At 38.9% G+C, this 115,957-nt stretch overlaps 8 protein-coding genes across 15 annotated transcripts; 1 reads left to right on the top strand and 7 right to left on the bottom strand.

The window, feature by feature from the left end:
* Positions 1 to 1,750: 1,750 nt before the first annotated feature.
* On the top strand, positions 1,751 to 6,560 carry LOC128093071 (uncharacterized). The gene is made up of 4 exons (XM_052708618.1): positions 1,751 to 2,066; positions 2,127 to 2,972; positions 3,039 to 3,095; positions 6,285 to 6,560. Exons 1-4 carry the CDS (start codon positions 2,059 to 2,061, stop codon positions 6,454 to 6,456), a joined length of 1,083 nt encoding a protein of 360 aa, XP_052564578.1. The 5' UTR covers positions 1,751 to 2,058; the 3' UTR covers positions 6,457 to 6,560.
* Positions 6,561 to 10,621: 4,061 nt separating this feature from the next.
* On the bottom strand, positions 10,622 to 23,408 carry LOC120416818 (failed axon connections-like). 2 transcript variants are annotated; one of them, XM_039578699.2, is made up of 4 exons: positions 23,194 to 23,408; positions 22,331 to 23,135; positions 22,149 to 22,268; positions 10,622 to 10,735 (listed from the first exon to the last, which is right to left on the bottom strand). In XM_039578699.2, the coding sequence occupies exons 1-4, from the start codon at positions 23,289 to 23,291 to the stop codon at positions 10,637 to 10,639; spliced, it is 1,122 nt and encodes a 373-aa protein (XP_039434633.1). In that variant the 5' UTR covers positions 23,292 to 23,408; the 3' UTR covers positions 10,622 to 10,636. The 2 variants fall into 2 exon arrangements, with proteins under 2 accessions (XP_039434633.1, XP_039434632.1); XM_039578698.2 differs by lacking the exon at positions 10,622 to 10,735 and having other exon boundaries at positions 22,148 to 22,268; positions 22,335 to 23,135; positions 23,194 to 23,406.
* A 401-nt stretch (positions 23,409 to 23,809) lies between these two features.
* LOC120416817 (lamin Dm0-like) lies at positions 23,810 to 43,846 on the bottom strand. Its single transcript, XM_039578697.2, has 5 exons — positions 43,012 to 43,846; positions 27,775 to 28,687; positions 27,489 to 27,710; positions 27,309 to 27,413; positions 23,810 to 24,825 (listed from the first exon to the last, which is right to left on the bottom strand). Exons 1-5 carry the CDS (start codon positions 43,395 to 43,397, stop codon positions 24,787 to 24,789), a joined length of 1,665 nt encoding a protein of 554 aa, XP_039434631.1. The 5' UTR covers positions 43,398 to 43,846; the 3' UTR covers positions 23,810 to 24,786.
* Positions 43,847 to 44,931: 1,085 nt separating this feature from the next.
* On the bottom strand, positions 44,932 to 46,920 carry LOC120416815 (maltase A3-like). The gene is made up of 3 exons (XM_039578695.2): positions 45,798 to 46,920; positions 45,146 to 45,741; positions 44,932 to 45,083 (listed from the first exon to the last, which is right to left on the bottom strand). The coding sequence occupies exons 1-3, from the start codon at positions 46,881 to 46,883 to the stop codon at positions 44,966 to 44,968; spliced, it is 1,800 nt and encodes a 599-aa protein (XP_039434629.1). The 5' UTR covers positions 46,884 to 46,920; the 3' UTR covers positions 44,932 to 44,965.
* A 782-nt stretch (positions 46,921 to 47,702) lies between these two features.
* On the bottom strand, positions 47,703 to 79,198 carry LOC120416814 (sphingomyelin phosphodiesterase). 7 transcript variants are annotated; one of them, XM_039578690.2, is made up of 9 exons: positions 78,952 to 79,198; positions 70,378 to 70,567; positions 52,640 to 52,789; positions 51,052 to 52,581; positions 50,887 to 50,996; positions 50,647 to 50,831; positions 48,832 to 49,014; positions 48,726 to 48,741; positions 48,301 to 48,578 (listed from the first exon to the last, which is right to left on the bottom strand). In XM_039578690.2, exons 3-9 carry the CDS (start codon positions 52,701 to 52,703, stop codon positions 48,375 to 48,377), a joined length of 2,292 nt encoding a protein of 763 aa, XP_039434624.1. In that variant the 5' UTR covers positions 52,704 to 52,789; positions 70,378 to 70,567; positions 78,952 to 79,198; the 3' UTR covers positions 48,301 to 48,374. The 7 variants fall into 7 exon arrangements, 6 of the variants coding, with proteins under 6 accessions (XP_039434627.1, XP_039434624.1, XP_039434625.1 ...); XR_005605393.2 differs by having other exon boundaries at positions 48,441 to 48,578; positions 48,655 to 48,741; positions 78,952 to 79,197; XM_039578693.2 differs by lacking the exons at positions 48,301 to 48,578; positions 48,726 to 48,741 and adding an exon at positions 47,703 to 48,217 and having other exon boundaries at positions 78,952 to 79,197.
* Positions 79,199 to 79,779: 581 nt separating this feature from the next.
* On the bottom strand, positions 79,780 to 81,379 carry LOC120416853 (5-hydroxytryptamine receptor 1A-beta). The gene is made up of 2 exons (XM_039578743.2): positions 80,924 to 81,379; positions 79,780 to 80,865 (listed from the first exon to the last, which is right to left on the bottom strand). Exons 1-2 carry the CDS (start codon positions 81,281 to 81,283, stop codon positions 79,804 to 79,806), a joined length of 1,422 nt encoding a protein of 473 aa, XP_039434677.1. The 5' UTR covers positions 81,284 to 81,379; the 3' UTR covers positions 79,780 to 79,803.
* A 3,767-nt stretch (positions 81,380 to 85,146) lies between these two features.
* On the bottom strand, positions 85,147 to 110,532 carry LOC120416857 (protein NDNF). Its single transcript, XM_039578754.2, has 7 exons — positions 110,468 to 110,532; positions 106,812 to 107,344; positions 101,352 to 101,651; positions 87,633 to 87,742; positions 86,577 to 87,576; positions 86,373 to 86,516; positions 85,147 to 86,301 (listed from the first exon to the last, which is right to left on the bottom strand). Exons 3-7 carry the CDS (start codon positions 101,624 to 101,626, stop codon positions 85,965 to 85,967), a joined length of 1,866 nt encoding a protein of 621 aa, XP_039434688.1. The 5' UTR covers positions 101,627 to 101,651; positions 106,812 to 107,344; positions 110,468 to 110,532; the 3' UTR covers positions 85,147 to 85,964.
* On the bottom strand, positions 87,789 to 90,236 carry LOC120416856 (uncharacterized). The gene has a single exon (XM_039578753.2). The coding sequence runs from the start codon at positions 90,221 to 90,223 to the stop codon at positions 88,121 to 88,123; it is 2,103 nt and encodes a 700-aa protein (XP_039434687.1). The 5' UTR covers positions 90,224 to 90,236; the 3' UTR covers positions 87,789 to 88,120.
* Positions 110,533 to 115,957: the final 5,425 nt, after the last annotated feature.

The following is a 115,957-nucleotide window of genomic DNA, read 5'->3' as shown; positions in this document are numbered from 1 at the left end:
TTGTCCAGCTTTACTGCCGCTCGAAGCTAGTCCGTCTCATATGTAATTTCGTCAATTTTGAGGTAATGATGTAGTTTGGTTCGAAATCTTGTAAACTATCAAAAAAAACCAATAAAATTTAATACTTTGTCGACTCGTACTTTGTTCTAGAAAACCGGAGAAAATCCACTTTTTCGTGAAATTCTAACACGTACCCTTATGGGCGGGACAAATTCGATATGCATTTTTCTCGGCTTGTTGTTTTTACATATGGGACGGACTCGATTAGAGCGGCAGTTACCACAATACTACTAGTATTAAAAAATCATATTTCTAGAGTAAATTTTCAAAAGGTCCTATCTGCAAAATCCTCATTCTGAGAAATTTCACGTCGAAGTTTTGTGGAACATTTTTAAATCCCATTTAAACAAGGTTAAGTATTTTTCAATTCTTAAAACGCCCAAATGTACCTAGCACGATGCTTTTTAAGTGTATTTAACAGGAATAATCAAAAGTCTAGTTTAAACTGATTTCTGAAGCAATTTGTTTCATACGACCTATGAGTGCACATAGGACACGTTTTATAGGTCAAATTTTGCACATAGGACTTAACACATTGGACCAAACTCGTGTAGTATTGCACATTGAACTTTTCAAGATTAAATTTAAATCCTGATTAAAAAATATCAACTTTTTTCAAATAAATATGATCACCCAATCCTCACGCAACGTGTAGGTTACAGCTGATTGATAGCATGAAATGTTTCAATGCTTCCTTTGCGAAAGAGAGAAACCGTTAGGACAGAAAAACAACCAATCAGCGTTCTCGTCCGCATCTGTCAGATAGGTGCTGACAAATCAACCTATCGAGAAATTAAAAGTGAGAGTGTGTGCGTGCAACATGGAGTTAAACTTTTCAAAGAGTCATGGTAACCTTCACAGCATCTTCATAGAAAGTTTAACTCCATGTTGCACACACTCTCACTTTTAATTTCTCGATACGACAATGTAAACATTGTTTGCCTGGGTGCGGATAGAACTCTTAATATTTTTCAAGCTTTTGAATGTTTTTTTTTATATTATTTTCCAATGTGGGGCTTGATTATCGTTGCAGAGTGATTAATTAGAGTTAAGGTGCTGGCCGGAACGAGAAGATGAGCTGGGGACCACTTGGCTTGTTTTATTTAATTTTGTCCGTTGTTATTCTGATTTTTTATATTACCTCGCTTGATTTAAAAAAATATTGTTTTCGAGGGGCGTGACATTAGCCTTAATGTATTAATTTTTCGCATTTAACACATTAAGGAATTAAATTCCTCTTGTCGTTTGACATTTGACAACGTACACCTGCTTTGTTGAAAACATTGGTTTTCTTTGAGTCACTCCGCGCGCTCGACTGTCAGTTTTGTTATGATTGTTTTTTTTTTGTAGCAAACAAAGTTTAATTACCTATCTCATTTCTATAAAGCTGTGGAAAAGGTGCGGACGACGGAGTTTTTAACACCTGTAAATTCCGGAACGATGACCTTTCTGTGGTACACAAATGGTTGGATTTGGAAGAGCGAGTAGTTTCCGTTGAGGCTGGACAATTATCGGGACCAGCTGCGGTTGCGATTGTTTTTTTTGTTCTTTTTATTTATTTCTTAAAACAAAAAAATATTTTTCCGTCTCCAAAAATAATCGAGCACTTTTGACAGTTCAATGCACGGAGAGAAACGGCTTGTTTACAGCCGTCATTTCTTGTTTAAAGCGGTATACGCACTTCGGAAGAAACCGGTCAAGAAAAAAAAATCAAATGGGCAGCAGCGGCAGCTAAAGCAAGCCAGAGAGGGTGAAGAAAAGCCCCAAGAAATCACTCCCTCTCCTTTGTTCTGCTGTTCGTAAAGCCATTTCTTGACCCCTTTCCTTCCGATCAGCGTACTAGCCTTAAAACAGTCGTAGTGCAAATAGAAACTCGTTTCTTTTTTGGTACAAGTGAAATTGTATGTTACCATTATTCAAAATATAATAAAAAGGTGGTCCATTGACAAAGGTGTAGAAAAATACATTAAATTTTGAAAAACCAAGTCAAGTCCAGTGATGAATCCGTAAGTTTTCTCGCTATATCGAAAAACACTGTATCAAATTGACACCTTGATTCCATACAGGCCAACTGACGATCCCTTGCAGTACTGTCGGTTTTGTTTTTCGCAATTCCGAGTGGAACCACTGCTTTCCAATGGTCCAAAGGACGAGCAACTGGTCAACCAAATCAGTTCCCTCATCCAGATCGAGCTGGATCCCAACCAGGCTGCGACCACTGCGATTTGCTCAATGTGTCGCCAACAGTTGGCGGAATTTCAACTGTTCCGCGATCGGTGCACCCACCACGATGCCATCGTACGGCAAAAGATCGATGGCAATCAATGTAGCCAAAATGATCTTTGGTTCGCTGTGGAACCTTTGGGCGATGGTGAAGATTCTGACGGAGGCATCGGTCCACCGACGAAAAATGACCCACTTCAGGATGCTTCTGATGTTGTTTCGAAAAGGAGAACAAGAGACAGCTTTTGGCGAGCCATTTCGCAGGACGTTGGTGTCATTCCAGATCACATCAAACGCGCCCTCGAACTGACCGGATTCTATCGAAATGCGTCACTTGGGATGATCTCGCCTATGACAATCAAACAGATCGAACAGGACATGCGCGATACGGTTGAGTATGTGATTTCCAGTAAGGGTTCACTGGGAGGAAATCGATGGGAGGTTCTCCGACAGTATTACGGCGCAGTTTATTGCAAAATTCCGTCAAAATTCAAATTCCTAGCTGGAGAAGTGCAGACAATCCTTTCGATTACGGCTGCCGTCCAGGAAAATGGGATAAACGAGTATCTCAGCAAAGCATGCGTTACACACAGCCGTAAAGAACGGTTGAATGCGGCGGATAAACCGGATGATGCTGAAACACTAACAGAGAAACTGGCCGATAAGATTCAGGATTACTACAGACAACAGTAAGATAATATCAATTTTATTCTATTTATCGATTAAGACAATACATTTTTATTAATTACCAACAGTGCCAACGATAGTGAAGAGTTTGGAGCATTTTTCGCGAGGCTGCCGGGCGTGGATACGTGCATACATACCATACCAATCAGCATAGGGCTCCGAGGGAAGTCCGTGCTGTGACAAGGAGACGCCTCCATATTTCTCGATCCTGGGCTGTTTGTCTCCAATCTTCTATGTTGCAGATTTTCCGGATATCTCGCCTGACTTGATCACCCCATCGTGCTCGCTGTGCTCCCGGTTTTCGTCCTCTACCGCCTTCCAGTTGATCGCGGTCGAAGATCATTTTAACGGGACTGTCATCGTGCATTCTCGCAACGTGACCAGCCCACCTAAGTCGGCCGACCTTCGCCTCTTGGACGATAGTCGGACCTCCAAGCAAAGCGTGCAGCTCGTGGTTCATGCGCCTACGCCACTCACCGTTAGCAGTCCGCACACCCCCATAGATCGTCCGTAGCACCTTCCGTTCAAAGACTCCAAGGGCACGTTCATCCTCTTTCAGCATAGTCCAAGTTTCGTGGCCGAAGAGGACGACTGGTCTAATGAGGGTCTTGTAGATTGCTAGCTTCGTGCGGCGTCGCACTCGATCGGATGTCAGGGTCTTCCGTACTCCGAAGTATGCACGATTTCCTGCATGAATGCGAGTCTGGATGTTGTTATCGGCCGTCACCAGGGATCCCAAGTACACGAACTCGTCTACCTCCTCCAGCTCGTCACCGTCCACTGCTAGGGGAGTCAGACACGGGGGGCCCCCGTCTTTGGAGCCTCGACCTCTCATGTACTTTGTTTTCGTCGCATTCATCGCCAGTCCAATCTGCATGGCTGCTGCTTTCAGTCCGGTGTAGATTTCCATCACCTTCTCTTGACTTCTCGCTATAATATCGATGTCATCAGCAAAACCAAGCAGTTGAACCGACTTGAAGAATATCGTGCCACTCGTGTCAATGCCCGCTCTTCGTATAACACCTTCTAGGGCGATGTTGAACAGAAGACAAGATAAGCCATCACCCTGTCGTAACCCTCGCCGTGACTCAAAGGGTTCCGATAATTCCCCCGAAACACGCACAAAGCACATTACTCGCTCCATGGTTGCCTTGACCAGCCGTGTCAGTTTGTCCGGAAAACCGTTGTCGTGCATAATCTGCCATAGCTGCTCGCGGTCGACCGTGTCATAGGCTGCCTTGAAGTCAATGAAAATGTGATGTGTGGGCACGTTGTACTCGCGGCATTTCTCAAGGATCTGCCGGAGGCAAAATATTTGGTCCGTGGTGGCTCGCGCGCCCGTGAAGCCCGCTTGGTAGGGCCCCACGAACCTTTTTGCGTGGGGTGATAGCTGACGGCAGAGGATCTGGGAGAGTACTTTATAGGCAGCATTGATAAGAGTTATGCCGCGGTAGTTACAGCAATCCAACTTATCGCCCTTTTTGTAGATGGGGCATATAACCCCCTCCATCCATTGTTCCGGTAGATTTTCCTCATCCCAGATCATAGAAATTACCTTGTGGAGCGCCCTAGCCAGTTTCTCTCCTCCATATTTGAAAAGCTCGCTCGGCAACCGATCTTTACCGGCGGCTCTGTTGTTCTTCAGCTCCTTGATCTCCTTCTTAACCATCCAGAGATCGGGAGCCGGGAACTGGTCATCAGCTCCGGGAGCTCCAAGGTTAACTTCTATGCCGTCTCCGTCTGCTGTTTCGCCGTTGAGGTGTTCATTGAAGTACTGCTTCCACCTGCGTATCGCCTCGTTTCTGTTCACGAGAAGATTTCCCTCTGCGTCCCGGCACTTCTCAGCTCGCGGCACGAAGCCTTTCCGGAACTGGTTTATCTTCCCGTAGAACTTCCGCGTCTCGTTTGCAAGGAACAGCCGCTCCATCTCGTCGCGGTCCCGGTCTTCTTGCTGGCGCTTCTTTATCTTGAAGACCGCGGTTTGTCGTTCCCTTGCCTGTTTGTATCGATCCTCGTCCTCTATCGTACCGGTCTGCAGCTTTCTGTTGAAAGCAGCTTTCTTCTCGTACGATAATCGTTGGCACTCGTCGTCGTACCAATCGTTTTTCCTGACTCGTTCCACCCTACCTAATGAAGTTTCAGCGACACTACCGATGGCTGAGCAGATCATACTCCAGCCATCCTCGAGAGAAGCAGCGCCTAGTTCTTCCTCACTTGGCAGGTTCGCCTCCAGCTGCTGCGCGTAACTATCAGCCACTTCGCTATCCTGCAAACGCTCGACGTTCAGCGGAGGTGTCGGAGGGCTTCGTCGCTGGTAGCAGACCGTCGACAATTTTGAGCGCATGCATGCTCCTACCAGGTAGTGGTCCGAATCGATATTCGCACCGCGATACGTGCGAACGTTCGTTATGTACGAGAAGAATCGTCCGTCGATTAAAACGTGGTCGATTTGATTTTTCGTTCTTCCATTTGGCGATACCCAAGTGGCTTTGTGGATGTCTTTGCGTGGGAAAAAGGTACTTCTTACCACCATTCCGCGGGAGGCTGCAAAGTTGATGCAGCGTTGGCCGTTATTGTTCGTGGCGGTGTGAAGGCTGCAAGGCCCTATCACCGGTCGATACATCACCTCCCTTCCCACCTGAGCGTTAAAATCCCCGATGACGATTTTCACATCTCTTCGTGAGCAGCTGTCATACTCCTTCTCCAGCCGCGCGTAGAATGCTTCTTTCTCTTCTTCGGGTCTTTCTTCGTGTGGGCAGTGGACATTGATGATGCTGTAGTTGAAGAGACGGCCTCTGATCCTCAACTTGCACATCCGGTTACTGATGTGCTTCCAGCCAATCACCCTATCCTTCATCTTACCCATCACAATAAAGCCGGTCCCCAGCTTCTTGTTGTTGGTGCCGCAGCTCTGGTAGAATGTGGCGTTAGTCCTACGACTATCCCAGTCCTTGTTCCCCTGCCAGCAAAGCTCCTGCAGTGCGACAATGTCGAATTTGCGGGGTCGCAATTCGTTCGCCAAAGCGATGTCGCAACCCTCGAACTTCAGCGACCTACAATTCCAGGTACCGAGTCGCCAATCGGTGTCCTCTTTGTACGTGGGCTTGCGCCGTTGGTTCCGGGTCGTCATTCTCCTTGTCCTTCGCGATTCCTACTTTTCAGCAGGCGGCCGGATCGGGGCAGCGCTGCCTAGTCCCGGGGCGTTTTACGCCTGTGAGCTTCCGGGACCTAGCTCCGGTTTTCTCTCGCTACCGTAACGGGGGCTTTTTTTCCCGTGGCCTAACGGTATTCTTCATTTCCGGATCCGTGGATAGGTGCGTCGTGCGCCAAAGGGAGGACGGAACCATTATAGGACTTATGTACTGCTCGTACTGTAACATGCACCTGCAAGTTACTAGGGATGGTAACTCGTGGCGCATTCACAACTTTGTGAAACACTGCCAGCAGCACTACCGGGTGGAGTACCGAACGGTGAAGAAAAAGTGAGCCAAGGATGATCGAAAGCACGCGACGTTTTTTTAGTTTACTGGAAAGTGACTAGTAAATGCGATGCAAAATACATAAATGATTAGGTGATTGACCGAAAACAACTTGTTTTTATCTTTCTTGATTGTAAATGAATGTTTTTAAGACCTTTGAAAACTGGTTGTAATATAAATATTGTTAATTGCTAGTTTTTGTATATAAAATCGACAATCATAATTTTAGTTAAAGGCTAAACTGAAATAACAAGCCATCAATTCATCATATTTATTTAAAAATGGTTGTGAAATATATTATACGACGATAAATCTCTTTGCAATATATGCCGTTGCAAATATTTTTTGAAATTTATGTCCCTCGACTCTGACCAAAGTCGACGGGGGAAAACACATATGAAAATTGAAATTACGAGCCATGGTTTCAATATTTTAATTTAAAAAAAAAACGTGTTTTACAATGCATTATACATGTGTCCAGTTGTTTTTCCATCATTAGTTTCCAAAATATCTAAGTACTGTCCAAAATTTTATTTTTAATCAAAACATTTTTAAACAAGCCCAAACATAACAAAGCGATCCACTTTAACGACCCCCGGGACTTTTGTGGGCTCTGTTGCATGTTTCTGCTCATTTCTAGGTGTCCGAAGGTTATGTGTGGTGAGTCACCCAAAACCTCTTTACGCAAATGGACCGACGTTTTACTTCTCCATTCGATCAACGTTGTCAAAATATGTTATGGGATATCTGTATTTTCTTAAAAATAAATCTGTATTTTATCTGTATATATAAACATAAACTTTGAAAAATATTTGCAATGGCCTTATAAAATTCAAAAAAAAAAAATCAAAAACCTCTTAAATAATTTAGTTCTTAAATTCAAAAAAATCAAATTATTCGCTCTACAGCATTGCCTTGGCGTTCTCGATTGCGAGATTCCTACACCGACACCGACGTAACACTCCATGTAAAAAATCTGCTGAAATGTGTCCCAGCACGACTCACCCCAATTACTTCCTTGGAATCACCCCTTGCCGATAAAAATATATTTCGCAACACTGCTCGACCCATTGTTTGCAAACAAAACGTAGTTTATGAATGAATCAGCTGATTTGTGTTTACAAACAAAATAGAATCAGTGTTGCCTTGCAAATACATTTTTCGAAAAACCGTTTGACAGCTCACCGGACTTACCGGAGGGGTGATGCAAAGAAGGGTCATCTTTTTTACTTGAGTGTTACGTCGGTGTCGGTGATTCCTACTCGAAACTAGGTGTCCGAAGGCTTGATTGTTGAGGCAATTGCAAACCTCTTTTTACACCTTAGCTTCCATCCACCCCGGGATTCGAACTGACGACCTTTGGATTGTTAGTCCAACTGCCTACCAGCAACTCCACCGAGACAGGACCCAGGGAGACGACTCCTGCACCTGGACTGAGCTAACGACCTAACCTTTTTTTTAGGTTAGTCCGGGGCCAACATTTACTTCCCGTCCGACGGAAGGCGTGATCAGACAAATCTCGTCTCGAAAAATGCCACCGGGACCTTCTGGGATCAAACCCAGGCCGACTGGGTGAGAGGCAACCACGCTTACCCCTACACCACGGGTCCCGGCAGTTCTAAAATTCCTAAAATTGAAGTTATATTAAATTTAAATATTCGAGATTTTTTTAAATTCTAAATACCTATAATTTTCTAACAATTCTATATTCCATAAAAATTCTGGAATTCCTACAATTTCTGAAATCAAAGTAGCAAAAAAATATCAAAATTTTAATGATTATATAAATTTTTTAGTTCAAAACTATTTAGATTGTTTTACAAACATTTGAATTTTTTGGAATTTTCGCAATTAATGTATTTTAGGAGTTTCAAAACTAAAAAAAAAGTCACTTGTAGAGTTTTAGGAAATCAAGTGATCTTAGGAGTTAAAGAGATTTAAAGAATTGGGTCCTAAAATGAAGCTTAGATTGCTGATATTATTGTTTACAGCGATAAAGCTTATTTTTCAGAGTACAATGACGCTTTGTACGACCACAAAGAGTTTAAAATGGATTTTTAAATCGATTTTGAAAAATTATCCTCGCGGTCTTTCTTGACAGAAAAGCTCTTACTAGACAGCTCGTCCATAGCTCCCCATAGTTGATCCATCGAAAAAATGTTGTTTTGTAATTTTTTTTTGCATTAAAATGAAAAAAAGTGATCAGAAATGGGTTTTAATCAAGGTTTTAATCGTGTTTTTTACCGTTGTACATAAAAATTTACATTGAGCTTTAATACCCAATTTTAGGAATTGCTGAAATTTTAAAACTTTTGATTTTTTACCATTTTTTAAATATTTGAATTAAAAAAACAATTTTTCTAAAATCTTAAATTGTGAAAATGTCTGCCTTTTTTTATTTTTTCAAATTTGAATAGTTACTGGAAACTTACACTGCTAATTCTGATGTTCATTTTTAGTTAAATTTACTGAAAACTGCACTACTGAAATTTTCAGTTAGTTTTTCGTTGAACTTCAGTTAAAATTTGTATGGAGCTGTCAAAGTTTGCTGAAATTTCAGCAAGTTTTCATTTACTGAAAATTTCAGTAGTGTAGATTTCAGTAAATTTTACTGAGTTTTAAACTGAATTTTAATGCGAAATTGTTGTGTAGGTGAATTTCTGGGTGTTTTAGCATTTAAGATGTTTCAGAAATTCAAGAGAAATTTTAGAAACTTTGAAATTCAAGGATTTTTTAAAGTTAACAATAAACGAAGTTCTTCTAAAAAAACAAAATATTTAGAAAAACATAAAAAAATTACATTAAATATGACATCGCTATTTTCTTCAGTGTATCTCACTCATTTGACAAGTTCGAGCAGTTTTTCGAGCAACGTTGTTGTGGTTTGTTTTGCCGGTTTTGCAGCAAAATTTAAATTTGTTTTCAAAATTCAATGAAAAACGCATTAAAGATTATACTTAAAAGTGTATATTTTGATACCAAAAATGAACGGAATTTCCTCGGATTACCCCACGCCGTAAGTACTGTACCAATAAAACTATACAAAATTTGACAAAAATTCCCCTTTCCAGACCCAGCGCAAACCCAACCAAATACTGCCGATTTTGCTACTCACAGTTCCGGATAGCACCGTTGTTCACCGATTCCGCTGACCACAACCAAGCCATCTTGTCCCGCTTCAAATCTCTCGTCCAGATCCGTCTGGACCCGGCCCGAGACGGGGCTAGCGCGATCTGCATCGCGTGCCAGCAAAAACTGACCGAGCTGGAGCTGTTCCGGGACCGGTGCCAAAAGCTGCACGAAGCAGTTCGCCGGTGCCGACCGTTCCCCACGCTGGAGCTTCAGCTCGAGGAGGTTCAGAATGGTGGGTTGAGTTATAGCAACGTGGCCGATTACAGCAGTTTGTGGGTGTCGATTGAACCGTTGGCTCTGGACGATTACGAGCTTAGCCGGGTGGAGGACGACAATTTCGAACCGGAAGAGGAGACTGGCTTGAGCGAAACCTGCAAGAACTTGAAAGCGAAGGAACTGTCCGTCGTGGTGGATCGGAACGACGACAGGAAGAATGTCAGTTTTAATGTAGTCTTTTTTAACGTTTTTTTTATTCTGATTGAGCTTTTAAAATTCCAGAAACGCTTCTGGCAGGTTTTGCAACATGACGTAGATTCGATTCCGGTGCACGTGCGACACGCGCTCGAACTGACCGGACGGTGCCGCGAGGCGTCCCTTGGTTTTATCTCACCATCCACAATCAAACGAATCGAGGAGAGCATGCGACAGTCGGTGCAAATGCTGGCCAGCCAGGAAGAAGCCCGTGGAACCGATCCCAAGCAAGCGATGCTCAAGTACTACGGCGAGACGTACTGGGACCACCCGGAACGGTTCTGCTTTAGCCCGGAGGAAAAGTGCACCATACTGTCCATCGCTTCGGCAATTCAACAAAACGGAATTCGTCACTACTTGAAGGCTGCCAAGCTCAAAGAAAAGGGAGTGCGCGAAAAGGTGGAAAACGGAACCCAGCTAGCCGAACTCCTAGCCACCAAGATCCGCGAGTACTACCAGGCACGGTAAGTTATGTCCCCCTTCCCCAGAAACTTCACCAAACAGTCAAATTCTTCCAGCGACTCCTCCACGCCAACCTTCAAAGCCTTCTTCAAGCAACTGCCGAAAAGCAGACAGTGCCGGGTCTACCGAAGTCCAAACGGAACCATCCAAGCCGCGGTGCGGTGTCCCATCTGCAGCAACGACTGCAAAGTAACGCTAACGGACGGCACCAGCCGCTGGTTCTTTTACAACTACGTGCAGCACTGCGAAAGGCGTCACTACCGGGTGGAGGTGGAGTCGGCTAGTGGTAGGAAAAGTGCTTCCAAGGCTCGGCTTGAGACATCTACGCCAAAGGCGAAACGGAGCCGGACCGAGGGCAGGTTGAGATCGAGGTCAATGTCGCGGGGCTTTAGTGTTTGTGGGGAGGAGGAGGATGATTAGTCAAAACGATGGAAAGATGGATGTTGTTGAATTTGAGGCTAAAAGTGCAAAGATGTATTGATAAGAGAGTTGAAGACTCATGTGTTTAGATAAAAGATATTATTAACATAATTCTGGAGCAACATTTGAAATGGGCGGTGCGCCATTGCTCTTACGGCCTCTAATGACACGCGTTTACCGTCCCCTTGAAATGTTGCTCTAGATTTTAGAAGAAATAAATACTTTTTTTTTATCTTAGAAGGTGTTATCGAAAATTGCAACGTTTGAATAGGAAAATAAAAAAAATTGGAAATATTTTTTTATTTCATGAGATTGTAAATTTTAAAGATGATTTTTTTGAATTTTCAATCAAAGTTACTAAATTCGCAATTCGCAATTTTCAGTGTAAGAACGGGCCTTGACCGATCTTATGCACCAGGTTCCCGACGAACACGCACTGCCCTTACACCTACATCTCACCCTTGCTCTGTGTCAGTACGAGCAGCACGCTAGAACACGCTTCGAGTGCTCGTGCCAGGCATGCACACCTTCTTTTCCGGTTACGCATTTTAACTCGGCCGGGGGTGGTACATTAAGTAGGGTTTGATGTAAGTATAAGCGCCTAACCATTTAAAGTGTGCCTATCAACTTTTATTTAAGCAAAAACTGTTTTATTTTTAGTTTGAATTCAAAAACTAGTTGTTATTCTACTGTGTACTGTTTTCTCCTGAAATCTTCCCTAATGTTGAATCGTGTTAATCTGTTGCTATTTCTTCTGTCGCGGTGTTTTGTTACAATGTTTTGGACCTACACTAAGCATGTTATTCAAAAGTTTACCAAAAGTACAATAGTTATATTTGTGTTAATCCTTTAACCATTCCATAAATTGAGTAAGGGCTCAAACCTCACTTGTTTGAAAAAAGGGTGAAGATTGAAAACAATTGACAGTAAAAGAGAATTTATTTTATAAAAATCAAGTATCAATAGTAAGAGAATGATGAGCGTATTTTGAAGAATAAAAATGAGAAGCTAGATGTATTAGATGTAAAATTAGACAATAATTAATAAATAGAGATACAAAACAAGCTAAGATTATAGTAATAATAATTTATAGGACAGATCAAGCAAAACAATGTAAAAGGTCCAAAGTCAAAAATGTAAACAAAACACATTTTTCCTGCAAACGGTTCTAAGGGTGTTAAACTATCGCTACATATCGAGATAAGTATGAAAAATATGATTTTTCTATGAAAAAACATGTATTTTACCAAAGGCCGATGTCAATGATATTTTGTTTGTATTCAAAATCCTCATAGACCCTTTGGTTCTAAGGGCCAATGTAGAAACTGGGTTGTTTTGTTTTGAAATCGTGTTTGACCCAGGGACAAAAACAATTTGTTTCAAAACAAACACCGAAACAAAGAATGGCCCTTTGTTTTGAATTACTGCGAAACAGCAAGCTTCCGGGACAGAACGGAGTATCGATGCAGTGCGAGGCCACGGGACAGATATCTACTTCCGGCTGTATCGAAAAAGACGATCTGATCAACCCGAGGATCAATCTAGTCAACGTGAACAACGGAATTCACTCCTGAAACTCCTGCCAGCGCTGGCGGGAATAGCATGGCGCGTTCTATTTCTTCATGGCTTCGGGTGAGTGGACAATTTTGAAAGAGCAGATTCCAATACAATAATGAATACAAATTCAAATGTTGTCATTATATCTCTCTTTTAGATCCCAAAACCCAGCAGCACCACAATTCTGACTGTCCCCGTTTCTTCATCTCTTTTACGGTGGAAAACCTGCGGGCGCACGTGAACAACGGGAAACAACCAGATGCCCCGCTTCGGCAGCAACGACGTGCACCAAGTGAACCTAACTCCGCCAACGACTACGCCACGAATAAGCCCAACCGGCGACGTCCGGAACAATCCGAATGGTATCAAGCGCTACGAACGATTACGGTAGTGGCTACATGAGCAAGGCCGACGACACGAGCACCAACACTACGTCGCCGGAACATCGATCCGGAGCGGCGGATGCGTTAGTGTTCGAAACAAGAATATGCTGGCCTCGAACGCGATCATAAACTCAGGTGGCTATGACTGCTCCGACGACGGGTGTTAGCGAAGAACCGATAAAGGCAGCATTTGAGGGAAATCTGCTACCGGAAGCAGCGGCGGTCGGTACAAGCTTGGGTACAAGTCAGCACCGTTGCAGAATCAAACACCGACACGTGTTCTTCGCCTTTTGGTGAACTCAACCGGAGTGCATGGCAACCGCCAAACGCCACCTCGACTGATCCGGACGACTGACAAATCCTCCACGTTCTAACACCATCTGCGACGGCTCCAATCAACGAGTTCATCTTTCCACTTACAGAGATTTATTCAAAATAAATATTCCCAGTATTTCTGGAAAATTCCTACACTCCCTAAAGAAAGGCATCATTATGATTCTAGTCTTTTCTGGTTTGTAAATAAACTCAAAACACGAACCATTTACATAAATTTATTACACAATACAATTTCTTTGCTATTCCATGTCACTAGTTCCGATGAATCTCCCCGTTGATAAGTACATTCGCACTGATTACTCCTTTTCTCCTGGTTGTAGCCGGTCAAGCCGTTGGTGCCATCGACCAGTCGACAGGTTCGACCTTGGGTTCGACGGAGATAGTCATGCGATTTGGCGGCTTGGTCTCCACGTCTCCGAAAACGGAATGCAACAATTGCCTCCGTCGGCATCGTAGGACGTTATTCCTTTCACAAATGTACTCACATTTTTTCCTGGAGCACCTACCGGCCATTATTATCCAAGTTTGTGGGCTTTTTTAGCCATCTAAGTATCACGAACTTTCCTGCAAAATAAGAACTTTATTATTCACTTTAAATCACTAAAAGTTTGAACTTACCATTTGGAATGCAGTAATACTCGACGTACAACAAAAAATGTAATAAAAAAACTCGATATTAACTGTTAAATTAACAAAAACGAGCAAAAATAATTTTTTGATTCAAAAGACCAAACACGAAAGCGTGATTTGTTTTGGATTGGCCTACGAGGCCAAAAAACAAAACAATAACAAAAACAAATCCTGCCGTCGTGTTTGGCCGTTTGACATAAGGCCCAAATGGAAAATGAAACACGCCAATGTTTACAAAGGGTCTAAAACGCAAAAGGCTTAATCTGATCCCGCATATTGATAACTTTTTTTCAGGCCTATGTTATTTTTTCATCAATTTTACAGGAATAATTACATTTTTGCATTAAATTGAATATGGGGATGCATAACACATCTAGTTTCACGCATTTTACTTAAATAATAATCGCATTTGGCCAATTATGTTCGAAATAGGAATTGAAAAACCAACCGCAGATTTCATCCTCGTTTTTCTCAATGTTTTGAAAAATGAGATGGGACGTTTTACAATGTTTTGCTTGAGATAAAGAATTATTCAAATAAATAAATTCGCAATTCGCAATTCGCAATTTTCAGTGTAAGAACGGGCCTTGACCGATCTTATGCACCAGGTTCCCGACGAACACGCACTGCCCTTACACCTACATCTCACCCTTGCTCTGAGTCAGTACGAGCAGCACACTAGAACACGCTTTGAGTGTTCGTGCCAGGCATGCACACCTTCTTTTCCGGTTACGCATTTTAACTCGGCCGGGGGTGGTACATTAAGTAGGGTTTGATGTAAGTATAAGCGCCTAACCATTTATAGTGTGCCTATCAACTTTCATTAAAGCAAAAACTGTTTTATTTTTGTGTGGGCCCATATAGCGCCCCCCTGTCAGTGAACCCCAATATGTGTGTACAGACATCAGCCCCCTGGAATACGCATGTCAACACACACAGCCGTCAGTGCGCGGGCCCAGCCTTCTCAGTTCCTGTGTGGTAGTCAAACGGGCTGGCCGCATCTCGGCCACGTCCGGAATCCCGGCACGTGGGTAACGCAGTCTCCACAATTGGCGAATCCTGCCAGGTTTTATAGTGTTTTCGGTAGCGAGGCGTCGGTCACTGACCAGTAAGTCCTCTTGGAAAAGTGCTCAGTTGGTAACGTTGTGAAAAGGTCACGGGTTGTTTTGGGTGGTTTAAGTGGACGTGTGTGGGAGACGAAAAAAATTGTGGCGGTGGCAATGGTTGCCATGTTGTATTTGACGGGGCCGGCGGTGAGCGGCGGTTGCCATTCATCATGGTTTGATGTTACGTTGTTAGTTATTGTTGGGCGGCAATGAAAAAAAAGCCTTGAACGACAACGAGCCTCTTAAGAAATTTTTTGACATTTTGCTGAGGCAAGGGTGGTACTGAACAACGCCGTCGCACTTCGAGCGAAACAATTCCAATGGGCCAAATGACGAGATTGTATTCAAATATGAAAATGCCCGGTAAGAATGAACCTGCTAGCGGTTTACCCTCAGCATGCAAATTGTTTTGTTCTTTTTTTCCCGCATGGTCGCATCATATGCGGTGTGCGTGTGTTGGTGTAATCTGTTAGGCAGCTTTGATACGGCAAAGAGTTACACGTTCGAAATGTTTTGTATAAACACGTTTTTTTTTCCTTTATTAAAACAAGAAATTTGCGAGTCAAGCTGCTCCAAAATTTAAGTGCCTAGAGCAGGACAATTTTGATTCTTTTATCGGAAGCCCTTTCGGAGGTGATAAGGGTGAGTTAAGCTATAAGCTGTGTGCGCTTGGTAAGGAGCCGGTCAAGAAAAATTTGGAATCGCCGGCAGCGGCAGCGAGGGCAAGCTGGAGAGGGGGAAAAATACCCAAGAAAGCATGTCTGTCTATGTTAATAGAATTGATTATTAAGAGTGGAAATGTAGATACTTTGCGAGGAGTATTATACAAGAAAGGGACTGAAATAATTTCACTGACAGCGAAAGACAACAACGGCTTGTGAGCACTCACTGAATAGGCCCTACCGGCTTGTGACCTCACTGAATAGGCCGCAACGATATGTGAAAAACAACAACGGCTTGTGAGCACTCACTGAATAGGCCCTACCGGCTTGTGACCTCACTGAATAGGCCGCAACGATTTGTGAAAACAGCAACGGCTTGTGAGCACTCACTGAATAGGCCCTACCGGCTTGTGACCTCACTGAATAGGCCGCGACGATTTGTGAAAAAACAACAACGGCTTGTGAGCACTCACTGAATAGGCCCTACCGGCTTGTGACCTCACTGAATAGGCAGCAACGATTTGTGAAAAACAACAACGGCTTGTGAGCACTCACTGAATAGGCCCTACCGGCTTGTGACCTCACTGAATAGGCCGCAACGATTTGTGAAAAACAACAACGGCTTGTGAGCACTCACTGAATAGGCCCTACCGGCTTGTGACCTCACTGAATAGGCCGCAACGATTTGTGAAAACAACAACGGCTTGTGAGCACTCACTGAATAGGCCCTACCGGCTTGTGACCTCACTGAATAGGCCGCAACGATTTGTGAAAAACAACAACGGCTTGTGAGCACTCACTGAATAGGCCCTACCGGCTTGTGACCTCACTGAATAGGCCGCAACGATTTGTGAAAACAGCAACGGCTTGTGAGCACTCACTGAATAGGCCCTACCGGCTTGTGACCTCACTGAATAGGCCGCGACGATTTGTGAAAAAACAACAACGGCTTGTGAGCACTCACTGAATAGGCCCTACCGGCTTGTGACCTCACTGAATAGGCAGCAACGATTTGTGAAAAACAACAACGGCTTGTGAGCACTCACTGAATAGGCCCTACCGGCTTGTGACCTCACTGAATAGGCCGCAACGATTTGTGAAAAACAACAACGGCTTGTGAGCACTCACTGAATAGGCCCTACCGGCTTGTGACCTCACTGAATAGGCCGCAACGATTTGTGAAAACAACAACGGCTTGTGAGCACTCACTGAATAGGCCCTACCGGCTTGTGACCTCACTGAATAGGCCGCAACGATTTGTGAAAAACAACAACGGCTTGTGAGCACTCACTGAATAGGCCCTACCGGCTTGTGACCTCACTGAATAGGCCGCAACGATTTGTGAAAAACAACAACGGCGTGTGAGTACTCACTGAATAGACCTTTCCGGTTTGTGATCTCACTGAATAGTAAACATGCTGAAGGGCCGAAATAAACAAGGGCTTACGAAAAGTCGCTGAAAATCTGGGATTGAAAGGAATTGCTGAGGAGCCAAGATGGTTTTGGCTTGAGGAAACCTGCTGGAAGCTTTAATTTGGTGGTAACGTTTTAATATAGGAGATCTTAAAGGAGTGAATCTTGAACAGCACTTGGAAAACAAACAAAACGGGAAGTGTAAATAGAAGAGAGAATAACAGAAATCATTGAAAAAAAGGGGTAGCAAGTAATGTTGGCGATTTAAGGACTCAAGCAAAAAAAAAAAAATAGATTTCATCATCAACGAAACTTATCTTATGGTTTGTATGGTTTTTCAGAGCGGCTTTCTTATGCGGAGGGTGGTCAAAGTAAGTTTCACTCTCAACCCCAACGGTTTGTTTGTCAGCGAAATGGTGTATGTGCCTAACAAAGCGTAGTAAGCGCATTTTATCCTTTTCCTGAATCCTTGAAGGAGGAGTGCATCTAGTCTTCAGGAAATGTGTGTCAAAAATGAGAAGCAATAGCCGGGACCGTCGGATGGGAAAGTAATTGTTGGCCCCGACCTAGCCTAGAGGTTGGTTCGTTAGCTCAGTTCAGGTAGTCGTCTCCCTGGGAAAAAGGCCTGCCAGTTGGACTCACAATTCAGAGGTCGGCAGTTTAAATCCCGGGTGGAGGAAAACTTAAGTGTAAAAAGAAGTTTGGATTGCGGACATCTAGTTTCGAGTAGGAATCTCGCACCAAGGTGGTGTAGAACGAACAATTTGATTTTTTTTAATGAGAGGCACCAGAGTTGCTGTACTTTTTTCTGGAGAAGGGGGGAGATGTGTGGGCCCATATAGCGCCCCCCTGTCAGTGAACCCCAATATGTGTGTACAGACATCAGCCCCCTGGAATACGCATGTCAACACACACAGCCGTCAGTGCGCGGGCCCAGCCTTCTCAGTTCCTGTGTGGTAGTCAAACGGGCTGGCCGCATCTCGGCCACGTCCGGAATCCCGGCACGTGGGTAACCCAGTCTCCACAATTTTTAGTTTGAATTCAAAAACTAGTTGTTATTTTACTGTTTATTGTTTTCTCCTGAAATCTTTCCTAGTGTTGAGTCGTGTTTTTATGTTGCTATTTCTTTTGTCGCGGTGTTTTGTTACAATTTTTGGTCCTAAGCATTTTAGAAAAGTTTTTCAAAAGTACAATAGTAATATTTGCGTTAATCCTTTAATCATCTCATAAATTGAGTCAGGGCTCGAACCTCACTTGCTTAAGAAAAAGGTGAAGTTTTAAAAGAACGGACACTGAAAGAAATATACTATGTAAAGAATCAATAGTAAAAGAAAGATAGTAATTTATGAAGAAGATAAAGAAATTAACAATAGTTAATAAATAGAGGTAACAAACATGCTTAGATTGTATTGAGGGCAATTTACAGGGAAGATGAGAAATTATTGAAATAGATAAATAAAGAAAAGGCACATGATAAACAAAATTGACATCGCTGCCAAATTAAGGGAAAGCAGACAGTTTGTTGCAGCAGCATCAATTAGTAAAATAGAGTGGAAAAGCGTTGAGAAATAAGAGAATCAAATAAGTAAAATCGAAATCAAATGGAGGATAGTAAACAAAAGCCGTTTAAGAAAATCAGTGAAAAATAAACAGATGATAGATGGTAGCTGGAAATGGAAAGGAGAGAGGAAACCCCGTTCTGCAACGTTCAGGTACATCCACAGCAGTTGACTCAACATACAGCGAATCTAAACAATACCGTCTACAATCACAAATTACTTCCCTTTCCCATATTGACGCGCCCCTTTCTTCTAGCCGTCTCGACTCTGACCCTCGCTGGTCAAAGGTTTACGATCCGTTTCCACAGGCCACCAGCTAGGTCATCATGAAAACCAAGCCAACGTGGAGGTAAGAAAATAGGACACTTGCAAGGAACCAGAGCTATACTGTCCTGATCAAGAAAGATCTAACAGGACTACGGACGTAGTCAGTGACGCTCCTTCCAGGATGTTCCTCGCCTGAGCGTCAACTGAAGAGATATCATCAGAATCATTCGCACTTGGCCTGCAATTATTCAAATAAATAAATTCGCAATAAAATCAAAAAAGATTAGGCGAATGATAAATAGACTTGATATTACTAGTACATTAAGGAAAAGTATATTTTTAAGGAAAAAAAACAAAACAAAGTTTGTTACAGCAGTATCAATTGATAGAAAAGAGTGGAAAAGCTTTGAGAGATAAGAGAATCAAAAGTTAGTAAAATTAAAATCAAATGTTGGATATTAAATAGAAGAATCAGTGAAGAATTGGGAATCAGAAGAGCAAAATAAAAATAGGAGATAGGTGGTAGCTGAGAATTAAGAGAAGAGAAACCCCGTTGTGCGATGTTTCAGGTACATCCACAGTAGTTGACTCAACATACTGCGAATCAAAACAATACCGTCTACAATCACAAATTACTTCCCTTTCCCACATTGTCGCGCCCCTTTCTTTTAGCCGTCTCGACTCTGACCCGCGGTGGTCAAAGGTTTACGATCCGTTTCCACAGGCCACCAGCTAGGTCATCATGAAAACCAAGCCAACGTGGAGGTAAGAAAATAGGACACTCGCAAGGAACCAGAGCTATACTGTTCTGATCAAGATAATTCGGATGATCTAACAGAACTACGGATGTAGTTAGTTACGCTCCTTCCAGGATGTTCCTTGCGGGGACGTCAACCGAAGAGCACGCAACAAGGTCAGTGCCATTGCATGCTCTTGGGTATCAATCCTTGGCCTGCCTCTAAATTTTTGAATTTCAACTCTATACAAAATCAATTCCATGATTTTAAATTTTTTACATTCTAAATTTAAAAATTATAAAACTTTCTAGCTTTTAATTTCTTAATTTCGTATTTGCGTTTTTTTTTTAGTCGCTGTTTTTAAATTTTTCTTGAAGTTTTGAAACAATATTATATTTTATTTGAAACATTTCAAATATCTGATCTTATGATTTTTTTTTTTTTTTTGCAGGACTCAAAATTCAAAATTTAATAAGTTGCCTTTTTGATGGAAAATATAAAAAATAAACGTTGCACAATTTTTTAAATAGTTTTCAATCGAATTTTGTACTTTTTTGTTTAAATAAAGATTTGAATTTTCAACGATCTGTAATTATTTTTTTTTGCTCCCTAATTCTTGTGATTTTTTTGAGGTGGAAAAAAAAATTGCAACGACCTTATTTATTTCATAAATTTGAACTTCAGAATCTAATTTATTTTTGTTGTTTAATCTAGTATTTTTTTTTTGTTTCCAAATTTCCTTATATTCAAATTCTTGCATGAATTTGAAATTTATTTTCGAGATTGTCTTTTTTATTTAAAAATTTTTAAATTTGTTTTGAAGATTATTATTAACTTCATCATTGCAGGCCAAGGGTGCATGATACTGATGATACTCATCGGTTGACACACCTAGGCGAGGAACATCCCGGAAGAGCCCAACTACATCCGTAGTGCTGTTTGGACAAAACTGCATGGCTCTGGTTCCTTGCAAGTGTCCTATTTTCTTACCTCCACGTTGGCTTGGTTTAGTCATCATGATGACAAGGTGTAACCTAGCTGGTGGCCTGTGGAAACGACTCGTAAACCTTTGACCAGCGAGGGTCAGAGTAGAGACGGCTAGAAGAAAGGGGCGCGACAATGTGGGAAAGGAAAGTAATTTGTGATTGTAGACGGTATTGTTTTGATTCGCAGTATGTTGAGTCAACTGCTGTGGATGTACCTGAAACATCACACAACTCTTCATTCTCAGCTACCACCTATCTTCTGTTTGTTTTGTTTCACTGATTTTCTAACGCGGCTTCTGTTTACTATCCTCCATTTGATTTCGATTTTACTCATTTGATTCTATTATTTCTCAACGCTTTTCCACTCTATTTTACCAATTGATGCTGCTGCAAAAAACTGTCTGCTTTCCCTTAATTTGGCAGCGATGTCAATTTTGTTTATCATGTGCCTTTTCTTTATTTATCTATTTGAATAATTTCTCATCTTCCCTGTAAATTGCCCTCAATACAATCTAAGCTTGTTTGTTACCTCTTTTTATTAACTATTGTTAATTTCTATATCTACTTCATAAATTACTATCTTCCTTTTACTATTGATTCTTTACATAGTATATTTTCTTCACTGTCCATTGTTTTGAAACTTCACCTTTTTCTTAAGCAAGTGAGGTTCGAGCCCTTGCTCAATTTATGGAATTATTAAAGGATTAACACAAATATTACTATTGTACTTTTGAAAAACTTTTCTAAAATGCTTAGGACCAAAATATTGTAACACAGCACCGCGACAAAAGAAATAGCAACAGATAAACACGACTCAACAATAGGGAAGATTTCAGGAGAAAACAATACACAGTAAATAACAATTAGTTTTTGAATTCAAACTAAAAATAAAACAGTTTTTGCTTTAATGAAAATTGATAGGCACACGTTGAATGGTTAGGCGCTTATACTTACATCAAACCCTACGTAATGTACCACCCCCGGCCGAGTTAAAATGCGTAACCGGAAAAGAAGGTGTGCATGCCTGGCACGAACACTCAAAGCGTGTTCTAGCGTGCTGCTCGTACTGACTCAGAGCAAGGGTGAGATGTAGGTGTAAGGGCAGTGCGTGTTCGTCGGGAACCTAGTGCATAAGATCGGTCAAGGCCCGTTCTTACACTGAAAATTGCGAATTGCGAATTGCGAAAGATTATTATTAACTTCATCATCCCAGTTTGAAACCCGTAATCTCAAGGAGAAACTTGGTAGCTTGGCAAAATCTTAAATACAGTCCAGACTCGATTATCCGAAGTTCGACTATCCCAAGGTTTGTATGGGATTTCAGATTATCGAACAAAAAAAAGTGTTTTAAAAGTTTTTTTTAGTTTTTTACTTTAAACATCAAATTTGGGTTTTGCGATCCAATTTTAGTCAAATTTACCCAAGGCATTTTTTTTTCAATATTTAATCACCATCATTTCGGTTGTCATTTTGAATTAAAAAAAAGTTTTTTTTCAAATTTAAAAACCAATTAAACATTATATTACCGAATAATGAATAAAACAACACTGCAAAAACCACAAATAAATTTTCTCAAACTTGCGTTTCCAGCTCGGCTTCGCTATTTTCCAAAACCTTATCCGATTGTGGCTGCTGCTGCTTTCGCTCTTTTCCGCTGTTCAAATGGTCAAGTTCCAGCTTGTGCTTCTTATCCACAGCCTAAAAATTTAAGTTTTAATTTTAATTTTCTTTCAATTAATTTCAAATCAAACCCAACTTACGCACTTCCCATCCTCACTCGCGCTTCCTCCCCCTCCGCAGCACAGATCCACCCAATCCGGGAACAGCCGCTGCTTGACGCGCTCGACAAACCCAACCAGATTCGGGTAGTTCAGTATCATCTGGTCACGCAACGGGTACGCCACGTTGCCGGACACGGCCAGAATCGGCGCCAGCACACCAAACGCCACCACGTCCAGAGTGGTCACTGCTTCGGCGAAGCAGAACGGCCTATCGCCGAGAAACTCCGAAATCATTCGGACCGCTTTCAGTCGCTCATCTTCCGGCTGGCCGCGGGACTTTTCGTTACGGGATGCGGATCGCCGAAAGAAGAACTCCAACACTCCGCGGGGCATTGCGGATCGCTTGAGCGCGCGCTTCAGGTCTAGATCGTACGCGCGGAGCAGCTGGCCACGGTTTTCGTTGCACCAGCGTCGATGGGCGGCTCCGAGGGTGTGCTCCACCGTTGAGGCCATGGCGTAGGAGAGGATTTTTTGGTCGGGGGTTAGAGCGTCGTCCAAGTTGCAGTTTAGACGGCGGGAAAGCTTCTCGAGGATGTTGTCGGAGGGACCGAATTCGTCGTCGCCCAGCTCGACCATCGGGAAGCGGCTTCCGGTGAGGACCAGCTTGTGGTTCATGGTTTTAAAGGGGACGTTGGCGGCGCGAAGCCACGTGCAGACGGTGAGGCATTCCGACTGGAAGGAGGGCAGGGCGGCGCACTGGCCCGACTGGTGCAGCAGGACAACGGCGGTGTCGGTGGAAGTGTCCAACGCGGCCACTAGGGGAGGTGCCTCCTCCGATTCCAATCTGGTTCGGAGATTGAGGTTATGTTGTGGGAAAATGCGCTAAAATTTGACAAAGTAACCTTTCAACGGTTTCGGCAAGTTTCGCCACCAGGAGGGCATCGCCGCCGGCCTTCAAATCCAGCAGCGGTTCCGGCGCGGTCGTCGAATCGGTGGCCATTTCTTGCAAAGGGAAGGGTTTCCGGAGCTGCGCTTCTGCAAAAGTGTCTAATTACTGTCTGAAGAAACGATTTTTCGCGGTCGAAGCTTGCTTCGATTGGGGCAAGTTTTTGGACTTTTCACACGCTGATCAAAATTTACTCGAGATTTCGTCAAAACCAAACTTACTCAAAATTATTTTTTGAGACAAATGTCAAGTTCGAGTAAATTTAAATCTAAGATTTAACAAGATTTGGAAAATTTTCGGAGAAGTGACGGAAGTCGCAGTGTTTTTTTGTGTTTATGTTTATTTTAAAATTCTTGTTTTATAATTTTACCAAAGAAAAAAAAATCTACGATTGATGGTACAAAATAAATCGGCAACCTTGATGAAAATCTAGAACGTATTGTTAATTTTTCTGAATGAAAGTTAAACCTCTCTACCGGATGATGATTGATTCGTTATTAGATGCGATTGGATGACTTATTTTTTTTCTGATTGTGATTTTAATGTTAATAAAAAAAAACAGTTACAACAAGTACATCTGGTATTTTTTTTTTACGGGAAGCATCTACTTAAACAGTTTTTTTTTCATCTTTTGATCAGGACACCGCGTTTATTTTTAAAAATATATAGTTTCTAAAGTGTAATCATTTCGTCTCTTTCTCGCAAATCAGAATCGCGTTCACCACTCTCTGTTTTCCACAAAAAAACAACTCTCAAAATATCAAATAAAATGCATTATCTCTTAGTTTTAGGACGCAAAGGCAACTGCGTAAGGAAAAAAAAAACAGACAAAAGTTCCACGAACTTTTTCAACAAAGTTTCACTTAGCAAGACACTCTTTTGATTCTCCGGAACACTTGGTTTTAAACTTGGCAAATTAAATAATTAGTGTCGTTAGATCGAAGAGAAAAGGGAAAGGTGGGGTCAATCTTATGTAAAAAAAACCTTAATTCACCTCAAAACGAGCATTACGAGCTTTCCTATAAACAAATGCAATTTCCTCTCCTAGTTTTCGTTTATTTTCGTTCCTCAAGTTAAATACATATAAATCTCTATTTTAATATAAAGTGTGTGTGTTTGTTTATTAATTGTTTGTTTTTTTGTTTGTTCTTATCGGTCAAATAAAGTAATCCTAAGTGGTTTCATTTGCTTCCTAACATAGAGTTTTTTGTTGTTATGTTAGTGTTGTGCTGCTCGCTCTCTGGATTTCGAGAGCCTCCGAAAAAAGTTAAGTAGCGGTATTTAATAGTTGTTCAAATTTGTTACAGTTTAGCCGTTTGTAATAATGATAAAAACTAGGGGCATGGTTCGTGTCTGCGAGCGTACAGTTTTTAAATGTACTCAGTTTTTTTGCTTCATATATTTTGTAATATATCGATATAATGTAAGAGTTTTGTGGGTTTTGTTTTTTCTCCATCTTGATCATCTTCATCAATGGTGTGTGTGTGTGTGTACAAACTAAATTGCTAACAGGCAGAATATGTGACCAGTTGGGTTCCGCGGTTTAGTTTCACATGATGCGACACTTTTCCTCGCCCTTAGGTTCCCCCTGGAAAGATAGAAAAAAAAAGTTTAGTTATTTATCCGTGTTTTGTGTTGACTGATCGAAGCCGAATCTCATAGCATTGTCGCTTGGTTGGCACGTCGTTTAATGATTTTAACCCTCTACTGCCCATTTTTTCGAAAGTTTTGATTTTTCATGTGGTCATTTTGAGCAACTTTTGCTCCGCGAAAAACTTTACTTCTCTTGTTTTGTGTTTTTCTTGTTTTAATTTCAGTATTTCAATTTGCATTTATCTTCTATAATTACATTTGGCCTTTAAAACTTCTTCATGTTTTTATAGTCACTTTTTCAATTTTTGGCTTGTTTTCACATTTTCGGATATCGACAAATTAAAAGTGAGAGTGTGTGCGTGCAACATGGAGTTAAACTTTTCAAAGTGCCATGGTGAACAAGTGAAACTTCTTACCCTAACATTTTATTAAATTTAATGAGATCGTCTTTCCAAAGCTTTTTGGCGAGAGTTTTGGCGGATTTTTAGATCGAAGCCCACTTAGAGGCGAGGTTGGGTTGTAGAGGGTTAAGGAGGTATGAAACTATGACAAACAAACAAACTCGCACTTTTTAGTGTTTAACAGTGTCAGTGTTGCCAAACTAGCAAGCAAATTCAGGCAAACTGTCAAAAAGTGCGAGTTTGTTTGTCATAGTATAATACCTTCTTTGGATTCTTTTTTTTATTAGGCCGTTGCTAACATGTTGCAAAGCTTATGTCGCCGCCAGAAAAAAAAAATCAAAAAAATAAATATTACAATTTTAATTAAAATGAAAATTTAATCTAATGAAAAAAAAAAATGCCTTTGTGGACCACCAATCAGTGAGGTACTCCTCGATATTAGCTCCTGAAAAGTGCTAAAAAGTGCAAGAATGCCTCACGGCAAGAAAAAGAGGCGGTCCTCACCAGCAGGATCGGCAGATTTGAAGAAGCTAAAGAATGCCGAAGTGCTACCTGCAAAGCCAGGCAGTTTGAGCAAGGACGCTCAGAATTTGTCTGGAAACCAGTTCGCTACCCTCCCTGTGGACGTGAGCGAGAAGGAAGAATTTGAACGACGGGGAAAGTTGCCACCCATTTTTGTGAAAACATCGTCATCGGATTCGGTGCGAAAGTGGCTGACCGGGATGGGATTTCCAAAAAAGTGTCCACGTGGTTTGTGGATGGTCCCTAATGAAAATAATTTAAAATGCATTGTTTATAATATTTGGCATGTTCCGGCTCGTTTAAAATAATTATTTTTCTTTAAATTCCGGTTTACACTACAGCAAAAAGATTTTTTTTAACGTGAATGAATGTCTTCAATACTTAGATATTTTGAAAACTTATTATTGCTTAACAATTGAACTGGTGTAAAATGGGTTAAAACATATTAAAATGATGAAACTAAGGCTTGTAATTTCTACGTTTAACATACATTTTTTTTTAATTGCTGGGGCACAAATTTAAAAAAAGTTGCAACGGTTTAATTAACATTTTGGGTTATTGCCAAGGTTATTACATTTTTGAAAAGAACATAAAGTTTCACCAAAAAAGAAATTTCTCACAGAGCAACTCTCTGAGACTACAGGCAACGGTTTTGCATTTTTGATTTGGATGAATTTTTGATTTGGATGAAAAAATATGTTTATGCAAGGTCAAGTGTGACCATGACTTCTACAGGAATAAAAAAGTTTTTTTTAATGTCCAATAAGCTATTGTCTTTCATACGTTTATAGGACCTAATAAAAAAATGAGAATTTTTGTTGCTTTTACTTGAAAGCGGTACTTTTGGATTGCAAATGTTATTCTACAGACAAAATTGAAGTAAATATGATTTTTTCCCCTTTTTTCAAAGTTTTTGAAAACCATGTTTTTGCGAAAAATTGGCAACGCCAAATTAATTTTGAACCTATTTGTGCCATAGATTTCATTTTTGTCATTTAAAAAAAAGCCAAAAAAGAGAATTTTAAAAAGTGTTTTTTTTTTGCGCAGATTACAAATTTTCTTTAAAGATTAGCTTTTTTTCTAAGGAGTTCTAAGCAATGCCTACAAAAAAATCCGAATCCGTTAAATAGGGTACAGATTTTTGAATTGTTTCATCAAGGCTGTGGAGTCGGAGTTCCCAAACTCTCAGAAGCTTTGGCGTTTATTACAGCTTCTGTAATGTAATATTTTCAACTGAAATCGTTTTTTTTTTTTCAAGAAATTGGCAACACTGCCGATGATCTAACGGCTATTTCCTGCAATTCAATCTTTGGTGTGAAAAGGCAAAATAATAAAAAAATGTGTTATTCAGGACCATATTTTTGGACACCGTTAGCTGTTGTCCTCTTGCTTTACAGCAAGTTAACAAGCCACCATGCCTTTTAAAAATAATGAATTCTTGACAGGAAATACTTGATGGGACAATTATGCGTACACTCGTAACGGGGTAATCCATAAACCACGTGGACACCATCAAATTAAACTTAAAAACTATGATTCATCACCCTACACCTACCTGCTGGTGATACAGCTCCTCTCCGCTGTAAGAACCGAGGAACTCTCGGTGGCGGGACGCGGCAGTGGACACGGTACGCTTGACACGTTCTGACGCGGCAACTTCCTAAAAAGGTTGAGAAAGACAATGGGACATCGTTATCATTCCGTTGACTATTCAAATGGCAGCGCTGAATCTCACCTCTCCCTCCACGTTCAACAGCTGCGTGGTCATGTTGTCACCGCAGAACCACTTCTGGCCCTTCATCACGATCGTGCTCGGGGGTTCGTGCGTGTGGCCCAAATCCGACGACCAAACCGTCACAAACGCTCCCCCGTCAATCTTCAGCGTCCGGTGGAACTTGAACACGGTTTCGTTCGTTCCGACCTTGCGGACCACGGTCCAGCCACCGATTTGCACTTCCTGAAATGGAGAATTACGGATTTGAAGGTCATTCTTATCAAAAGTCGCAGCTCACGTGACTCACCTTGGCCGACTTGTTGTGCAGCTTGACGAACTTGCCCTCCGAGTCCACTTCGGAGATCTCGATGTCTCCCTTGGCCGAGGAAGTGACCGAGTAGTCCGACACGCTGCGTTCGTCCGACTCCTCGAGGACGGTGCGCTTGCGCTTGGCTCCGGCCCGGGTCGGCGTTCCGCGGCGCAGTGCCGACGAGCGACCGGCGCTCGACGAGCTCGTTGTGGACGTCTGGAAGATCGTGGTATGACTGCCCGGGGTGATGTTCAGCCGCACCTCCTCGGACGAAAGCAGCTTGTCGTACGCGGCAATTTCCATGTCCAGTGTGATTTTAATGTCCATGAGGTCTTGGTACTCTTGCAGCTGCAGCGAAATCTCCTTCCGGAGACGTTCGATTTCGTCCTGGAGTTTGCTCTTCTCCGCAGCATGGCGTTGCCGTTCGGCGTTCAGCTGCAGCTCCAGATCGCGTAGTCGCGACTCGTACAGATCGGAGATTTCCTCCCGATTTGCGCGCAGCTGGCCATCGTACTGGTCGCGCAGATCCTGCAGCGTTTGCTGCAGCTTCGCCTCGTACTGTTCGGAGAGGATGCCGTCGATTTCGCTGATTTCGACCTGTCGGCGGGACTTGGTCTCGGTGAGTTCCTGCTGGTGGACCTGGTCCTTGAAGGTGAGCTCCTCGCGCAGGCTTTGGACGGTGTTTTCCAGATCGACGCGGGCCAGCGTTTCCTCTTCGAGATTCTTGCGCAGGGTTTCGAGCTGTTTCTTTAGCCGGGCCACTTCCTTCTCGAGTTCTTTAAGCTCGTCCTGGGCCTTTTTGCGCTCCGACAGGACTGTGTTGTACTTGCCGGCCAGCTCGTTGGCGCGGGATTCCTGGGCACGGGCGTTGCGCTCGCTGTCGGCGGCTTCCTTCGTTTTGCGGTCCAGTCTGAGAATTGAGAAGGAAAATAAACAAATGAGAAAAATTAGTTAAATTTGCATAACGGATCGGTTGGATTTTGAAAGTTCGGCGCAGGGAAGAGATTGGATCATCGTTATAATTTTAGTCTGTTTTGAGTAAATATTTCGTGCATATTTATTGACAGGGTGTCTACTCAATTTATGAAACAATTTATGTTTAAATTTTCAAATCTGATACTTTTTGTAAGCCCTCTTGAAATTTTGGGCCTCATTAAATAGTTTATGCAACTTGTTGCATAAAGAAGATTTTTCAAAACGAGTCGTTCAAATTTATAGTGTTGCATCCTCACTTCAATGTTATTTGCCCACAAGTTAAGTGTCAATCTCCAAAGCATAACAGTCCAGACTCGATTAGCCGAAGGCCTTGGAAAAATTTCACTTCGGATAATCAAAACATCGGATAATCGAATCACACAACTTTTTTTATTGTCTTATTTTGGTTGTCAAGCTTAAGTTTGACACCTAAAACAACTCAAAAGTGATTTAGAATTTTTAAATTCAATCATTAAATTTTGACTAAAATGGGGTTGCAGAACTCAAATTTTATGTTAAAGCAAGGTTTTTTTGATTCTATTGTCCAAATGGGACAAACCTTCGGATAATCGAAACTTCGGATAATCAAGGCTTCGGATGATCGAGTCTGGACTGTATCGAGAAGTATTACTTTACCAAGGTTGATAACGATAAAGTTATCGAGGCTTCATAACAATAACCTATCGTTATAGTTACCGGCGATAATCTCATACCACATTTTTAAAATCTTTCTAAAATCGACTTAATTCAACTACAGTAGTTGTTCGGTAACTGGGCTGCTTTTTAACTGGGCGCTCGATAACTGGGCCGTAGCCCAGTTAAAAAGCAGACAAACGTCAAAAAACCAAAACAAACCGAAATCACCGAGGGGTTAATGGATGCAAAAATCATGTTCAACAAATAAAAAAAAACTATTATGTAATTTCAAGTCACAATTAGAGAAATATGTAAAGTAATCATTGTAATTGAATATAAGTAACTTTTATTTTTATATTTCATCAAAAAATATTATGCATCGGTAGTCCCCTCGTTATTTTTCGTTCAGCCCAGTTAGCGAACAATTACTGTATATCATGTTAAACTTGTCAATGCATTCACTAAAAACATATTTTTTGAAAATATTGTAAGTTTTAAATTATAAATTCTTAAAATTGTTCACAAAATAACGTATTTTTTGAAAATACTCAAATATCTATAATTTGCAGTATTGGTATCAAACGAAGCGAAACTTTGTAGTTTTTTCACTTTTTTATAATTTTTTTTTTTAAATACTAAAATTTTCACATACAGTTCAGACTCGATTATTCGAAACCTCAATTATCCGAATTTTCGATTATCCGGACTTCAGATAATCGAATCACGAAAAAAATCGTTTTTTTTCTATTTCTTGTTTTAAACATCACATCCGAATTTTTACGTAGTTTAGGGGTCATACTTCAGCCCAACAACAAAACAAACCATCCACATTAACGACCCCCGGGTCTTTTGTGGTCTCTATTGCAAGTTTCTGCTCGAACCACCCAAACCTCTTTCTACTCCAAGGAACCTTCCACCCTAGTGTTTGAACTGACGACCTTTGGATTGCGAGTCCAATCGCCGCCAGCGATTCCACCGGAGTAGGCTTGGTTTGGTGTGTTGTTTGTACTTATGACATGGAGACGACTCCTACACCTGGAATGACTTAACGGCCTAGCAACCAAGGCCGGGACCGTCATTTTACTTCCTCATCCGATGGAAGGTTGCAGCAGATGGGAATCGAACCCAGAATCATCCGCTTACAAAGCGGACAGCGTAACCATTCGGCCACGCACTGCCGCACTACTTCAGCCCGACGATCTCAAATAAGACGTCGAGAAAAATATTTTTTTCGTGATTCGATTATCCGAAGTGAATTTCCGAAGGCTTCGGATAATCGAGTGTGGACTGTTATACCATATTTTTTCGAAAATACAAAAATATTCGAAATTTGCAATATGGGTATCAACGAAGCGAAATTTTGTATGCGATTTCACTTTACGGGGAGATGGGGGTAAGACGGCCACCTTAAGGGGGAAGTCTTTTAAAATTAACACTACAGGTTATTTTGATCTTAAATCAGATACATTCTACTAATAGTCCATTATAGAAATGACATTAATTAGTTGGTTTAAAAACAATTTTCAATACTTTTCAGCAATTAAAAAAAAAATTAAAATCGAAATATCTATGAAATACAAGTTTTAAATGTGAAGAAAAATGCTGTTTAACAAATGTTATACTTTGGCTTTGTGAATTTCATATTATTGCGACCCACATTTCTTGAAAAACTATGAACTTTTACCCAATTTAATGCAAATTTACTGGTTTGTGTGTTTCGATTATAATTCAAAATTCTGTAAACAATATTAAATTAGCGACTTTTATTAAAAGTCTGAAAGGATTTCATACTATTCAATGAATTTTGCTATAACCGGCGAACCGGCAGTTAACATCATTTTGATTAAAAATTGATAGTTTTATCGAAAATATGTCACATATGTCTTAAATCGAGCCAAACATTTCATTAGGGCACAAAACCAAAAAGTAAACATTCGGGATTATTCCATTATTCCACTCCATAGTACACTCCCTACATGCCCTCCAAGAATCAGATTGATAGCAAACAATTTCCTATTGAAAAAATCAAAAAAACAAAAGGGCACATAACAATGTTCACTCCAAACCAGAAAAAAAAGTTCAATTGTGCCCTTTTCTTTTTCGTTAGTTTTTCGTGGTTAAGGAACTTTCTATGTTATAAAGTGAACTTTTCATACATTCTTAACACTAATTCTCTTCAAAACAAAGTTTGGTTAACGTTTCACCAAGGGTTTCTGCAGAAAAAAAACTTCGTCGAAATACAATATTGAATACGGCCCGCGGCTGCTGTTCAGTACACTTTTGAAGAATTTTAATGTTTCACATACCTTATCTGCTCCATTCGATCATAAAACTTCACCAATTATCAAAATTTCCACTGAATTCCTCATTATTTCTAACTAAACAAAAGGGCCCATAAACATCATTCAAAACAACAATCCGGTGACAGCGCTTTAGTGCCCTTTTAGTTCTCTTCGAAATTGCATTTAGAAAGGGCCCATTATGAACAGCAGTTGGAAAGCTAAAAGGGCCTAATAACGAGATTTTTTAAAATTATGAGTTTTATTGCGAAAATCAACATAAATTAAGAAGCAGTAAAGCAGAGTTGAGGATAATGGTGTGTTTTATCGAATCATCAGTAAAAATACCATCAGTCATGCTTATTTTTTAAATAGGAATTGAAACAAGTTGTCCATTTTTTGCAAGCGATTTTCTCGAATCGCGGTTTTTGCTTTTGTGCCCTAATGAAATGTTTGGCTCGAAATATGTCTTGACAGTCAAAAATCCTTCAAAAATTTAACCTTTTTCAAATAAAATTTACAAATTACGCGTGGCCGTCTTGCCCCCAAATTACTTATTTTATAAAACATTTTTTTGCAAATAGCTCACCGTATTTTTAAAACTTTTTCGAGGGACATAATCGTGGGGAAAACATCAATTTAACATGAAAAAATATTCAAAGAAAGGATTACATATTGTTAGCTAACAATAATGCTAAAGTTGAAAAATCATAAAAATTACATCCAGTTTCAAGTTGAAAAAATATTTGTTTATTTTGAGCTATTTTATACTTTTTCAAACAATAGGTTTGGCAAAGGTGACTCCATATGCATTATTTAGCATGAGGAACAGTATTGCTAAACATTTTAGTAATATTTATTAGTATGCTTAGTAAAACAGTGGGATGGCCGTCTTACCCCGCCTGGCCGTCTTACTCCCAGCTCCCCTATTAGAGTTTTTGCCTTCCTCACCTCACTGAGGCAAGGCTATAAAATCACTCGAAAATTGAACTTCTTAAATACAGTAAGACCTCTTTTTACGCGGTGCGTTACGTTTTTCTAATTTGTCGATTTCTCTGGAACGACGCAACATTTTTGCAATCTTTTAGAAGCAATTTGTAGGTTTTGTTCAGATCTACAAAACGCTGTTTGAAGCTTGCAAAAATATTGTATGGTTTAAGAGAAATCTACGAAACAAAAAGCGTAACGCCACCGCGTAAAAAGAGGTTTCTCTGTATACCTTCTAGATATACCTTCACGTATACGTATCGACTCAGAATCAAATGTCTGTGTGTAGACATGATTTTTTTTCCACACGATTTTCTCAGAACTGGCTGAACCGATTTTGGCCGGGCCAGCCTCATTCGATTCGTTTTGGGGTCCCATAAGACCCTATTAAAATTTATTCTGTTTAGTAAAGTATTTAAAAAGTTATGCTGAAAAAAAAGATATTTGTATCTACAAAAAAGGGTGATTTTTTGCATAACCTCAAAAGGCCGGGTCTTTTTGTTTACATGCGAGAGTCGCGTAAGGTGCGAAACGCCCGGTTGCCACATTGCTTCAAATGAGAGTCTGCATGTTTTCTGGAAAGTCTGTATCAGGTATATATTTTTTTCATAAACTTATTTTCATTATGACTTTGTAAATATGAGGAAGGCACCAACCACCTAATGGTGGATTAAGAAACGTTTTATTGTTTAGAAACTAAAATTTTCAAATTTTACCGTGTCTTTTTTCGAAAATATTAAAATTTTCATTATTTGTAATATGAATATCAAACACAGAAAAAAAAAATGCTTTGTCACTTTTTTAGAGTTTTTTTTGAAAATAATAAAATTTTCACAAAATAACGTATTTTTCGAAAATACTTCTTTTTTTTTGAAAATACTCAATTTTTAAGATTTGCAATATGAAGCATACAAAATTTTAATGTATGTTTGAAGCATGCAAAATTTCGCATCGTTTGATACGCATATTGCAAATTTTGAAAATTCGAATATTTTCGAAAAAATACGGTATTTTGTAAAAAGTCTTAATATTTAAAAAAAATATAATAAAGTGGAAAAGCATACAAACAATAGATTATCGTTATCGTCCCAAAAATCAGAAAAACAGAAAATTTCAGAAAAAGTTCATGCTTTAAAACATTTAGAATCGAACCAATGGTTTCCGAGATATCGTCAGTTGGAAATTACAAGCTAAACTCATTCCCTTCGATTCGAGTTCTTTGTGAAACTAGTTGTACAATTTTCAATGTCTAGTATCAGAGAGAAAATTGTAGGAAATTTTCTACGCTTTAAAAAAAATAGTGTTCAGAAGTGGCTTTTTTTTTTCAAAAGGTCCTGTAAACCAAATTTGCAATTTTAGCTTTTAGGGTGTTTTCAGAACCACCTGAGTCGAAAAAATCAAAATTTGACCTTTTTTTAAAAAAACTCCAGAAATGTTAAAATTTCCGATTGCTAATGCGATATATATTTTTTTTTCAAGACATTACAACAACCAGATATGGCTCAAAAGAAGTCTTTTTGAGTCCACAAATAACATATCGAAAAAATAAAAAAATAAAAGGTTTTGGGAATACATTTTTTTGTGTGAAAATAGTGAGATAAGGAAACAGGTTATTACAATGTCATTATTTTTTACTGGGTAGTTTTATTTTAATTCACAACTTTGCCGAAGACACCAAACCGATCAGAAAATCCCATCTCAAGATACAGATTCTCATATAGTTTCGTAGCTTTTTTTGTAAGACCATCACGGTACTAGGGAGGATGGGGCGTGCCCCTCTGCCGCGTTCTGTCAGAGCCTGGTACAGCTAGTTATGTCCAGCCCGCAAAATTGTATGGAAACTTGTATGGAAAAACTAATGATGCAAAAATGATTCTTTTTGACAAAGCAAAAAAAACAAATTTTAAAATCGCGAAAAGTAAAACCCAGAGCAAACATTACACTTTTCTGGGTTGTCCACTGTCCAAAAGAAAATTCTCGTCGACATGCCTTTCGAGGAGTAATGATATGTAAACGGGCATCTTAGACTTCCACTATTCTACACATGATTTTTTTTCTTTTCTGATAATTCCTGTCAAGTCGCCACCACGTGTGATTCCCGGCAACGAATCGATTTCGTAGAAAGCGCCGGTTTGTCCATGCGTGTGACATCATCGTCGCGAGATGTCGTCATTTGGAATTAATAACAAGTGACGCTTTCGCGCAAAAGATGCGACTGTTGATTCAATGACTGCGGTCGACAACAATCACCAAAATACGGTTCGACGAGTTAATGCTTTGGGAACCCTACCATCTCATAAATCAAGATTTCCGCACTCACACACTAGCATCTCCCATCCAAAGCGCGCGCTTTTCAATCAACCAACAACGTTGACTCAAGCTAAGTCGCGCGCTCGTCTTCTGGCTTATTTATTCAACGGCGTGTTTTAAAGTTGTACATAACGCCATTATGCTGGTTGAACCCCGCGAGGGGGGAATTCAACTCAACGAGGGTCATGAACGAGCTGGGAATGTTGCACGTGCATACGGGAACAACTTCCCTGCACTCTTCCCTCACTTTTTCGAGTTCGATTCGACGGTTTGATTTTCGTGTGGGTGGCTCGAACCCTCGTCACAAAGTCGTAAAATCGCGCGCTTTTAATGTGGGAGAGTCGAAACTTGTTCAATTTAATCACACGATTGCATTGTGTCGAGTAAGGGGGAAAGTTTTGGACAATTGTGTAAAGTCAAGCTTGACCTCGCGGGCAGAAATCCAATTTGCTTGGCGTGCAATATCTCAATCTCAACTCTGCTCACCCAGATTCAGTGACCCCCACCGGGAGGTAGTTGTTGAGACTTTGCAATTCAGCATCGCCACCACCGCGAGGTTTAGGCCATAATTGCCGGGTTTGGATTTATTTTTAGGTCGCCCTTTCTCCGGCGGGGTCTCGCGCGTCGAGGTGTGGTGAGATGAATGTGCTCTTGCATGGTAAAGAGGAAGAAACTATTTTTCAAGCTGAGGAATCTCTTGAGGTTTGAGTGGCAGACTGCTAGAAAAAAATAAGATTACTTTAATCGTTACGATAGCAACTGTCTAAACATAAACTCAAATTTGACCGTTGGAGGCATCACGATTCATGTTGTTTACGTTGATCTCCGCAAATCTTCACGCACGTTCGCGCAAAATGTTGCAATTCTGCCAGACATTTTCAAACTAGTGTTGGTACACACCATTAAACTTGTACACTCACATCGAGCCAACCAACGATGAATGATAATAAAATAACAGGAGGAAAATTGCCGGCCGGCCGGCCGGTTTCTCTCTTAGCACAATCTCTCGCTCTCTCGCGGTCTCGTCGCGTGTTCTTTCTTGGTAAGGGGTGCTTGCTGGCTGCTGAATCAGCCAACCGACGATGCCGGAGAATCTAAAACCACGAGGATCCAGAGGCCTATAGCTACAGCAACGTAGTGACTTACTGAGAATGTATGTTGTGCAATTGGACTAGCTTCTACTTGATTTTTTTTTTGAAGTGATTTACTTCCCACTCTTGAGATTGATGGTGGTGGTTGTGAAATGAGAACTCAACCGAGCGTTTTGAGTGAAAGTTGGCACGGAAAGTCGTAATATTTTTTTTTCTCTCTGATGTATGGTACAGTCATCCCACATATTCGGAACACCCACAAATTCGGAACACTTTTATGATAATTTGTCAATAGCATGCCAAAAGTAGCTTTTCTGTCGACCCTACTATTTTTAGAACCTTCATTTGGACATTATCTTGCTATTTCACTAGTAAAAGTAATACTTTTTGAACAAAAAACTTCATTCCAAGACTATTTTGTCCAGAGCAGCAAAACACTGCCTCCAAATGGCCTGTTTCATAATTGTGGGATGTTATTGTGCCTCCCACAATTGTGGAACACCTGAATTTAACTGATATTTTCACAAAAAAAGTTATCAAACCATGTATAAAACATCACTAAGCTTGAGTTTCATTGGTTTCAGTGTGTGAAGTCATTATTTGGTAATAAATATGTACTCCTGGAGAGATCCAAAGTTTGTTTACATTCGTAAGAAAAAAGTGTTCCGAATTTGTGGATTTCAAGGGTCAAAGTAATTCTTCAAAAACTTCATATAAAAGTTAAAATTTGCAGATGTTCGATACAGCATTCGAAAGATCGCAAGAAAAGCTTTCAAATGAAGGTAAAAGCGAATCATTAAGTTCAATTATCGATTTGCTATGATTTTTTGAACATTGGCCGATCTGGAAACCGTTCCGAATATGTGGGATGACTGTACCACCTTAACGAAAATAAAAAAAAAATGATCAGTAAAACTTTGCTCGCTAAATCTGAATTTGCCCTTAGAAAAAACTCAAACGGTCAAAATAATATAATAAATAAAGGAATGTTAGTCCGATAATTAGTTGCAGACTCATCAAACACATAGCTTATTGGCGTTTCGATGCCTCCCGAGCAACGATGGTCTTTTCGGTTAACACACAAAAACAATCGTGCACAGTTATTTCAATAAATCTAAAAAAAATATATTTTGCTCCACTATTAACTCGACCAAAACATTAATGCACAATCTGAACGAAACTGTGCCTTCCAATCAATTATGATATATGAAAGGCTTAAAAATCACACAGCAATTAAGCACAAAAAACGCCAATCACACAATACAAATCCAGAGCAACATTTGAAAGGGGCGGTACGACATTGCTCTTACGGCCTTTCGTCCCATTTAAACGCGTGTAATGAAAGGCCGTAAGAGCAATGTCGTACCGCCCCTTTCAAATGTTGCTCCAGAAATGATGCTCAAGACACGAATAATCCTGTAAGCAAAACCGCGTGGCTTCGCCGCCCGCAATCGACTCCACGAACAGCGATGACCGAAATGACAAAAATGACAGAAATTACCAAAATGACCAAAACGACTAAAACGACCAAATGACAAAAGTGACCAAAATGGCCAAAACGACAAAAATGAACAAAATTACGAAAATGACCAAAATGACTAAAACGACCAGGATGGCCAAAATGTCCCAAACGATCAAAATGACAAAAAATACCAAAATGACCAAAACGACCAAAATGGCCAAAACGAAAAAAAAAATAACAAAACGACAAAAATGGCCAAAACGACAAAAATTACACAAATGACAAAAATTGCCAAATGACCAAAACGACTAAAACGACGAAAAAGGCCAAAACGACAAAAAAGATCAAAACGAACAAAATGCCCAGGATGGCCAAAATTACCATAACGATCACAATGGCCAAAATGACCAAATGACAAAAATGACCAAACGACCAAAATGACAAAAATGAACAAAATTACGAAAATGCCCAACATGACTAAAACGACCAGGATGGTCAAAATGACCAAAACGATCAAATTGGCCAAAATGACCAAAAAAAAAAAAAAAAAAGTTAACAAAGCGACAAAAATGACCAAAATAACAAAAATGGCCAAAACGACAAAAGTGACCAAATGACCAAAATGACTAAAACGACCAGGATAGCCAAAATGTCCCATATAATCAAAACGATCGAAATGACAAATTACCAAAATGAACAAAACGACTAAAATGACCAAAAATGACCAAAACGACCAAAATGGCCAAAACGAAAAAAAATTAACAAAACGACAAAAATGGCTAAAACGACAAAAATGACCAAAATGACAAAAATGGCCAAAATGACCAAAACGACTAAAACGGCCAAAGCGACAAAAAAGATCAAATCGATTAAAATGACCAAAATGACTAGGATGACCAAAATTACCATAACGATCACAATGGCCAAAATGACCAAATGACAAAAATGACCAAACGACCAAAATGACAAAAATGAACAAAATTACGAAAATGCCCAACATGACTAAAACGACCAGGATGGTCAAAATGACCAAAACGATCAAATTGGCCAAAATGACCAAAAAAAAAAAGTTAACAAAGCGACAAAAATGACCAAAATAACAAAAATGGCCAAAACGACAAAAGTGACCAAATGACCAAAATGACTAAAACGACCAGGATAGCCAAAATGTCCCATATAATCAAAACGATCGAAATGACAAATTACCAAAATGAACAAAACGACTAAAATGACCAAAAATGACCAAAACGACCAAAATGGCCAAAACGAAAAAAAATTAACAAAACGACAAAAATGGCTAAAACGACAAAAATGACCAAAATGACAAAAATGGCCAAAATGACCAAAACGACTAAAACGGCCAAAGCGACAAAAAAGATCAAATCGATTAAAATGACCAAAATGACTAGGATGACCAAAATTACCATAACGATCACAATGGCCAAAATGACCAAATGACAAAAATGACCAAATGACCAAAATGACAAAAATGAACAAAATTACGAAAATGCCCAACATGACTAAAACGACCAGGATGGTCAAAATGACCAAAACGATCAAATTGGCCAAAATGACCAAAACGGCCAAAACGAAAAAAAAAAGTTAACAAAGCGACAAAAATGACCAAAATAACAAAAATGGCCAAAACGACAAAAGTGACCAAATGACCAAAATGACAATAATGAACAAAATTACGAAAATGCCTAACATGACTGAAACGACCAGGATGGCCAAAATGACCCAAACGATCAAAATGGCCAAAATGACCAAAATGACCAAAACGAAGAAAATGGCCAAAACGACCAAAATGACTAAAACGACCAAAATGGCCAAAACGACAAAAATGACCAAAATGACTAGGATGGCCAAAATGACCAAAACGACCAAAATGATAAAAATGACAAAAGTGACCAAAACGACGAAAATGGTCAAAATGACTAAAACTACCAAAATTACCAAAATGACTAAAACGACGACATTGGCCAAAATGACAAAAATGACAAAAATTACGAAAATGACCAAAATGGCGAAAACGACCAAAACGACAAAAAATAGCCAAAATGACGAAAATGGTCAAAATGACTAAAACTACCAAAATGACCAAAATTACGAAAATGACCAAAATGACCAAAATGACCAAAACGTCCAAAATGGCCAAAACGATAAAAATGATCAAAACGACAAAAATGACTAAAACGACCAAAATGACAAAAATGACCAAAACGACGAAAATGGTCAAAATGACTAAAACTACCAAAATTACCAAAATGACGACAACGACAATGACGACAAAAATGGACAAATGACAAAAATGACCAAAATTACGAAAACGACCAAAATGGCGAAAACGACAAAAATTGTCAAAACGACCAAAACGACGAAAATAGCCAAAATGACCAAAATGACCAAAACGAAGAAAATGGCCAAAACGACCAAAATGACTAAAACGACCAAAATGACTATAACAACAAAAATGACCAAAACGACCAAAATGATGAAAATGGTCAAAATGACTAAAACTACTAAAATTACCAAAACAACCAAAATGACTAAAACGACAAAAAAGGCAAAAATTACCAAAACGACGGAAATGACCAAAATTACAAAAATGACTAGGATGGCCATAATGGCCAAAACGTCCAAAATGGCCAAAACGACCAAAATGACTAAAACGACGAAAATGGCCAAAATGACAAAAATGACCAAAATTACGAAAAAGACCAAAATGGCGAAAACGACCAAAACGACGAAAATTGCCAAAATGACCAAAATGAAGAAAATGGCCAAAACGACCAAAATGACTAAAACGACAAAAAAGGCAAAAATTACCAAAACGACGGAAATGACCAAAATTACAAAAATGACTAGGATGGCCATAATGGCCAAAACGTCCAAAATGGCCAAAACGACCAAAATGACTAAAACGACCAAAATGACCAAAACGACAAAAATGACCAGAATTACGAAAATGACTAAAATGACCAAAATGAAAAAAATGACAAAAATGGTCAAAATGACCAAAATGACCAAAAAGACCAAAACGGCCAAAATGACTTAAATTACCAAAATGAAACTAAAATGGCCAAAATTACTAAAATGACTAAAATGGACAAAATGAACAAAATGACAAAAATTATCAAAATGTCCAAAATGACCGAAATGACTAAAATAACCAAAAAGATCAACATTACCAGGATGGTCACAACGACTGAAACGACCAATGCATTTTTTTAGTCCAGATCTCGAATATTTAAATGAAAATTATGTCCGGAACTATCTTTAAACGATTAAACCTTTCGTTGAATAAGTGTTCGAAAGACCATCCCCCCGATATTTGAAACAGAATGAATGTGAGGAAATTATGCATCAAAGAATCCACCAACACGCAACTTTAAGCATAAATTTATTTCAATTAAATGTTCGCCAGTGCAAATGACTTCCAAAAAAGAGGGGGGAGAAGACAAATATAAATGGAAAAACAAGAGAGAGACCACGATTAAAGATGCGTTACGCCAACTGGCGATAGCAAGGCAATATTCTCTAAACACAAACAGAAAAAAACGAACAAGACTGTTCACGAGGCCAAACACGCTTGACTGATCGTTAAATTTGGGAAATTTGTTTATGATCACCACCAGGCACACAACCAGCAACAGAAACGCTATAAGTTCGTATCAAATATGATGCTCTTGAGTCACTCTCGTACATACAGTGAAGGTTAGATTTTCTGGGCGTGGAATGTTGGTCATCAATCCTAGAAGCCTTCCTCCGACTCTCCAGAACGAATGAGGTCACCGAGCGGAAGCCCAAAAGGGAAGGCGAGGAATTATGGCGTGCTCCGCCATAGACCACACGCCAGACATTTCCATCGTAAAAGGTCGAATCATGCATGCAGTTTAATAGCTGACGATGACGATAAAATCTTGGTGCTTGGACCTTGGGCACGTCTCGCACCCACACAACTCAGTCCACGTTTAGAGGGGATGTTTGTGTTTAGTTTTGAGTAGAGGGAAAATCGATACTTTACAGTGGATTACACGATACCGTTACAGGGTCGAGAGCTTTCCCTGGACGTTTGATGTTCTACCGTGCGACCTCGGAAATACATGTCGGATCATGGAGAATCAAGCGCGCGCGCGCGCGATCGTTGATGTCGATGACGTGATCAACGCAACTCAAACTGGTGCTGAAAATATCCAGATGACATCACATGCCACATGGACCGACGAAGTCGTAAGGTGTTGGAGATACATGCAGATGGTGCGAGTTGAAGAACGGATTTTGTCAACCGAATTCAAGTTTAAGTTACAGGTGTGTAAGGACCTTGAAGGGCTTCAAGTCAGTTTGTTATGCAAACAATTCGCTTTAGATTCAAACTTTGAGATATTGTAAGCAACGGTCAGTCGACCTCCGAGATTGATGCTTGCTGATGATATCATCGCGCGCACTTGATCTTGAAAGTACACACATTTTAATGCGTTCGGTTCGGAATACCTGAAGCAACAACGTGTCGCGTTATCTACTTGGAAGAGACTTGGACGGTTGAGGGTGGTGTGCGTAAGCTAGTAGTAGCGTACAATTCATTCAACAACGCCTCACCGAGTTGTAATTGCTGGAGTTGGGGAAGTAAGGAAGAGGAGAAGCGCTGAGAATGTTTGCACTTGATTTATGATTGAGCAATTAGTTTGTCGATTTGGAGGTCGTCAGGTATAATGGATTATATGATCGGTGGAAGATCAAATACCGAGGCTGATTTTTTTTTGTAAATATTTTAAGAGGTTAAGCTTTGAATGTGGGCTTCTCAAATGTAAAATAAATTTTAATAGTCATTGAATTTTCGAAATTCTGGAATCTGTTCCGATCTTGAGGAAGTGTTAATACTCAAAATTAGCGTGTGGACATCTCTAGCTCAGAAGGATTGCTTGTGTATGATAAACCAAAAAACTGGTTTATGGATCGTCTTATCAGATTTTGAGACATGATAAGAAGATATCTTTGGAATGACTTTTGAACAAGTCGAGTAATAATTTGCAAGTACTCCTGCCGGCCTTCCCTACTTTGGCAAATTTGTTACGTGTGTGATCACACATCACACAAACACAACATTCTATTTCGAAATCCAAGGCGAACGTCACCGTCTGCGGGTGGCTTAGCAGCACGCGGCCACCACCAGTTCAGCCCGGATGACATCACCGTTTGTTTGTACTTGAAAAGCTTGAACGGGGCTCAATCTCAGTCGATCCGTCGACGGACCAAAAATGTGTGAACAGAATATCAAAACATACCATAAAACACAAAAGTAAATAAGCCGAAAGAGGGGGAAAAGTTGGTTCTTTTTTCGGTGGATGTTGTTTATGCATGACGTCACCCGGCCGCCCCATCCGAGGTCGACGCCTCTGCCTTCCTCGACGGGGTTCGGAAGGTGACACAATCCGCGTGGCGCAACCCGCTCAAGAATCCTTACAAAAACAACCGAAAAAAAGGGGTTACATACCGCTTCTTGAGGTCGTCATTCTCCTCCCATATCCGCTTGGCGTCGATCTCGAGCTTGGCCTTCTCGCGGGCCGTCTCGTCCAGCAGCTTGCGGGCGTCGGTCAGTTCGTGCTCGTACATCTGCTTGATGTTGGACACCTCCCGGGTGACGGTCTCCTGCGAGGTGCGCACCTCCAGCGTGAGCCGGGAGTTTTCCTGCTCCAGGTAGCGAACCCGGTCGATGTAGCAGGCCAACCGGTCGTTCAGACCCTGCAGGTCGGTCTTCTCCTGCAGCCGGCTGAGGCGCGTCGGCGACAGCGGACTCTGCGGCCGGCCCTGCTGCACCGGCGTGCTGGCCGACACCGGAATCGGCGTCGATACGCCGGACCTCTTGGACTTTTGCGACATGACGACTGCGGGGGAACCGGTCACACAAACACAACCTCAAAACAGCACAAAAATATTCCTCACAAGGGGGCAGTCACTTCTTGGTCTTCTTACTCCTCTTCAAAATTCCCGCGCCGGGACTTTTTGTTTTCCCAAACCCAAAATCAATACTTTTCCACACGCCAAAAACCACCACTCGATGCTAGGACACTTCTGGCCTAGACTGACGCCAAATTCCACCACTCTCGAATCCGGATTTGCACCGAAATTTCCGCCCAAAAGCCGCGCGAGCAACGCCAAAACTTCAAAACCCACGCCTACTTGCTGCGACCAGAAACTGCTTGAGAAATTTCTCCGACACACACAAACACACACGCACGACGACGGCACGCACACAAATAAAAGTCGTTGAGTAAAATTTGGAGAACGAAAACACGTCCGTTTGTGGCGAGAGCAGGGGACTGATTGAAGGATTTTTGAAAAGCAACGCCGCGACGCGAACGGGTGCTCGAAAAACGTGTTTGACAGTTATGCTGTCAGCGGGCGCGTTCGAGCAGTTTTTACGCACTGAGCAAAAATGGCGGGTGGATTTATGTTTGTAGAAGTTTTGTGTTGGAGTGTCACAGAGTTATGTTACAGTTGTGGTGCGATTTTATGTCAGTGCATTAATTTTTGGTACGTTTAAATTTAATTTTGATTTATTTGTAAAATATTGCAATTTTAACTGAGTATTTAGGTTTATTCAGAGCTATTGCAAGATGAAATGCCTATCAATATTTTGTGAAATGTAATTTGTAACTGGCGGATTTTTTTTAATGAATTTGAAACAGTAAAAAGTGTGAAATGTTTGGAAATCATCAAAAGTAAGTACAATCTTTTGCACATTACTGAAAATCAGCCAATTTCACCTTGACATAAATCTATAAAAGGAAAATACTTTGGAAAATACAGTTTTTGGAATTTCACTTTCTGTGAAAAAAGATTCCGTTAACTAGGCAGAAGTGGGACACACGGGGTAAATCAGAACAGCTATTTAAACTTTGTTTTGACACAATATTTTGATATTTTCGATTGGTTTCAGTTGAAACGGAAACAGATCAACAGAATTTTTAACACGATGTTTCAAGTTGTTTGAGTTTTAGAAATTCAATGTAAATTTATTTATGCTGCGATTTCATGGTTGAATTTTTAAAAGTATTTTTGATACCTCATAATTGAAGTCAACGTTTATTGAATACCGTAATCTGGGGCGAATCGGGACTACAGTCTAAATAGGGACAGCAGTTTTTAGAGCACTTAAAACTTTTAAATTTGGAAATGGGTGTACACATTTTGTTGGTCTGAGTCTGTTCTAACCGAAACCAACCAGAAAAATCAAAATATTGTGCTCCAACATGGTTAAAACGACTGTCCCAATTCGCCCCATGTGTCCCGATTGACCCCAGTTTACGGTATAGCATTTTTGAATCAATATATAATTGACCCAGATATTTACCACCTAATATCCATGCTTGTAACTTGTAATGCTTCCGAATTGTTTGTGAGCTTGGAAGTTTTTGTGTAAATCTCACATTTTATAGAAAATTTTCCTACTCGAGCCATGATTCGCAGATTGATTCGTGAACTCGTTCTACCGGTGCGATCCGTGCCACCAGGACAAAGGCTTCGTTGGGAAGTAGGAAAATATCGTTCGTTGCAACTGCTCCGCTGTAAAGAAATCATTGTTGAAAAATCAACAAACTTTTTCCTTCGAAAAATACAACCCTTACCCCTTTACATGATGCGAATCAGTTCCCATAACTTCGAACCGCAGCTTCGACGGCAATCGACTAGCCAGCCCAATCCCGTCAATGACCTGGTTCGAACTGCCCAAATTCGCCAACGTAATGTACGTATTATACCCGTCCAGCTCCCTGACGATCGCCAGCACGTTATCGTTGACCACCCGTGCCTTCATCGATCCGTGCTGGAAGGTTTTGCTCTCCCTCAACCGCATCATCGCTTTGTACACCTTGAGATGACTTCGCTCGAGTCCTTCCTCCACCTTTACGTTGACACTCTGGTAGTCGGTGGCCACCGGTAGCCACGTGCCAGTTCCGGTGGTGAACCCGGCAAACGCCGAATCGTCCCACTGGAACGGCGTCCGGACCGGATCGCGTGACTTTTCCGCGTACAGAGCTTCGCCGGCGTTGCAAGCCGCAGGATCGACGGTATCCGACCACGAAATAAACACGTCCGTCATGCCGATTTCCTCGCCCTGGTAGGTCACGGTAGCTCCCGGCAAGCTGTGGATGATCATGTTCATCATGTCGATGCGATTCTTGCCGAAGCGGGTTCCGACCCGTGGGCGGTCGTGGTTGCCCATCTGGAAGAAGGGGATCGTTAGAACTGAACAACCTATTTGCAACGCGATACACTTACCACCCAATTTGCTGCATGACCTTCCGGGATGATAGCCATCCAGGACTGAATAGAGGTGACAAAGTCCTGCGCTTTCGAAGCTTTGGTGATGTCCGTAATTAGGCCAAAATTGAACGGCATGTGGGATCCTAATCGACCCGATGTAGAACTGACGTAATACTCGTGAAGAACTTCGAGTGGAGCGTAACCTTCCGTCATGAGGACTCTCGTTTCACCACCGTGAGTCTTCTGGTACGCATCGACCAGTTCTCGCCACTGATAGACCATGTCAACAGTTTCCGGTAGATTTTGCGTGTAGATATGACTGAGGTAATCAAAGTCTTCCTGATCATCGGTTGTTCCACTTGGGAGTTCATCCAGGTACCGACCTTCGGAATTCTTCTCGACCTCAAAAAGAAACGGTACTGCGTCAATACGGAACCCATCGACGCCCTTGTCCAACCAAAAGGTTATCACATCTTTCATCTCTTGCACAACCTTCGAATTGCGATAGTTCAAATCCGGCTGTTCCACAGTGAACTGATGCAGGTAATACTGCCCACGAAGGTTGCTCCACTCCCAGGCCGACCCACGGAATGCCTGAATCCAATTCGTCGGTGGTAGATTCCTCCCCCCATTCGGATTCGGAAGTCCGTCGTCCCACACGTAGTAATCTTCGTACCCGGCCACTTTAGCTTCCGAATCGATAAACCACTGGTGCTTATTGCTCGTATGATTCGGTACAAAGTCCATGATCACCTTCAAACCCAACCGCTTCGCTTCCTTCACCAGATTTTCAAAGTCCGTCATCGTGCCAAACTGCTCGTGAATATCCCGATAGTCCGATATATCGTAGCCAAAATCCACCATCGGACTCTTGTTGATCGGCGACATCCAAAATCCACGTACGCCAATCTCCTTCAGGTAAGGTAACTTGGACGTGATCCCGTTCAAGTCGCCCACTCCATCGCCATCACTGTCCATGAAGGAACGTGGATAAATCTGGTAAAATCCGGCCTTTTCCCACCAGTCTCGGGACGTTAGCTGGGCATCCAGCGAAACCACTAGACCTGTTAGGAGCGCTACTACGACGGATGAGCGGACCATTTTGACCGAAACTTGAACTTGAACGTACTAACAGCGAACCCCGGAATGGGAGCTCATTTTTATAGCGCAATTTTTGGAGTGGTCATCGATGGAAGATAGGAACTTGTTGTGGACACTTCAGAGGGATTAAGTGCAGCGCTGGGGATTTATTTGTTGCAGGAAAAGTATAAACTGCACCTTCTAGATAACGACAGGACCTAGTTTGAACGCAGTATAAATATAAACAAATCATTTAATGGTTGCTGTACTAGTGTACGCAGAAAATTTGATAACTATTTTGGGTTAGGAAACCCCAAACAAACCAAATTTCCGCAAGTTAAGAAATTTAACAAACTACACGGAGAAAAAAGAGTTCCGTAAACTGGGGTCAATCGGGACACATGGGGCGAATTGGGACAGCAGTTTTAACCATGTAGGAGCACAATATTTTGATTTTTCTGGTTGGTTTCGGTTAGAACAGACTCAGGCCAACAAAATGTGTACATCCATTACCAAATTTAAAAGCTTTAAGTGCTCTAAAAACTGCTGTCCCTGTTCAGACTGTAGTCCCGATTCACCCCAGATTACGGTTCCCAAAATCGTGAACAAGCGTTCATGAATTTGTGAACCACGAACAAAGTGTTCAAATGCCATGGTACGTTTTTCAAACGGAATTTGACCACTTTGTTCGTGGTTCCCAATTTCATGAACGCGTGTTCACGATTATGGAACTGCATGTGCATGTCCTTAGTGAATTTAGGATTCTAAAGATTCTAAAGTAAGCGTTTCTGAATTCTAATGCTATAGGAAATCTGTCATCACGGATATAAACCATAACTCTACAATAGAAATAATTTATTTTGGTATAATTTAGATGACATATTTACAATATTATACTTGTTGATGCATTGATTGTTGTAGTTGACTGGTTTAAACACTGCTTTTATTTAAAAAGTTCTAGTACGTTGAGGGATTTGCTCTGCACACGCGGATTCACTTCTCGTTCGATTCTTGCCGTTTTCAGTAAGAATTTGATTTACTATTATTCCACATCTCTATTGTCGACTCAATGAACACACTGTTTGTTTTATTTTCTTCATTATATCAATGGCATTCACATTCACTTTCAACCAAACTGCGGTCGGCGCCTAGATGTAGACCACGTGCGCCCTCACGAGCACGTGGTTCTCCGCAGAACGAGCACGTGGTTAATATCAATCGTTGGAGGTAATGCTGGCGCGTCTTCTTGATCATTCGGGACTCTCTGATGAGGGAGGGGATGATGGTGCTATTCATCGCTGGGTCATCGCTTGCGCCAGAACATTCTGGTTATGCCGGACAGGGCGTACGAAATCCTGGAGTTTTGGGGGAATCGAAACGGGTTAGCTTCGGGGGTTCTCGAAGGGCGATTTCCTTACCATTTCCTCAACCAAGCGGATATTTGGACATTAGATACTTTATTGATTGATAATAAAATCGCTTTAAATTATTTACAAAGTGTTACACAAAAGGTCATGGAATGTTTACACAGTTATAAAAGCAGTTTAACCTGACCCAAGATGTACGCTGGGCTGGTAGCGGGACTCCTCTAAAGCTTGTGCAATTAAATGTTGATACTCGCTGGTATCGGCATCGAGTTGATCCTGAGGGTTGTTGGAACCTCCACCACCCGAAGAAGTGTCCGGAACTGGTCCGGCAGAGCTGTGGTGACTTGCGCTGCAAATACCAAACCATCACCATGAAATTTTGAACTGATTTCCAAATTTGGTAAGCACTCAAAAGCAACTACTACCTAAACTACTTTAGCTATGTATCTACAGAATTAAGCTAGAGACCTAGTCAGCATTAGACAAAAATCTTAACCGTTGCCAGTTGTAAGCTGTGTGAGTTGTGTATATAGAACAAAAAGGGTGGTGCGTTAGTAGAGCATCCCAAAAACGGTTAGAACAGTTTCTTATAGGTTACGTACGAGGAGGAGATCGAGCTGAAGATCCACTCCTTCCAGCCCTTGTTGTTCTCGTCAATCTTGGCCTCGACGTCCTCGCAGAAGTACTTGCGGTCGTGGCTGCGGCCGCTCTTGGCGTCGCACAGTATCCGCTTGCGGCACTCGTAGTCGCAGTCCGGCCGCACCGGCGAGTTCTTCCAGTAGTGTCTGCAAGCAGGGAAGAGTACTTTAGAACATCGCAATAACAAATTCTGTAAAAACTCTACAAATTGCTCTTGAATTCTTCTTGAAAATTAATCTATCATGAATTCAGTGTACCCGGGCAGACGGTCATAACTTAATTAATGCCATTTCAATAACAAATACTATTAAAATAACGGAAAGAGTTATGGAATCTTCTTGAAAAATCAATTTTTGCAAAAAAGTTCAATAACATTTTATGTTATCATAACAACATTCGTTATTGGTCTGAACAACAGGGGAATACCATTTTGGTTATGGAAGAATACCGCCAACTGTTATTGGGATGGTCGGATTAGTTGTTAAAATAACAAAACATAATAAAAAATATTTGTTCGAAGAATAACTAAAAATGTTATTAGTCTGTAATTACAATAACAATCAAATAACAAAAAAAAATCATAACGACGAATAACAAATCTTGTTATAAATAACATGCAATGTTCTTGGCCAAAAATTGTCAAAAATTGTTATTCCCAAGTTATTTCCGTCTGTTCGGGTAATCAAGTCACCACATTCAGTATTATCATTACAAAAATTGTTATTGCAATGAAATAATTTTCGGAATGGAGCACTTCCTTTCCATTGCTTTTTCTACAATGTATTTCTTATGGAGCGAACTGTCAAAAACTGCTCGCCTGCGGGTGCTCCATTGATGAATAACACGAATGGAGCACCGGATTCGAGTGGTAGAAATGACAGTTCTCCCATAAGAAAAAAAATAAAAAAAGCAAAATCTGCTCGAATGGAAATGCTCCATTAAATTTTATGTTATTTCAATGGAGCACCCGCAGTCGAGCAGTTTTTGACAGTTCGCTCCATAAGAAATACATTGTAGAAAAAAGCAAAAACTGCTCGAATGGAAATGCTCCATTGCTTACTTTTTCAAAAGTTCAATGGTGGTTTCAAATCAATGGTGTAAGGGGACTATCTATAAACCACGTGAACACTTTTTTGACATCTCAGACCCCTCCCCCCATGGACAACATTCAAGTTATTTTCTGAACATTTCTTTCAGATTCAGTTATTTTCTGAATTTTTTTTTGAACTGTGTTATTTTATCTACTGACAGACAACCTGAGCATTGGGATTATTTTTTTATATTTAAAAAATCTAGGCCAATAACATTTCCTGTTATTTATAACAAGAATTGTTATTCGTCGTCATGTTTTTTTTTTTTGTTATTTGATTGTTATTGTAATAACAGACTAATAACACTTTAAGTTATTCTTCGAACAAATCTTTGTTATTTTAAGTTGGAGGTATTCTTCCATATCAAAAAAATGTCCAATAACAAATTTTGTTATGATAACATAAACTGTTATAAAACTCTTATGCATGTATGGATTTTTCAAGAAAATTCCATAACACTTTCTTTTATTTGAACAATATTTGTTATTGAAATGGCATGAATTTTGTTATTACCGTCTGCCCGGGTAGTTAAACAGATAGGCCAATCGAAGCTGAAAACCAGTTTTTGTATCTGGTAATTATGTAATTTTCACAGGTAAATTCGAGCATCCCAATAACAAGTTATGTTCTTGAAACAACCAAATTTGAACTTAATTCCTCGACCATCAAGACATGCGGATTACTCACTTGTAGTACAGATCGAACAGCTCCTTGTTGTCGGTCATGTTGTTGACGAGCCCGTCCCAGTCGACGGGACGGAGACCCCGCATCGCGTACGCGGCCCGCGTCGAGTACAGCTTGTACCAGATCGGGTAGTCGTACAGGTTGGCCTCCTTCAGGTTCATGATCCACGACTCGTGGTCGACCACCAGCTGCGGGGGTTCAAATGTGAGAACAGGTTGAAATGTCTTGTATTGGGACGCTTACCCTGGTCGTATCCTCGTGGTCACCGTCGACGTAGTAGATCCGATAGCCCGGGTTCAGATCGTAGTACGGCGTTACGGAGGGTCCAATGTACGCGATGCTGGTAGCTCGACCTAAAAACAACACCAATTACAAGTCTGCCACGAAGAAGCTCACAATATCACTCACTCAAATCGTGCGGATCGTAAAACACCTCAAACTCGTCAAAGTGCGTATGGCCAAAGAACTGCGCCACGATTATGCTCTCGTACCGCGACACGATCTTGTAGTAGTTCCGACTCCAGACCTTCAAGCAGTCCGAATGACCCGGAGGAATGTGCCCTATGACGTGGACCTTTTCGTTCGCAAACTCCGCACTCTGCAGCTCGTAGATGAACCACTGAAGCTCGGTAGCCGGGTCGGTGGAGTTCAACAGCAGCCACCAGTTCTTGTTGTTGCAGTAGTTCATGTTCATCGAGATGATCCGGTAGCCGGGTCGGACTAGCACGGAGTAGAAGGCACCTCGGCGGACGGTGTGGGACACGCTCGCGGGCAGCCACCGTCGCCACTGGACGTCCAGTTCGTCGTACAGCCAAGAGATCGACGAGTCGACCTGTTGGACGTACGGCGGAGGGAAGCTGTTGACGGGTGCGGACTCGTGGTTACCGAGCGCCGGGAAGATCGGGATTCCGGGGAACTTTTCCGACATCTGCTTGACGGTGGCCTTCAGGACGTTCAGGTTCTCCTCCTTGGTTTGGTTCCACACGTCGTGCGGCGGGAGGTCACCGGTCCAGATGATAAAGTCGATGTCGGAGTGGGTTTCCGCGATGTGGTTCAGCATGTGATCGACGGTTCGCTGGGGGGTGTCGCAGTGACGGTAGTCTCCCCACTTGCCGGCGGCGCCGTTCGGGGTTGTTGGACGTCCGTTGGTGAGTCGACAGCAGAGGGGTTCGTTACAGTCCGCGTTGGAACCCTCGGCGTAGTACGGGTCGTAGTGGGTATCGGACAGGTGCAGGACCTTGAACACTGGAGCGGCTTCTTTGGGGAGTGGAAGTTCACGGACTTCGGGTTTTGCGACCGGTGGGAAGTCCACTTCCCATTCGTGGTACGGATTGTAGATGTCACCACAAGCGTCGCCGATGATGAAGCTGCAGATCTCATCGGGACCTATGGTCACCCGCTTGAGTACGTAGATGACCTCAACGCCAAACAGCTGACTGACTCCTTCGCAGACCCGAGGCGATTGGATCTTGAGGTTCACACAGTACTGGTAGATGGTCTTGATGATCTCCTCTTTGCTTTTGCCGGATTTGATGTAGTGTTGGAGGAGACCTGCTCCGGCTTTGCATGCCGTACAAGACACCTGGGACATGACGCTGGTCTCCAACTCGAACGCAACCTGCTGCAGGTTGAAGTACTTGATCGTTTTTGTTAACAGCGGTGGTAGATGGGACTCCTCCTTGTTGTACCCGAACAACGTCCGTCCGGTAGCGTTGTTCTTGATCTCCATCAACCGCTTCAGCAGCTTCTCGTCGTGGTTGTTGGAGTCGATCATCTGGTAACTGGTCGGCGGCAGCTGGTGATCGTTGTGTTGATTCTCCAGCAGCGGATGCACACTCCGCGGCACCGTCTGGATGTTCCAGTTGTCCTCCGGCTGTTGCCACTCAACCTGGGCTCGCCGCTGCTGCGGCCCGGATGAGCTGAACACGAAGGGGTGAGCTGAAAGAGATGAACCTTGTTAAACCTGATCGCACGCGCAGATGCCAGGGTCACTTACAGTGAACAAGTCTGAGCAGTTCCATCAGGAACACCAGAACGATCGGAAAGTAGTACTGACTCATGGTGGCTCGCGCTCGGTACTGATGCTGCGATCATGTGCACGGGGACGACCTCCGCCCGATTCAGCCGACGATCTCCACCACTCCACCTGGAAGACAAAGAGCAAAACAGGAAATTTTAGTACCGTGTGCGTAAGAGATGAAGATCGCGCGGGCACGCTTGCGCTTGAAAGTGAAACCAACCAAACTTGATCAAGTCAACTTAAAAGGAGAAAGACGGCGCGGCACTGATGACGTTGATGATCATCACCGTCGCGCAGGGTCGTCAATCAGGAAGGAAAAGATCCGTAACTATGTTGTCGCGCGCGCGCCGGGAAAGTTCCCGCCCCGAAGGGCACGTAATTGAAGAAAAGTGAGTTTTTCCAGCGAACCGACGACGGCGACCTTAATGCCAAACCGGTCGCGTCAACTGTAACACCACACTGTTTATGGAGATCGCGCCGATTTCTCGGAGGCGGTTTCCTGCTCCGCCAGCTTGCGTAATGGCCGCCGGACCGAACTGTGTCACGCGAGCAGATCTCGGCGTTGATGTCGCTGAGGTAACACCGCCGAATTGCGAGTTGTTCTACGCCGCGATCGCAACAATGAAGCATTGTTGACGGATGAGAAGGTTCTTAATTTCCGGCGATTTCTCGGTAGAATGGCATACATTGTCACCAGCGCAGGTGGCACTCGGCAAAAGGCCAAATAATTCCAAGCCCATTACTCAGCACTTGTTCTGGAGAACGTAAATTGTTAGCTGTGGAATTCTCAACAGGCAATTACGCAACGTTCGTCGCGGTTGACCGTTCATCGTAAAGTGCGACATTCTTGGGAACGCGATCGCGCGTACCGCAAGTTTCGTACGTCTGGCCTCAATTTTGATCTCTCTCAATTTTGTGGATCAATCGGTGAAATTTCGTTCTTCCGGTTGAACTCTTTGGCCGAGAGATCAGAAATCGGTCACCGGATGCCCTTGGGCATCAAGATTTGGCGCCATATTTTAGCGCACAAAAAAACTCGTTTCCTTAAAGCAAACCAAGAAGACTATCCGGACCCGTAAGTGGGTCATCGATTAAGAGACCCTCTTTTTCTGATTGCTTCTTCAAGGGAGAAATATGCTGTGTCTTGTGGACGCGGTGTCGTCGTCGCGGAGTGTGTCATTAGCACGGTTCGTGGTCCGCAGAAAAGGGGTTGTCTTGAAGTCGTTGTTGTTGTTGCAAATATGGCCATCATCATCGTTTTTAGCGTGACACATTTATAAGGGGGGAACATTGAGATATGGGGGAGAAGATGACTTCACGAGAAAGCGAAAACAAGTGTTCTTTACACTATTGTTGGAATTGAAAATATGGCATCACTGTATTATGGGAGCATTTATTCAATAACAAATGGTGTCTTAATTCAATACGGTAGATTCATCCATAAAAAAAAACAAACCAAAAAATATCGCTAGCGAGATTCGATCCCGAAACTTTTGACTCAGCAATGCAGCGCCTTTACAGTATCGACCATCACGACTCTGTAATATGAACTGTGTCAATAACAAAAAAACACAATATTTAGCTGATGTTCTTCCGAGGGCAATTTTTAAAATATAATTAAATATATTCAATTTTTCCAACTGTTTTGAAATAACTTGCAAAGAGAGCCTAAACCAGCAATCCGGTTTATCTCAATCAGTTTCAAGTTCCTTTCAAGACCACTTATCACGAGACACGCCGAGGACTTCACCATGACCTGAACCGGCTCTCGGTACTGGAATTACCTAATCCACGTGCGCACGTCGTCGTCGTCGTCATTCGCAACGGTCAAAAGCGACGCATAAAAAGCACTAATTTCTCCCATCATCAAAAGCTTGGACCCCATTCAGAGGTGTCTGGCAGCTTATTTCGTTTTGCCTCTCCTTTGGGTGGGGTCTGACCAAATCAAGAAATGCAACAACAACAGCAAAAAAAGCAAAGACACCCCTCGACATCCTCCCTCCTCCCTAATTGGGACTGACCACCACCTGGGGGCGTCGCGTCGTCAATAAAAAGTAAAAACTGCGCTTGCAACATCGATTATTCATACTTTTACTTCTCACTTCTCACTTCGGTGAGTGAGCTGTTTTGCATGAGAAGGTATGGAAGTGAGAGGTGTGCGCTGTTGCACTGAATTTGATTTTATGCACAACTTGATCCGAAATTACGTTTTTTTTTTCATTTTACCCCTCTTCTGTTTTTATATGAAATTTTAAATGTTAAACAATTAAAATATCCCATCGTTGTATTTTGAATTTCATTTTTGTTTTTTTTACTTATCACAAGAATTTTGACTATTTTATATACCAAGAGATCCAATGATTTTAACAGAAATCATAACAAAAATTTACAGCTAAAATTACAATATTTTATTTCATGCATCTTCGCCAAATATTTCAACCAAAATAAGCAATTTATTGATTTAAAATCTCTTAGATTTTTTTCAATAAAGATTATATTTTTTCATAGAAATAAAAAGAAAAAAATAATACTTTGTACATTTTAAGATAATCTAATTTAACTGCAGCTAAAGAAACTTCTTAACATGGAATTTTATCAAAATTGAAAATGTCTTATTTGTTAATAACAATTCACATTTTGTTTTATTGACATTTTGTCACATGTTTATTATATACGTTTATTCTATTTTGCATTTTTTTTTATTTTTAAGTCTGTTTTGAACTTGTTAATTAACTGCTTTGTTTTACTAATAGAGTACGCTGCCAAAGAAAAATTGAGTAAATTATCAGAAAATTTAAAAAAATCAAATTATTCGCTCTACAGCATTGCCTTGGCGTTCTCGATTGCGAGATTCCTACTCGAAACTAGGTATCCGAAGGCTTGATGAGGCAATTGCAAACCTCTTTTGGCACCTAAGCTTCCACCCACCCCCGGATTCGAACTGACGACCTTTGGATTGTTAGTCCAACTGTCTACCAGCGACTCCACCGAGACAGGACCCAGGGAGACGACTCCTACACCTGGACTGAGCTAACGACCTAACCTTTTTAGGTTAGTCCGGGGCCAACATTTACTTCCCGTCCGACGGAAGGCGTGATCAGACAAATCTCGTCTCGAGAAATGCCACCGGGGCCTTCTGGGATCGAACCCAGGCCGACTGGGTGAGAGGCAACCACGCTTAACCCTACACCGCGGGTCCCGGCGTTTAAAAAATAATTTTCAAACGAGAGGGATTCACGACTTTTTAAAAAAAAAAACACAAATACCCGACTTTTTCCCGATTTTTGCGGATTTTGACGAATTTCCGACTTTTTCCGACTTTCCCGATTTTCCGATTTGAGTGGCCACCCTGTGTCTGCCTGTGTGGATCAATCGGACCGCGCACTGGACTCACAATCCAGAGGTCGCCGGTTCGAATCCCGAGGCGGACGCAAAAATGCTAAGTGTAAATATAGGTATTCGGTGCCCTCTCCCCGTGCCCATAACTTCACACTTAGCAGACCCGGGAGGCGGAGTCTTGTCGCAAAAAGAACGATACACGCCTGTGGATCCGTTGACGAAACCGCAAGGTTTAAGAGGGCCACATTATAAGGTGTTACGTCGAATCCGTTTTTTTAGTGGCCACCCTGTAAAGCTGGGTACCGTAATCTGGGGCGAATCGGGACTACAGTCTGACAGCAGTTTTTAGAGCACTTAAAGCTTTTAAATTTGGTAATAGATGTACACATTTTGGTGGTATGAGTCTGTTCTAACCGAAACCAACCAGAAAAATCAAAATATTGTGCTCCAACATGGTTAAAACTGCTGTCCCAATTCGCCCCATGTATCCCGATTGACCCCAGTTTACGGTACAATATTTACTCTTTTAAACAATTAAAATAAGTAACTTCGCGGTCCTTCTTGACAGCTAGGATCCTCCCTGACAGCTTGTTCCAAGGGGACCATACTGATCCATCGTAAAATGTTGCATTGTATTTTTTTTGCATTACCATGAAAAAAAAAAGATTATAAATAATTTTTAATCGTGTTATTCTGCCATTGCACATAAAAATTGACATAAGGCTTTACTGTCGCTCTAATCTAGTCCGTCCCATATGTAAAAACAGCAAGCCGAGAAAAACGCAAAGCAAACTTGTCCCGCCCATAAGGTTAAGTGTTGGGATTTCATGAAAAAGTCATATTTGCTGCGATTTTCTGGAATAAACTACTACTTTTATTGGTTTTTCTAATAGTACAGATGATTTTGAAACAAACAGCATCATTTACTCAAAATTAACAAAATTACATATGGGACGGACTTGATTTTAGCGGCAGTTTAGGACCATATTTTTTTCGATTCTATTTTTTTTTCATTTTTTATTTCATCGATACATATTTCATGATTTTTTCTTAATTTTACTTTTTAAATAAATAAAAATCAGTTTCTAATCTAGGCTGTGCAATGTTTATTTAAAGTTTTTTGTCACTCGGCTCTGGAGCGAGGGTACGGAGCTCGGAAGGATCGCGGTCAAGAATAGTTGGGCAGAGCGCGTGTGACGGTGCGTGCGTTTAAGATTCTTGACAAAAAAAAAGATTAAAAAATCAAGTTAATTTTTAAGTTTGTCTTTGACCACATTTCAATTGGATGTATGGGCTTACAGATATAAGCTAATAACATTGCTCATATTGATTAAATTAGCTTAAATCGTCAAAAAACGAGTTTTTTTTTTGAAAAGTGGTCAAAGACAATGTTATGAGAAATTGGGCTTTCCGGTAAAAATATTTTCAAGACTGAAAAATCAAGTCATATTGAAATTTCCAAAAACCATCAGAAAACCTATTTATTCAACATTTTTATTTTTAAAACCGCTGTAACTTCACAACGATTGGACTCAGGACAATGGTCAATATTGAGACTTTTATGTAAAATTGTCTGGAAAATCGACTCTCGTGTTCGGTTTTTGAAAATTTTGATGTGTGAGCACGTTTGAAAAATACAGTTTCAGTAAATAATTTTTGTATTTTTTTGGGTGAGTTGCTCCATCCTGCATTTTTGGTGAGTTTTTTTTGCAAAATCTTAAGCTATTTTCACAAAAAAATTGAACGAATAAAAATCGTGGTTTCACCTTCAAATTTGACTTTTAAACTCAAAAATTAAAAAAATCATAAAAGTGGCGTGTTTTTTTCTTTCAGTGTATTTTTTTTCGAAAACCCGTCAAATTTCCTACAAGTTTGTTTTGGACCACAGCAATATTAAAATTACGAAATACAAAAATATTTGAAACACTTACGCCCTTCTCAAATGTCATTTTCGAGTGGAACTGGCTCCATATACACAAACATTGCTTATATAAGCGTAGGATAACATGTCTATAAAGTTTCATTGAAATCGGAGAGGGTCATTGACATGGAATTGCTCCAAAATTAAAAACGTAAAAATAAAAATGTATATAAATAATGGATTCAAAAACTCAAAAAATACAAAAATATGAATACCTAAACACACCTCCGTGTACGCACGAGAGCAAGCAGCAGTCAAGTGCTCAGTGCTCCATCGTTTTTTCGATTTTTTTCGCCGTAGTTTACCGTGATTAGCCGCGAGTTTGCTCCTGCAGCATGCCAAAAGCCGGCCGTGGCCGTGGCAGTTCGAAAAACCCGCGAAGTTCGTCTACCGGCCGTGTGCAAAAAGGTAAACAAACCAACGCCGTGTCGGCCGCCATCGCGCAAAGGAGCGTGAGCGCAGATGGAATCGACAAAAAGTTACTACATCCCGGGTATGTTCCGAGATCACCAGTGCGAACCCGTTCCGGTACTTCCGGTGCCACGACCAGTGGCACATCAACATCCGCCAACATCCCCATCAGGAACGAGTTCCAGATGCTGAGTGACGACGAAGAAAACAACAACACCGACGGTAGCAGCACTACCGACGACGACGACGATGACGGGCGTGCACGGAAAAAAGTGTCGACGCCAAAAAAGAACAATTCTCCAAAGGAACGTAGACCACCTCCAATTTTTGTTTTGGACACGTTGGCGGACGATATTGACGAGTTGCTGGAAGGCCTCGGATATTGTCTGAAAATCGGTAAGTCGTCAGTGCAAGTTTACACATTTGACGAAAAGAACTTCGACCTGGTTGTGGAGAAATTGAAGCGTCAAAACTTCAAGTTTTACACATTCGACCCCGTGCAGAAGACTGCCGTTAAGGTCGTTTTGCAGGGGTACCAAGACCGCCCGATCTCCGACCTCAAGAAGGACCTCTCGGGTGCTGGAATAACGCCGCGTGACATAAAAGTGCTCTCGCGGAAGACAACAGTCACAGGTACACACACATTGTACCTGTTGTACTTCGACCGCGGCACCGTCAAAATTCAAGACCTGCGGCGAACTAAGGCGTTGGACGGGTTTTGGGTAAACTGGCGGTTCTACTCAAAGAACCCGTCGGACGCAGCACAATGCCACCGTTGCCAGAAATTCGGCCACGGCTCGCGGAACTGCAACCTCCCGCCCCGCTGTGTGAAGTGCGGTGAATCACACCTCTCTGAGGCGTGTGCACTGCCGTGCAAAGTGGACTTGGGGGACAAGGCAGAGCAAACGAAGGCGCGCATCAAGTGCGCCAACTGCGGAGGTAACCATACCAGCAACTACCGTGGATGCAGCGCACGGAAAAACTACCTCGAGGAGCAGGAAAAGAGGAAGAAGAAAGCAGCAGCGTCCCACCCTCCTCAGCGAAGTACGAGCGAAACCGTGCCGGCAGCTGGTCATCGTACGGTTCCAGCGAACAACTCAGCGTTCCCTCCTGGATGGGGGCGATCGTTCGCCAGCGTGGTCGCTGCCGGCAGTGGCAATACGGCCCAGCAAGAAGTTACCGGAGAAGATCTCTTTACCCTGCCAGAGTTCTTTGCTCTCGCAGGGGAGATGATGACGCGGTTTCGGACCTGCCGTAACAAGGCGGAGCAATTCCTGGCCCTTGGGGAGCTGATGATCAAGCACATCTATAAAGGATAAAAAACTGTGATCTAGTTCTAAGCTTTTTCTATTTCTATCCCCTTTCCCTTGCAATTTTAGTAAGTTTTTTTTTATTTTTTTCTTACTCTTGGTGACACCTTTATTTACAAGCAATAACTGTTCCAAAATGGATTATGATGTAACACACAGCTGTAAGGAACTCCAAAACTCTGTTATGTACCTCAAAAGAACTTATTGTATCTTGATTATTCACCAATAAAACCGAATTGAGTTGAATTAATTTACAGAAAATCTGGTAATTTTGGAGCATTTTCAAAGTCATACTCTTGGTAAGAGACCATAATTTTGAGAAAAATAAAAATTTTGTGATTCGATTTTCCGGAGTGTTTAGATATTGGCAAGGCCTTTGAATAATCTAGTACGAATTTTATTTAAAGTTTTAAAATCCCCAGATCTCCGAATTTTAAAATTCTAGATTTTTTGTTACTATAAATTTTTGCGTTTGAAATTTTGAATGAATGATTTTTGGATTTCGGTACTTTTTGTTTCTTAAGATTTTTATCTTCAAAATTCCGATTTTGAAATTCATTACATATTTATTTATTTTTATGTTATAAAATGTTATAATATAGAAGTTACTCAAGAATAACAAATATTTTTCTATCAATCTCATGTGTGAACTAGTGATACTCGTTTGGTTTTACATTTATTTCTTAAGCATTATGATTTTTTTTTATAAAGTGATCCGTCACACACTTCCTCGAAATAGCAATAACGAAACGCCAGCGAAAATGGTCGGTTTGGGCAAATTTCAGTTGATGGCTGGAATGACAACATCCAACACAGACAAATGGATGCAGGATATTTTGATCCAGAAATGGTATTCAAAATTTGAGTTGTAACTATTTTAACAAATTTCAGAATCTTGGGAAAAATACAAAGTAAGATGATTTTAGAGTTCTTCGTCCAATATCTCATGAAAATAATCATGGATCGTCATCGAACCGCGACAATTCGTCGGCCTTGAGTCAATCCGTACCGCATGCAACAGCTTAAACCTGAATTTAAAATGAGAAAAGTTTGAAATTTCAACAATGTCTGCATGAATTTCGTAGGTGTTAGGTTCAAAACCTTTTATTTATTTGTGATTCATAATCAGAGGGGGTGAAATTTGTTGTAATTTATGGAAGTTTCCAAAATGTTTTCATTTGACCTGGTTTCAAATTGACGTTAATAAATCTTCACTTTTACACTACAATGTAGTTTCTCGCGAGGTGTAGATTTTATATTTTTAAGTTCGTTAAAACAAACCCTCAATTAACCTTCAAATGCAGCAAATGATTCCCGTATATGCAAAGCATATTTTGGGCAAGAGTGCTTCAACAATGGTTTCGCGCCTGCCATCAAGAGCCGATTAGGTTTAAGTCACGCGATTTGTCCTACACCATTGTAACCGAGTGATGTGTGTACAATCCGGCAACATTTCCAACAGGAAAACTGTTATTTGTGCAGCTCCGACTAATATCAGCCACCACACCAGCAGAGGAGTTTTGCGCGCTAATGGTTAATGGGAGGTTCGTGTCTTGGTAAAAGAGGTAGAGGCAATTAAAATCGCTGCTTCACAGTCGAGTCTCAAACGCGAGCCAGAGTGGACGTGTATCGCACGTCCGTGCAATTCTTCACTTTCTATTGTGAGCCGGTACGACCCAAGGTCGTCATTACTCGTGTTCAAGATGTCAAATTATCGGAAGAACTCACTGGTAATCGATTTCAACGTATTGCCAGTTTCTCCTGATATGGACAAAATAAGAAGATTTCTTACCAAGGACCTGGAACTTGATTTCTCGGCTGTACGCACCTTACAGTGGAATATCTCCAAGAACCAGGTAATCATCGAAGCTACAACACCTAAGCTTGCTTGGAGTGTTGCAAAAAGCCACAACGTTAAGCACTTCATGATCCACCAAAACCAAAAGTACCTGATCCCCATTTTTGTGGAGAACGGTGCCACGGAGGTAAAGGTGCACGATTTGCCTCCTCAAATGCCAAACCACCTGATAGCAGCACATCTTCAACAATATGGCGATGTGCTATCAATCCGGGACGAAGTCTGGAGGGATTTTTTCCCCGGAACTCCGAACGGAGTAAGGGTGGTGCGGATGAGAATCAATAAACCAATTCCATCATTTGAGACCATCGAAAAGGAAACGGCGTACATTTTGTACAGCCACCAAACAAAAACATGCCGCCATTGCTCCCGCAAACTACACACCGGACAAAAATGCTACGAAACGAAAATCCAAAAGAATACCGTCACCGACAATAACGAACGAGATACAGAACAACAAAAGAAGCTGACCGCGAAGCCACGTGGTTCAGCAACAATGGAAGAAAGTGAAAACAAAAAACCAACACCCATCGACACAATCAACGATCACAAAATTCCACAGCAAACACCGAACGATCCCAGAAGACAAACAACTGAAGACGACACACCAGATCTGGACTTCAGCCATCCCGAGAAGAAGAAAATAAAGAAATTCAGTGTTAAATCGTTAAAACCTGGCCCAAAAATGTGTAAATCATAAGAAGCCAAATAAATATTTAAGGAAAAAAAAAAAAAAATAAAATCGCTGCTTGAAAACTGTTGCTAGCTTTGTTGTGGTGGCTTTAGTAAAGGCGCTGCTTCAGTGACTTAAGGTATGTGTGTTTTTAAAATGCATTTCTTCCGATGCCGACGTCGTATACTGTTTTGTCACGAAAACGTGATTGATTTAAACTGCCGGTTGGAACCGTTTAAACTCAATGTCATGACGGTCGTTGTTGTTACCAATCTATTTAAGATTACTTTTGCTCACTATTATATAGTGAACAGCATTAAACATTTATAGAAGCTTAGCTGCAGTCAGTTCTCCAAAATTTCCCCATTCTTCAGTGAGAAAGAAAAAAATCTTGGCCTACAATCGATTTGATAGATTTTCCAATCAACATAATCCTATCATCCGTCAGCCTAATTCAACCTCTCGCAATTAGTTGCATCCGCGGATTCAACTTCCTCAAACCTCAAATAAAAACACGTCTGTCTGTCCAGTAACAAAAACTGTGTTATTGCTTGACGCTTACCAGCTAATTTGGCCGAAAAGAGCCCTTGAGGCGTTTTCGGTCGCACTCCAGACCCGGTCCTGACCACGTAACTCTCTGAGCTCCAATGGGGGGTTCGGCGTGCTGCCGTTACGGTGAACAGCAAAATTAGTGGCTAGACAAATACGAAATTAAACGAGTGGCATCGATTTTTTCAAGTTTTGCCAATTGCTGTTATATAAGTCGAATGTACCTTAACAGTTGACATTCAGCTTTTTATTATATTTTTCCATGATTTGTGAACATTTTACTCGATAAAAGTCCTATTGTTAGCCTAATCACACTTTCACCGTCGTTTAGCATCACTTCCGGGGGCCTGTTGCGGGAATATTTATCTCTCAATTGTTTGGTTCTGTCCAACAACGGCCTGTGTTGTCAGCAACTCTGATGGGCGTTAAGTGCCACAAGCAGACTCCGGGCCAGGAGGATCAAGGAGCTTAAAATATGGGTGAAAGTTTGCGCCAGACTTGAGCCTCTCTATCTCTCTCGAGTGAGGTGAGTCTCCACTGCTGAGTGATGTGATGAAATCCGTCAAAATGTAGTGCTTTTGTTGCTAAAGATGAATAACTTAAAGCTGTCTGGAGATAAGTTTGAAAGTAAAAACATCTGGAAAGATTTGCGGAGGTGAGTTTAAGCAACACTGTAACACTGTTATTTCCTACATTTTAAATAACTGATTAAATAATACCACGTGATGCACGAATCCATAAGTATCACTGCAATAATTCTAGCTGTGAATCATAGGCTTGTTTATGATCTGGCAAGGTGTACAATGCTGTGATTATAGCGAGTTAGATTAAATGCAATAGCGTTGCATCTGAATGTCAACAAGCTGTAATCGCGAACGTCACTCATTGCAATCTTGTTTTGCTAGAATAGCGGCATGGGCAGCCGGTAAGATGGACAGTACTTTATACAGTCTAGACTCGATTATTCGAAAGCATTGGAAAATGTTCACTTCGGATAATCAAATCACGAAAAAAATATTGTCGAGCTTAAGTATGACCCCTAAACTATGCTAAAGTCATTTAGAAATTTATAATCCAAAATGGCGGTCAATATGACGTTGAAGAAACATTGAAAAAACGCATTTTTTAATAGATCTGATAGACCAGGCTGCCGTTTTACGGCGATATGATGTATACGCCATTGGGGTGATTTTGCTGTAGACACGATTTTCTGTTTTTTTTTTCATATTTTCAATTTAAAATGACTAATTTAAGGTCTGCTCTGTAGAAACTGATAAAAAGTACATTAAAAATGTGGCCCCTACAAAATTTCTTGTTTTTTTCTCTACGATTTTAAACCACAAACATCATTTGGCCGAAAAAATAGCAATAAAAAATCACTACTTTTACTTCCCAATGATGTATGTATACATTGCTTGATCAAAGCTGGCTATATTGAATGCAAGTTGAACATCAGAACTCAAACAAGATTGCATGCAAGATTAGCAAGCGCAGTTGAAATAGAATCTAAAAATACCTCGCTATAAATAGCCTGGACGACTGATAGAATTCATCCAATAAGAGATGAGAAGAATTGAAAGCACTCCCATTAGAAATGAGAACACACGAAGAATTCGAACAACAATGCAAACGGTCGTTACCACTCGCCTAGGGTGGCTCCTCAGACCATTCACCTTCCCAAAAACCGTCCAACTCCAAGCGAAACTTACTTGAGGATACCGTGGAGATTTTCCCTTAATACTCTTAAAAAAGTGGAGCATCAACACTTCCCGTCTTCCAATTCCCTTTCCTTGTCCCTGGTGCGCGGTGGAGATGGGAGCGGCCGGCAATGGACGGCTGCCATGGTGGTGAGAATCTGGTTCAGGTGGAATTGGTTCTATTCCCAATTATCGATTCCTAGGCAACTTGGGCTTAGACAATCATCACATCACATGGCGAAAATCCAGTCTGCAATCCGCTAAAATCACCGTCTCCTAGCGAAGCGAAGCTATTTTGACAGCTGAGCGGATCCCTTATTGCATTGTCCACGTGGATACTTTAAGGGGGAGGGGGAGGGTATTAGGGAGCGTTCTTTTATTACGTAACGCAGTTGGGGGGAGGGGGGTTGGATGCCGTGTTACGCTCCATACATTTTTTTTTTTAAATTTGTATGGAAATTTTGTCACGAGGGGGAGGAGGGGGTCTAAAAATCCGATTTTTTGCGTTACGCAATAAAAGAACGCTCCCTTAGCGATTGTCTACGCTCCATAAACACATTTTTTGCATGAACAATTGTCCGCAAGGGAGGTGGGTGGGTTTAGAATTTTCAAAAAAGTATATACGTGGATGTGGATAAGGTGTCATCCATTAAGTACGTCACATTGAAATCAGCCAAAATTTACTCCACCCCCCTTTGTCACGATTTCCCTATGTTTTTAACACGCAATGTCACGCTTACTCAAAACCCCCCTCTTCCCACAGAACGTGACGTACTTTATGGATGACGCCTATTGGACGTCCTCTTAAGAATTAAATCAAAATAATGTAATAAAATATTGCCAAGTCTTGACTTGGTTTCAAAACCTTAAATCAACATTTAAACAGAATTGAATTTTACTTCTAGCAATTCTCAATGTATACATACATCATGATGAATAAAATTGGCGTATACATCATTGTTTGTTTGCTTAATAAAATGGGCCCCAGAGCAGTTTTTTGAAAAATTCTTTCGTCAGGAGGTAGCTTTTAAGATTCTTTATCAGACTGTACAATAAAATTGAAAATGTCCAAAATGGCGTATACATCATATCGCCATAAAACGGCAGAGGGGTGCCCAACCTTTTGGCCCTGCGGGCCAGATCTGATGTTTCTGAAGCAGTGGCCGAAACTAATATTTGATAAAAGTTGAAGAAGTTAACACATTTTTGTTTAATTATAAAAAATAAATAAAAGAACTAGTGTTGCAAATAAGATTCCTAAATCTTGATTTTATGAATGAAAAACAAGGATAACATTCAAAAATGAGTTTATTTGAGTTATTCTAATTTTTGTTTGTTTAATAGTATAGTTGTTGTTTTTAACGATTGCAAATTTTTATTAAAAAAAACTTTCAAATTTCAATGGTCGTTGCAATTTTTGAAGTTTAATTTCCTCAACACCAAGATATAAAAAATCAATGAGACATGATAAAATTTATTCAAACGAAATTTGGATTCAAATATCCCTTTTTAAAAACAAACTTTTTTTTGCGTTTTTGTGCACCTTTATTCAAATATTTTAAAAAAAATTTTAAAATGATTTTAAACACAAGCTAAATTTAAAAAGTCCACAAAAAAAATATGCATCAATTCGTTATTTTCCAAAATCAAGGTTTATGCAAAAATATATTTTTGCTCTCTTATTTCATGCCCCATTGAGACATTATTTTTATATTTTTAAAATATTGGCAGCGATCTAGCTTTTGCTAGACTTATTTATTTAAGCTAGCTTTTGCTTACTTATTTATTTAAAAATATAGAAAATAGAAAAAAAAAACTTCGATTTGAAGTAAACACAGTAAAAACCGAAAGAAACTTAATTGTAGTGTCTTTTTGTACATTTTTGGACAACAATCCAAGTTTTTTCATAAATTTCACAATTTTTGCGAAATGGATTATTTTGTTTTCTTGCAAAATTTTTCAGTTTGGAAATATCGATGTAGAAATTATAAGAATTTAATTCAAACATAAAAAATTTTGTTATAATATTACAAAATTTGGTCTTAAGATTATTTTTTTGATTCAGACAATCAATTTATTTATTTAATATTTTATGAACAGCCTTAAGGGCCGGTCATAGAATTATTTTGAAAAGCCGTCGCGGGCCGGATGAAATGGCTTCAAGGGTCGGAAACGGCCCACGGGCCGGACGATGGGCAGGCCTGTGATAGGCAATCAAATCAAATAATATGGGGTAACAGAACTCGAATGTAATCTTAAAAACAAGAAAAAGTAAAAACCAAAATAGAAAAAACAAAACATTTTTTTTATCGTGATTCGATTATTTGAAGTCCTGTACAAACCTACGGATAATCGAACCTCGGATAATCGAAACTTCGGAAACTTCGAGTCTAGACTGTATATAATACGACAGCTATGAGTGCAATTCGTATATATATATATTGGCTATAAGGGCACCGTATAAGGGTGGCTAAAAAATCAAAACTTTGACTATTTTCGCAAAAACCATAGAAGAATTGTGATTATTTTGTCCTTTAGGGAAAATTAATGTGTAGCTTGAAAAAAATATAGCAAAACTTTTGAAAAGGTCGTATAAAAACATAAAATGTCATTTTGGCGGTGTCTGAGCCAAAGGGTCTTTGTTTGAACATATTTTTATCGAACCTCCGAAAATATCGCGTTACAGAGTGAAAAACTTAAGGTAAATGTATCTTGAAAACGATTTTTCTGATAAACTTGATGTATTCTGCAAAGTCTAGAAAAATAATGTTTTCTCCTATTTAAAAGTGCAATTATGCAAAACATTTAAAAATTATTTTTTTGAAGTTTTTTTAAGTTCTTATTTTTTACATGTTTTACACGACCAAAATACAATTTTCTGTGCTATAACACAAGGTAAAAATTCTTTTTAAATTGCTAAATTGCTGAAAAAAACTGAATTTGGAATAATTTTGATGATCATTGATGATTTTTAAGATGTTAGAACAACTTAGAATTGCCTTTTGCTATTATCTTGACACTTTTTAACCTGCAAAGATTTGTTTGATAGATTAAAGATTCGGCCCAATTTTTGTCAAATTTGCAGATTATCACTATATGCATAAATTTTTTTGCAAGACTTCTAATATAAACTTGTTTTCTCATTTCCAACTAAGTTGTTAATTAGTTTAAATCTGTTGAAAACTTTTTAGAATGTGTAATAGAGCATTAAAATTAGAGGTGGGCAAAAAAGGGCGAGCAGCTCAAAGAGCCGGTTCCCTAAAAAGAGCGAACAAACCATTGCTCACAAAAAAAGAGCCGCGGTTCTTTTTGATACTCCGGTCTTTTGAAAGAATCGTTTCAAGATGGAATGAGTTTTTAACTTGTTTCTATTTTTTTTGTTTATACATATAATTTATTGAATTTCCAAAAAAAATTAGTGTTAAATTTGTTTCTGAGAAATTTAAATAAAATTTCAAATATTTCATTGATTGTAAAAAAGTTGTTCCACGTACTTTTAGCATAAAAAACGGCAGGTTAAAGAGGGGCTATTTCCCGACATTTTGAGAGCTGAATCGTCACTTTTCGTTGAGGTGTCTTTTCCAAAGGTGAATGATTTTCTAAACAAAATAGAAAAAAAGCTTTTCATTGTACAACTAGCCAACGAGATTTGATAAAAAATTAATTCTTCTTGCCCGATTGAACTTAAAAATTTATAGAATTCAGAATCAGAATGTGAAAAAGAGCTCGCAGAATATTTTTTCCAAATTAAATATCAGCATTTCGTCAGATGTGTGCTATCTTGTGACATAGACCATTTTGGTCGAAAATGAGTTAATGATGACATTTTGCTATACTTTACAAACACTACAAGATGCTTTAACCCGTATTAGGAAACTCGCTTCCGTTTCCCGGATATCGCAATACACACTTGTGACATAGACCAATTTATCATCAAAATTTGTGCACACTTGTAACACGTCATACATGGTGTTGGAAAATGTGGAAATTTTTTCTTGTTTTTCACAAATTTATGTACACACATACTTTCTAAAGGCAATGCAACCTTTTGTTTATAAAAATATACTGATTAAGTCGATTAAACCATTGATTTGAGATTATTTTAGTTTGTATGGGAATTATATGCACACTTGTGACACGTAGTACAATTTTACTTTCGAAACACACTTGTGACACGTGCTTTTCAGATTTTTGTTTACATTATTTACTGTATCTTTTAACTGATGTAAAAAAATTAGTTGAAACTTGGAACGTTTGTTAAGCGATAGTATACGAACTGATTGCTTCAAAAAGTTTGGCTCTACCATTCAAAGTTTTGAAAATATTAATCATCAAACTTTAAAAATCGATTTTCTCGAAAAGTATTAAATGGTCGTTGTCACAAGATAGCACACAACTGAAGATTTGTTCAATTTTGGCAGAAATAAGCGCAATTTCGTAAAACGAATAGCAATTCTCTCACGTGTAGGTTTGAGTAGAAATCTTGAAGTAGAAACCACCAACAACTATAGTTTCCAACCGCATCTTCTCGTTTTTTTTTATTTTCAAAAAATCTATAAAAGTCTAGTAAACGAATTTAAAAAATCGCACCATTCTTAAAAATAGCTTTTTCATACTTTTTTTTAAAAAGAGCGGAAGAGCCGCTCTTTTTAATGAGTAAACGAAAATGAGCGGCTCCTGAAAAAGAGCGGTTTTACTCACCTCTAATTAAAATACTAATATACCAACATTAGGTGACTGGTGAAAACACATGCTTTTCTCTTATGTAGCATGCTTTTGAAAACAAACAAATTAATCATTTTGGATTTTTTCTATAATCTGATGATAAAAATGTTTTCATAATTCTAAAAGACCAAGCCTTACATTTAAACAGTTTTAAATAAAGTTGTTCAAGTCAAATATTTAAATTCAGCATACGGCTCTTGATTTTTCATCTAACGGTAAATTTCAAGTACAGGTGATCGAACCAGAAGCCAGAGCTTCAATTGCCCAAGTCGCTGAACCCCGCACTAAAAGCCCTTCCAGTTCATTGAAGTGCATTCTCAACAGACTTTGAACAAAAACAAATGTAAACAAACGTATCTCAAGCTCCACAAAAAAAGGTTCAACGTCCCTACGTCCAAGTATCATAGCCGGTAAAGCACCCATCCAAGAATAGCGGAAGAACCGTCTATCTGTCGAAGCCGCCGCCGCCGTCAACAGTTCGTAAAAGTTCATCTGTCGCCTTCTGTTTAGCTTGGCTGCGGCGCTTTTTACGACCAGATGATTTATACGTCTTTTGGCCTTTCTTCCTTGCATTGTATCGCGTCCGGTCCTGTATCTCGTCGTCGACTCGTTTGTTTACATTTTCGGCACGTTCTAAGCTCGCACCAGCTTCCCACGTGTTCCCGCGGTCACACCTCCAACTTCCACCGAACAAGTGCGAGCTGAACCTTTTGAAAGTTCCTTAACCTCAAAGCTCGCTCGGGTTGTGTGGACTACCGGTTTTGTTGCGGTGGCGCCGCGAGGGGAGGAGACACCAGACACGTGGCCAACCTTTCCTCGTTCCGGAATTCAGAGTCGCCGCCACACGCCACATTAAAAGGGAAAGTTGAACCGTATATAATAGAGTGCGGGGGTGTGGATTAGATTGACGATCTTCCTCCCCCATCCAGTGTCTAAGCCTGACCTAGATTTATCGCCACGGTCGGAGAAATGCGCGGACGTAATAGCGGTGGAAAGCATGCCAGCAGCGGTGCGGCCACGACCGAGCTGACCTAGGCCAACTCGAGGCCGTTTTGGCGGATTTATAGCAGTCTGTGTGAAAGCGTTTTAGTGGCGCTTTAGACAGGTTGTAAAGAAAGCGCCAACAGATGGCGCACAGCTTTAGTATACCTTGGGGCGTAATCGTCGTATGAAGGAGAGGTAATCTTGTTTTGATTGGAATGGCTTATTTTAGATTGGAAATACAACTCACCTGGCGAGATAATTTTAGTGTCCACGAGGTTCCGATACTGCGAACAGGTTCTCCGCTAAGCTCTGCACGGAACAGGAGTGTAATCCTATTACAACGGTACGTCCTTGGCTCGCGAACTCATTGTTGATGGACAGGTTTTCCTTTGCGTCTTCCGAAATGCCACGTTTTACGAGTGCTTTAGAAAGTTTTGCTGCAAAAATTTACACTTGAAATTAACCTCAACTGGAAAAGGTTGAATATTTTGGCGCGTTACGTGGAGTTGTTTGGGGGAGATTTGGCGATGCGTACGAGACGGTGCTAAAACTGCTTGGTTTATCAATTCGAAAGTGAAGGTGTGACATCGCGAAGCTACTTTTCATTGTAGATGAGTGTGAATCATCCCAAAATTTGTGGTTATGTATTCAAGTTTGAGCCTAAATGAATTCCTAACGGATTTTTGTTTGTCTCATCAAAATAAAAAGTCTTGGTGGTGAACAGACCTCATAGACAATCTGTTTTTATTTTATTTTGCTGAAAAACAGCACAGTTTGTGATAAAAACTTCCTGTTTATGGAAGGTCAAGATGATATGCTGCAGTTGTTTATTTTGCACTCTGAGATAAGAACAGTTATTTAGAACAATTTATTCTGGAAAAAGAGGCAGCGAATGACAAATATTGTTAAAGCTGCCTGAAATAAATTAACCACCACCACCATTCTTGAAATTGCCACTAACATTACGTACAATCTGTGTGAACATTGTAGCTGGTCGTCAACGTTTGACCTTTCAAGGCAGAACGTAATCAAAACATGCTCAGGCAGAGAAAGAAATGCAATTGCGTCAATGGTTGCGTATTTTAAGATTTCCTGTTGTTGTTTTACTGATCCCAATATTACGATTAAAATCTATAAGAAATTATAAATATTTTAATGAAGCATCTCTTCAATTAATTCTTCCTAAAGAAAAAACAATTAAAATAGTTTTCAAACAGAACAGCGTATACTATTCGGAAACAATTAGCTTCTGAGAACACCGCTTGATGTTCGGAATGCTCTTAGCAATGTTGAAACACAAACGTTTTATACTGGCGTCAGATCAGCTGAGTTCAAGTTGAACAACTTAAGCGTTACGGAGTGAGGTACAATTTCCTGGAACAAACAGCTAGTAATTCTTCACACATGGTGGTTTGAGTAATTGCAGCAAAAAAAAAGATGTTTATCAAAACCATTTCTGCAGATCATCGGTGGGATTTCAAGCAAAAGGGTTGATGTCCATATGGGAGTTGAATAACTTTGGCGCGTAATTATGCAAAAATTGCGTCATTGAATATGAGGAGCTTGATGAGGAGTGTGAAAAAGGGGTGTGAAAAGCCCGTTACATCGTCTCTGGGGTGTTAAAGCTTCGTTTACTTTTGTTTTACGGTAGAAATTTTGAAATATTTTTGCATTTTTGGAATTTGAACAACCATTTTTTTTAGTCGAAGATGCGGCGAGACTAAAAATAATTTAGATTTCCGAGCAGGACCCATTTTCTTCTGTTATTTTTCCAAAGGAAAGGGAAGTTATTTTCCAGATTTTCACATATTGTATTTTTGTATTGAGTTTATAAAAATTATTGTCCATACAATTCTATTAATAAAAAAAAGTTTTTTTTCAGTTTATTAAACACATGTATAGAATTCTATAGAATCAGGGGGCAAAAATTACGTTAACGTTTAACGGAATAAAATATAAATTTATTGACATTTTGAAAAAAATAAATAAAGTTTTAATTTTTTAAAGTGTAAATAAACATGTTTTTCAGATATAAGATTCCAAGTCTGCAATTTTTCAACATATATATTTTATCTAATTAAGTCCACCTGAATAGATCAATCGGATCACGCGCTAGACTAATAATCCAGAGGTTGCTTCGAATCCAATGGCGGACGCCAAAAATTCAAAGTAAAATCAGAGCCTCTGACCTTGTAGTAAAACAAAAGGCAAAAAAGGTTGCAACATATATTTTTACAACGATTTGTTTTCGAAATATATAAGATCTGAAGGAAAAGAAAATTACTGCTGTGCTGGACGGGCAAGTTCGTGAAAATTAAAATTATTAGCAACGGTATTATATTAATCAAATAATAATAAATAATTATTTAGGATTGATTTATAAATACAGTTTCCTGATCTGAGATTTTATAATACCGAAGGATTATAACCTTCAGCCTATTAGTATAAATTATAAACTATATTTGTTCAATTATAATTCAAACCTAAGCCTTTGAAAGTTGTTATTTTTATTAAATATATTTTTCAACAATTTAGCTTTTTTGTTTTTTTTTATAACAAAATATTATAATTTGACCGTAATTAACAAAATTTTGGTTACAACATTTTACCTCTTTGTACTTTATCGAAATTACTATCGTGAAAAGGTCATAAAATATAAAAAAAACACTTTTTAATAAGTTAGGTGAATTGATGAAAAAGTACTTTTCGCAAAGTTGTTATATGCTTTTTCCGTTTATGCTGAGTCTTATGCAAAAGTGCAAAACAGAGAGCAAAATGCATACAAATTATTGCACCACATGCAACACCCTAACACGGGGAGCCACCCACCTCTCTCTTTACTCATGTTCAACAGTTTATGTGTTGGGGCGTCGTAAATTCATATCTTTGCGATTTTGATCAAAACAAGCTCGCCGAGCCGCACACACACACATTGGCCAATTCAAAAGTGGCGGCGGCGGCGGCGTCTCCATTCGAGGTGAAAGTAATTCCACAAACACACACACACACCACACAATGGCTTTGCCTTACTTCGGATCGGGTCCAGGCCATTTCTCTTTCATTCCATTGACGGGAGGTGTGTGTGGACGCGGCGCGAAACTGGGCGAACCGAGCGATTTTGAATACTCTTTTTTAAGGTTTCGGGTTGAAAATAGGGGCGGTGGACCTATTTTGGGCCTAAATTTTTCTATAAGACGAATATGTATCCATTAGGGCGAAGAAAGGTGCAATTTCCTCTCAATTGATGTACCCATAACTGATTTGGGAAAAATAAATAAGGCTGAAGATGGCTGGGCGAAGCCGGATGTTGATTATCATTAATCGACCGAACAGTTTGTCAACCGGTAACTAATTTCCGGTCCTCTCTGTTGCATGATCACCAACCAGCAGTGTTTGTGATGTGATCTTCTTTAGAGGTCGGTCACGCAACGGGGATTTTTTGCACACTCCAAACGTAGTAAGGCCGCCATCGCGTCGCTTGACCATTGATGGGGACCCGGTTTTGTGGTGGTGGTGGCTCCGTCATCGACGCATTACCCAATAGGTGCTGTTGAACAGCTGGTTTTGGTCGGGCTTGAGTCGCTGATTTACTTTCAGCAATCTTCGTTGCACGATCGCGATCGCGTTGAAGTTGCTGGCATATGCGTTCGGCTGCACTCATTTGCAACATCGTGTGTTATTGCGAGCCATTATTGATATATTTTCTGAATTTTATTTTAAATATTGTTTTTTGGAATACTTCTAGAAGGTATTTAACAAATCAATCTTTTTTTTGATCTAGATTACTACCAATGCGCCATGGGTTTTTTTACATAGGACCATTTGAAAATGTAAGCGACAAATATTATTTTTGCTGTTTTTCTCTACAATAAAAGTAATAAAAATTATACATTTTCATTGAACCGAAAATCCCACAATCGAATGTCTTGAATATACTTTGTGATGGAATCGTTAAAAGCAAATCGTCGACAAATCTCTTCACTTTTTTAATTTTTACTTTTCATAAAATTTGAGTAATTAATTGCAGGATAAATTTTATTTTTTTATTTTTGCTGCCATCTTGGATTTAAACTTCAAAATCACTTCTGGAGTTTTTTTAAAAGGTCCTGTAAACCAAATTCTCAATTTTTGCTTTTTGGGTGGTTCTAAAAACACCCAAAAAGCAAAAATTGAAAATTTGGTTTACAGAACCTTGAGTCAGGGCACGGGATTGAAACTCATCTGAAAAACCTGTATCATTTTCTCATTCGAAACAGTGGCTCCACGTGGTGGTAGCTGCCTTGTTTATTACACTGTGAAATTATCCATGGTCAATCCAAGGAACCAGAAGGTAACAACAGAAATGTCCGTCCAAAATGGGTGCTGCAAAAAAACTTATTATTTTTAACAAATTTTCGAACAAATCAGCAACGAATTACAAGTTTGACAGTCGAACTACACTTAAAAGTTGGTTTTGTTATTTGTTTTTGCAAAACCGCATATTTTTAACGAAAGTGTCAAAAATATTCGTAATCACCTTTTGCCTCTTGGTGCTGCTTTGTGTTAGTATGTGTGTGGTCTATGTTTGCGGACGTGCACGCAGAACACAGAACAGTAAGAACTAGTGAAAATGCTTAACTTTCTTCTGATACAAGTCGCCATATTGAAATTGCTTGAAGATTCATAGCCGTGGTCAGGGGTATTCAAAAACAACCAAAAAGCAAAAAAAAAATGAAAATTTGGTTTATAGGACCTTTTTTTTAAAAAAAAACTCCAGACTTTAAGGTCGTAGAAGGTGTCTTTCAATTTTGGAACAATGACTGTCAATGATGGTTCTGAATACAGGGTCCAGAAATAGTAAATTGCAGTTAAAAAATAATCACGATGTGTAAAATGCTTCTACAAACAACACAAGAAAACTATTTTTTGTTTGAAATATTTTGAATCAAGATGTTTCTCTAAAACAAATGTTTTAGAAAACAGAATGTTTTTCTAAAACAAACATGGCCGCCAAATGGCCGATCTGAAATGATACCTTCCAGAGCTTTAAAACATTTTTTGGATCATATTTGACTCGAAACATGATAAAAAAAATCAAATAGGGCTAGTGCACGTGGTCTGCAATGTCAGCAGTCCAAAACTGAGTCGAATATAATGATTTGACTAAAATTGAAGGAAATGGGTTTTTATTTATATATTTTTTTTATTTTAGGTGCTATCTCGTTCATTTTGTTTTTGTATTTTTTGAATTTGTTCAAATTACAAGTATCCATACAATTTTACCAACTGTCCACACAAAAATCTATATCTTATGACGGAATTTCTGATCGATAAGGCGTCTTCGGCAAATTTGTAGGTGTTGATACGGGATATTCAGAAAAAAGGAACACAGTAAAATAGCGTATTTTTATTCAAGTTATACTTTTGACCCTATTTTTATTTTTTAAAGTTCTGTCGCTGACTAAAATTTTGAACATGAAATCAAATTTGCAATCGAAAATTAGTTTTCAGAAATTTCACTGTTTACGAAATATTGTTTGATCGAGTTAAACATTGAATTAAACTATTAATTTGAAGTTCTTCAATTATTCAAACGGAATGTATTTGTTTTTCTTTTGTGAATGTTATTTTTCGAATTTTCAATCAAAAAATTCTTTTAATATCCTTTGCTTTTTGAAAAAATATGTTTAAGCTTTTTTTTACAATTATTTATTTGTTATTCTTTACCATAATTTTGGCAGTCGTTTCATTTGAAAAAGTATTTTTTATCGCTGCACATTCTCTTTTTGGGATGGTTGTTCTAAATTTACAGGATTCCGAGTTACATTTTTTTGAATATAAATCGAAAAAATTACGGAATTAAATAGCTTGAAAAATAAGGCGATGAGCTATAGGTTATCCGAAGGCCTCGTTAAAAAATTCACTTCGGCTAACCAATCACGATTTGTTTTAAATTGTCTTGTTTTTAATTGTTGAACTCTGTAGTTTTTTTTTTGAAAGGTCCAATAAACCAAATTTCCAGTTTTTTTTTTTGCTTTTTGGGTGTTTTTGAAACCACCTTGAGTCAGGGGTATTAAAAACACCCAAAAAGCAAAAATTAAAAGTTTGGTTTATTGGACCTTAAAAAAAAACTCCGTAACTTGAATATCGACGTCGTCGTGCTATCTTGTCGCACCCGCCATTTTGACGTTCCGAGAAAAACGCGTTTTAATGTTTGACCTTGAATATTCAAAAACGAGAGCACGCAATGTAAACTATAACAAACACGTTTTGTTTGGCTCACCATTCTGTGCATTGTCCCAAAGTTTGGTTGAAGTTGGTTGCTGGAGTCCCGAGTTATAATTACAAATGTTTACGGTAGTCTAGCTTGTACGTGCGACAAACGCATCCTGACTTTCCTGGCCTGAAATCCCTTTGGCCTTTTGTCGCACTTGCATCAATTTTCATGGAGTGACAAGATAGCACGACAAGATTGAAACTACTTTCATATGTAAAGTGACAAAAATGCACGGAGTTTTTTCGGTTTTTGTTGAATATCTCAGGATTGAAATCGAATTTTGGGGATCTGTGAAGGTCAAAAGGTGAGGCATTGTGAGCTGCACAAAATGGCGTTCTTAACTCAATTTGGCCCAAAATGCACGTACGACAAGTTAGCACGATGGCGACGATATGACCCTCTTATAGAAGTGATTTAGAATGTTTAAATCCAAGATGGCGGCTAAAATTGCGGTGTTGAAAAACTGAAAAAATGTATTTGGTATGCTAAAAGGTAACCAAAAATTCACAGAACTACACACTCTTGAACTCGGATTGTAGTAATTTAAAAGGAGCAGTCCTTACTCTACATGTATAAATAAAGAATTGAAATTTTTGTTTTTTTTTTTGATTTGACTAAAATGAGGTCCCAGAACTCGAATTAATAAAAATACGAAATAATCATTTTTTTGTTCAAGATTCGATTGTCCGAAGTCCTACAAATACAACAAATACAAAACTTCGGATAATAGTCGAGTCTGGACTGTACATGTTTAGGTACTAAAAGTTGCGATCATAGAATTTTTCGAGTGAACCAATTTGTTTAATAATGGTTTCTGTTCACAAAATATTTAAGCAAACTAATGACTAAATTTTATGACACAAAACCTTCCATATTTCAATATTATTGCATCGTTCTAGAAATATTTAATAGGCTGAATAATATACATTTCATTGAAACTTTATATTTTATTGCTTTCCCAAAAAGGGATTTTTGAAAAAATAATCAATACTTGGCGATGAATTTTCAGAAGATTTTTTTTTATTATGCCACTCAAAATTGATTTATTTTATGTCATTGACCTCGAATTCGACAAAAAAAATACAAGTAAATAATTAATATAAATCATAATCATGTGGCTAAACTTTCCAGAAACAAAACTGTTGTTTTTTACGTATCCATTAGAAACAAAGATCTGATATTTATTTGATGCAAACATTGAAAACTGAGCATCCAAATCCGTGACGCAAAAAAGCCTTCATCAAGAGCAGACACCCCGCACTAAATCACACGTCCATTTACTGCAATTGCAATTCTACACCACATGAGACCGTCATTCGTCACATCACACTGCAAACTTCACAACAACTCCACGCGCGAAGGACAACTATGAAACACTTTGTCTCCGTCTTCGTCATTCAGAAGTGGTTTTGGCCGGTAGTCAATTAGCATTCAGTGACGGTACTCCCCAGCCCAGATACCGTCGAGTCACCTCTCCGAATCTAGGTCGGATTGTGTGGAGTTATGTTTTTTTTGAGGTGTTGGACATTTTTAAACACATTTTTCGAAACTAAAAGTTGGTTTTCCCTTCGATCGATCGAGGAGAAACCACTCGACTTGTGCAGACTTGTTGTTATCTTTCACCGAAAACTCTCAGCTTCAATAAGCTCGTTTTTTCTTAATTATTCAACTCTCTAGTCCACATGCACAAACACACACACAACTTCTCCTAAGGAGTTTCGTTAGCCTGCGCACTTCACTGCTTCACTTGCTAAAATTTGCCTTTATCTTCTCTCTTTCGTTTCGATCGTTTCAACTTTTGTTGTTGTTGTTGTTGCTACAGTTGTTGGCATTTTGCGAACCATTTCGAAACGGTTTCCATCGATTCACTTTTCCGTGGAGGATCTTAGCAAGGGGGGTCCGTCTTCCTGCTACCCCTTGATTATGTTTTCCTTTTTTTACGTTACCACGATCGCGATCAGGTAAAGTTGTTAATTTTCTTTTTTTTCACTGGTTTTTACCACCCGCGGGTCTTCGCCACACGTGTCGGCAATCACGCGGTATGTGTTTTGCAATTAACCGCGCTGAATTATTCGGTTTGGTTATGGGAAAATTGCCCACCTAAGGCGCGGAACGATCGCGGATTTGCTGGAAGAACTCGAGGGATCAATGGCACCTTCGAACACACCATCACTTGGTAGCATGACTTGCGTGGACTGACCGCAGATAACACCCCGACGGACGGACCTTAAACGCTCTCTTTGTTTACACCGCTGGTCAAGACTAGATTCTACACCATCACTAGCCCGCAGAGATCACGACGAGTTTCGCAACGGCCAACGATCGCGAGTTCAATTATCACTATCGCGGGCTAGGTCAACCACTTTGCGTACCACCACTTCTCCGTACGACGCAAGACTAGGACCAGGTTCAACACTCTTGTTTCGTCCACGCCAATTCTTCAACCCTGCACAGTAGCAGCCGTCGCGGAACACCGTCTAGCGCGAGCGATACCGGATTACCAGGTCATCTCTCTGCGCCGACGAGCTGTCCGAGATCCGCTGCGACTTGTTTCACCCAACCAACCTCTGAAGAGAAGACTGCTCCCGATTTCCACCTTTCTCCACGCAGTAATCCACACTGATCACAAGCCGTCTAGACGAAACCGCCTGTTCCGGGTCACTTGCCAGTTGACCACCAGGAAGCTCGCAACCGCGATACGGAATCAAAAATAGAGCAGCACGCGCGCGGTCAACACGACAGAGTTAGAGGGGGAGAAAAAACGAAGACGACGTCCGGTTGGTACCGCGGCCAACACTCGACTGGCGGCGAGCAGTGATCGTCCCTAGGGCCTGGAGTCGCGTATCAACGGTCAGCGGTGCTGAAGAGCGGTTTGAAGAACCGGCGCGGTTCGAAGAGATGGAGAGCGCGAGAGAAAGATCGCGACTCGGGAGAAGAGAGGAATGTGGGGGTGATCAAATCAAAATTGAAAATTGTTTTTAGTTTTTAGTTTTTAGTTTTTAGTTTTTAGTGTTTAGTTTTTAGTTTTTAGTTTTTAGTTTTTAGTTTTTAGTTTTTAGTTTTTAGTTTTTAGTTTTTAGTTTTTAGTTTTTAGTTTTTAGTTTTTAGTTTTTAGTTTTTAGTTTTTAGTTTTTAGTTTTTAGTTTTTAGTTTTTAGTTTTTAGTTTTTTGTTTTTTGTTTTTTGTTTTTTGTTTTTGGTTTTTAGTTTTTAGTTTTTAGTTTTTAGTTTTTTTTATCATCCCTAGCCATTTTCACCATATCGAGACAGTTTGCTTGCCAGCATTCAGGCGTTTTCATTTAGTTCAATGATTTTCTTTCTTATCTCACTGAAACGAGCTTGCTTTCACAGTAACACAAAGTTTGATATTTTTGAAAATTATTGCACTTTTCATCACAACTAACAAACGCTCACGACACTAATCCCCGAAGAATATCCCACCCCGATGGGATGTCCGCTTGGCACTTGCCGCGCAGCATTGCTTCCGAACCTCCTCCTTTGGTTTCCAACCCCTGGTCTTCATCCGGTCCAAACTCCTTCTGCAAGGATCCACCCAAAACCGTACGCACAGCGTCTTGCAGAATATGCTAAACTTGATGGTCTCACTCAGGAACGTGTAGATCAACGGGTTGAGCACACAGTTGGCCATGGCCATGATCCCGAAGGTGTAGTGCAGAACCCAGTGCGAGTTGGTGTTGGCAACTCCGTGCAGCTTGACCAGCAGGTAGACCCACATCGGGAGTCGACAACAGAAGAACACCGCTATGATGAACACGATGGCCTTGAACATGCGGAGTTGGCGCCGTTTTCGGTCCTTGGTTGCTGGGCTGGTGTGGGTTGATGGTCGTGGTGGGAGTGGGGGCGGTGGAGGTGGTTCCCGGGGTGGAGAGTTAACGTCCAGGCAGTTGATGCAGGTACACTTTTGGGAGGTGTGACGACCTATTGGGATTGTGGAGCTGATGTTGGTCGTGGTGGTGGTTTTGCGATCTCCGGAGGTGTCCGTTGGTGAGGGTTTCTTGGATTTCTTGGGGAGGTTGGCCAGAGTTTGGATCGGGTTACGACGGGTCCAGATTTCTTTGGCTATTACGGAGTTGAGCCACAGGAAGGACAGTAGTGCTGGCAGGAAGATCACCGTGAACACGATTCCAAAGTAGTAGCCGTTCTTGGTCTTATCCGTGGCGCACATTTCAGCCATAAAGTATCCGGTGATAACTTTCGGATGTGCTGGATCAGCTAGCAGGACGACCACGTTGTAAATCTCGTAGAGCGTTAGCATCGGGGTAGATATACCAGCTGCGAGGCCCCAGATCAGTATCGAGCAGATGATGCAAAAGATTCCACTTGGTTCCCAAATTCCTTTAGTCAGTCGTACAACGGCCATGTAGCGATCGAGAGCGATCGCTACCAGGGTAATGCTGTTGACCAGGACGGCCATAGTTTGGAAGAATGGTGCCAAGTTGCATGCCACTTCTCCCAATGTCTGAAAATTTAATCATTTTAGCAATCTTGATTGAATAAACAGCAACATTTCAACCTACCCACAACGAGTTGTACTCCGTGTTGAACTGCGACAAGTACACGATCGAGGTCACGGTCACGAAGCAAATGTCACTCAAGGCCAGCGTCAGCAGACAAACCCGGAACAGATGCCGTTGCTTCCGGCGAACGTTCGTAATAACCGTCAGCAGGTTCCCGAAAATCGCCAACACCCCGACCAAGATAACAACCACGGTGAACACGGTGCGCTGCTGCGTAGTAAGATTCTTCAGCGATTGCTCCCAATAGCCGACCAGGTTCGTGTCGCGACTCATCGGTTCCTGCAGGTCCTGGTGCGTTCCGGCGGTAAAGTTGGACGCCGTCAGCCACTGGTACACGTGGGGAGCGATTTCCAGGGACATTATCCTTGGAATTGTGGGTTATCCACGTGGCACCATATTGCGAGTTTGACGAAGTTAGTTACACACACTCCCAGACACGTGGGTTGACGTTCGTGGTGGAGGACGCGCGCGAATGAAATTTACGACCAGGATTGGCTATCGTTTTTATAGGTTTTGGTTGATTGACGGGAAATCGGCTTTTCGTCGTTATCAATTGCTTGGAAAAGTCGCGATGATAAAGAATGGGATATTTCCCGGGAATTCAAGGTTTTGTCAAAAAACAAAAGTTTTCAAAAAATAATTAGATGCAAAACGTTTTGTTTTTCTTTCGCTCGTGTTATTTTTTTTTTTAATTTTTCATCTTAATTAACGACGAAAAAATACGTGTTTTTTGAACCTGCGATTAGCAAAGAAGCGAGTTAGACGTGCGTCCCTGACACACCAAAAAAATTGCTAAAAAGTGCAAAAAAAAATGCGAAGCGCTACCTGCAAGGCCAGGCAGTTTGAGCAAGGACGCTCAAAATTCGTCTGGAAACCAGTTCGCTACCCCCTTGTGGACGTGAGTGAGTAGATTTTTGTGAAAACATCGTCATCGGATTCGGTGCGAAAGTGGCTGACCGGGTTGATCAAATCTGGTGCTTTACGAGTTTCCATTCGCTTGTGCGCTGATGGACTCAAAGTTCTGCCTGGCAGGATTACAACTACGTTCGGGATTTCTTGAACAACACAAAGATTGAATACTACAGCCATGACGATCCAGGTAAACGCCCCATGAAACAGGTCCTCCGAGGCCTGTAAGACATGGATGTGAGTGTGCTGAAAGAAGAGCTCAAAACTCTTAAGTTGAACGTGATTGAAGTCTTCAAGATGACGAGACATAACAAGGACATCAAGTATCGTGATCAACTGTACCTGGTTCATCTCGAGAAAGGATCGACAACGCCGTCTGAGCTGAAGGCAGTTCGGGCAGTTTTCAACATCATCGTGACTTGGGAACGTTATCGTCCAGTGCACCGTGACATGACGCAATGTTCGAACTGCTTGCGGTTTGGACATGGTGGAAGGAACTGTTTCGTCAAGAGTCGTTGTGCAACCTGCGGAGACAATCAACGAGAACATCGAAGCCAAATGCTTCAATTGTGGTGGCGACCATTCGACCAAGAATCGAAGCTGCCCAAAACGTGCTGAGTTTGTAAAAATTCGGCAGCAAGCGACGACGAGGCACCAACCAAATCGTCGCAAAACACCACCAACTTTCACGGACGTGGATTTTCCTGCTTTGGCGTCACCTGGAGCCAAATTCCAAATCTGCAACCATTGCCGTTGAATCAGCGGCAAAAAGTTGCAGAGAATACAACACCTCCAGGCTTCAGTCAGCAACCGAGGGAAAACCAACCAGCATCAACGGATGAAGGCAGTAGTGACCTGTTTTCACCACAAGAACTTTTGAACATTTTCATAGAGATGACAACAACACTGCGTGGTTGCAAATATCGTGCGAAACAAGTAAGAACGCTTGGAGGATTTATCTTAAAATACAGTTCAAAGTTTACTCGTTCCAATGATTTTGAATTTTTCAATTAATTTACTTTTTTTGTTTTAAGTTAGGATTAGTTGTTAAAGTTATTTTTTTCTTTTTTATCCAAATGTATTCGATTCAATGCAAAAATGTAAAACAATTTGAAGTAAATAAATGAATGTGAACAGTTAAAAATAAAACGAAAAATACAACAAAGATGAAGAGTGTTTAGCCATACCACTTAGAATGTAAAGGAAATGTAATTATTATAAGAAAGTGTTTTTAATAATTTGCAACCTGAAATCGTGATGGTAAGGATATCTTGTGTCAAAGATAATTTCATATAGGCGTCGATTATCTGTAGTTTCGAATCACGATCATTTTTTTTCCTTTTTTTCTTTTTTTAGTTTTAAACATCAAATTCGAGTTCTGTGACCCCATTTTAGCCAAATAGTCAATAGTTGATTGCCTATTAAATAATAAAATGCATTTATTCTATATTTCGTCACCGCCATATAAGCCGCCATTTGGGATTTAAACATTTTTAATCACTCTAGCGTAGTTTAGGGGTCATACTTATTAAGCTCGACAATATAAAATTATACGAAAAAAATACATCAATAGTTTAAAAAATTTCTGCCACACTTACAAGAGAAAATATGTGTTGTAAATTCTATTAAGAATTGATTGATAAGAATTGCAATGAATTGATTAGACAAATTTGAGCAAATAGAATATTACTGATACAATTTAATAAAAAAAAATCCTGGTTTAAATGTTGGACCAAAAACTATCACGAAATGTATAATAACAGTGATGCTTCAGGCAAAATTAAAAATTAATACAAGAATTTATAATACCTGGACCGTGGTGTAGGGGTAAGCGTGATTGCCTCTCACCCAGTTGGCCTGGGTTCGATCCCAGAAGGTCCCGGTGGCAAATTTTGTTTGAGAGATTTGTCTGATCACGCCTTCCGTCGGATGGGGAAGTAAATGTTGGCCCCGGTCTAACCTAGAGGTTAGGTCGATAGCTCAGTCCAGGTGTAGGAGTCTTCTCCCTGGGTCCTGTCCCGGTGGAGTCGCTGATAGGCAGTTGGACTCTCAATCCAAAGGTCGTCAGTTCGAATCCCGGGGTGGATGGAAGCTTAGGTGTAAAAAGAGGTTTGCAATTGCCTCAACAATCAAGCCTTCGGACACCTAGTTTCGAGTAGGAATCCCGTAATCGGGAACGCCAAGGCAATGCTGTAGAGCGAATAATTTGATTTTTTGATAATTTTATGATATCTGAGAATCTATTTTTTCTATTTATATTTTCCGATTTGTAGTATAATACTTTGGAAGGCCCTGCAAAAGATAATTGGATTCTGTTTTTTTTAATTTTAGTTTTAAATTTTTGCGATTTGTAGTCACAAATTATTGCCTATGGTTTTTAAATATCTAAGAGTTTATAGCTTTTTTTTCTCATCGTTTTTTATAGTATTCAAATTTGTATCAAAAAATACTTAAGATATATTTTTTGGTAAAAATGTAAGAATTTATGAATTTGTCAAGTTATAGGTACATATTTTTACGATTTTTGATCAAAGGTATTTTTTGCATCATTCTCCGATTTGTGGTCACAAATAAATAATAAGCATTTTTAATACGTTCTTACTACCTATAGTTAGTTACCAATCAATTTTATTTGATTTGCTTTCTGATTTTCTGGGAAATTTCATTAGAAATATTCTTAATTGTAAACATTTAAGCTCAGAGTTTTTTTTTATTTCTTGAAACAATTGAATAACCATAATTTCAATTCAATTGTTTTATAAATGTTTTCGTTTGCGTCGAACTAACTTGAAAAATGTTTTTAAAACAAGTTCACGCCATAGTGTTAAAATTTGAATGCAAATAATTTAAGTATTGACCAAAAATTGTTTTTTTTTTCGCCAAGAAAAAACTTTTTGCGGTACTGTACATCGGAATTTTACAAAAACTCAAAATATATTTAATCGAGTCAAACAAGTTCCATGAAAAAAATGTGCCCTCAATTTTTCCGGACATGAAAAAACTACTCAAATATCATCTACAATTAGTCTTGTGATTCATTTATCCCAATTTCCCGGGGAAAATCCGCAAACCACCACCAGAAGCTCCCGGAATTTTCCGCTATCTGAAAAACAACTGTTTTGTTAGATAAGCTTATCGCGACTGCTCGCTTATAACACGTTGTCCGATTGCTGGTGTGCTTGAACTGTGTCGTCGATGTTCGTGTCTGAAACCCCCAGATAAGCCACCTTTAGATACAACTTGTTTCGGGTCGTGCGTAATTAATTGTGGTAGTCCAAATCGATTAAACTATACAATACCAAAGACGGGGTTGGTTCAATTAAGAACTGTGTGTGTGCTTGTTTATTTCTGTATAAATTCTTAGAATAGAATAATTACATGTATAAAATATCAATTGAATAAATATTCTTCCGGAGAATAGAAGTAATTGGCGCTCATAAAACGAATATATAAGCCAGAAAGGGGGGTTCGTCTCCACATTTCTGTTGGATGACTTACTCTTACTGTCTAAAACTGTTTAACACTAAATGTTGCGTTGCGTTTAGCATGTGTAATCTTTTTCCTTAACATCTACTATACAGAACATAAGAAATGAAAAATAAAACTGGGTAAAGCTCTCTACAAAATGTTGCGTTTGTTGCGCCTGTCGTTACATGTGTCTCTGTCTATGGTTAAGCTCTGCTGCCGAAAGAAGGACCAACTCTGGAAGCTGCGAAAGTGTATCCTTCCGGTTTTTTGTCATAAATTTTACAACATTTCTGCACTGTCTTCATACTTAGCGGGGCTGCTGAACGTCGGGACATCCCTAATTTATTAAAGCAATACAAATTTTATTTCACTTTCACTGCTTTTCCTGCTGCCGAGTGCGTTACAAATCCGCAGGAGATAAATCTTCTTTCAGTGTCGTCGCTGTCGTCTAGCATGGAACCGAAAAATTTAACTGCCAATAAACGCCTCTCAAGTGTGTGCGCGTGTGCGTGTATGTGTGCTCTCTGTAAGTGTGTGTGCGCGCGCTTGGAACGGGAAAGCTTCATAAATCAACATATCCCATATCCTTTTGCTTTCTATATAGGAACAAGTGTCTGCCCCGGGTTTGAGCCGGTGCCAAATCAATTAACGGCGGAGTTTTCCTCTAGCGTTGATCCTCCTCCTGGTCGCGATTCCTCTTGAGTCGGTTGTTCCGCCTCTCCTGGGGCAGTGGCTTATGGTGCGAAGAAGCGCCTCCCTTCAAGTGGCCCCTCGGCTGCTGCTGTTGCTTCTTGGCAAACGGACCGGTTCGGAGCTGTTGCGACTTGCCCGAGGGTTGCTGCGCGCTTTCCCGGCAGTAAGGATGCGTTTTGACGCGGGCCGAGCGGTACGGGAGACTTCCGCCTGAGCCACCGAGGCTGGCCGTCACGAAGATCAGATAGTAGTGGGCCGGGGCCAGGTTGCTGATGGACATGGACATGGGGACGGGTTCGGTGTGGTTGCTGTGAAAAAACGAAGATTTTAAATTTGCTTTTTAATATTGTTTTTGTAATTATTCGTAATGAAAACTCACGCTTGATCCGAAAAGATGCAGTGCGTCTGCTGCAGCTGCGGATGCTGGTAGATATCCCGATTCTCCAGCTCACAGTACGATGGCATCTTGACGTTGCTGTAGTGCTGGTGCTTCGTGTGCTGCTTGAAGATGTACGTGCAGTATCTGCGAATACGAAGAACTTGAAATTTTAAAAGAAATTTTGAATGCTAACTCCAATCGTACCTGATCTTCCTCTTGTCCGGCGAACTGTACCATGCGATCGTCGTAGCGTGACAAGTCCTCAACTGGGTCACCTCAACCACTGTCGTATTATCCGGCAGCTGTGGCATGTTCAGGAACTCGTCCTTTGTACTGGCCACGATCTGTATCCGGTTCGTGCGGTAGTGTTCGTCCGCTTCGGTGATCTGGATCTGATAGCGTTCTCCTGGTACAGCGTGTTCAATGGTGATGACCCGTGGGTAGTACACGTCTATGATTGGTTTGATGGCTTGTCGCTTCTTGCGGAATATCTCCACGTTGACGGTTCCAATGCACGGCGTTACCATGAGTTTAAGCGTTGTGTTTTTAGGTGACTTCTTAGGTATCTTAAAGCTGAACAAAGCCAAGCCTCCCAACGTGGAGAGCTTTCCAACGGCAAGTTTACCCTCGATCAGCTGCGTTGGACGAGTCCTGTTGACGTGGATCATCGTAGCACCAAGGAGGTAGGACAGGTTCTGCTTGTGAGTGTGTATTGCAAAGACTTCCAAGAAGTAGGTGGTATTTGGTTTCAGTCCCTTGATCATCTGCTTCGTTCGTGAGCTCGTACAAGCGATCGTAGTCTGGACATCCTGAGGAATCTTCTTCTCTTCCTCAACGGACATTCGGTGAAGAATCTCAAACGTAGACATGCCGCAACGTGACCCAAACGCGGAGTTTGCCAGCGCCTGGCAGAGTGTCCGCTGAGGTCGATCCCGGCTGACCACCAGGCAGTAGTGCATGGCGTGGATGTCGAACTTGCTCTTTTCCCACTTGACCAGAAACTGCTGCCGTCGGGGATGCTGGTGGAATTTGATAGGCGAGAGTGTACGGTTCAGCATTGGCCACAGGTCGACGAGACTTCGCGTGTTGTAGTAGATCTCCGCCGTGCAACCTTTCGATTCCACCCAAACGTGGTAGATTCCACGAGTCGCGCATGACAGCTCGAACGAGCTGTGGTTGAGCGCGTTGTAAGTTCCGAGAATTTCTGCGGGAGAATCTTCGTTTCAGATTTCGGTAATCGCTGGTTGAAGCCTTACTCACCCGTTTCGTTGAAGACGACCGTCCAACGAATTTCCCCTACCGCGGAGGGCCTGCAGGATGGCGTGACCACGATGGAAAGTGGATCCGTTTCCGCAAGATGTATCACATATCTGCAAAGAAAATTAGGGAGAAAGAGAAAAACAATCAGTGCTGTGCTTTATCTAATTTATACAGTTTTAATTACGGTGATTTGTCATTTTTATAGTTTGGGGGGTTTTTCCCCCTCGGTTCGCCGAAATCTCGTGTCTGCCAGATTCGACGAGGAAAAGTGCAGACAATTTATCATACAGATCGCAATTGTCGTAAAGACGATTTTATTTGTTTTTCTCCTCCCGCGATAGTTCCTCATATGAATGTGGTCTGGCGTGGACAAGTTCGATGTTCGATGCTTTTCCAGGAGGAGGAGGACCCTTTATGGCAACCCAGACCTTGGCAAAAATGGGAGAATTTATGGATCAAATTTAAATTATTTATTTCAGCGTGGTTGTTCAATAGAACATTTTGGTTCGCCTTCGGCGAGCTCGGACGTGTCTTCTTTTCCGGATTTTCAAACCCATTTTCTTGGGTTCTTTAAGCTTGAGACGAACGAGAGTGGAGTTCCATCGAGAAGAAATCTTTGATCCAACATCTCTAGCTCGCTGGCAACTTGTCAAAAGTTCGCAGAGGAAAGCTACGCAACTGACCACAATTCCCATCATGAAGGTCGAGAACGCACTCTGCATGTGATCCAACGTGAGGACGATTTCGTTGGGAGGTACCTCCAGGTCGTCATCTTCATCTGGTGATATAATATCTTGGATTTTATGAAGAATCGTAACGTTGAAGATAAAGTCCTGAAACAGCTTCCCCGTAATGCCCATATCGTTCAAGTTGGAAATAATCCGATTGAACTTTGGAAGCAACGGGAATCCCTTCTCCATGATCATTTCGATCTGCGTAGCAAACACGTCTTTCGTCAATCCGTGCACCTCCCCGTAATAGTGACTGTTCCGAACGTATGCGCGGCTCGCCAGAATAACACGCCTTCCTTTGGCGACCGCTCGCATGTTGGCCTCCGACGGTTGAAACTCGTCCGAGTTGCTGTACCTCGCGGAAACTCGCAGATCGTCTTCATCGGCGTTCTCAAACCAGTCCTCGTACTCCATGCGACCTCCGATCGGGGTGGTCATGTTGAGGATCTCTTCGATTGTGTCGATTTGGTGCTCTCTGGGAGGGGAAGTGAACACGTTGATGAGCTGAGACGTATAGATTGTGGTGACGTTAATAGAGTAGAGAGCTAGTGCCACGAAAAAGATTCGCAGCGAGTTGCTGTTAGGTCTATTGTTGGTAGAGATTCCCAGGAATACACACCACGTGTTCAAGATACAGGTGGAGAAACACTTGTGCGGTCTTAGTTCTGGAAGAGCTGTACCTAACAGGAACCACGTAAGCGAGCATACAAACAAGACCAGCGCAAACAATTCCCACGTGGAGATCTCGAAGATGTCCAGCAGTACCTTCCATCGACTTTGAAGACCTGCGGTCTGCACGAACCAGGTGTAGTAATCCTGCAGATACAAAGTAGTAGCAGCAAAATCTGCATGCACGTCATAGTCCGGATAGAACGCCCCAGCTATCAAGTCGCACTCATCATCGCGCATCAACCCTAGCAAATCCGACCAGGTAACTCCGTCATCTTCAAGTTCACCCCGCTCCATCGTACTGCATGAAACATTGACGTTAAACTTCATCGATTCTTGCAGCAGGTGCATGATCTGAATCTCCAACCCCGTCTCACACCCAGCATTGATAAACGGTGCCGCTTCCCTCGTGCAGAACAAAAACGTACACGACTCCATCTCCGGCGGAACCTTTGACATCCTGATCATCTCCATAGCCAACGCCTCGTTCCTAAACGTCCCATTCTGTACCATCGCAATCTTCAACGTCTTCATCCGGCCACAATCCATCCTCGTGCCGTGGTACGGATCACCCGTGTACACAGCATAGCTCATCATGTCGATGGCAAAGGCCACCAGAACGTTCACCGAGTGATGTTTGATAAACATGAAATTCAACGCCTCCAGCGCAAACCGATCGTCCAGGTCTCGGTTGTTGGGGTTATTGTACAGCACCACGTACTTCCCCCGCGGGTTAAAGGCGTACGCCAGGCTTATGTAGGACATTGCCCGCTCCAGTTTCTCGAACTCGTCCACCACAATTACGTAGTAATCTATAAGCTTGTAATCGATGAACGCCTGCTTGCGGATGCTGCTCCGCGGAAGCTTGTCCGACATCATCTTCAGCTGAAAGTGTTGAGTTTTCCGCCCGTCAAGATCCTCGTGATAGCCCGTGTGATGGTTCTGCAGGAATCCCAGCTCAATCTCCCGCGACGGTGAACTCAGGTTATGCAGATGAAACACCACAATGTTCTGGATCTGTACGGATTCCGTGGGGTAAAAGTACGCTCCGGTGAGCAATTCCAGACAGTTTATGCCGGCTTGGATCGCCGTTGGGCCACGTTCGTTCTTGGTACGGACGTAGACGATTCCGTCGGTTGTGGGACCGAGGGCTGCGAATCCGACCAGGAATATTAAGCGTGGCCACTGCATTGCGGAGCTTTTTCTGAACTGAACTGATTCGTGATGCGGTTTGGTGCATGATGCGATGAATTAGTCGAATTAGGTGGTTAGGGTGAGCAAAGTTTGTCGTTTTTTGTGTAACATCAATTAGTTCAGTGAAATTTTATAGAAAGCTTGATTTTGTATTCCTTTGAAAACTATACTACTGTTATTGTTTAAATTTAGTACTAGAAATTTATTAATTAAGATTTTTAAAAGAGATTTTGCTATGCAATTTTCAAATAAATTGCAATGCAACCTTTAAACCGTTCCTGTTTTTGCATTAATTCATAACAAACTGGTGAGGTAAAACGTAAAAAAATATAAAAAATTAAATAACAGGCCATGATATTAAAATTTTTAATAAAAAGGAGTTTTAATATGCATTTTACACCTGCCTTGTTGTATTGCAATCATTACTTCATTTCTGTGCAACGGAATTTCACAAAAATTTAAAATATTTTTGATCGATCCCAGATATGCTAAATATCAAATTTGCAATCAAAAAGTTTTTTACGGATTTTTTGATAAAGCGCACCGTTTTTAAGATTATGCCATTGAAATTTGAAATTCATGATTGTCCATACCATTAAAAAAAATTGAAATGTTAAAAAAAAATCCAATAAAATTGCCTAAGCGACATTGCATTTTATTTTCTAGTACCTACCGATATCTCAGATGGTCCTATTTTCAATGTTAATAAATTAAACAATTGTGAAACTATCTGATCATTTCGAAAAAAATATTTTTTAAATTTTGAAATCGAGACAAATATTTTAAAAAGGTAAAATATTCAATATTATGCCCATTTGAAATGTTAAAGCTGATATCAAATATTTCAAAAAAATTTTTTTCGAAAGATCAGAAAATTTCAAAAATAAAAAATAAATATTCTGGTAATAATTGATTATTTGCAAAAAAAAGTTAATTTAAAAATCGGCAGAAAAAGTATTTTTTCCTGAATAGGCCTACAACCAACAACTTTGCCGAAGCCACAAAATCGATCAGAAAATTCCTTCAAAAGTTACAGATTTTCGAATATGTACGGAGCGTTCTTTTATTGAGTAACGCAGTAGGGGGGGGGGGGGGGGGGGTTCGGAGGTCGTTTTACGCTCCATACAAAATTTTCATAATTTGTATGGATGTTTTGTTACGAGAGGGGGGGGGGAAGGGGTATAAAAATCCGATTTATTGCGTAACGTAATAAAAGAACGCTCTCTTACGTACCATTTTTGTATAAAAAAAACTTCCAAAATTGTAGGAAGACTTGTATGGGTGAACCAATAACACAGAATTGCATCCTTGGTCATAGGGACAACCCCCACAAAGTCTTATAAAAAATAACATAAAATAAAAATTGTCGAAATCGGACGATTTCGTAGAGAATTGCTCATGTTCACATTTTGTTTATGTTAATTGATTTGATGATTGCAAATGACCTCTTTTTCGATGTAAGTTTACTCATAAATATGTGAAAAACACATAGAAAGATGTAAATTTATACATTTTTAGAGGAACAACTTTTTCTGACAAAAAGTTTGTCAACATTCGTCGACGAAATATTTTCCATGTTTGTTTTCTTCTGTGGTAAAATAAAAATAAAAATAATAAAAGTGATGCTGTTTCTAACGTATTATTAGCATGCTTAAAAATCCCTTAGTGATAACAGTGATAAACTGAATTTAAAAAAAATGACAAGAGTAAGTTATTTCCACATTGCGTATGCTTTTTCAGTTTGTTATTGAGGAGTCAACCAAGATTTTTTTTTGATGTTTTAGATGTTTTCCTTTTATAAATAATACCTATATTTATACAAAAAACACAAAAAAAAACATTGTAATTTTCACAGATACGCGCCAGAAAATATGTGTTATTAGCATCTTTTTATGTGTGATATCGCTTTTTTCCTCATAAATTGAAGTAAAGTTACATCTTATAAGAGGTAATATTCAACCATAAAATTTTCAACCATTAAAATTTAAACTTGTTTAAATTGTTGAGGTAAACTTTTGTAATGTGCCCTAAATATTTATAAATTAAAATCGATATTTATCCAGATGTAACTACCCTAACAAACCTCTGCGATCAGCGTTAAATTAGGTTAAGTTCGTGCATGTCATATCATGTTCAACAAGTGTAAATATTTGTCTAGTGACGAACAAAACGACACCACGTAACACTAAATCCTGCCTAATGAGGCACGCAAGTTCCGTTTTAATCTAGCCATTATAGAACAAAGCCTTTTTTGAATAAATAATAAAAATTAAAATTCTTCTCCCCACACAATGAGGAGGAAGAAAAAAAAAATGAAATGCACTCAAACAAACAAACATCTGCGAAACAAGCGGGAAAGTGTGTGCAAACAGCGTCATTTATCTCTGCCGGGGATGTCCTAGCAAGAGAGAAAGCAAACGCAAGTGACTCACCCTAGATGATGCATCTTTCTCTTCCTGTTCAAAGGACAAAACTATTACTTGTGAGAAAAGTGTTCTTTTTTTGCAATTTTTACATTGTAAAGCATCACTTTTTTGCTGCACAGTTATGTCAACCAAAATTATGTTACTTCGAAACACAGAAAAAAAAACTATTTTTTTAGCAGAGATATTTGTTGTTGAAAAGCATAGTCAGTATTTTTATTAGCTTTCTACAGTGCACAATTTTCAAGTGCAACATTGTTTCCTCCTTAGGTGCTTTTTTTTCCTGGGAGAAGCAAAATGCACTTGCAACGCTCAACTTGTTTGTCCTTTCGTCTTTGCTACTTACTTACTTACTTTCAAGGCAAAAGACGAACAAGAAGAAGACGTTGTTGATGATGGCCGGCAAAGTTTCGTTCTGAATAAATAGAGCACTTTCGCCTCCCTCGCAGCCAATATCTATATTTACTTGACGGATTCTCCGACGACGACGGTGACGTTGGCGACAGAGTCTCTTTGGAGCAGGAATTACTGTCCCGTGGACAGTTTCCGTTCGTCTGGAAGTCTAAACTTATAGGAGTAATTTTGTCAAAAATTACGCGTGTGTATTTTTCACAGTTGGAATGAAAACTCTTGGCTCAACTATCGTTTCTAATGTAATCTTTGGGACGATCTCGATAATGACACAAAATGTGGTCTAATCAAAACAGGTTGATTACGTCCACCTTATTTGAGTAATTTTAAGCCTTTGATTTGAATCATTTCAATAATGTTTATAAATGTTTAGACATTTTGTATTTTTTATTGCTAAGCCGAACTATATTCATAATTTATTCATTAGACTTTTGTTGCAATTTTTGCCATGTTTAGAATTTTATCTCATCATTATTCGAAATTAAATTCTAAAAAAACGGAACCTTTTTTTTGTCAAGCAGCTTTTAAATTTAATGATGAATAATTTTCTATCTCAAATGTCCAAAGAACCTCCAGTGAACGGTCCCACCAACCAAGGGCAGTTACTAGCAGCCAGTATCGGTAGTAAGTGCACTTTACTTGCCACCACAACCCAGTATCGAGTTACTTTCCCGTTTAAACACAGAGTTTTTTTTCTTTCTCCATGCTTCCAGCATGATGTTCTTCTGTTTGCTCATTCGATTACTTTTTTTTGTGTTACTTCTCTGAGCTTTCCTGATGACGATGGTGGAAAAGTGTGGAAATTGAGGAAGGGCGAGGTTGTCGTTACTGCGGTGTGGAAGTTTAGTGGGAAACTGTTAAGCTATTTTGGCAGGAGAGGAAGTGACAGAGAAACATTTGCGTTCTTGTTTTTTTGCTGTTGATAATTTCCTGTCGACGCTGTGTTGTCGTTTCCAGTTAAGTAAGTGATTTGAGCTTTGTTCTGCAAGTCCAGGAACGCTTTGGATTGCGCCAACGGTATTTTAAAGCAGTAATTTTATATTTGAAATTGAATTTGAACTTAAATCAAAAAAGTTACAAACAATGCATTTGCATAAATCTAAAATTTTGCATTACAAAATCCTGTTAAAAAAACTACTTACATTAAAGAATAACAAACATCAACCAAACATTCCCAGTCAGCATTCAACACAGTCAAATGGCACTGCTGCAGTACGGCAAACGCAAATTTGTTTGACATGCTAATCAGGCAACGGAAAATGACTTTCCATGCTGTCCAAATGGAGTCCTGCGCTTCCGTCCAGCTACTGGCCGTAGCATGTGAATTATATTGTTGTGAGGCCACGTGCCACTGCCACCAGCAGTCCAAGGCAGTAACGATCTGTGGTTGGAGAACGGCAAATGGTCACACCGTTGATTGGGAGAAGAATAATCGATAGATTTTAATTCGAAATGTTTTTAAATTCTTAAAAAAAAACAATTAAAAATGTTTTCTTATTAAAATCCCTAATGTAAAATATATTTTTTTAATTATCACGCATAACTATCAATTGGTCTTGTATTATCTTGGAAAATTAATTTAATTTAATTTAGTTTCATCTTATTTATTTTTTTAAATTGTTTCATTAATTGTTAAAATGATGGCTTCCAGCAAAAAAAAGTCATGTATTAATGCCCTAATATTTTGTATGAGTTATGGAAAATTCAAAAAATACTTCTTCGTCTCCTTTAATTTACTTTGACTTATTAAATTAAAAACACTAAATTTCAATTTGGAAGCAATTTTTTCTTAAATAATTTTATCTATATTATGATATAAGGTAAATTATCTATTTTTAAAACTTTTCAAAGGTTAACCTCGATTTTAAAATTTTAAAATTATTTTTAATCTAAAGATAATGAAAATTTCAAAAGTTTCAATTTTTAACATTATGAAACAATAGTTTCCGAGATATCGTCTCTTGACAATTACAAGATAATTAGGTGACATACTCATTTTCATCGGTTTGAAGTCTTTGCGAGGCTAATTGCCTGATTGTAATCTCAGACTTTAAAAAAATATTTTTTCGGGGGTGATGTATTTTTTTTAAATTCATAAAAACGAAAAAACTCGAAAAAAATACCAAAAGTGGCTTTAAATTGAGAAAGTATTTTTCGATTGCAAATTGATTTTGCTTCAAAAATGATTTAAAAAATGTGTAAATTTTTTTATATTTTCTAAAAATTAATATTTTTTTAAGCATATCTCCTTAACTCTCTACCGCCGAAATTTTTTTTCGAAATTTTTTATTTTTCCTGTGTTCAGGAGGTCATTTTGAGCAACTTTTGTTCTACGAAAAACTTCACTTCTCTTGTTTTATGTTTTTCTTGTTTTATTTTTAGTATTTTAATTTTCATTTATCTTGTTTAGTTTATGTTTGTTTTTGGTAGTATTTGGCCTATTTAACACCTCCTATCATTTGCCTACATTTCGCCTATCTAATTTTTTCATGTTTTTACAGTCACTTTTTCAATTTTTCGCTTGTTTTTCACATTTATATTGTAAACAAATGCGTAGAGGCATAGTCTGGGACACTACAAAAATTACTGCATACTTATTTTTACTTAAAATATAGGAAATGTTAGTAAAAAACACAGCCAAAGTTGACCCCTAAAAAATGACATTTTTAAAAACATTGGCAAAGTCACATAAAACAAGTAAAACTTCCAACCCTAAAATTTTCTAAAATTTTAAGAGTTCTTCTTTCCAATGCATTTTAAAGATCAAAAATTGGTTGAAAAATGGATTTTTGGCGATTTTTCAGATCGAAGCCCATCTAAAGGCGGGGTTAGGTTGTAGAGGGTTAATCAGATTTTGCACCATCACGAACTATGGCTAAAAAGATGTATTATTCAGACCCCATATTAAAAAAAATGAATATTTAAAAATACGCATTTTGGGAATTCCACTTTTAATTATAAAAGCTAAATAAAAAAAGAAAAGATTTTTTTTGAACCTATTTTTTTACCGAAAAGTTCTAATCATAACCTACAACTTTGCCGAAGTCACTAAATCGATAGGAAAATCCCTTCTCAAGATACAGAATCTCATACATTTATGTACACATTTTGTATGACCAGCCCCTAAAATTGTATGAAGACTTGTATGGAAAAAAAACTTATGATGCAACATCGCTTCTATTGACATAAGGAATGCATGGATAAAGTTTCATCCAAATCAAAAAATACCAAGATTTTTTTTTTGCGATCGTGTCCAATTGTGGGAGGTTGGTCTTTTTTTTTAAATGAGAGCTAAGTCTTAAAAAAATCTCAATTTACATAATAAACTGTTCTAAGTTTCAAATAATTTAAGTAAAATCTTTTTAGATTAATGTCTTTGTTAATTGTGTTTTCTTCTTGTTTTTATTACTAGTTTCAGGTCAATTCTACACCCTACAATCATGATAATTTGCCTATTCGTTGTCTTTTAAAATAATTTTCCAGTAACTTTTTAGATTTTTCGAGTTTTTTTTTACATTTGTTGAAAATAAAATAATATTGTTTTATGTCGAATCAAAATGTTTTAAAACATTATCGGGCCCATTACAAAAAATAACTGCATATTTTGCATTATTTTGATATTAAAAGAAGGGGATATACGTTAAAAATACGGCCAAAGTTGCCCTAAGAAAACAAAATTCAAAGCGTTGGCAAAGTCACATGTAACAAGTAAAGTCATCAATCCAAAAATGTTTAACAAAAAAATAATAGTTTTACTTTTCAATGCTTTTCGAAAATTAAAAATTGTTCATTAAAACTATTTTGGGCAAACTTTTAGAAGAAATAGCCCATCTAGAGGTGGGGTTGGGTCCTTTTAAGATCACATATTAGGATCCTTCAAGATAGTGATTTCCAATTTGGAGTACCTAATTCGAACTAAATTGTTCATTTTTTTTATAGAAAATGAAGACTTCTTTTTCAGGATTAGTAAATTTTGAATATTCATGATAAAAAATGGTTAATTTATCAATGAATGCTAAATTCATCATGACAACATTTTTTTTCAGTAGAAAAAAAGGAAATTTTATTTGTATGACTCTTTTGTCCATTTAAAAATTAGCCCTATAATAATTTTATTGATTTCAGACCTTTTTTTAAATTAAATTCTTCCTTAGTAGCAATAGGTTTAAAATGATGCAAATTAAACTTTTTGGCAACATTTACATTAACGTTGATTTTCTTTATACGATGGATTTATTTGCTCATGAACAAAAATTATATATGATATTAGGATTCTACTTAAACAATATTCCGTAAAACATTACCTTTCAAATTGAAAAAAATGTGCCTTAAAACATTGATTAAATCGTACTTTTAAATCACCTTGCCTAGAAAACTCCAGCTCACGGTAGTATGCAAATTTCTCGCATCATTACAGAACTTGTCGGCGCTTCTAGGAAATTGAATCTATGCGTGCAAACAGCAGAAAATATCTGAAAAACTCCTCACCAAGAGGGAAACAGCAAAAAAAGGTAATTGAATGCGACAATCGATCTGCGAGCACGTCCAGAACGTAAACAGGAAGGCCCAAACTGTCAAATCGTGAATTGAGTCGTTTAATAAAAACGAACAGTTAGAGCCAACGGTTTTTTTTCTCACTCCTCTCCGGATACCGGTTAAGGAGCAAGGGTCATCCTCAAGCGCCGCCGTGGCAGAAATCGTGATATTTTCATCAATTAATTGACTGTATTTACGTTTTCTCATTTGATTTACTGCTCTCGTGGGAACACACTTGTGGTGTGGCTTTGGTCGATGTTTTTATTTATGATGAAAATCTTGCACTCGATGTTTGTGGTTTTATGCCTGACCCAGATATCGAGCGTATCCCTCAGTCAATGAATCTTCAATATCTCTCCCGATTGGTGCGGTGTGCTCACTGTTCTTCATGTATACGAGGAGCCCTCATCACCTCTAACCGAAATCGTTTGTGAACTTGCCGCTACTCCACAGTGAAATGCCCCTTCTGGTGGTAATAAATAATGTCATTCCAGGATTTAATCGACTTGTTCCAAGTGTCACGATTCACTTGTTTTTTTTTTTGTTTGTGATTATTATTGCTTACTTCGAGAGCTCAGCCAAAACTTTATCAAAAATCGATGAGAACTTTTCTGCCACCGCTGCCGGTTTGAACAACGACTGATGAAGAACAATAAAGGCGCGATAAAATTACAAAACAAATAAATTCAATGGCCAAAAGTCGCTCGCGGAAGCATCATCGACTTCATGAAATGAGTGGAACGCGAAGATCGGCACGTTTTGTGCACGCGGGTAGTGAGTGGTCGTAAAAGTTTCTTTTTTCTGAAATTATTGTAACAGGACTCGGACCTCTGTCTGGCGTGTACCACCCTCTAACGGTAGTGGGAATCCGTTTCTTGGGAATTTGTTGTCTGGTGACGTAATGAGCGATGGACGATGAAGGAAAAAAACGGAATCGACGTAACACCTTATAATGTGGCCCTCTTAAACCTTGCGGTTTCGTCAACGGATCCACAGGCGTGTATCGTTCTTTTTGCGACAAGACTCCGCCTCCCGGGTCTCCTAAGTGTGATTCGAACCGGCGACCTCTGGATTTTGAGTCCAGTGCGCGGTCCGATTGATCCACACAGGCAGACAAAGAGATCGAGGAATTTAATCTAAATCGATAGTTTTTGAAACTTAGAAACATTTGCTGTTTAATGTTTTTGCCTTCATTTTATACATAGATTTATTTTTATTGAAAGATAAACTTTATGGTATGAAATGGTATGAGAAGGATTTCGGCACTTATGAAACGTCTGTTGTAGTAAAATAGGACGTGTCACAAGATTGAACACAAAAACGATTTTTTGGTGTCTTCGCTAAAGTTGTAGGTAATGATAACGACTTTTCAGAAAAAGTCTTTATCATTGAAAATTAACTTTTCAATGAAAAATCAAATTTAAAAAATATCTCATGAAAGAAAGCTACGCTGCAATTTTTTGCCCAAGTTTACTACTGTTTTCTTTTTTAGACTTTGTTGAAAAATGTGTAAAAATTAGGTTTTTTTCAGTGTTAAATAATTTGCCTTCAATTTTCAATTAACGAAATCTCGAAAAATACGGAAAAAATGCAACTTTCGTGAAATTTCTTCTCTTATAAATTAAATGAAATAAAGCATTTACTGATTGAATAAGTGTCTTTTTTAAAGTTGCAGTTTTTTTTCATAAATTTATTTCATTCAAAAAAATGTAGCTGCTGATGAGAAAAAAAATAAAAAAAATTTCAATGGTCAAGCCATATTTTCTAAAACTAAGTAATTGGTGTTTTATTCATCATAACAGTTATCCTGCTATCTCCAATCTGCAAAAAAATGAATTTATTTAAAAATTATTTCCTTCTTTTAATTTTTCCAATCTGCTGTCCCTTCATTTGAAATCTGTTAAAAAAAATTAAAAAAAAGCCTTTATATTATTAAAAATGCCTGAATAATCGTTATACAATGTCTTATCAATATTTTTCAATCGATTTAACATGAACATTATTTTTTAAGCAGAAACTATTTTTTACACCCCTGATTTTTTGAAAGGAGATTTTAAAGTGGAAGTGGAGGAGAGGAAACAACAACTTAAAATAAAATACGCATTGGCCTTAAAATAAAAATAGAAAATAGAATAAAAATTAATATTTAAGACTGCCAATAGGGATTTCGGCGACCATTTGAAAATGTCAAAAATAAGTGTTTTTCAATCTTTCAAAAAGTTATTCTTGATTATAACAATTCAAAATTATTTTCATTTAAACGAGCAGAAAATTTTACTATATTTATTAATGTTATCATTTAAATTCCGAAAAGCCAAAAAAAAACTATTTTTTCCTGTCTCTTTGCATAGCCATATCCCAGCAACAAACGGGAGCATCTACAAAAATTAAAAAATCAAAATGTAGGAAGTTTTTCAGCACCACGAAATCATTATTATTTTTTAAATGGGCAATAATTAAAAAATCACCACTATTTTCAAAAAAGTTATTTAAAAATTGCTATAACATGAAAACAATGCATTTTATCAAAATTTCACTAAGGTACTTTCTGATTGCAAATTTTATTTTACATTTAAAAAAGAAGTCAAAATTTGTTTGAATGCATTTTTTGTTTTTGTTTTTTTTTTAATGTTCTGCCTGTTCTGGAATATTATGAAAAGATGACATTTCATGTCATCTATAATTAGGCCGTTGCAAATATTTTTCAAAGTTTATGTCAACCCCTTCAAAATCGGTCCGAGGGCAAAAAATCAGAAGGCATCAACATTTTAATGGAAATGGAAGTCTAATAAACTGAAAACAGTTTAAATTGCACTTTACTGCGCTCTTAATCATATACAGGGTGTTTGGGTTGAAAATATTTAGATTTTTGCTAAAATTTCGATGTACAGTTACGCAAAAAGTTTTTTTTCTCGAATATTTTTTTCGTCGATACTTAGATTTTTTGAACACTAATGATTCCAAAACAACTGCGCATGGTGTAAAATTTCGAAACACTTGCTCCATCAAGATGTTAATACCATGGCTTGTTAATAATTTTTACATTTTTTATTCCCCCTCGGCTTTGGTCAGAGTAAAGAAATAAAAAAGATTTTTTCAGCAAATCAATTCTAATCAACAAAATGTGATTAAAAAAAATCAGCAAAAATAAATTTGTGTGTCATTTTTTCAGTGCAGTCCTCATTTATACCTACAACTTTGCCGAAGTCACCAAATTTATCAAATGGTTCCTTCAAAAGCTACAGATTTTTTTATTTTCTGATTCCATTTTTTTATGGGCAGCTGCCAAATTTGTATGGAAAATGATATGGACAAACTCATGAAACAAAATGGCTGCTTTGGGCATATGAAAGGCACGCAAAAAGTTTCAGCCAGATTGAACCATTTCAAAAACTTTGATTTAAAATAAGCACATTTCGTAGAAATTTGCTCAAAAATCAAGTTTTTGTCACTCGGCCCTGATAAAATATATAATGAAAAACAAAATCAGTTTTGATTGTACAGAGTAAAAAAAATGCGTTGAAATATTCTAAATATTCTTGAAAAGATTACCATTGTGTGTGAATATCACTATAAAAACTCTGCAAGGATTTTATGTTTGAACTGGGGGTGGGTTTCACAATTTTCACCTTCTAAAGAGATTTTTATCCTTACCTAAACAAAATAAAGAAATAAACTTCATAACAATTTTGTAGCTTTTTTAAATTAAATTATTTCATGTTTATTCTTGATTATTCCTAAATCCTTCTACTAACCTCATTCTGACCTCGCTGGCCACCATCAGCACCGGCTTATCGGGACCTAGAATCGTGGCCGGAACCGTGTTGGACCACTCGTCAATGACCGTCCGCCACTGTTGGCTAGTTCGTCCTCCAGCCCCCGACTGTGGCGTCCTCTGCGGCCGGGGACAACCGTGCTGGTGCCTTTCGATGGCTTCATTCTGGAACGTTTTGGCCGAAGTTTGGACCAGGGTGGCAGCTAGGAGCAGAAACAGTGGCAGAACGGCCAAGTGTAGCCTTTGGCGTTTCATATTTTTTGCTGATTTTTTGTTTTCGCTGGAAAGGAACGGAAAAGAAAAATTTGATATTAAGAACATCTCGAGTGACAGCCCCCAACAACTAGGAAGTACTATGATCTGATAAGAATATGAACCGAAAGTGCCAACAAATGTGCGCACTGGCGTGTTTCACGTGGCCCTGGAAAGCGCCACGGGTATTTTCCCAGTGATCGGGTGACATTCGAGGAAATATTTGCAGAAAAATGGTTGTGATAGCGGGAACAATTTAAATAATAAAATTCAAATCACGACTCTAAATTATTAAAATCAAATTAAACTCAAAACCGAGAACAGTGTTATTTTACAAGTTTTTACGATTTATTTAGTCTACAGCAATTTTAATTCAAATCTGTTCTGAAAAACGATTCTTCCACAGTCGCCACAGCACAACCCTTTTATGACGCTGTCACACGCAAATTTGACACCCTGTATAAAGACATTTCCGTGTTTTTTGAATGGCGTTTGCGTTTGACGATTTGTTTGGGCTGTTTCGACTTGAATTTCAAAAACGCTTGGCATCGTCATCGTTCGGTGCCATGTGGCCCAACGTTTGGGGGAATAAAAATCCATTTGAGCCCTTATTTTTGCCGTATCAAATCAGGAAGACAAAACACGCGCTCGGTCGACATTTATATGCTCTGGCACTTGGGTTCTAACTGTCCCCACACACATGATATGGAGGCGCCTAGTGGGCCAGTCGGTTTGAAATATCACGCCAAACAGGCAGGCAGAGCGGTAGTGTATAAATAAAAATTGATGCGGATTTTTATTGGGTATGGCTTGGGATCTTGTTTTGGCTTGTTTTGATTAATTACTCATCGATCAATAGAATGAAGCCATTGCAGAAAACAAAGATTAAAAAAAAAATCTACGAAAATGTTAAACCTACCAAAAAATGCTAATGGCACCAGTTGATTGAATAGGAATACCTACAACATAAATATTTTGAAACTCCACTTGTTTTAAAGTTGATTGGACAGAAGTCATAAGTAGGACAAACTTAAGTTAAAAATATTGACAAGACTAATATTTGGCACTAGATATCTTTCCCGACGAGGTGAATTGCGGGGTGAATCGAAATTGAAAATCATTCGCATAAACGTTCAAATATTCGCCTAATTCCTCATCAATATTCCTTGACAATTTTTTTATTTTATTTTATTTGAATGACTTTATAATATTTTATTCTACATTTTATGACTAAACTAGAATTTCCCAAGAAAAAAAAATGTTTTGTCCAAAATATACATTTTTTGCTTTAAAGTTTAGGATGGCGCATAATTTGGTACAGGAGTCATACGTTTTACAAACAAAAATGAAAAAAAGTAAAATATTGTCAAACAAACTGTCAAAAATCATGTTAAGATATAAAATAAAATTTGCAGTTGAGACTTTACACTTTTTTTCGGCTGGTACTAATTTCAATTAAAGTTTTGTATCCCCCCTTTCAAAGTCGGTCTGAAAAATCTGGGGGCAAAACATTTTATTTTTCAAAAAACTTCAAAATTTCAATGAAAATTTAAGTGCAGTTAGCTGCAATCAATTGAAAATGCATTCCCTTGCGTTTAGAATCATTTTTAGCATGTTTGGGTCTATTAAAAAAATCAAAATTTTCGATGAACAGTACCGCTAATTTTTTTTGTTTTCATCAAATCTAACATTTTTTGAAAACTAATGATTGCAAAACATCTGAACTAGTGTAAATTACATTTTAAAACACTTGTTTCATTCAAATGTTTAGACTATGGCTTGTTTTTTGAATATTTATATTTTGTTATTTTGAGTTGAAAAAGGCTTATAATATGACACTGAGAAAAAGTCAGGCAAAATTTAAATGAAAACTGCTGGAATTCTTGTCATCTTTTTGAAAATAAACATTTTTTGAAAAAAAAATTTCACCCTGGTATACTCATAATTTAAAAACGGTACACTTTATCAAGAAAATTTTCATTTTCTTGAAAAAAAATCATTTTTAAACGCCAATTTAATTTTACATCTAATCATGAGTTTTGGAATTTTGGCTATGGCACTATTAAATTTTTTTCTAGCTTGAAAATTTAAATTTATTTCAAGGTACAAAATTTGAATACCAATCGAGAATAATTCTTCACTTTCTTTGATGAATTGCACTGTTTTCTGATTATAGGCAAAAATGTTCAGTTTTTTGCAATATAAAACTATTTAATTAAGAACAAACACCCCTGCAATTTTATTTTTTGATTTTTGATGGAAAAATTTACATTTTTCTAGACTCTAGAATTTATTGTGCTTCGGATTGCTGATATACAGTCTTTTTAAGTTTAAATTTTAGAAAGCAGAGTGAAATTTAAAAATGGACTTTATAAGTGCTCTAAGCTCATTTAAGTCATTAGTCTTGATTTTAACACCTTCCTATATTTTCATCGGAAAGAGCAGAAAATAGTTTGAATTGTTTCATTTTAAAAATTAAAGTTTTAAATTTTTAATTCAAGACATATATTTCAAAAAAGTCACAAATTCAAAATAATGACTTTTTATTTTGTTAGCCTTCATTAAAAAAATAAATATATATTTTTTAAGAGATGGGTAATTCTCTACCAACTCACACGAAATCGGGAAAAGTTGCCCCGACCCCTCTTCGTTTTGCGTGAAACTTTGTCCTAAGAGGTAACTTTTGTCCCTGATCACGAATTCGAGGTCCGTTTTTTGATATCTCGTGACGGAGGTGCGGTACGACCCCTTCCATTTTTGAACATGCGAAAAAAGAGGTGTTTTTCAATAATTTGCAGCCTGAAACGGTGATGAGATAGAAATTTGGTGTCAAAGGGACTTTTTTGTAAAATTAGACGCCCGATTTGATGGCGTACTCAGAATTCCGAAAAAACGTATTTTTCATCGAAAAAAACACTAAAAAAGTTTTAAAATTCTCCCATTTTCCGTTACTCGACTGTAAAAATTTTTGGAACATGTCATTTTATGGGAAATTTAATGTACTTTTCGAATCTACATTGTCCCAGGAGGGTCATTTTTTCATTTAGAACAAAATTTTTCATTTTAAAATTTCGTGTTTTTTCTAACTTTGCAGGGTTATTTTTTAGAGTGTAATAATGTTTTACAAAGTTGTAGAGCAGACAATTACAAAAATTTTGATATATAGACATAAGGGGTTTGCTTATAAACATCACAAGTTATCGCGATTTTACGAAAAAAAGTTTTGAAAAAGTTACTTTTTGCGTTTCTTTTTGTTTCGTTGTCCGTGTCTGTCGCGGGTGACCATAAACGGCCATGATCGATGACGACCAACTTTTTCAAAACTTTTTTTCGTAAAATCGCGATAACTCGTGATGTTTATCAGCAAACCCCTTATGTCTATATATCAAAAAATTTTTAATTGTCTGCTCTACAACTTTGTAGAACATTGTTACACTCCAAAAAATAACCCTGCAAAGTTAGAAAAAACACGAAATTTTAAAATGAAAAATTTTGTTCTAAATGAAAAAATGACCCTTCTGGGACAATGTAGATTCGAAAAGTACATTAAATTTCCCATAAAATGACATGTTCCAAAATTTTTTACAGTCGAGTAACGGAAAATGGGAGAATTTTTAAAACTTTTTTAGTGTTTTTTTCGATGAAAAATACGTTTTTCGGAATTCTGAGTACGCCATCAAATCGGGCGTCTAATTTTACATAAAAGTCCCTTTGACACCAAATTTCTATCTCATCACCGTTTCAGGCTGCAAATTATTGAAAAACACCTCTTTTTTCGCATGTTCAAAAATGGAAGGGGTCGTACCGCCCCTCCGTCACGAGATATCAAAAAACGGACCTCGGATTCGTGATCAGGGACAAAAGTTACCCCTTAGGACAAAGTTTCACGCAAATCGAAGAGGGGTCGGGGCAACTGCTGTGTGAGTTGGCGGAGAATTACCCAGATCAGTTTTATTTTGAGACCTTTTTGAGACATTGAGACCAATAACAGCTGAGATATTTTCCTTAGAAAATGGACGGCTGTATACTTTAAAAACTTCAATTTTAAATTTCAATTTTGTTTCTTTTCCTTTTATTCGATGTTTCTCAGCAACCAGAGGTTTAATCTTAAATGATTGATACTATTTTTTAAAATAGTTTTTTTTTATCTCGAAAACAGCGCTTTTTATACAAATTTCAATAACATTTCAATTTTCTTTTTTGAAAAACACGTTTAAAAAAAATCATTAACTGTTGCTAATATTTTCCAATATTTTGCCCCCCTTCAAAACCGGCCCAAAAAATCAAGACAAAACATATTTTTCACCAAACTTCAAAATTTTGAGTAAATTCTGAGTGCAATCAGCTACAATCAATTTAAAATACATTCCTCTGTGTTTTTAATAATTTTTAACATGTTTTAGTTCGCTTGAAAGTATATTAAGTTTGAGTTTTGAGTACAGTACCGCAAAAAGGTCAGTGAAGAAATTAGTTTTTTTGTAATCTTAGATTATTTTAAAAACAAATGATTGCAAACCCACTGTACTGATGTATAATTAATTTTCAAAGCATTTTGTCATTAAAATGTTTAAATTTTAAGTTGCAATTTTTTATATTATTATATATTTTTAACTATTCTCATCTATACCTTCAACTTTTTGGAATACACTAAATCGATTTAGGTGAAAAATGTGGGCATTTCAAAATGTAGTTTGCAGAGGCTATATGCTTTATAAAATATGTTTGAATTGCATTGAAAAAAAAGGAGATTTTATTTTCGATTTAAAACAATTTCTTTTGTAAACAAAAAACTTTGCCGAATTGATTATAAAAAGCTGCCAAAAATACATTTTCAACATATTTTCGATTCTTCAAAAACACTTCCGGGTTGGACCTGCCAATTTTCAGCAATGTTTTTAAAAATTACAGTTTCAGGTGTCAACTTTAAATATGTAAGAGTATCCGGTCATGTGGTATAAAATAAGGCAAAAATAAAAATAAAACTAATAAAAAATGGGCTTCGAAGTTTGATAAAATCATTAAATTATAAATTGATTAAAAGAAACAATATTCAGAATGTTATTAAAAAATGCAAAATAGTAGTACTATTATAGTACATTTCTCCTCAAAAATACAGTAAATCACCCTACAATTAATACCAACTTTTCTTAGCATGATCGAAACATGATCGCATCGCACATTTACTCACTTGTTTAATGTTTTGCTCCCCGAGGGCAGTGCAAATCGAGAATCAATTCCACCACACACTAATGTCGCCGTCGTCTCGGTCTCCTTCGTCTTTCCGTCCCCTCAGCGGTGAATCGATTAATCACTCGACAATTAATCGCACACACAAATCGGTCGTGCACCGCGGCGAAGAAAATTACCGCGCGCAATCTCACTTTCCCGCGTGTGTGTGTGTGACACTTTTAGTTTTCCTCGCGAGCCGACGGCAGTTCGCACGTTCGCAAATTAGGCGAATCCTTCTGCTGCCGTCTCTCCATCGTCGTCGTCGTCGTTTTCACCAACATCACCGTCCTCATCAGAGTGTCATGTGCTTTTGCAGCACTGGTCGGTTTTATTACTCGCACACTGCACTTGCATCGCGGGCGCGAGCACAATTTGACGGATTTGACAGTTTTTCCTCCGCGTCTTCTTCTTCCGTCTTGATCACATGCCAGCAAACATCAGCCACTATTACATGGTTCGGTTAAACGCGGAGCTACAGACGCTAGTAGTGAGCTGGGGATAATTATGATGATTAATTACCAAACTAGACCTGCTCGGGGAAAAGGTTCAGGATAGTTTAGGCCGTAATTTGTGTAGTACTTGATATAGATTAATTACGAATTATGTTTCGCAAGTAACAGTGTGACATTACTTGAAATTAGCTTGATAAACATGTTTTCATCCGATTTTTATTTTATTTTTAAAACAAGTATCGAAGGACGCAACGAAACCATTCATGGAAAACCGTCCGAAAATAATACCAGTTCCTTGAAATTTCCAGAGATAATTTTGCTTATATCCTAATCGTGTCACAGTTGGAGCTTTTGGAGGAACTGCTCTACTGAAAATGTTATAATTAGAGAAAAAAAAATCCAAGGTCAATTTGATTGTCAACGTCATTTGTGTATGAGTGTGTTTCAATGTTTCATAGACGTTCAAAGCATACAATTTTGAATGAAATGTCATGACATTATAATAAACAATATCAATGTTTTAAATTAAATAGTAAACAGATCGTAATTTTACAGAATCCTTTTAAACTTGTTTCAAAAGTAACTGGCATAAACCATGAAAAAAATTATGATAGGCTATAAATATTGATTTCGATACTTTTTATTTATTTCCTCAATTACTTGTTTTTTTGTCATATTTTGTTCCTTTAAGTCCCATTTTTAATGCGGTAAATATTATTTCATTTTAGTACAGCCCAGACTCAATTATCTGAAGGCCCTGGCAAAATTTCAACTCGGATAATCATAACTTCGGATAGTCGAATCAGATTTGTTTTGTCATTATTTTATTTATGATTGTCGAGGTTAAGTATGACCCCTAAACTACTCAAAAGTGATTAAGATTTTTTAAATCCAAGATGGCGGCCAGATTGGCTGTGATGAAATATTGAAAAAATGATTTTTTTTCATTCAATTGGCAATCAATCATCTAAATTTGATGTTAAAAATAAGAAAATAAAAAAATGCGCCAAAATTTTTTTTTCCTAATTTGATTATCCGAAGTTCCATACAAACCTTCGGAGAAGGACATTCGATTTTTTTTTTCAGCAGCATAATTTCGGGAGGATGTTTGGGACCCCAAATGGGACTTTAAAAAATATGTTTCCTATTGAATCTATCATATTTTCTAATTATTCATTCATCCCCATTCCATTCCATTTCCATGCTGAAATTTTTATGCGCCATTCTCATATGTCTATTTTTATTTTTGATCTAAGTTGAGAATTGTTTACTGTAGCATAAAAAGTAGTTTTTCTCGCATAAGGGTTTATACTTCTAGAAAATAATCATGGCACTTGCCCGGTTTTAAAATATTCCTTTTTTGTAATTTTGTTATGTATAAGGGGTTAAGATATTTTATTTTACTTTTTTACTATACATTAATTCAATTTAAGAATATTAAATAAAAAAATTGTTGACACTTAATTTTCCAAAATATGTTTTGCGGTTTTTGAACATATATAAAAAAAAACAACATAAAAGTGCTCATAACTTGAGCACGGAGAATTTGATCAAAAAATGCTCGGACCCGAATGACTCTTGAGTTAAGTGGTCCTTAAAGGCAAATAAATAAATAAAAAATCAAAAAATGTGTGGTCTCATTTTCGATTGCAAATTTGATTTTGAATTTAGAAATGAATTTAAAATTCTGGTTTGACATGGGCCATATTATCTTTTTTTGCAAAAACATTTTTTTTCAAAAGATTATTGCTTGGAGCCGGATTTTGCATCATCTTAAACTCTGTTGCAAAAAAAGACCTTTTTAGTTCCCCTAGACATATAAAAAAATCTCGAATGTTTAAGAATTTCAGTAATCCAACTGTCAGTGGATGCGAAAAAAGTGTAATAAAAAAAACGGAAATTTTGGTGTACCCATTTTTCACAGTACTAAACATAACCTACAACTTTGGCGAAGATACGAAATCGATCAAAAATGCCTTCTCAAAATACAAATTTTCGAAAATTCTCATACCAAATTTGTTTGACCGGTCGCAAAATTAAATTTAAATAATTAAAGTTTTTAATTCAATTCAATTAATCGCCAATATTGATTGTGAAATGTAAAGAATTTTTGTAAAGTCATTATTTGGTCAATATGGATAATTTTTCGCAATATTTCCACAAACTCTAAGTGTCATTTGAACACGTGTGTTGCAAATTTTAAATACAACTTTAGCAATCAAAAATCATTCTACCGAAGAAGTTTTAACAATCAAATGTATAATAATGTTCAAAATTTTTTTACGGCGCTCATGTTCCTAAAAAAAGTGTAAAGGTATTTCACTGTTTGAATTTCAACTGATATTTATGTAATTTTCAAATTAAATAAATTCTTAATAAATGTCAAGATTGACTTGAAAATAATAACACTTTATCTATCTAACATACACAACATCATATTGAACGATGTTTGTTTTTGTCCAACCCAAATTCATTTCACTTTTTAAAATGCCAATATCAAAATTCTTTGAAACACCTCTTCTTCTTTTCAGAATAAGTCTTAAACTGTCATTAAACATATTCCATCCTCAAAACAAAATCTCAGCTGACGTCCCTGACAAGTGATTTGCGGCAATTATTCGCCAACATGATTGCACCCAGATCAGCTTCTCCTAATCCGTAACAGACCACACATCCCCCAAAAATTCGAAAGCCGGTCACGATTAGCCGATTTGCCGCGCGCTATCTATTTTAATTACGCCGAATCGTAAACACACACACAGCACAACACACATCACTTCACATCGCCACGGCACATGATCTTCTTCGCACGCATTTTCCCCGTATGCATTTTCCGGCCGGTTTTCCGAATGTTATGTTTTTCCTTGTTTTCTTCGCCGGTTTGACTGCCGGCTATGCGCCGCCCCGCGCGTGAAATTCAACGCGTGCCGACGCGCTCTCAAGACGACACACAACACAACGTCAAAGGTCAACCTGTCACAGCCACAGCTGATTCACCAGAACTCGCGGTCGGCAACGGTTCCCCGCTCAAAAGGCAGCATGACTAACTCCACATGCATGCGTGGTCGTCACCACGTGTCGTCTACCCGCGACTTGGATATCCTTGCTGCAAGTGCACACAAAATCTCGCGAAGCTTGTCCTTAACGCAAGTGGTGGTGGTACCTTAAGCAAGCTGCGAGCCAACTCGAAGGGCTCGTCGCAATTCACGTCTTGCCGGCGCGGCGTCCGAAGATAAACTAATTCCTACTGTAGCATAAATATGTCTCGATGGTGGCCACCACATCGCTACCGACCGACCGTCGTCGTTCAGTTCGAAGAAGACGAGAATCAACGAGTAGGGACATCAGCCAGCGAGTGGATATGTTGTTGTGTTGCAGGCTGTCGAAGAGCCGGTTCGTGCAACATGTCGCGCGACGAAAAGGGTGTCGCGTCGGTGTGGTGCATCCTGAGTGGCATTTTTATGCATTTTTGTCGTACCGCGGCAATTGAGGGTGGTGTGCAGCATAGAATTATGCGAAGGTATGCCGGGCATGTGTGTGTGTGTGTGCGTGTTTGTGTTGTGTTATTGATCGCGGAGATTGTTGTCCTCTGAATCGATGATCGGTGGGGCTATACCTAATAATTGTTGACATTATATTGCGCAAATTTGCATACTTGTTTGCTTTATCTTTCTTTTTTCTTGAATAAAACGACAGCGTTTTAAATGCATTGATATCACGAGATAGAATTAATGCGATGGGTAGAATTTCTGACTTGAATATTGAAAAATCAAAACAAACCGATTCTATAAAAAAAAATATGTTTTTTACAATTTTAAATTTTAAGACAGAATTTTTGAAATTACTACTAATATTTCAAACGGTCTTAAATTGTGTCATTGGGCCTTCTGAAATGTTAGACGTGATTTTAAAATTCGAAAACATCATATGAATAATAAATCTAAGTTTTGAATCACTTTTGAATCTTAAAACTCTAAAAATATATTTTGAATAAATGACTTAAAATCCAGATAAACAAAAATGATTTGTGGACAATAAAGGACAATTAAATGAATATTTGGAAAAAGTGTATCAATTTGTTAAACCAATGCAACCACTACAGATCAATAATAATAATAAAAAATATTTTTTTGCAATTTCGTCGTGAAACTTCTTTCTGTCATGCGCGAGCTACGAAACGGCCTGCTTTTCTCGACCAAAAATAACAGAATGGGAAATAATACCGTTTAATAAGTGCGGAAAAGTTGATCTTTTCAACACTTGTATCGAAAAGTAAAATTTCTAATATCTGTGTTTGTTTTGAACGGTAAATTAACACATGAACACATGAATGTTTGACATAAAGTTCAATTCAAAAAGGGTTTTTAGGAATTGCAAAAAATGTTGCAAAACTTGATTATTTTTCAGCAAAATATCCTTATTTATGACTCGTGCTAAAAAAATCCTCTTTTTGCAACTGGTTGCATAAACTACCATTGAAAAAAACTGGCTATTCAAATAAACTATTAAAAATCAAATAAAAAAAAATGTTGTTTCAAACTCATGCCAATTTTTAAAATGCCTTCTTTATTTTTTGAAAATTGACTGTGGCCGATGCTAATATTTTTTTCAGTTTATGTCAGTTGACTCTTGCCAAAGTCGAAGAGGAGTGGAGAACAAAAAAAATAGTAAAAATGAAATTACATGCCATGTTTTCAATATTTGAATGAAAAAGGGTAGTACACGGATTAGTCAATTTAGATTGCACTTATATATTCTTTAAAACTTTGAACCATTTTATCAAGATTATTATTTTTGGTTTATAACGTTGTTTCAATCTAATCTAATCTAACCCTATCGTAGCCAGTCTTTCGAGGGCATCCTGGAAAATGCCTTAGGCTGATTAACGCCTAGCATCCTCTTGTCATTACTAACATTTGCATTGCCCCATTGCATTAGATTGCTTCGAAACATCACAAACGTTAAAGCGACCAGGCCAACTGTGTAAAGTTAACCGCAAAGATGATTCGTTGAATTGGATTGAGTTTGTACACGAATGTTCAAACAGCAACACATTTCTGAATCAACAGGAGAGGAAGAATCGTGGGGATCCCCCGCTCACGTTCCTGTTTGATTTGGCAATTTATCGTTGGGAGCACCATGCTTAAAAGTTTTGGTGCTCCGGGACCCTCTAGGACGGGACACTGTAATTCCAATTGGTTGATAACGTTGTTTCAAAACGTATTCTATCTTACCCTTTTTAAAAACGAAAATTTAATTGTTCAATAACTGATATATGTACCTCCGAAGTTTGTGGTGATTTGTCATTAAGTTTTTTTTTCGTTAGAAATTACCAAGTGATTTCTAAAGGGAATTTCGGACAAATTTATTCAAGATTGGCTTTAAAACGTTGTGCAAAGAAAATACATAATCTTTCATCATAATTGAGTAGATTTAATGTTGATTTTTTTTTATTTAATTTTAAATTGTTGATATTACTCCAAAGATAATTTATGAACTTATTGATTTTTTTACAAATTTGTTTTTCTGAGAGGGATTTCGGACCAATATTGTCAAGATCATTATTTTGGTTTCAACATCTGGGGCAAATCCGGACAGCTGTTTCACCATCTTTTTGCACATATTTTTTTGAATATTTAATTGGGCTGTTTTTTTGTTTTTTTATTTACACTGTAGTTATGATATAACTCAGTTTTTTTATTACCTTCGGTATGCCCCCTTTTGAATTAAGCTGGGTTATGCTTTTTAAACAACTTTTCAAATATGATTAAAAATTAATGTTTGACGATTTGTTAGATTTAAGCTCGTCTAGAAGCGTGATTGAGTTGCATTTTAAATTTAAAATTAAATTTGTCTTTTCATTTTATTTTTTTTTAATTAACTATAATTTTAATCATATTTCCTTTTTCTTATTTAGTCGTATAAGTTTCCGGAAATTTTTCATTCCAAAAAACTAATAAATAGTTCTTTTTAAATTTACTCAAAATTTTAATCAAATTGCATTTTTTTTTATTTTTGAACCATATAACTTCCTGGACAACTAGAAAACATAAATGGATGTTTTGCAAACTTTTGGTTTCACCACAGAAATATAACGACGAAAAATCTATTTTTCACAGATAACATTTTATTTCTATGTTTTTGTCCTTCCTTCTTCCAAAATATTTAAAACAATAAGAGTTCTAAAAAATTGGCAAAAATGGAAATTTTATTAAATAAAACTTGTCAAATCAATAGAAGACTATTCCGAATACATTGTACAACACTTATTCACGCACTTTAAATTAAATTAAGGCTTTCCAATTTTTTAACAACTTTTTTTTGGACCACAGACTGGTACAAAAAGTAAAAATATATCTGTGTATTTTTTCATAAATTCATTGATATTTTGCAAGTTTTTGATAGAAACATAACTGTAACGATGTTATTAAACATTTTGTGAAAGGTACCTTTTGTTATTTTTTTTTTTGTAAATCATGCTTGACATTTGAATATTTTTACCAAATGTGTCTAACTTATTTAAATTTAACTCACACAGTTTCACAGAATAATCGTTTTTGAAAATAGTTCTTTTTGGAAATATTATTATTATAAAAAATGACATCAGTTTTTTCCGGTATTTTCAAAAATATTTTTTTTAATTTAGAGGAAAAGGAAATATTTGACTGCTTAAATATAATGTGGAAGGAAGGGAAGAGTTTTATTATTTTTAAATATATTTACTTTTTAAGATAATTTTAAGTCAGTTGTTATAGTTTTCAAATGTATTTTGTTTGCAAAATGTTGGAAAAAACATCTACCATAAAGGTCTAAGGAAGTGATTTTTTGAGGATCGTAAAAAAATATTAAAATTTGTTATACCTATGAAGCGTGCAGCCGGCTAAGTCCAAGGCACTTCGACTGGATATTTCGGATCAAACACTTTCACTCTCTTTCACTGTCTCATTTACTGACTGCCTTTATTTGATTTCAGCTTGGGTTTTTATACTAAATCTAGTTATTTATTTAATTATTTAATATCTTATATTTTTACCCCCACTCTAGTTTTTGATGTTGCATAATATATCCGTCCTTTTTGGTTTCACTCCAAAAATTCTTCCTCTAACTTATATAATATATTTTTGTCTCATTTACAACCCCCACTCCAACCTGTATTTTTCTTGATATAATGAAAAGTTTCCTTAATTCCCAGAATTCTACAATATATAACTCTCTTTTTTTCTTATTTTATTTATTTTTCCCCCCACTCTAAAAATCCTTCCAAGTTATACATAATATCCTGGCCTATTTTATTTCTCTCACTCTTAAAATCCTAATATAAATGTTCTATTTCTTTCCACCGCGCTCTAATTCTCAGATTTTTCTCAGAAATTAGTCGCAGTCCTTTTATGACTTAACCCATAGATAATGTAATCTTTATTTATTTTCCAGTCGTGCCTGTCCTTTTTTCACAGATATTGTTATTTGTTTGTTTCTCGTCGGGCACCTTTCTGCGCGTGCCACTTAAGTGGGTCATAAAAGTGTTGTCGGGTTTTCCCGTCCTACGCTCCTAATTGATTTTTATTTGTCTTCCTTTTTCTTACAACTCTCCTGATTCGCCTTTTTCCTAATATTTTCGTTTTTAACAGAGAAAATCTACTGTGAATTTTTCTGGTAAGGCGAGGGTCGCTTCATATCCCCACACTTACGAGCTAGATGTTCGTCTGCTAAAGACGATCATCTACTGTCAGCTATATGTTGGAAATTGGTTAGACTTAATATTTAACTTAATTTTGATTGTTATTACAATTGATTCTGTTCGATGATGATGATTATTAATTGATGATCTCGCTGATGTTGTGGCTGATGAAAAAACTATCAACCTTGATGTTGATGTTGTGGCTGATGAAAAAACTATCAACCTTGATGTTGATGTTGTGGCTGATGAAAAAACTATCAACCTTGATGTTGATGTTGTGGCTGATGACGTTCCTCCGTGTTGAAAAAACAAATTATATTGTTGTCATATCCACTCTTCAATATCAATCTTACGGTTTAAAATAATCAAGTCATTGCTTGGTTTTCAGTGAAAATGATTCTTGCCAACTTAATCTGATACCATTCTGTCTATGTCGTTTCTTTTCCAGCATATTTGAAGAAATTGTGTGGAGATTTGCGTCAATCCTTTATGTGTGAATACACTGTGCTATCCATTCAGTTGTTTTTAATTTGTAGCGAATTGCAGTTCCATTCATTTGTTTTGATCAGCATTAAAATGTGATTATGCGGTTTCATCCAATTGTAACGAGTAGCGATTGTATAGTATCCAATTGTTTTGATCTATATCTGATGTTCAGATCATGTTTCATCCTTCGTCTCATGAGTTAATCGTTCATAAAGTATTCGGTTCCATTCACATTTATTTTGATTGAACAGATATATCTTTCCTCCACACAAAGTTATTGCTGCACTGCTGCCATCGATTTTTCAATTATCAGATTATCAATCCATTTGAATCAAGTTTCACCTTTCACCTCACAAATCCTATCATACCTCAACCGTTTTCGATTAATTGTTAGAGCTCGAGGAACTTCTGCGATGCTTGTTGATCTTGATGTCCCATTGGTGAACTCCGGAATCTTAATTTAATAAGTGTAGTGTTTGTGTATGTGGG

This window comes from Culex pipiens, chromosome 2 (genome assembly GCF_016801865.2).
Source record: "Culex pipiens pallens isolate TS chromosome 2, TS_CPP_V2, whole genome shotgun sequence".
Taxonomy (NCBI): domain Eukaryota; kingdom Metazoa; phylum Arthropoda; class Insecta; order Diptera; family Culicidae; genus Culex; species Culex pipiens.
The sequence above is the reverse complement of the archived record's forward strand: the minus strand, read 5'-3'. Positions and strand labels throughout refer to the sequence as shown.

Excerpts from the sequence above, each read along its gene's own strand:
- LOC128093071 (XM_052708618.1), top strand. Across the intron at positions 2,973-3,038 it reads CAGGATTACTACAGACAACA|TGCCAACGATAGTGAAGAGT; the intron begins GTAAGATAATAT and ends AATTACCAACAG. Across the intron at positions 3,096-6,284 it reads AGGCTGCCGGGCGTGGATAC|GTGCGTCGTGCGCCAAAGGG; the intron begins GTGCATACATAC and ends ATCCGTGGATAG.
- LOC120416818 (XM_039578699.2), bottom strand. The coding sequence starts at position 23,291 with ATGGCCACCGATTCGACGACCGCGCCGGAACCGCTGCTGGATTTGAAG. Across the intron at positions 23,136-23,193 it reads CTTGCCGAAACCGTTGAAAG|ATTGGAATCGGAGGAGGCAC; the intron begins GTTACTTTGTCA and ends TCTCCGAACCAG. Across the intron at positions 22,269-22,330 it reads CGAGTGAGGATGGGAAGTGC|GCTGTGGATAAGAAGCACAA; the intron begins GTAAGTTGGGTT and ends TTAAATTTTTAG.
- LOC120416817 (XM_039578697.2), bottom strand. The coding sequence starts at position 43,397 with ATGTCGCAAAAGTCCAAGAGGTCCGGCGTATCGACGCCGATTCCGGTG. Across the intron at positions 27,711-27,774 it reads TGCACAACAAGTCGGCCAAG|GAAGTGCAAATCGGTGGCTG; the intron begins GTGAGTCACGTG and ends TCTCCATTTCAG. Across the intron at positions 27,414-27,488 it reads TGTTGAACGTGGAGGGAGAG|GAAGTTGCCGCGTCAGAACG; the intron begins GTGAGATTCAGC and ends CAACCTTTTTAG.
- LOC120416815 (XM_039578695.2), bottom strand. The coding sequence starts at position 46,883 with ATGGTCCGCTCATCCGTCGTAGTAGCGCTCCTAACAGGTCTAGTGGTT. Across the intron at positions 45,742-45,797 it reads GTCATGCAGCAAATTGGGTG|ATGGGCAACCACGACCGCCC; the intron begins GTAAGTGTATCG and ends CCCTTCTTCCAG. Across the intron at positions 45,084-45,145 it reads GATTCGCATCATGTAAAGGG|CGGAGCAGTTGCAACGAACG; the intron begins GTAAGGGTTGTA and ends ATTTCTTTACAG.
- LOC120416814 (XM_039578690.2), bottom strand. The coding sequence starts at position 52,703 with ATGAGTCAGTACTACTTTCCGATCGTTCTGGTGTTCCTGATGGAACTG. Across the intron at positions 52,582-52,639 it reads ACTGCTCAGACTTGTTCACT|CTCACCCCTTCGTGTTCAGC; the intron begins GTAAGTGACCCT and ends CATCTCTTTCAG. Across the intron at positions 49,015-50,646 it reads CTGTTCGATCTGTACTACAA|ACACTACTGGAAGAACTCGC; the intron begins GTGAGTAATCCG and ends CCCTGCTTGCAG.
- LOC120416853 (XM_039578743.2), bottom strand. The coding sequence starts at position 81,283 with ATGTCCCTGGAAATCGCTCCCCACGTGTACCAGTGGCTGACGGCGTCC. Across the intron at positions 80,866-80,923 it reads CGGAGTACAACTCGTTGTGG|ACATTGGGAGAAGTGGCATG; the intron begins GTAGGTTGAAAT and ends TTAAATTTTCAG.
- LOC120416856 (XM_039578753.2), bottom strand. The coding sequence starts at position 90,223 with ATGCAGTGGCCACGCTTAATATTCCTGGTCGGATTCGCAGCCCTCGGT.
- LOC120416857 (XM_039578754.2), bottom strand. The coding sequence starts at position 101,626 with ATGAAACGCCAAAGGCTACACTTGGCCGTTCTGCCACTGTTTCTGCTC. Across the intron at positions 87,577-87,632 it reads GGTCGTCTTCAACGAAACGG|AAATTCTCGGAACTTACAAC; the intron begins GTGAGTAAGGCT and ends ATTCTCCCGCAG. Across the intron at positions 86,302-86,372 it reads TGCATCTTTTCGGATCAAGC|CAACCACACCGAACCCGTCC; the intron begins GTGAGTTTTCAT and ends GTTTTTTCACAG.